The 121,896-nt window shown below is 51.2% G+C and overlaps 3 protein-coding genes across 6 annotated transcripts; 2 read left to right on the forward strand and 1 right to left on the reverse strand.

Annotated features, from left to right (window-relative positions):
• Window positions 1-11,672: 11,672 nt before the first annotated feature.
• Window positions 11,673-33,230, forward strand: LRRC61 (leucine rich repeat containing 61). Of its 3 annotated transcripts, none has more exons than XM_063924643.1 (3): window positions 11,673-11,905; window positions 16,085-16,170; window positions 31,298-33,230. In XM_063924643.1, exon 3 carries the CDS (start codon window positions 31,542-31,544, stop codon window positions 32,322-32,324), a length of 783 nt encoding a protein of 260 aa, XP_063780713.1. In that variant the 5' UTR covers window positions 11,673-11,905; window positions 16,085-16,170; window positions 31,298-31,541; the 3' UTR covers window positions 32,325-33,230. The 3 variants fall into 3 exon arrangements, with proteins under 3 accessions (XP_063780713.1, XP_063780712.1, XP_063780711.1); XM_063924642.1 differs by having other exon boundaries at window positions 16,088-16,170; XM_063924641.1 differs by lacking the exon at window positions 16,085-16,170.
• A 27,110-nt stretch (window positions 33,231-60,340) lies between these two features.
• LOC134929527 (uncharacterized) lies at window positions 60,341-96,254 on the forward strand. Its single transcript, XM_063925123.1, has 2 exons — window positions 60,341-60,383; window positions 92,763-96,254. Exons 1-2 carry the CDS (start codon window positions 60,359-60,361, stop codon window positions 94,280-94,282), a joined length of 1,545 nt encoding a protein of 514 aa, XP_063781193.1. The 5' UTR covers window positions 60,341-60,358; the 3' UTR covers window positions 94,283-96,254.
• Window positions 96,255-100,303: 4,049 nt separating this feature from the next.
• On the reverse strand, window positions 100,304-121,172 carry RARRES2 (retinoic acid receptor responder 2). Of its 2 annotated transcripts, XM_063924644.1 has the most exons (6): window positions 121,065-121,172; window positions 112,655-112,881; window positions 110,519-110,623; window positions 105,947-106,042; window positions 101,959-102,079; window positions 100,304-100,631 (listed from the first exon to the last, which is right to left on the reverse strand). In XM_063924644.1, the coding sequence occupies exons 2-5, from the start codon at window positions 112,844-112,846 to the stop codon at window positions 101,981-101,983; spliced, it is 492 nt and encodes a 163-aa protein (XP_063780714.1). In that variant the 5' UTR covers window positions 112,847-112,881; window positions 121,065-121,172; the 3' UTR covers window positions 100,304-100,631; window positions 101,959-101,980. The 2 variants fall into 2 exon arrangements, with proteins under 2 accessions (XP_063780714.1, XP_063780715.1); XM_063924645.1 differs by lacking the exon at window positions 110,519-110,623.
• Between the last annotated feature and the right edge of the window lie 724 nt (window positions 121,173-121,896).

Genomic DNA, 121,896 nt, shown 5'->3' on the forward strand with positions numbered 1-121,896 from the left:
CATGCCATAATTGTAGCTTTGACCGTGCACTGGAGTGCGGCTGTTGGGGTGAATGCGCTAAATAACTGCGATTCAGTGCAAATATTGCGGGTGACACTGCATAAGACGCTAGTGCTCAGCCCCTGGGCGACATCCAGTGAACCTGAGGTAATGTAGCTCAGTGCAGGGACAAAAACTTCTGAGAAACATTCATCACAAGAAACAATTTACTATGTACTAAGCCTTGGTTGGAGATAAGGTGAACTTTCCTTGGAGAGTGTTAAAGTGGAGAGAGATAAAGTACCAGCCAATCAGCTTCTAGCTGTCATTTGCAGTTAGATAAATGACTGGAGCTGATTGGTTGCAGTGAGCCGCTTCTTTACTTCATCTCTCTCCATGATTTGATAACTCTCCCCCTCATTTCTCTCCTGACACCCCTAGTGCACCATGCTATATAATATATAAGAGCTGTATAACATAATATAATATATAAGAGCTGTATAACATAATATAATATATAAGAGCTGTATAACATAATATAATATATAAGAGCTGTATAACATAATATAATATATAAGAGCTGTATAACATAATATAATATATAAGAGCTGTATAATATAATATAATATATAAGAGCTGTATAACATAATATAATATATAAGAGCTGTATAACATAATATAATATATAAGAGCTGTATAACATAATATAATATATAAGAGCTGTATAATATAATATATAAGAGCTGTATAACATAATATAATATATAAGAGCTGTATAACATAATATAATATATAAGAGCTGTATAACATAATATAATATATAAGAGCTGTATAATAAAATATAATATATAAGAGCTGTATAACATAATATAATATAAAAGAGCTGTATAACAATATAATATATAAGAGCTGTATAACATAATATAATATATAAGAGCTGTATAACATAATATAATATATAAGAGCTGTATAACATAACATAATATAATATATAAGAGCTGTATAATATAATATAATATAATATATAAGAGCTGTATAATATAATATAATATATAAGAGCTGTATAACATAATATAATATATAAGAGCTGTATAACATAATATAATATATAAGAGCTGTATAACATAATATATATAAGAGCTGTATAATATAATATATAAGAGCTGTATAACATAATATAATATATAAGAGCTGTATAACATAACATAATATAATATATAAGAGCTGTATAATATAATATAATATATAAGAGCTGTATAACATAATATAATATATAAGAGCTGTATAACATAACATAATATAATATATAAGAGCTGTATAATATAATATAATATATAAGAGCTGTATAACATAATATAATATATAAGAGCTGTATAACATAATATAATATATAAGAGCTGTATAACATAATATAATATATAAGAGCTGTATAACATAATATAATATAAATAAAGGATAATGATAGTAAGGTTCCTATTTATAAATTATTATTTGTGGGATATCCCCCCAAAACCCCCGTCAGCCACAAATGATCCCACTGATGTAACACGGAGGGACGGCAGCAGGTATGTAAGATGTGAGTTACTGTATCGCCAACATTAGCGGGAGAGTGATCTGTAGGAGCCGTCCCCAGCAACGGAGTGGACGCCGCGCATGCGTGTTCAGCAGACCGCGAATACAGAGCAGCGTACCACTGTCGCAGTAGAGACGTGAAGTGATGACACTGGCGACGTATTACACCTCACAGGGATGGGATCCTATCGGAGCGCCTGTTCCTGCGTGTGATTATTATTACAGGACGGAGGTACAGGATTTATTATTGCTGCAAATAGCCGCGATAAAATATTCTAATTACCGGGACAAAATCCGGATGATTAGTAAATGTTAGCTGCGCCTTACTGTGTGCAGACACTCCTGTATTAATGCAGCACGCCATGTCACTGTGCAACGCGGGCTGTCAGACTACGGGGCCCATTTATCAATGATCGCTGTGACAGGACGGTACCGTACGAAAGCACTCGCCGCTTTCGCGTCCCGTTGACTGCGCACAGAATGGAAGGTCAAGCCGCACGAGGCCTGACCACATAGGGGATTCCCGCTTACCGTCAGTAACCGCCTGTTACTGACTCCCCCCACTGCGTTGTGGGCGGGTTCTCGCTGCCACCACCAAACTCCTAACCTGCCGTGGCGTTTGGAACCACGGTTCTGCTCTGTATGTGCCGACGCACTGCCTTACCACAGCTGTGTGGTGCTGATGAATCCCCACTAGCCATTTGCTAGGCCTCTACCGGTAGCTGGCGGAAGGCGGAGCTTGGAGACGCTAGGTGCTTCCCTGGACAGCCGGAGGACGGGGCTAGGTTTGGCCTAACCCTGTTGGTCACAAGATGAAGCAGTCTTCTTGAGGCAAAGATGTTTATTGCTCAAATAACCTTTAAAAAGGCTCCTCCCTATTGCTAGGGGTAACAGCATACAATCAGATGTTTTCAGCAGAATAAGATGGAATAACTCCCTATGGGCCAGCTGCCCTTCTTTTATCCCTCTCCAAGACCCCTTACCACAGGGGGTAAGCCCGCCCTGTGGTGCACAACCAATCAATGTTTACCCATGACCTGTGCATGCTCTGGTCTCATGCACAGCTAACATTGTTCCCTATGGACAGTGGGGAGTGGTCGGTCTCCTTTGACTCTCCCATCTGGGAGAGTCAGGATACTCCCCGGTGCCGTTCAGTCTGGCTGGGGGAAGTTTTCCCTCCTAAATCTGACCTCCAGAAACCTGCCCGGGACCCAGCTCACTGCCTGCAGCCTGGATTCGGGCTCCAGAGCTGGGCAGCTTGGCTCCCCGGTCCAGGTCTCTAGTCCACTACGGCTGATCTCCATGGAGCTCCAAGAAACAACTCAGCTTGTTTCATAGCTGAGCTGCTTCTCTTTCTCCCTGTGCCCCTTGGAAATGTGAGGCTGGATGGGAAAGCATTCCGTTTTTGGGGAAAAGGTCTGGGAGAATCCATCAGCCTGCACAGCCATGGATTCCCCCCTCCTGGGACACACAACCAAGTAAGTGCAATTTACCTTTAAATACATTACATTTAAATCACACTGTACATGTTTATACATTTAAATACACTCTGAGCCTGCACAGGCTCCACATACCTAGGCACTGCAGTGCCTTACAACACACTGTACTTCCTATTATTTTACACAATGTCTGGTTTGTGGAATACTGTACTAGCCCTGCAGCCTGGCTGCTAGGGCTCTCTCAGTGCTGGAGGTATGGGGCTGGCTTCCCCCATCCTCCAGCCTGCCTTCCTGCCTCTGGGGTCCAGGAAGCTGACTCTCCCTGTCCCCCCAGCGTGGCACTACTCAGTGGCCTCGCCGCACACAGCGGCGCACCCCCCTGTACCGAAGCCCGGCGGCCCGCCGTGACTCTGGCTTGTTTCAGCGCTGAGGCGCCAGGAGCGTAGCTCCCGGACCCCAGCGCTCACCATCCTGCTCGGCAGCCTGTTTGCACCCCCGCCGCTAGGGAGCCGGCTAGCCCGGTCCCCCATGAGCGGCACCTGTCTGGTAGCCTCGCCGCAGCGTCCGGCGGGGAGCCGGGCTGCGGCGCACCCCCCTCGCCGCCCAGCAGCCCGGGATGTCCATCCCGGCTGCTGCAGCTGGCCACCCGTGCTGGGCTGAGGCGCCGGGAGCAGAGCTCCCGGCCCCCAGCGGCGGCTCTCACAGAGAGCACTGCAGCGGGAGCCGAGCTCCCAGCCGCAGCGCTCACCCTTCTCCCCGGCGCGCACACTCCAGTGCGCCCGGGGCTTCACCGACCGCTGCCGGGAGCGGAGCTCCCAGACTCCGGCGGTCAGCGGCTGCCCTCTCCCCCGGCGCGCACACTCTGCTGAGCGCGCCGGGGCTGCCCTCACTGCCGTGGTCTCCGGAGGGGTCCGGGACCACGGCACATAAAAGTACAGTACTTAAACATTGAATACAACGCGGCGCCTAGCGCCCAATACATTTTTAAATCTGGTGCCAAGCGCCCTTTGTCCCTCAAAGTGGCGCCGGGCACTAGGGGTTAACCCCTTCAGTGCCAAAGCGGCCATTTGCCTCGTGGCTGGGGTCCCTCCGGCCACACTCCTCCCCCCCCATTCAAGCGGGTCAACCAGGGACCCATGTCCCAACGATTTGGGTCCTGGTCCCGCAGTCCTTAATGAGGTTACCGGGAGTTCTTTGGGGTTTCAGGCTCCTCCTGACGTGACAGTCCATCTGCATTGCTATGAGCCTTGCCTTGTTTGTGGATAATATGAAACTCATAAACCTGAAGAGCAAGGCTCCACCGCAACAGTCTGCCGTTCTCCCCCGTGGTGTGTTGGAGCCACCGTAATGGATTGTGGTCCGTTACCACCGTAAAATGGCGACCATACAAATAGGGCTGAAGCTTCTTCACAGCCCAAACAATAGCCAAACACTCCTTTTCAATTGTGGCATACCCCACCTCCCGCGGTAGCAGCTTTCTGCTCAAATAGGCCACAGGGTGCTCCTGTCCATCCGGCCCCTCCTCGCTCAGTACTGCCCCTAGTCCGTACTGTGACGCATCAGTTTGTACAACAAAGTTTTTACTATAGTCCGGCGCCATCAGTACTGGGGCTTGTACTAGAGCGGTCTTCAACGACTGGAATGCCAACTCACATGCGGTCGTCCAGTCAACTATCTTGGGGAGTTTCTTCTTCGTCAGATCAGTCAGGGGTTTGGCCACGGAACTAAAGTCGGGGACAAAACGTCTGTAGTATCCTGCGATCCCTAAGAAAGCCAGGACCTGTCTCTGGGTTGTGGGCCGGGGCCAGTCGCGGATCACCTCCACCTTCGCTGGTTCAGGCTTCACCTTACCTCCCCCCACACGATGCCCTAGGTACTGTACCTCTGTCATCCCCATTTGGCACTTGTCTACCCTGATGGTCAGACCTGCCCACCGAATCCTCTCTAACACAAACCCCACATGGTCCATGTGCTCTTCCCAGGTTCGGCTGAAGACAGCAATGTCATCCAAGTAGGCCTGGGCGAACTCTCGGAACCACTTCAGCAGGTCATCGACTACACTCTGGAAGGTGGCTGGCGCATTCTTCATCCCAAATGGCATGGTTTTGAACTCAAACAAGCCAAAGGAGGTGATGAAGGCGGACCGTTCCTGGGCCTCGGGAGTCATTGGTATCTGCCAATACCCCTTGCTCAGGTCGAACGTAGAGATGTACTTCGCCCCAGCCAGCTCGTCTAACAGTGCGTCAATGCGGGGTAGGGGATAGGCGTCTGATTTGGTTACTTCGTTCAACCGGCGGTAGTCTACGCAGAACCTGGTTGTCCGGTCCTTCTTGGGAACCAGTACAACGGAGGCGGCCCAGGGACTGTTGGAGCGCGTGATTACGCCTAGCGCTAACATCTCCTGCACCTCTTGGTAGATGCTCACCTGCGCTTCTGGTGAGACCCGATACGCGGGTTGCCGAATCGGCCTATGCTCACCAGTGTCTACATGACGTGCCGTAGGGAAGTCAGGCCGGGCTTCCTGCTGAACTGGGCCTCAAAGGACTGCAGCACTGACTCCAGCTGCTCCCTCTTGTGGTTACCAAGCTCCCTGCTCCAGCTAACTTCCTCTACCCCACCCTCACCCTTGGCATCCGCGAGGAGGTCAGGAATGGGATCTTTTCCTGGTTCCTCCATCGGCAGGCAGCACACAGCGGCTACCGACTCCACACGCTCGTGGTATGCCTTCAACATGTTTTTATGGTAGGTACGCTGTCTCCTACCATCGCTGTCAAATGACACCAGGTAGGTGATGTCGCTTAGGCGTTTTGCGACCGTGTACGGTCCCGCCCAGGCAGCCTGGAGCTTGTTCTGACATGTGGGTACCAGAACCAGCACCTTCTGCCCTACTCCAAAGACCCGAGCACGCGCGCCCTGGTCATACCAAGTCCTCTGCTTGGTCTGTGCTTCCGCAAGATTCGCTTGCGCTAGTCCCATGAGATTCTCTAACCGATCTCTGAGCTTCAACACATACTCCACCACGGACTCATCCTGGTGGATCAGCTCCCCCTCCCAAGACTCCCGGAACAGGTCAAGAGGTCCACGGACTCTGCGGCCATATAGTAACTCGAAGGGCGAGAATCCGGTTAACTCCTGGGGCACTTCCCGATATGCAAACAGGAGGTGCGGCAGGTATCGCTCCCAGTCTCCTCCCTCCGAAGTTACAAATGCCCGTAGCATCTGCTTCAGAGTGCCATTGAATCTCTCGCAAAGTCCGTCAGTCTGGGGATGATAGGGGGCAGTGCGGAGTTGGCGCACTCCGCACTTCGCCCAGAGGCACTGGACCAGATCACTCATGAACTGCGTCCCTTGATCGGTTAGGATCTCACTGGGGAACCCTACTCTACTAAATATGCCTAGCAGAGCGTCCGCTACCTTTTCCGCAGTGATGGCGGACAGAGCCACAGCCTCTGGATACCGGGTAGCATAATCCACCACGGTGAGGATGTATCTCTTCCCCGATCTACTGGGCACAGGTAGGGGACCGACTATGTCCACAGCCACTCGTTGGAAAGGTTCCCCGACTATTGACAAAGACCTCAGGGGAGCCCGAGCACTGGGGCGTCCAAGCCGTTGGCACACATCACAGGACTTACAGTAGGTTCCGGACGTCATCCGACACTCCGGGCCAAAAAAAGTTCTGCGTCAGGCGTCTCAGTGTTCGGTCCCTCCCCTGGTGTTCCGCCAAAGGAATTTCGTGGGCAACTGACATCAGTTGCTCCCGAAAGCTCCTGGGAACCACCAGTTGAACTTGCTCCCGCACTGGCCTATCCCCTTCTACCTTGGCTACCCGGTACAGTAACCGTTTCCACCAGGTCACACTCCCTGCCCCCATCCCAGCAAGGCCGCGGCCAGCTTGGCGCCTCATACCTTCCAGGGATGGGTCAGAGAGCTGAGCTTCCCTAAACTCCTGCCTGCGGCCCTCACTTTCTCCTAAGTGTGGACACTCTACAGGAGGAATATTGGGGTCAGTCAAGTTGGGATCAGTCATGGTAGGGTCGGGGTAGTCACTCATACTCACCGCCGGAGTTGGCAAACCACTAGGGACAGGAGCATCACTGGGCACCCCCACAGGATTCAACAAACTGGAACCGACATCCTCTGTGTTGCTAGGGGACGTAGGCCCACCAGAGGCAAGGGGCAGATGTGCTGATCTTGCCGCTGTGGTCTTTTCCTCTGGGCTGGGCGGTGCTGGCAGAGACGATGAAGACTGTAGTCTGTCCGCTTGACTCCGGGTGATGGCGTTCGCGAAGGCAGTAATGATTCCTCCACCGAGATCATTCCCCAAGACGACATCAGTTGGGAGGCCATCCATTACGGCAACATCTCTTAGCTCTTGTCCAGCTCCCCAGTCGAGGTAGACTCGGGCCATGGGCACTTCTCGCTCTAGCCCATCGGCCACTGTAACTTTTGCAGTGCAACCCTGCAGTACGGCAGCAGGGTCGACCAGGTGGGGGCTTACAACGGTTATGGAGGCCCCAGAGTCTCTTAAGCCTTCGCCCTGCAGGGATCCCACTTGGACCGGCTGCAGGTGCCGCCACATATTTGGTGGGGGCTTCTTAGCCATACAGGTGACTCTTTCCGTGGAGTCCACCTGTTTCTTGCCACACTCCATCGGACTGACTGGAGGGGGTACAGTCTCTGGAAGCTCATCTTCACGGGTTAAGCAAGCAATCCGGGCTCCAGCACTCGGATTTGGGGCACGAGTCTGGGGTGCTTGGGATGCAGGACAGTTCATCCTCAGATGTCCGATCTTCCCACAGCCATAGCACTTCTTGTCCAGGCGTGGCTCCGATGGTCTCTGATTACTGGCAGGGGCACTGCGGGGCGGTTGCTGGCCAAAAGCACCCGGGTTGGAAGATGCTTGCTTTGGGGGGCGATGAGCTGAAGAGGGGTGTCCCCCTGGTGGTACAGTCTTTTGGGGCTGGCTGCTGGTTGGGCGCTTCTGCCCCTGCGGCCGAATTGCCACATACTTGTCTGCTAACTGGGCAGCCATCTTTAAGCTGGGTGGCTCCCGATCTAGCACCCACTCCTTCACTTCTGGGGCGCACCTGCGGTAGAACTGCTCCCTGCAGATCAGGTCGATCAGTGCGTCCCACGTAGTGGCTTCCGAATCCTTCACCCACTTCACCACGTACTGCCGCAGCTGGGTGGCGAACTGCTCATGGGTGCTGCTAGGATTCTTGGGCAAGTCTCTGAATTTCTTCCTGTAAGACTCGGGAGTGATGAAGAATCGCTGGAGGAGGGCCTTCTTGACTTCGTCGTAGTTCCCACAGTCCTCCGCGGCCACTCCTCGATAGGCCTCCAAGGCCTCTCCATGCAGAGTGGGCACAAGGTGTCTCACCCACTCTGACTTGGGTAGATCATGTAGTTTACAAGTCCTCTCAAAGACTTGCAAATGTCCATCAATGTCCCCGTCACTGTCTGCAAACTTGGCAAACTGAACTCGTCCTGATCTGTGTACAACAGCTGACAACGGCTCCCGGGGTACCACGGCTTGTGATGCCCGCTCCGCATGCCACATCCGAATGACAAGCATGCGTTCTTGCTCCGTTGCCCTTTCCCTCAATTCCGCTAGCCGATCTGCTAGGGTATCCGGGTCGCCCCCCCTGGGACGTTGGGATCCTGGCCCTGCTAGGGATTGCTGGGAGACATGGCTGTTGTGAGAGAGGGAGGGGCTTGTGGATCTCACCGTTTCTGTACGAAGGGCCACTGTTGGGTCGTCCTCTGTGATGCTGACGTCGTCAGTGTTTTCCACCTCTACCCGATGAGACTCTTCCCAGCTCTTGAGCGCCGCCTGCATGACGCTCCTGGACGCGTTGAAAGGGATTTCCACACCCTTCCCCTGGCATACGATCTCCAGATCCTCCTTGGACATTCCGCTGAATTCCGCCATCTTGTGCATTCTCCTGCGCTGCAGTTACTCCTCTCCTGAGTAACTCGGCTTCTCCAATCGGGTGATGAAAAGCCGCCTGGGAATATCCCACCACTATGCCACCAATTTCTGTGACAGGACGGTACCGTACGAAAGCACTCGCCGCTTTCGCGTCCCGTTGACTGCACACAGAATGGAAGGTCAAGCCGCACGAGGCCTGACCACATAGGGGATTCCCGCTTACCGTCAGTAACCGCCTGTTACTGACTCCCCCCACTGCGTTGTGGGCGGGTTCTCGCTGCCACCACCAAACTCCTAACCTGCCGTGGCGTTTGGAACCACGGTTCTGCTCTGTATGTGCCGACGCACTGCCTTACCACAGCTGTGTGGTGCTGATGAATCCCCACTAGCCACTTGCTAGGCCTCTACCGGTAGCTGGCGGAAGGCGGAGCTTGGAGACGCTAGGTGCTTCCCTGGACAGCCGGAGGACGGGGCTAGGTTTGGCCTAACCCTGTTGGTCACAAGATGAAGCAGTCTTCTTGAGGCAAAGATGTTTATTGCTCAAATAACCTTTAAAAAGGCTCCTCCCTATTGCTAGGGGTAACAGCATACAATCAGATGTTTTCAGCAGAATAAGATGGAATAACTCCCTATGGGCCAGCTGCCCTTCTTTTATCCCTCTCCAAGACCCCTTACCACAGGGGGTAAGCCCGCCCTGTGGTGCACAACCAATCAATGTTTACCCATGACCTGTGCATGCTCTGGTCTCATGCACAGCTAACATTGTTCCCTATGGACAGTGGGGAGTGGTCGGTCTCCTTTGACTCTCCCATCTGGGAGAGTCAGGATACTCCCCGGTGCCGTTCAGTCTGGCTGGGGGAAGTTTTCCCTCCTAAATCTGACCTCCAGAAACCTGCCCGGGACCCAGCTCACTGCCTGCAGCCTGGATTCGGGCTCCAGAGCTGGGCAGCTTGGCTCCCCGGTCCAGGTCTCTAGTCCACTACGGCTGATCTCCATGGAGCTCCAAGAAACCACTCAGCTTGTTTCATAGCTGAGCTGCTTCTCTTTCTCCCTGTGCCCCTTGGAAATGTGAGGCTGGATGGGAAAGCATTCCGTTTTTGGGGAAAAGGTCTGGGAGAATCCATCAGCCTGCACAGCCATGGATTCCCCCCTCCTGGGACACACAACCAAGTAAGTGCAATTTACCTTTAAATACATTACATTTAAATCACACTGTACGTTTATACATTTAAATACACTCTGAGCCTGCACAGGCTCCACATACCTAGGCACTGCAGTGCCTTACAACACACTGTACTTCCTATTATTTTACACAATGTCTGGTTTGTGGAATACTGTACTAGCCCTGCAGCCTGGCTGCTAGGGCTCTCTCAGTGCTGGAGATATGGGGCTGGCTTCCCCCATCCTCCAGCCTGCCTTCCTGCCTCTGGGGTCCAGGGAGCTGACTCTCCCTGTCCCCCCAGCGTGGCACTACTCAGTGGCCTCGCCGCACACAGCGGCGCACCCCCCTGTACCGAAGCCCGGCGGTCCGGGACACTTGTCCCGGCCGCCGTGACTCTGGCTTGTTTCAGCGCTGAGGCGCCGGGAGCGTAGCTCCCGGACCCCAGCGCTCACCATCCTGCTCGGCAGCCTATTTGCACCCCCGCCGCTAGGGAGCCGGCTAGCCCGGTCCCCCATGAGCGGCGCCTGTCTGGTAGCCTCGCCGCAGCGTCCGGCGGGGAGCCGGGCTGCGGCGCACCCCCCTCGCCGCCCAGCAGCCCGGGACGTCCGTCCCGGCTGCTGCGGCTGGCCACCTGTGCTGGGCTGAGGCGCCGGGAGCAGAGCTCCCGGCCCCCAGCGGCGGCTCTCACAGAGAGCACTGCAGCGGGAGCCGAGCTCCCAGCCGCAGCGCTCACCCTTCTCCCCGGCGCGCACACTCCAGTGCGCCCGGGGCTTCACCGACCGCTGCCGGGAGCGGAGCTCCCAGACTCCGGCGGTCAGCGGCTGCCCTCTCCCCCGGCGCGCACACTCTGCTGAGCGCGCCGGGGCTGCCCTCACTGCCGTGGTCTCCGGAGGGGTCCGGGACCACGGCACATAAAAGTACAGTACTTAAACATTGAATACAACGCGGCGCCTAGCGCCCAATACATTTTTAAATCTGGCGCCAAGCGCCCTTTGTCCCTCAAAATGGCGTCGGGCACTAGGGGTTAACCCCTTCAGTGCCAAAGTGGCCATTTGCCTCGTGGCTGGGGTCCCTCCGGCCACAATCGCATATTAGCGCCCAGAGCGCATTGCAATATGCGATCCTATCACCTGAATGTATTAATGAGTACAGACAGGGACCCCGCGATTTGCTCTGTGAGTTGCCGGGGGGGGGGTTCCGGCCGAGGCAGCATGGCACCCCTTATAGAAACCTGCGGGAATGCTGCTGCGGGCGCTGATACCAGCTGCGATCCCTGAAAACACCCATATGCAATGGTAAATGGGCCCCTAACACCCGGATAACGCCAGGATACAGAAATGCGCCACACATATGACCAGCCGGTAATCAGATCAGCGATCCGCATGGCGCGATGCAGGATTATATTCAGCCTATTAGCCAGATGTCGCTCGTTATCTCTCGTCCGTCTCTCAGAATAATAAATGCTAATTGATAAAGCCCAGGAGACATGAATACAGCTTCCTGTCTGCAGAATGTGTTTCCCTTATAGATCACTGGTATAAAGCTGCTGTGGAACTACACATCCCAGCATGCCCTGCCGCAGTTGTAGCATGCCGTCACAGCAAGGGATTCTGGGAGCACTGCAGCAGCTGGAGGGCCGCATGTTGAATACCCCTGATCTATATACATCCGCCTGAGCGGCAGCAGCAGCAGCACAGAGGGGGGAGATACAATTCTGCTGCTGCTGCTGTGGGGAGTGTCGTATCGTCATGGTGACGGTGTTCTGTGTACACCCGGAGACACGCCCCTAGCAGGGAGACACAGAGCGGGGACTGACAGGTGAGTGACGGCATCATTAACCCTCTCAGGGCCGGCTCACGTCTATTATAGCCGGGTCACCACCAGGCATTGTATATAGGACAATGGGGCAGCTGTATCCAGTGACAACGGCCCTGCCAGCTGCTGCCAGTGCCCTGTATGTCTGCAGCTACTGACCGTGATCTCAGCCCGGGGCTCCTGCAGGGGGGAGCAGATATCTATCTATCTATCTATCTATCTATCTATCTATCTATCTATCTATCTCATATCTATCTATCTCTCTATCTATCTGTCTGTCTGTCTGTCTGTCTGTCTATCTATCTCTCTCATATCTATCTATCTATCTATCTATCTATCTATCTATCTATCTATCTATCTATCTATCTGTCTGTCTGTCTGTCTATCTATCTCTCTCATATCTATCTATCTGTCTGTCTGTCTGTCTGTCTATCTATCTCATATCTATCTATCTATCTATCTATCTATCTATCTATCTATCTATCTATCTATCTGTCTGTCTGTCTGTCTGTCTGTCTATCTATCTCATATCTATCTATCTATCTATCTATCTATCTATCTATCTATCTATCTATCTATCTCATATCTATCTATCTATCTATCTATCTATCTATCTATCTATCTATCTATCTATCTCTCTCATATCTATCTATCTATCTATCTGTCTGTCTGTCTGTCTGTCTGTCTGTCTGTCTATCTATCTATCTCATATCTATCTATCTGTCTGTCTATCTATCTGTCTGTCTGTCTATCTATCTCATATCTATCTATCTATCTATCTATCTATCTATCTATCTATCTATCTATCTATCTATCTATCTCATATCTATCTATCTATCTATCTATCTCATATCTATCTATCTATCTATCTATCTATCTATCTATCTATCTATCTATCTATCTATCATCTGTCTATCTATCTATCTATCTATCTATCTATCTATCTATCTATCTATCTATCTATCTATCTATCATCTATCTGTCTGTCTGTCTGTCTGTCTGTCTGTCTGTCTGTCTGTCTGTCTATATCTATCTATCTATCTCTCTCATATCTATCTATCTATCTGTCTGTCTGTCTGTCTATCTATCTATCTATCTATCTATCTATCTATCTATCTATCTATCAGGGATCGCAGGAGAGAAATAGAATCATTTATCGCTGACGTTTAGCCCACGCCTGTCTGTGGGGACACAATGGCTGTAGTATAACATGTTCTATATATCTGTCTAGTGCTGTAATATTGCAGTTCTGAACAGGTAGGTAGTTCCTGGTGCACTACAACTCCCACCATGCCATTGTCACAGGTCTGATGGTGTAAATGATCAGCTAACATAGAGTAGTGACATCTGCAATATATATACGCTGTACAGCAGTGGTGCAAGTAGAAAAAATGTCTTACGGGTACTGTGTGCGCGCGCCGAAGGCGCGCGCGCAAAAAAATGGGTGTGGCCAAATGCCACATGGGGCGTGGCCAATGAAAATGGGGGCGTGGTACACATATGGGGGAGGGGCAGATACACGTATGACCCCAATAGTGTCAGATACACGTTGCACCACAGTGCTAGATATACATTGCCCCACAGTGCCAGATACATATAACCCCACAGTGCCAGATACACATTGCCCCACAGTGCCAGATACACAAATGTCCCCAGAGTGCCAGATACACAAATGTCCCCAGAGTGTCAGATACACATTGCCTCACAGTGCCAGATACACATTGCCCCACAGTGCCAGATGCACATTGCCCCACAGTGCCAGATACACAAATGTCCCCAGAGTGCCAGATACACATTGCCCCACAGTGCCAGATACACATTGCCCCACAGTGCCAGATACACAAATGTCCCCAGAGTGCCAGATACACATTGCCCCACAGTGCCAGATGCACATTGCCCCACAGTGCCAGATGCACATTGCCCCACAGTGCCAGATACACATTGCCCCACAGTGCCAGATACAGAAATGCCCCCAGAGTGCCATACATTGCCTCACAGTGTCAGATACACATTGCCCCACAGTGCTAGATACACAAATGCCCCCACTGTGTCAGATATACATTGCCCCCCGTGCCAGATACAGAAATGCCCCTACAGTACCAGATATGCCCCCAGTGCCAGATATCCTCCAGTGCCAGGTATACATGCCCCCCTGTGCCAGATATCCCCCAGTGCCAGGTATATATGCCCCCCTGTGCTAGATATGCCCCCAGTGCCAGATATCCCCCAGTGCCAGGTATACATGCCCCCCCAGTGCCAGATATCCCCCAGTGCCAGGTATACATGCCCCCCCAGTGCCAGATATCCCCCAGTGCCAGGTATACATGCCCCCCCAGTGCCAGATATCCCCCAGTGCCAGGTATAACATGCCCCCCCAGTGCCAGATATCCCCCAGTGCCAGGTATAACATGCCCCCCCAGTGCCAGATATCCCCCAGTGCCAGGTATACATGCCCCCCTGTGCCAGATATCCCCCAGTGCCAGGTATATATGCCTCCCTGTGCCAGATATGCCCCCAGTGCCAGGTATACATGCCCCCCTGTGCCAGATATCCCCCAGTGCCAGGTATATATGCCCCCCTGTGCCAGATATGCCCCCAGTGCCAGGTATATATGCCCCCCTGTGCCAGATATGCCCCCAGTGCCAGGTATACATGCCCCCCTGTGCCAGATATCCCCCAGTGCCAGGTATATATGCCCCCCTGTGCCAGATATGCCCCCAGTGCCAGGTATATATGTCCCCCTGTGCCAGATATGCCCCCAGTGCCAGGTATACATGCCCCCCCAGTGCCAGGTATAACATGCCCCCCTCCCCTACTCACCGCTGCCGTCGCTGTCCTCCTGTCTGTCATGTGAGGGAAGGAGAGTGCAGCCTGCGCCTCTCGTTCCCCTCAGTCTTCGGCGGGTGTCTCAGTTTAATTCAGCGCCGATCCGTGAGCCAATCAGAGCTCGCGGGTGCGAGCTCTGATTGGCTCACGGATCGGCGCTGAAGTAAACTGAAACACCCACCGGAGACTGAGGGGAACGAGAGGCGCAGGCTGCACTCTCCTGCCCTCACATCAGAGGCGTGTGCGGCGGTGCGGCGTGGGGGAGGGAGGAAGGAAGGAAGAGGAGCGGCGGCCCGTCGGTGTGGGTACGGCGTACCCACGGCTAAATTCTTACGGGTACGCCGTACCCACCCGTACCCGCCCACTTGCACCACTGCTGTACAGGCAACGTATGTGATATTGTACTGCACAATTATATATAGAGTTACAGCCCTGTGCTCTGCACACTATGCCGCAATATCCCTGAACACGGTATATTTATTTATTAACAGTTTCTTATATAGCGCAGCATATTCCTTTGCGCTTTGTATATACACTACAGTATATATACTGTGTGTATGTGTATATATATATATATATATATATATATATAATACACACACTGTGATAACTCTTTACACTGTATATTAAGTACACTGGGGGTAATTCAGACCTGGTCGCTCGCTAGCTGTTGTTTGTAGTCCTGCGTTCGCATAGTCGCCGCCCACGGGGGAGTGTATTTTTGCTTTGCAAGTGTGCGATCGCATGTGCAGCCGAGCCGTACAAAAAAACTTTGTGCAGTTTCTGAGTAGCTCTGACCTTACTCAGCCGCTGCGATCACGTCAGCCTGTCTGGTCCCGGAACTGACGTCAGACACCTGCTCTGCAAACGCTTAGACACGCCTGCGTTTTTCCAACCACTCCCAGAAAACGGTCAATTGCCACCCACAAACGCCCTCTTCCTATTAATCTCCTTCCGATCGGCTGTGCGAATGGATTCTTTGTAAAACCCATCACACAGCAACGATACGCTTTGTACCCGTGCGACGCGCCTGCGCATTGTGGTGCATACGTTTGCGCAGTTCTGACCTGATCACAGCACTGCAAAAAATGCTAGCGAGCGATCAGGTGTGAATTACCCCCACTGTGCAGTGACAGCCCTGTATACTATATACGTAATAAACACATAGGGGGACATTCCGAGTTGATTGCACGTAACAACTCTTTGCAGCCCGTGCGATCAACTTGACGCGGCCTATGGGGGGGTGTATTTCTGCATAGCGGTGATGCGATCGCTTGTACAGCCCCGCTATGCTAAAAAAGTTTCCTGCAAAACAAGACCAGGGACAGACTTACTAACCCTGTGCTACGGATCCAGCAGCCAAGGTCCCGGGATTGACGTCAGACATCCGCCCTCCAAACGCCTGGACACGCCTGCGTCCGGATTTCCATGCCCGGAAAATGGTGAGTAGATGTCCTGGAACTCCTCCCTGCCGTCAATCTTCTTGCGATCGCCGCTGCTATCACGTTCGGCGCGACGACCGTCACCAGGCAATGATGTGCGTGTGCATTGCGGGCGCCGTGCAGCCACAGTCCCAACCCGTTCGCACCGCAGCGAAGAACCGCTGCATGCGAACGGCCGGAATGACCCCCATTGTGCTAGCCCTGTACACTGTATATATATATAATACACACACTGTCATAACCCTGTAGACTGTACATATAATACACACGCTGAGTTACTCTCTCTATATATATATATATATATATATATATATATAGGGGTCATTCCAAGTTGATCGCTAGCTGCATTTGTTCGCAGCACAGCGATCAGGCTAAAAAATGGCAATTCTGCGTATGCGTATGCGGTGCAATGCACACTCGTGACGTACGGGCACAACGAACGATGCAGTTTTGCACAGGGTCTAGCGATGCATTTCAGTTGCACAGAGTGATTGACATGTAGTGGGTATTTATGGGTGGCAACTGACTGTTTTCAAGGAGTGTTTGGAAAAACGCAGGCGTGGCTGGGAGAATGCAGGGCGTGTTTGTGACGTCAAATCCGGAACTGAATAGTCTGAAGTGATCGCAAGCGCTGAGTAGGTTTTGAGCTACTCTGAAACTGCACAAATTTTTTTGCAGGCGCTCTGCGATACAACCGAGCGCACTTCTGCTAAGCTAAACTACACTCCCAGTGGGCGGCGGCATAGCGTTTGCACGGCTGCAAAAAACTGCTAGCGAGCGATCAACTCGGAATCACCCCCATAATACACACACTGTCATAACCCTGTACACTGTATATATAATACACACACTGTCATAACCCTGCACACTGTATATATAATACACACACTGTGATAGCCATGTACACTGAAAACATGGGAGGGGGTGAGAGACACGCTGTACACATGGGAGGGAGTGAGAGACGCTCTGTACACACGGGAGGGGGGTGAGAGATGCGCTGTACACACGGGAGGGGGTGAGAGACACGCTGTACACACGGGAGGGGGTGAGAGACACGCTGTACACACGGGAGGGGGTGAGAGACACACTGTACACACGGGAGGGGGTGAGAGACACACTGTACATGTACATACGGGAGGGGGTGAGAGATGCTGTACACACAGGAGGGGGTGAGAGACGTGCTGTACACACGGGAGGGGGTGAGAGACGCCCTGTACACACGGGAGGGGGTGAGACACGTGCTGTACACATGGGAGGGGGTGAGAGACGCGCTGTACACACGGGAGGGGGTGGGAGACGCGCTGTACACACTGGAGGGGGTGAGAGACGCTCTGTACACATGGGAGGGGGTGAGAGACGCTCTGTACACATGGGAGGGGGTGAGAGACACGCTGTACACACGGGAGGGGGTGAGAGACACACTGTACATACGGGAGGGGGTGAGAGATGCCCTGTACACACAGGAGGGGGTGAGAGACGCGCTGTACACACGGGAGGGGGTGAGAGACGCCCTGTACACTACACACGGGAGGGGGTGAGACACGCGCTGTACACATGGGAGGGGGTGAGAGACGCGCTGTACACACGGGAGGGGGTGAGAGACGCGCTGTACACACTGGAGGGGGTGAGAGACGCTCTGTACACATGGGAGGGGGTGAGAGACGCTCTGTACACATGGGAGGGGGTGAGAGACACGCTGTACACACACGGGAGGGGGTGAGAGATGCACTGTACACACGGGATGGGAGGGGGGGAGAGATGCACTGTACACATGGGAGGGGACGAGAGACGCGCTGTACACACAGGAGGGGGTGAGAGACACACTGTACACACGGGAGGGGGTGAGAGATGCGCTGTACACACGGGAGGGGGTGAGAGATGCGCTGTACACACGGGAGGGGGTGAGAGATGCGCTGTACACACGGGAGGGGTGAGAGACGCTCTGTACACATGGGAAGGGGTGAGAGACGGGCTGTACACACGGGAAGGGGTGAGAGACACTCTGTACACACGGGAGGGGGTGAGAGACGCTCTGTACACACGGGAGGGGGTGAGAGACGTGCTGTACACACGGGAGGGGGTGAGAGACGCGCTGTACACACGTGAGGGGGTGAGAGACGCGTTGTACACACGGGAGGGGGTGAGAGACACTCTGTACACACGGGAGGGGGTGAGAGACGCTCTGTACACACGGGAGGGGGTGAGAGACGTGCTGTACACACGGGAGGGGGTGAGAGACGCGCTGTACACACGGGAGGGGGTGAGAGACGCGCTGTACACATGGGAGGGGGTGAGAGACGCGCTGTACACACGGGAGGGGGGAGAGACGCGCTGTACGCATGGGAGGGGGTGAGAGACGCGTTGTACACACGGGAGGGGGTGAGAGACGCTCTGTACACACGGGAGGGGGTGAGAGACGTGCTGTACACACGGGAGGGGGTGAGAGACGCGCTGTACACACGGGAGGGGGTGAGAGACACGCTGTACACACGGGGGGGGGTGAGAGATGCACTGTACACACGGGATGGGAGGGGGGGAGAGATGCACTGTACACATGGGAGGGGACGAGAGACACGCTGTACACACAGGAGGCGGTGAGAGACACGCTGTACACACGGGAGGGGTGAGAGACGCGCTGTACACACGGGAGGGGGTGAGAGACGCGTTGTACACACGGGAGGGGGTGAGAGACACGCTGTACACATGGGAGGGGGTGAGAGACGCGCTGTACACATGGGAGGGGGTGAGAGACGCGCTGTACACACGGGAGGGGGAGAGAGACGCGCTGTACACACGGGAGGGGGTGAGAGACGCGCTGTACACAATGGAGGGGGTGAGAGATGCGCTGTACACACAGGAGGCGGAGAGGGACACGCTGTACACACAGGAGGCGGAGAGAGACACGCTGTACACAATGGAGGGGGTGAGAGACGCGCTGTACACACAGGAGACGGAGAGAGACGCGCTGTACACACAGGAGGGGGTGAGAGACACGCTGTACACACGGGAGGGGGTGAGAGACACGCTGTATACATGGGAGGGGGTGAGAGACGCGCTGTACACACAGCAGACGGAGAGAGACGCGCTGTACACACGGGAGGGGGGTGAGAGACGCACTGTACACACGGGAGGGGGTGAGAGACATGCTGTACACACGGGAGGGGGTGAGAGACGCGCTGTACACTCACGGGAGGCGGAGAGAGACGCGCTGTACACACAGGAGGGGGTGAGAGACGCGCTGTACACATGGGAGGGGGTGAGAGACGCGCTGTACACACAAGAGGCGGAGAGAGACACGCTGTACACACGGGAGGGGGTGAGAGACGCGCTGTACACACAGGAGGCGGAGAGATATGCGCGGTACTCACGTGATGGAGTGAGAGATGCACTGTACACACGGGAGGGGGTGAGAGACGCGCGGTACACATGGGATGGAGTGAGAGATGCACTGTACACACAGGAGGCGGAGAGAGACGCGCTGTACACACGGGAGGGGGTGAGAGACACGCTGTACACATGGGAGGGGGTGAGAGACACGCTGTACACATGGGAGGGGGTGAGAGACGCGCTGTACACACAGGAGGCGGAGAGAGATGCACTGTACACACTGGAGGGGGTGAGAGACACGCTGTACACACGGGAGGGGGTGAGAGACGCGGGGTACACACTGGATGGAGTGAGAGATGCACTGTACACACAGGAGGCGGAGAGAGACGCGCTGTACACACGGGAGGGGGTGAGAGACACGCTGTACACATGGGAGGGGGTGAGAGACACGCTGTACACATGGGAGGGGGTGAGAGATGCACTGTACACACGGGAGGGGGTGAGAGACGCACTGTACACACGGGAGGCGGAGAGAGACACGCTGTACACACAGGAGGCGGAGAGAGATGCACTGTACACACAGGAGGGGGTGATAGACGCGCTGTACACACGGGAGGAGGTGAGAGATGCGCTGTACACACGGGAGGGGGTGAGAGACACGCGGTACACACGGGAGGGGGTGAGAGATGCGCTGTACACATGGGAGGGGGTGAGAGACGCGCTGTACACACGGGATGGAGTGAGAGATGCACTGTACATCCGGGAGGGGGTGAGAGACGCGCTGTACACACAGGAGGGGGTGAGAGACGCGCTGTACACACGGGAGGGGGTGAGAGACGCGTTGTACACATGGGAGGGGGTGAGAGACGCGCTGTACACACGGGAGGGGGTGAGAGACGCGCTGTACACACGGGAGGGGGTGAGAGACGCGCTGTACACACGGGAGGGGGTGAAAGACGCGCTGTACACACGGGAGGGGGTGAGAGATGCGCGGTACACACGGGATGGAGTGAGAGATGCACTGTACACACGGGAGGCGGAGAGAGATGCGCTGTACACATGGGAGAGGGTGAGAGACGCGCTGTACACACAGGAGGCGGAGAGAGATACGATGTACACATGGGAGGGGGTGAGATACGGGCTGTACACATGGGAGGGGGTGAGAGATGCACTGTACACACGGGAGGGGGTGAGAGACGCACTGTACACACGGGAGGGGGTGAGAGACGCGCTGTACACACGGGAGGGGGTGAGATACGCGCTGTACACACGGGAGGGGGTGAGAGACACGCTGTACACACGGGAGGGGGTGAGAGACGCGCTGTACACACGGGAGGGGGTGAGAGACGCGCTGTACACACGGGAGGGGGTGAGAGACGCGCTGTACACACGGGAGGGGGTGAGAGATGCGCTGTACACACGGGAGGGGGTGAGTGATGCGCGGTACACACGGGATGGGGTGAGTGATGCGCGGTAAACACGGGATGGAGTGAGAGATGCACTGTACACACGGGAGGCGGATAGAGATGCGCTGTACACACGGGAGGGGGTGAGAGACGCGCTGTACACACAGGAGGCGGAGAGAGACGCGCTGTACACACGGGAGGGGGTGATAGATGCGCTGTACACACGGGAGGGGGTGAGAGACACGCTGTACACACAGGAGGCGGAGAGAGATGCACTGTACACACGGGAGGGGGTGAGAGACGCGCTGTACACACGGGAAGGGGTGAGAGATGCGCTGTACACATGGGAGGGGGTGAGAGACGCGCTGTACACACGGGATGGAGAGAGAGATGCACTGTACACACGGGAGGGGGTGAGAGACGCGCTGTACACACGGGAGGGGGTGAGAGATGCGCTGTACACATGGGAGGGGGTGAGAGACGCGCTGTACACACGGGATGGAGTGAGAGATGCACTGTACACACGGGAGGGGGTGAGAGACGCGCTGTACACACGGGAGGGGGTGAGAGACGCGCTGTACACACGGGAGGGGGTGAGAGATGCGCTGTACACACGGGAGGGGGTGAGAGATGCGCGGTACACACGGGATGGAGTGAGAGATGCACTGTACACACGGGAGGCGGAGAGAGATGCGCTGTACACACGGGAGGGGGTGAGAGACGCGCTGTACACACAGGAGGCGGAGAGAGACACGCTGTACACATGGGAGGGGGTGAGATACGGGCTGTACACACGGGAGGGGGTGAGAGACACGCTGTACACACGGGAGAGGGTGAGAGACGCGCTGTACACACGGGAGGGGGTGAGAGACGCGCTGTACACACAGGAGGCGGAGAGAGACACGCTGTACACACAGGAGGCGGAGAGAGACACGCTGTACACACACGAGGCGGAGAGAGACGCGCTGTACACACGGGAGGGGGTGAGACGCTCTGTACACACGGGAGGGGGTGAGAGACGTGCTGTACACACGGGAGGGGGTGAGAGACGCGCTGTACACACGGGAGGGGGTGAGAGACGCGTTGTACACATGGGAGGGGGTGAGAGACGCTCTGTACACACGGGAGGGGGTGAGAGACGCGCTGTACACACAGGAGACGGAGAGAGACGCGCTGTACACACAGGAGGGGGTGAGAGACACGCTGTACACACGGGAGGGGGTGAGAGACACGCTGTATACATGGGAGGGGGTGAGAGACGCGCTGTACACACAGCAGACGGAGAGAGATGCGCTGTACACACGGGAGGGGTGAGAGACGCACTGTACACACGGGAGGGGGTGAGAGACACGCTGTACACACGGGAGGGCGAGAGAGACGCGCTGTACACACGGGAGGGGGTGAGAGACGCGCTGTACACACGGGAGGGGGTGAGAGACGCGCTGTACACACAAGAGGCGGAGGGAGACACGCTGTACACACGGGAGGGGGTGAGAGACGCGCTGTACACACAGGAGGCGGAGAGAGATGCGCGGTACACACGTGATGGAGTGAGAGATGCACTGTACACACGGGAGGGGGTGAGAGACGCGCGGTACACACGGGATGGAGTGAGAGATGCACTGTACACACAGGAGGCGGAGAGAGACGCGCTGTACACACGGGAGGGGGTGAGAGACACGCTGTACACATGGGAGGGGGTGAGAGACACGCTGTACACATGGGAGGGGGTGAGAGACGCGCTGTAAACACAGGAGGCGGAGAGAGATGCACTGTACACACTGGAGGGGGTGAGAGACACGCTGTACACACGGGAGGGGGTGAGAGACGCGGGGTACACACTGGATGGAGTGAGAGATGCACTGTACACACAGGAGGCGGAGAGAGACGCGCTGTACACACGGGAGGGGGTGAGAGACGCTGTACACATGGGAGGGGTGAGAAACACGCTGTACACATGGGAGGGGGTGAGAGATGCACTGTACACACGGGAGGGGGTGAGAGACGCACTGTACACACGGGAGGCGGAGAGAGACACGCTGTACACACAGGAGGCGGAGAGAGATGCACTGTACACACGGGAGGGGGTGAGAGACGCGCTGTACACACGGGAGGGGGTGAGAGATGCGCTGTACACACGGGAGGGGGTGAGAGACACGCGGTACACACGGGAGGGGGTGAGAGATGCGCTGTACACATGGGAGGGGGTGAGAGACGCGCTGTACACACGGGATGGAGTGAGAGATGCACTGTACATCCGGGAGGGGGTGAGAGACGCGCTGTACACACGGGAGAGGGTGAGAGACGCGCTGTACACGCAGGAGGGGGTGAGAGACGCGCTGTACACACGGGAGGGGGTGAGAGACGCGCTGTACACACGGGAGGGGGTGAGAGACGCGCTGTACACATGGGAGGGGGTGAGAGATGCGCTGTACACACGGGAGGGGGTGAGAGATGCGCGGTACACACGGGATGGAGTGAGAGATGCACTGTACACACGGGAGGCGGAGAGAGATGCGCTGTACACACGGGAGGGGGTGAGAGACGCGATGTACACACAGGAGGCGGAGAGAGATACGCTGTACACATGGGAGGGGGTGAGATACGGGCTGTACACATGGGAGGGGGTGAGAGATGCACTGTACACACGGGAGGGGGTGAGAGACGCACTGTACACACGGGAGGGGGTGAGAGACGCGCTGTACACACGGGAGGGGGTGAGAGACGCGCTGTACACACGGGAGGGGGTGAGATACGCGCTGTACACACGGGAGGGGGTGAGAGACGCGCTGTACACACGGGAGGGGGTGAGAGACGCGCTGTACACACGGGAGGGGGTGAGAGATGCGCTGTACACACGGGAGGGGGTGAGTGATGCGCGGTACACACGGGATGGTGTGAGTGATGCGCGGTACACACGGGATGGAGTGAGAGATGCACTGTACACACGGTAGGCGGAGAGAGATGCGCTGTACACACGGGAGGGGGTGAGAGACGCGCTGTACACACAGGAGGCGGAGAGAGACGCGCTGTACACACGGGAGGGGGTGAGAGACACGCTGTACACACAGGAGGCGGAGAGAGATGCACTGTACACACGGGAGGGGGTGAGAGACGCGCTGTACACACGGGAGGGGGTGAGAGATGCGCTGTACACACGGGAGGGGGTGAGAGACACGCGGTACACACGGGAGGGGGTGAGAGATGCGCTGTACACATGGGAGGGGGTGAGAGACGCGCTGTACACACGGGATGGAGTGAGAGATGCACTGTACACAAGGGAGGGGGTGAGAGACGCGCTGTACACACGGGAGGGGGTGAGAGACGCGCTGTACACACGGGAGGGGGTGAGAGATGCGCTGTACACACGGGAGGCGGTGAGAGATGCGCGGTACACACGGGATGGAGTGAGAGATGCACTGTTCACACGGGAGGCGGAGAGAGATGCGCTGTACACACGGGAGTGGGTGAGAGACGCGCTGTACACACAGGAGGCGGAGAGAGACACGCTGTACACATGGGAGGGGGTGAGATACGGGCTGTACACACGGGAGGGGGTGAGAGACACGCTGTACACACGGGAGGGGGTGAGAGACGCGCTGTACACACGGGAGGGGGTGAGAGACGCGCTGTACACACAGGAGGCGGAGAGAGACACGCTGTACACACAGGAGGCGGAGAGAGACACGCTGTACACACAGGAGGCGGAGAGAGATGCGCTGTACACACGGGAGGGGGTGAGAGACGCGCGGTACACACGGGAGGGGGTGAGAGATGCGCTGTACACACGGGAGGGGGTGAGAGACACGCGGTACACACGGGAGGGGGTGAGAGATGCGCTGTACACACGGGAGGGGGTGAGAGACGCGCTCTACACACGGGAGGGGGTGAGAGACGCGCTGTACACACGGGTGGGGGTGAGAGATGCGCTGTACACACGGGAGGGGGTGAGAGATGCGCGGTACACAATGGAGGGGGTGAGAGATGCGCTGTACACACAGGAGGCGGAGAGAGACACGCTGTACACACAGGAGGCGGAGAGAAACACGCTGTACACAATGGAGGGGGTGAGAGACGCGCTGTACACACAGGAGACGGAGAGAGACGCGCTGTACACACAGGAGGGGGTGAGAGACACGCTGTACACACGGGAGGGGGAGAGAGACACGCTGTATACATGGGAGGGGGTGAGAGACGCGCTGTACACACAGCAGACGGAGAGAGACGCGCTGTACACACGGGAGGGGGTGAGAGACGCACTGTACACACGGGAGGGGGTGAGAGACACGCTGTACACACGGGAGGGCGAGAGAGACGCGCTGTACACACGGGAGGGGGTGAGAGACGCGCTGTACACACGGGAGGGGGTGAGAGACGCGCTGTACACACAAGAGGCGGAGAGAGACACGCTGTACACACGGGAGGGGGTGAGAGACGCGCTGTACACACAGGAGGCGGAGAGAGATGCGCGGTACACACGTGATGGAGTGAGAGATGCACTGTACACACGGGAGGGGGTGAGAGACGCGCGGTACACACGGGATGGAGTGAGAGATGCACTGTACACACAGGAGGCGGAGAGAGACGCGCTGTACACACGGGAGGGGGTGAGAGACACGCTGTACACATGGGAGGGGGTGAGAGACACGCTGTACACATGGGAGGGGGTGAGAGACGCGCTGTACACACAGGAGGCGGAGAGAGATGCACTGTACACACTGGAGGGGGTGAGAGACACGCTGTACACACGGGAGGGGGTGAGAGACGCGGGGTACACACTGGATGGAGTGAGAGATGCACTGTACACACAGGAGGCGGAGAGAGACGCGCTGTACACACGGGAGGGGGTGAGAGACGCTGTACACATGGGAGGGGGTGAGAGACACGCTGTACACATGGGAGGGGGTGAGAGATGCACTGTACACACGGGAGGGGGTGAGAGACGCACTGTACACACGGGAGGCGGATAGAGACACGCTGTACACACAGGAGGCGGAGAGAGATGCACTGTACACACGGGAGGGGGTGAGAGACGCGCTGTACACACGGGAGGGGGTGAGAGATGCGCTGTACACACGGGAGGGGGTGAGAGACACGCGGTACACACGGGAGGGGGTGAGAGATGCGCTGTACACATAGAAGGGGGTGGGAGACGCGCTGTACACACGGGATGGAGTGAGAGATGCACTGTACATCCGGGAGGGGGTGAGAGACGCGCTGTACACACGGGAGGGGGTGAGAGACGCGCTGTACACGCGGGAGGGGGTGAGAGACGCGCTGTACACACGGGAGGAGGTGAGAGACGCGCTGTACACACGGGAGGGGGTGAGAGACGCGCTGTACACACGGGAGGGGGTGAGAGACGCGCTGTACACACGGGAGGGGGTGAGAGACGCGCTGTACACACGGGAGGGGGTGATAGACGCGCTGTACACACGGGAGGGGGTGAGAGATGCGCTGTACACACGGGAGGGGGTGAGAGATGCGCGGTACACACGGGATGGAGTGAGAGATGCACTGTACACACGGGAGGCGGAGAGAGATGCGCTGTACACACGGGAGGGGGTGAGAGACGCGCTGTACACACAGGAGGCGGAGAGAGATATGCTGTACACATGGGAGGGGGTGAGATACGGGCTGTACACATGGGAGGGGGTGAGAGATGCACTGTACACACGGGAGGGGGTGAGAGTCGCACTGTACACACGGGAGGGGGTGAGAGACGCGCTGTACACACGGGAGGGGGTGAGAGACGCGCTGTACACACGGGAGGGGGTGAGATACGCGCTGTACACACGGGAGGGGGTGAGAGACGCGCTGTACACACGGGAGGGGGTGAGAGACGCGCTGTACACACGGGAGGGGGTGATAGACGCGCTGTACACACGGGAGGGGGTGAGAGATGCGCGGTACACACGGGAGGGGGTGAGTGATGCACGGTACACACGGGATGGGGTGAGTGATGCGCGGTACACACGGGATGGAGTGAGAGATGCACTGTACACACGGTAGGCGGAGAGAGATGCGCTGTACACACGGGAGGGGGTGAGAGACGCGCTGTACACACAGGAGGCGGAGAGAGACGCGCTGTACACACGGGAGGGGGTGAGAGATGCGCTGTACACACGGGAGGGGGTGAGAGACACGCTGTACACACAGGAGGCGGAGAGAGATGCACTGTACACACGGGAGGGGGTGAGAGACGCGCTGTACACACAGGAGGCGGAGAGAGATATGCTGTACACATGGGAGGGGGTGAGATACGGGCTGTACACATGGGAGGGGGTGAGAGATGCACTGTACACACGGGAGGGGGTGAGAGTCGCACTGTACACACGGGAGGGGGTGAGAGACGCGCTGTACACACGGGAGGGGGTGAGAGACGCGCTGTACACACGGGAGGGGGTGAGATACGCGCTGTACACACGGGAGGGGGTGAGAGACGCGCTGTACACACGGGAGGGGGTGAGAGACGCGCTGTACACACGGGAGGGGGTGATAGACGCGCTGTACACACGGGAGGGGGTGAGAGATGCGCGGTACACACGGGAGGGGGTGAGTGATGCACGGTACACACGGGATGGGGTGAGTGATGCGCGGTACACACGGGATGGAGTGAGAGATGCACTGTACACACGGTAGGCGGAGAGAGATGCGCTGTACACACGGGAGGGGGTGAGAGACGCGCTGTACACACAGGAGGCGGAGAGAGACGCGCTGTACACACGGGAGGGGGTGAGAGATGCGCTGTACACACGGGAGGGGGTGAGAGACACGCTGTACACACAGGAGGCGGAGAGAGATGCACTGTACACACGGGAGGGGGTGAGAGACGCGCTGTACACACGGGAGGGGGTGAGAGATGTGCTGTACACACGGGAGGGGGTGAGAGACACGCGGTACACACGGGAGGGGGTGAGAGATGCGCTGTACACATGGGAGGGGGTGAGAGACGCGCTGTACACACGGGATGGAGTGAGAGATGCACTGTACACACGGGAGGGGGTGAGAGACGCGCTGTACACACGGGAGGGGGTGAGAGACGCGCTGTACACACGGGAGGGGGTGAGAGATGCGCTGTACACACGGGAGGGGGTGAGAGATGCGCGGTACACACGGGATGGAGTGAGAGATGCACTGTTCACACGGGAGGCGGAGAGAGATGCGCTGTACACACGGGAGGGGGTGAGAGACGCGCTGTACACACAGGAGGCGGAGAGAGACACGCTGTACACATGGGAGGGGGTGAGATACGGGCTGTACACACGGGAGGGGGTGAGAGACACGCTCTACACACGGGAGGGGGTGAGAGACGCGCTGTACACACGGGAGGGGGTGAGAGACGCGCTGTACACACAGGAGGCGGAGAGAGACACGCTGTACACACAGGAGGCGGAGAGAGACACGCTGTACACACAGGAGGCGGAGAGAGATGCGCTGTACACACGGGAGGGGGTGAGAGACACGCGGTACACACGGGAGGGGGTGAGAGATGCGCTGTACACACGGGAGGCGGTGAGAGACACACGGTACACACGGGAGGGGGTGAGAGATGCGCTGTACACACGGGAGGGGGTGAGAGACGCGCTGTACACACGGGAGGGGGTGAGAGACGCGCTGTACACACGGGAGGGGGTGAGAGATGCGCTGTACACACGGGAGGGGGTGAGAGACACGCTGTACACACAGGAGGCGGAGAGAGATGCACTGTACACACGGGAGGGGGTGAGAGACACGCTGTACACACGGGAGGGGGTGAGAGATGCGCTGTACACACGGGAGGGGGTGAGAGACACGCGGTACACACGGGAGGGGGTGAGAGATGCGCTGTACACATGGGAGGGGGTGAGAGACGCGCTGTACACACGGGATGGAGTGAGAGATGCACTGTACACACGGGAGGGGGTGAGAGACGCGCTGTACACACGGGAGGGGGTGAGAGACGCGCTGTACACACGGGAGGGGGTGAGAGATGCGCTGTACACACGGGAGGGGGTGAGAGATGCGCGGTACACACGGGATGGAGTGAGAGATGCACTGTTCACACGGGAGGCGGAGAGAGATGCGCTGTACACACGGGAGGGGGTGAGAGACGCGCTGTACACACAGGAGGCGGAGAGAGACACGCTGTACACATGGGAGGGGGTGAGATACGGGCTGTACACACGGGAGGGGGTGAGAGACACGCTCTACACACGGGAGGGGGTGAGAGACGCGCTGTACACACGGGAGGGGGTGAGAGACGCGCTGTACACACAGGAGGCGGAGAGAGACACGCTGTACACAGGAGGCGGAGAGAGACACGCTGTACACACAGGAGGCGGAGAGAGATGCGCTGTACACACGGGAGGGGGTGAGAGACACGCGGTACACACGGGAGGGGGTGAGAGATGTGCTGTACACACGGGAGGCGGTGAGAGACACGCGGTACACACGGGAGGGGGTGAGAGATGCGCTGTTCACACGGGAGGGGGTGAGAGACGCGCTGTACACACGGGAGGGGGTGAGAGACGCGCTGTACACACGGGTGGGGGTGAGAGATGCACTGTACACATGGGAGGGGGTGAGAGATGCGCGGTACACACAGGATGGAGTGAGAGATGCACTGTACACACGGGAGGCGGAGAGAGATGCGCTGTACACACGGGAGGGGGTGAGAGACGCGCTGTACACACAGGAGGCGGAGAGAGACACGCTGTACATACGGAAGGGGGTGAGATACGGGCTGTACACACGGGAGGGGGTGAGAGACACGCTGTACACATGGGAGGGGGAGAGAGACACGCTGTACACACGGGAGGGGGTGAGAGACGCGCTGTACATACGGGAGGGGGTGAGAGACACGCTGTACACATGGGAGGGGGTGAGAGACGCGCTGTACACACAGGAGGCGGTGAGAGACACGCTGTACACACAGGAGGCGGACAGAGACGCGCTGTACACACGGGAGGGGGTGAGAGACACGCTGTACACATGGGAGGGGGTGAGAGACGCGCTGTACACACGGGAGGGGGTGAGAGACACGCTGTACACATGGGAGGGGGTGAGAGACGCGCTGTACACACGGGAGGGTGTGAGAGACGCGCTGTACACACAGGAGGGGGTGAGAGACGCGCTGTACACACGGGAGGGGACGAGAGATGCGCTGTACACACGGGAGGGGGTGAGAGATGCGCTGTACACACGGGAGGGGGTGAGAGACGCGCTGTACACACAGGAGGCGGAGAGAGACACGCTGTACACAATGGAGGGGGTGAGAGAGCAGCATACCTAACCCAGAAAACTTATGAGTGTCTGATGCCCCTGACAGTCTAAATACCCCTCCCCCCCCTTTGCCCCAATCCCTCATACCTGAGATAATCAGATGTAGACATGTATAAATGACGAATTAGAAGGTCACAGTTTATTACATTTCCATGGCCCCCTGTATAAGAGGTACAGTACTGTGCGTCTCAGCCTCACTTCAGCAGTGGGCGTGTCTCCTCGCATTCAGTAGCGCCACTCAGTTGACTGGCACGCGGAACAATAGTCTGCACTGCCCTGCCCCCACCCTTAAATAGACCCACTCTGTACGGAGGGGCAGCCCCCACCTCCCCTCCTTTCCGCTTTCCTTGTCCCACCTCTTCCCCTTTGTTTGCTACTACCTAGCTACCCCCCCCCCTTTCTCCTATATTAATATTATTATTATTATTATTATTATTATACTTTATTTATATGGCGCCACAAGGAATCCGCAGCGCCCAATTACAGAGCAAACAAATAAGCAAAACATGAAGACAGTGACTTATAGTTGAAGACAGTATAGGACAAGTACAGGGTATATATACATAGCTACATCAGCAGACGACACTGACATAAGTATCAGTTCTCAAAAAACCGAGGGATTTGGTGCCATCAAAGGGAGTATTGAATAGATTATAGGTTAAGTAAGAGACGTAAAAGCACATGAGGGAAGAGGGCCCTGCTCGTGAGAGCTTACATTCTACATCCTATATGCTGCTACGAATCACGGAGCTCATCCTTATTGTTTTTCTGCCATACCGACTATTCATCGCTCAGTTTCCTTTAAGGGGACGTGACCAACCTTCCAGCAGAAGAACGGATGATACATTGGTTTTGGGGTAAATGCATTGTCCCACGTTCCATCTATAATGATGATAGTGCTTGAAATCTTAGACGTACAGATGAGTCCTTATTCACCTAGCCTCAAATCATGTCAAATAGCCCCACCTGGCAAACCACAGAGAATACGGCTAAGCCGCCATGTGTCCCATCGATCAGTATTTGTGCACAGAGATAGATAACCAGCCTACATCTATGAGTCAGTATCTATAAATATGCATCTAGTGGTAGATGTTCCGATTATTATGTATATTTATATTCTCCTGTTACAGACCCATGGGAGGCCTCACAGTCCGATACACCACATCAACACTCTCGGCATAAATCTCAGCTCGGCCAAGAGAGGACAATCCTTCAGTGCCTGGAGACTGAGGGAAGATAAGTCAAGACTGGAACACCCTAAGTCCATCGGACCACCACCTTGACAGGGTATATACTATATAACGCCAGGCAGGGTGGTTGCCCTCTGCCCACCAGCTTGGTGCCTACTGATCTGTAGGAGAGCATATCTGGGCCATGGAAAGCAGAAACAGCAAAGAGCAGACGGGCGACAATGCCAGGATCACCTCGGAGATGCTGAAGTCTCGGACTGGCAAGTTTGACCTGGAGTCCATCCTCTTCCTGAAGCTGCGTGGCCTGGGCCTGCAGGAGCTGGGCTGTATAGGCGAGTGCCTGAATCTGGAGCGCTTGGACCTGTCCAACAACCACATCACCCACCTGGCTCCCCTGTCCTCCCTGAAGCTGATGGTGGCTCTGAACTTGTCCTGTAACCGGATCTCCTCGCTGGAGCCCCTGGCATCCTGTGACAGCCTGCAGGTCCTGAACGTGGCCGGGAATCTTCTGTGCAGCGCTGACAGCTTGCACTGCCTAAAGGGTCTCCGTAGACTGGAGAGCATCCGCCTGCGGGATCCAGTATACAACCTGGGCAACCCTCTCTGTGCCAACGCCTCGTACAGACACGCCGTCCTGGACACCATCCCTAGCGTCCGAGTGATTGATGGCGAAAGGGTGACCGGCTGTGGCAGTGACCTCTACCACCTGTGCAAGGACATTGATAGTTCCTTAAAGAGGTCTATCAGCAGTGGTGCTGTGGAGCTCGCAGGGTCCATCAAACCTTGGCTGGAAGAAGGATACTGGGACCTGAAGCCAACTCACAGCTCTATCATGAAGGAGACCTACAAGCAGTTTAATGACGTTCTGCGGGAGTGTAAGGAACTGAGCAAGAGAGCGGATGACGCCATCGCGCAGGCGGAGAGAGCTCTCAGCATTAGAAATGACACCAACTCCTATGTGTTCTGAGCACCCCTCACCCCCTGTATTCTGGAACTGGCTACTGGTCTCTCCAAGGTGGACAGTACGGAGTCCCCAAGTGACTGGCTCTGTACCTGCTGGACTGTCTACCCCTAATCTCCTGCCTGACCCCCTGTATTCTGGAACTTGTTTATGGTCTCTCCAAGGTGGACTGTACGGAGTCCCCAAGTGACTGGCTCTGTACCTGCTGGACTGTCTACCCATAATCTCCTGCCTGACCCCCTGTATTCTGGAACTGGCTTCTGGTCTCTCCAAGGTGGACAGTACGGAGTCCCCAAGTGACTGGCTCTGTACCTGCTGGACTGTCTACCCCTAATCTCCTGCCTGACCCCCTGTATTCTGGAACTGGCTTATGGTCTCTCCAAGGTGGACAGTACGGAGTCCCCAAGTGACTGGCTCTGTACCTGCTGGACTGTCTACCCCTAATCTCCTGCCTGACCCCCTGTATTCTGGAACTGGCTTATGGTCTCTCCAAGACTGACCGTGCGGAGTCCCCAAGTGACTGGCTCTGTACCTGCTGGACTGTCTACCCCTAATCTCCTGCCTGAGCCCCTGTACTCTGGAACTAGCTTATGGTCTCTCAACGCGGCACAGTAGGAAGTGGAGACACTATAGTGTGGCATAGTATGACCTGGGGCACTGTAATGAGGCACAGTATGAAATGGAGGCACTATAGTGTGGCATAGTATGGCCTGGGGCACTGTAATGAGGCACAGTATGAAATGGAGGCACTATAGTGTGACATAGTATGACCTGGGGCACCGTAATGAGGCACAGTATGAAATGGAGGCACTATAGTGTGGCATAGTATGGCCTGGGGCACTGTAATGAGGCACAGTATGAAATGGAGGCACTATAGTGTGGCATAGTATGGCCTGAGGCACTGTAATGAGGCACAGTATGATATGGAGGCACTATAGTGTGGCATAGTATGACCTGAGGCACTGTAATGAGGCACAGTATGATGTGGAGGCACTATAGTGTGGCATAGTATGGCCACAGGCGTGCGCAGCACATTTTATAAGGGGGTGCACCGTCGGAGGGGTGTGTATAGCACCGCCTTCTGGGCGTGTCTAGCACCATCGGAAAAACGAGTGACGTGTCAATACTGCTGCCGACCGCCTGCCAGTATTGAATTTGTCTTCCTAAAAGGAACGCTGGCTTCATGCTGCTCCTCATCAGTGACTGGCGTTGGCATAGCATAGAACGAGAGAGGTGGGCATGTGCCGGGTGTGATGGGTGGGTGTGCGATCAGCATGACTTAATCACGTCACATCACGCTGTCTTTGTATATGGAGGTGGAGTCAGGAGTTTGAATGCCGGTGGCAGTGGCACCCTTGATTAACCCAGGCGTCCGGTCATAGGTGTGCACAGGCACCCCCTAATATCTGACCCCCCAATCTCACATGCCTGATGCAGCGATCGCCGAGCAGCCACTGCCACCGGCTTTCAAACTCTCAGCTCCACCTCCATGTACAAAAACAGTGTGATGTGACGTGATGACATCATGCTGCTCACCCACCCACCCGTCACACGCCCACCTCTCTCCTTCTATTCTATGCCAACGCCAGCCACTGATGAGGAGCAGCATGCAGCCAGCGTTCCTCTTAGGAAGACAAATTCAATACTGGCAGGCGGTCGGCAGCAACATTGACACGTCACTCATTTTTCCAGCAGCAGCAGTACTAGTCTGCGACTGTCAGTGTCACTGAGTGACTTGTAAGTAAGCTACTGCAGCTTGCAGGGGAAAGAGAGGGGGAGCCAGACCAGGCTGAGGAGGAGCAGTGTAATTGCAGTGAGTGCCATCAGGGGTGTTTGTTTGGTGCACACCACAACATCTGACAATGTATCTGCTTTATTAGGATTGGTTCAAGGGTGGATATTTTATATTGCATTGACTGTCAATAGATGGTGCTAGACACGCCCAAAAGGCGGTGCTAGTCACACCCCTCTATGGTGCACCCCCTAATAAAATGTGCTGCGCACGCCTATGCGTCCGGTCAGTAATGCGGTCCTGACAGGGTGCAGCGCAGAGGGGACAGTAATCAGCCTGCTCGGCTATCGCTGCACCAGGCATGTGAGATCGGGCTGCCAGACATTAGGGGGTGCCTGTGCGCACCAGGCACCCCCCCTGCGCACACCTATGAGTATGGCCTGGGGCACTGTAATGAGGCTCAGTATGATGTGGAGGCACTATGGTGTGACATAGTATGACCTGGGGCACTGTAATGAGGCACAGTATGAAATGGAGGCACTATAGTGTGGCATAGTATGGCCTGGGGCACTGTAATGAGGCACAGTATGAAATGGAGGCACTATAGTGTGGCATAGTAGGACCTGGGGCACTGTAATGAGGCACAGTATGATGAGGAGGCACTATAGTGTGGCATAGTAGGACCTGGGGCACTGTAATGAGGCACAGTATGATGTGAAGGCACTATAGTGTGGCATAGTATGACCTGGGGTAGTGAGGCACAGTATGAAGTGGAGGCACTGTAGTGAGGCACAGTATGAGCTGTCTAACACTACATTATGTGACCTGTTACCCCAAGTTCCTTCTCTCAGGTTCTAGATGACAGGTCGACAGTCTATAGATGACAACATATAGTCGACATGCATTAGATTGACAGGCACAAAAGGTAACAGGTAAAAGGTAGACAGTGTTCAAGGCCGACACGTACAAAAGGTCGACCGGTTCAAAATGGCAACATGACAATTGTCGACATGCAAATTATCAACACAATTTCTCCCCCCCCCATGTTTTCACTACTTTTGCTTGATTTACTATCCACGTGGACTATGATCGGGGATAAGTAACCTGTGGCGAGCGCAGAGAGCCATCTTGCCTGTAGCGTGACGGACGAAGTGAGACTGCGATGGAACACGTCTGCACTAATTGTGCTCACATATGATGAAACATACAAAGATACACCCCAAACACGTAGTAAAACTTATGTCAATCATTTGTGTGTCGACCATTTTCACATTGACCTTTTGTCCCTAATGACCTTTCGTACCTGTCGTCGACCTTAATCACTGTCAACCCAAATGCATGTCAACCATATGGGGGGTCGACATAATGACTGTTACCTGTACGCTGTAGCCCTTTATACCACGCCCCTTCTCTCCCCCATTGTACTTCTGTCCAGTGCTGACCACCGTCTTCTCCTCTGTACACAGCTCTTGTGCTGGACTCTCCCCGACGCTCGGTATTAGTTTCCTCCTCACCGGTGACCAGCGGCATGTCAGCGTTCCGCCCTTATAAATGATGACAAGTATTACTCTGATGTTTGTGTTCCTAATGGTGCAGAGATGTCTGGCGGGATGTAATGGCATCCGAGATCCCCGGATGTGCGGGATACCGGCCATTTTCTGACATTTTTTTTTAAAGGGGCGATCACTTACAAGGGAAAACCCATGCCTTGTACGTGTTTGCCCCTTAAAAAAAAACATTCAAGATCGCCCGGTATCCCGCACCTCTGGCAATCTCGGGCGCCATTACATCACGCCGATCATGTCTGTGTTTTTCCTACAATAAAATGTTTCAGTGAGTATTGGCTGCGGATCGTCATTGTCATCGTCAGCTCCGCCACAGGTGATTCGCCTCCTGACGGGTCTAAATTGGGGCTGCCTGGGAGATGGGTGTGGTATGAAAAGTCGTCAGTCTGACATTCTGGTGCTGACATTCTGAATGTCGACAGAATGTCAACATGGCTACCCCCAAAAAAAGAAAAATCCACCTGGGGACAAAAAAAAGGGACAGAAATCGCTTTTCCATGTGGTCGGGGGACCTGCAGGAGAAAATGCGCTGACTCCGCCTACATACATCGCTGTACATGTAATATAGCACTCTATAATACAGACAGTTACTATTTTGGATGGGTAGACGATGCCCCTTCCTCTCCCCCTCCACCCAGTGGCGCTGCGCCCTCTCCTGCCCCTCTCACTGCTGTGCTGGGGCTGGAGGAACCTCGCTAGGGTGTAGCGGACTGTGGACAGCAGTGTCTCTGGGATGGGTTCCCAGGCACTGCAGCCAGGTGAATGCAGGGAGTGGTCAGAAGAGGAGGAGCCTCCGCCACCAGTACATCCTGCCACTCCTCCTCGCCGAACATCATGTCTCTTCCCCTCACCCTCTCCCACACTCGGTGCCAGGAACCGGAGGAGTGATGGGGGTGCTGCCCTATGGCTGACTGTACGTGGCCGCAGCAGCAGACTGTCACTGTGCTGTGGGCGGTTCTGTTTTATAGGGGAAGGTGAATCACCCTGATTGATCCCCCCCCCCACACACACTAGATGCTTCCCTACAAATAACAACATACGTATAAGTTGTTTAAATGGTTAAACTAGAAACTAACTCCGAGCTCCCAGATGTGCCAGGACCCTGCTGGGTATTGTGGGCCGGAGACTTCTAGAGAGATGAGCAGCCGTTATTATTAGAGATGTGCGTCAGCCCAAGTCTTGGGTTTTGGTTTTTGATATATATTTCCTTCATGTTTTGGATCTGTATTGGTTTTGCCCCAACTGCCCTTGTGTGTTTTGGTTTCGGATCTGTATTTTATTCAGAAAAAAATAATCAAAACAGCTAAAATCACAGAATTTGGGGGTGTTTTTGTTAGTGGAAATGACATACATTTCCACTAATTTCCAGTCATTTTTGACCACCTCATATCTCACAGTGACAGAAAAGAATTGTGGTGCAAGATGGAATTGTCATTGGGCCCTCCCTCCCACTCTTATGTTGGATATTAAAAAGGACTTTACAGTGTAACAAACCAAGCACTTTAATGATAGGGACTGACACTTTTGTGGCTGAAGTGCTTGCTTTGTTTGGGCCCCCACAAAACAATTTTTTGGAAGGACTACCGCCAACCACTAATGAGGAGGTTGAGGATGAGGGTGTTAATTACATTATAATCTTGTAAAATACATTTATTGAATTTGCTGCAAATTACGTAACATGGAGGAGGTGCCTATATGGCTAACGTCCCTACCTCAACTAACTTTGGCCTCACAAATGAAGTAGATGCCTTCACAATCATTGTCAGGATTTGTGGAAAAATAATTCCACACACAAGAGGTTGCTTTTTTGGTCTTATTCCCAGGCATCACAATGGCTTACTTTATATTACGGGCAAGAACTGCAGCCGTCAACATCCTCAGTGCCAGATAGTAGTAGTATGCACATATCCCCCTCATCCTGTTCCACTTCCACACTTAAATCATCAATTTCTATTATGCCCTCATCACCATCTTTACGTGTACTGCTCCTCACATGTGCAGATGGTGGGAAAATGGTGGAAGGAGGTGAAAGAGGCTTCTCTATGAGCACAGTGTGAGAAATGTCAGACACACACATAGCTAACGTGGACACCACTAAACGTTCCTCAGGAATGTGTGACGGTTCTGACCGCACAGTTTGTTCTACTGCTTAAGTTGTTTTCATTTTGTTGACACCTCTTCTAGACTCTGAGTGAAAAGTTCTTGTATCGTCATGAGAAGCAGAAGATACCTCACTGACAGTTGCAGAACCACCATTAATAAATAAAGGCCAAGGCCTGAGTCTTTCCTTGCCACTTTGTGTAGTGACTGGCATATTGACAATTTCATGTTTCTCTGCAGCTAACTTTCCTTTTTATGTTTGTTTTTTTTTGCCACTGTAAAATGATATTGCTTCTTTGATGTTACATGCCCTGACTTAAGCCGTCTATGGCCCTGGGCATCGGCCTTTGTAGATGATGTTGACGGACTTGTATCATCATGACTGGTGGCAGCACTTGCAGCATAAGTATGTGTTTCCTGCTCTCCTCTCATTTTTTGTACAAATTGTGGTGTGTGCTGTACCCCACTTTGGGGGTCATTCCGAGCTGATCGCACGTATCAACTTTTTGCTGCTCATGCTATCAACTAGACGCCGCCTATGGGGGAGTGTATTTCTGCATAGCAGGGCTGTGATCACTTGTGCAGCCCTGCTATGCAACAAAAGTTTCCTGTTAAAGAAGACCAGGGTCAAAGTTACTTACCCTGTGCGGTCGATCCAGCGATGCAGGCTCCGGAATTGACGTCAGACATCCGCCCTCCAAACACCTGGACGCGCCTGCGTTGGACTCACCACTCCCCGAAAACGGTGAGTTGCGGCCCAGTTCCGCTTTCCTCCTGTCAATATTCTTGCGGTCGCCGCTGCGACCGCTTTCCTCGCTAGCGGCGTCGTTGCCTGGTGACAGCCGTCACCGAGCAATGACACACCTGCGCAATGCGGCCGCCGCGCATGCGCAGTTCTGACCCGATCGCACGGCTGCAAAGGAAGCGCAGTGTGCAATCGTGTCAGAATGACCCCCTTTGTTCATGTTTGTGGATAGATACGGAGGACGGACAGTGAAACAAGCATAAATCAAGGTGCATATGAAACATAAATGCGTTCTTTGTGTAGACTTCTAAATATCTCATTGTTATATGCAAATATTCCCAAATCTGTAGTATTCCGAAATCAGAATGACTTCTGTTCCCACCACTTCGGACACGGGAGACTCAGTCTGTATTTACCTTTTTTTGTTTCATTTTTCAAATAAATTCAATAACAGTTTTAGCATTTTTTGTATATTTCCTTTGTCATTAGTTGAAGTGATGCCTTAATCTGCTTAACGTTTCACTGCCCCCCCGGGCGAGCCAGCAAGCGGGCCCACGATGGCGCAGATCTGCAGAGAGCGGCCCGGCGGAGCGATAAGCTTTATCTCACTGGGGGGCAGATTTATTAAACCTGAAGTGATAAAGTGGAAGGTGATAACGCACCAGCCAATCAGCTCCTAACTTCTATGATACAGGCTGGGTTTGAAAAATGACAGTTAGGAGCTGATTGGCTGGTACTTTATCACCTTCCACTTTATCACTTCCCCAGGCTTAATAAATCTGCCCCCGGTTCTGTTATATTACAATGATGACTAACCATCGGGGTCACTACAGTGGGGCTCTTTCCCTACGGGATCATTGGCAGGACCAAGCTGCCACAAGCCTGGGCCATGCCACTACAGCATTGATACAGGGGTGAAGCCGCAAGGACAATATGTACGGATGTCCCCACATTGTTCCAGCCCTCACCCCGTGTGCAGAAGCCGCACAGATCTGCAGATGTGTTATTCTGAGAAGCTAAATAACGAAGCAGATATTGTGAAATCCTGTTTTCCTGTCATGTGACGGTCAGGTCACTAATCCGCAGTCACGTACAGTTTACAGCATGGAAATTCCCCCATGAGACGTCAGTCTGATCCCCGGGGACAGTTCTGTAACTGAAAGGTTTAATCTGCAGAAAACACCATCATGGGGAAGTCATCAGGCGCCATGACACACAGACAGGGGGTGCAGGGGGGCAATATGGGAGGGGGGGGGGCAAGTGCAGACTTTTGGGTTCCCTCCTCTCCCTGATGAAATGCACAGAGATAGTACATCTCCTGGGACTGTCGCAGGCTGTCACTCCTAAGCGCAGAATCGCTCACATAGGAGGCCGCGGTCAGATAGAGAAACTGCACCTGCCATTGGCTCATATAAGTTATTAAGGTGCCACTAATAGTGCGTTGTGGCCAGAGACTTGGCCCATGTCTCTAAAATGGCGGCACTGATGGGGTTAACTCTCACGCTGTGGCGCCATTTTTAAAAGGACCACTCAAACCATAGTCCCAATTTCCCAGAAATGACCGGCGGCCAGCGCCATATGTTTTATGTGGTATGCTGCAGCCCGGACCCCTCCGAGGGCTGCGGCTATTCAATGGTTAACCCTTGATGTGCTGCACCGGAGGAACACGCATAGAGCCGCTGCAGCTGGGGCAGCTGTCCTGGGCCGCAGGGCTATGAGCGGACGCACACTGTACCTTAGTGCAGAGTGGGTGGTCAGATGTGCCCCTGGCCCAGGAGTCAGTAGCACTGGGGGGCCAGGAAAGGCAGCTCCTGGTGGCCCACAGCACTGAGAGGGAATGGCAGCTGAGTGACGCAGTGCTTGGGCGTGTTAACCCCTGGTGAGCTGCGCTGGCGGAGAGCCCCAGCACTAGGTGGGCTGCAGGAGGGGAAGTCTGGCTGTTGTACTCGCCTGGCGCAGTGAGGTGCATCCGGTCACAGAGGCACAGAGCGGTATCTCAGCGTCTGCGGACACTGACAGTGGGCATCTCAGTCCTTGCACAGACGCCGCTATGAGAGCAGCAAACTACACAATTCATATATCGTCCGGACGTTTATTTATTCACACATCATATTATCTGCAGAATATACGTTTATGACGGGAATAGCGGCCTCCTCAGTACTGACGGTCAGAGCCCCATCCGCGGTGCAGCGACAGAGTTACCTTATTTGCTGTATTAGGGGGGCTAAGGGGCTGATAAATTCCTATTACCGGCAATAACGGGTATTTCTCTGACGTCCTAAGTGGATGCTGGGGACTCCGTCAGGACCATGGGGATATAGCGGCTCCGCAGGAGACAGGGCACAAAGTAAAAGCTTTAGGATCAGGTGGTGTGTACTGGCTCCTCCCCCTATGACCCTCCTCCAAGCCTCAGTTAGGTTTTTGTGCCCGTCCGAGCAGGGTGCAATCTAGGTGGCTCTCTTAAGGAGCTGCTTAGAAAAAGTTTTTAGGTTTCTTATTTTCAGTGAGTCCTGCTGGCAACAGGCTCACTGCATCGAGGGACTTAGGGGAGAGAAGTGAACTCACCTGCGTGCAGGATGGATTGGCTTCTTTGGCTACTGGACACCATTAGCTCCAGAGGGAGTCGGAACACAGGTCTCACCCTGGGGTTCGTCCCGGAGCCGCGCCGCCGACCCCCCTTGCAGATGCTGAAGATTGAAGGTCCAGAAACCGGCGGCAGAAGGCTTTTCAGTTTTCATGAAGGTAGCGCACAGCACTGCAGCTGTGCGCCATTGTTGTCACACACTTCACACCAACGGTCACGGAGGGTGCAGGGCGTTGCTGGGGGCGCCCTGGGCAGCAATGTATAATACCTTATTCTTGCTAAAAATACATCACATATAGCCCCTGGAGGCTATATGGATGTATTTAACCCCTGCCAGGTCTCAGAAAAACGGGAGAAGAAGCCCGCCAAAAAGGGGGCGGGGCCTATTCTCCTCAGCACACAGCGCCATTTTCCCTCACAGAAAGGCTGGTGGGAAGGCTCCCAGGCTCTCCCCTGCACTGCACTACAGAAACAGGGTTAAAACAGAGAGGGGGGGCACTTATTTGGCGATATGTATATATATATTAAAATGCTATAAGGGAAAAACACTTATATAAAGGTTGTCCCTGTATAATATAGCGTTTTTGGTGTGTGCTGGCAAACTCTCCCTCTGTCTCCCCAAAGGGCTAGTGGGGTCCTGTCCTCTATCAGAGCATTCCCTGTGTGTGTGCTGTGTGTCGGTACTTGTGTGTCGACATGTATGAGGACGATGTTGGTGAGGAGGCGGAGCAATTGCCGGTAATGGTGATGTCACTCTCTAGGGAGTCGACACCGGAATGGATGGCTTATTTAAGGAATTACGTGATAATGTCAACACGCTGCAAGGTCGGTTGACGACATGAGACGGCCGGCAAACCAATTAGTACCTGTCCAGGCGTCTAAAACACCGTCAGGGGCGTTAAAACGTCCTTTTTACCTCAGTCGGTCGACACAGACACAGACACGGACACTGACTCCAGTGTCGACGGTGAAGAAACAAACGTATTTTCCTTTAGGGCCACACGTTACTTGTTAAGGGCAATGAAGGAGATGTTACATATTTCTGATACTACAAGTACCACAAAAAAGGGTATTATGTGGAGTGTGAAAAAACTACATGTGGTTTTTCCTGAATCAGATAAATTAAATGAAGTGTGTGATGATGCGTGGGTTTCCCCCGATAGAAAATTATTGGCGGTATACCCTTTCCCGCCAGAAGTTATGGCGCGTTGGGAAACACACCTTAGGGTGGATAAGGCGCTCACACGCTTATAAAAACAAGTGGCGTTACCGTCTCCAGATACGGACGCCCTCAAGGAGCCAACTGATAGGAGGTTGGAAAATATCCTAAAAGTATATACACACATACTGGTGTTATACTGCGACCAGCGATCGCCTCAGCCTGGATGGGCAGCGCTGGGGTGGCTTGGTCGGATTCCCTGACTGGAAATATTGATACCCTTGACAGGGACAGTATTTTATTGACTATAGAGCATTTAAAAGATGCATTTCTATATATGCGAAACTCTGGCATCAAGAGTAAGTGCGATGTCCATATCTGCCAGACGATGTTTATGGACACGACAGTGGTCAGGTGATGCAGATTCCAAACGGCACATGGAAGTATTGCCGTATAAAGGGGAGGAGTTATTTGGGGTCGGTCCATCGGACCTGGTGGCCACGGCAACAGCTAGAAAATCCACCTTGTTTTACCCCAAGTCACATCTCAGCAGAAAAAGACATAGTCTTTTCAGCCTCAGTGGAATCTGCTGGACAAATGGTCCGGATCGCATCTTCAGATGCATCAGCGGATAACCCTGTCTCCAAGGACAAGGGTGTCTCTTCTGTGGTGGCTGCAGAGTGCTCATCTACTAAAGGGCCACAGTTATGCATTCAGGACTGGGTCCTGGTGACCACGGATTCCAGCTTGAAAGGCTGGGGAGCAGTCACACAGGGAAAAAATTTCCAGGGAGTGTGATCAAGTCTGGGACTTCTCTCCGCATAAATATACTGGAGCTAAGAGCAATTTACAATGCTCTAAGCTTAGCAAGACCTCTGCTTCAAGGTCAGCCGGTATTGATCCAGTGGGACAACATCACGGCAGTCGCCCACGTAAACAGACAGGGCGGCACAAGAAGCAGGAGGACAATGGCAGAAACTGCAAGGATTCTTCGCTGGGCGGAAAATCATGTGATAGCACTGTCAGCAGTTTTCATTCCGGGAGTGGACAACTGGGAAGCAGACTTCCTCAGCACGACCTCCACCCGGGAGAGTGGGGACTTCATCGAGAAGTTTTTTCCACATGATTGTGCACCGTTGGGAAAGACCAAAGGTGGACATGATGGCGTCCCGCCTGAACAAAAAACTGGACAGGTATTGCGCCAGGTCAAGAGACCCTCAGGCAATAGCTGTGGACGTTCTGGTAACACCAGGGGTGTACCAGTCGGTGTATGTGTTCCCTCCTCTGCTTCTCATACCAAAGGTACTGAGAATTATAAGACGTAGAGGAGTAAGAACTATACTCGTGGCTCCGGATGGGCCAAGAAGGACTTGGTACCCGGAACTTCAAGAGATGCTCACAGAGGACTCAGGGCCTCTGCCGATAAGAAGGGACTTGTTTCAGCAAGTACCATGTCTGTTCCAAGACTTACCGCAGCTGCGTTTGACGGCATGGCGGTTGAACGCCGGATCCTAAGGGAAAAAGGCATTCCGGAAGAGGTCATTCCTACCCTGGTCAAAGCCAGGAAGGAGGTGACCGCACAACATTATCACCACATGTGGCGAAAATATGTTGCGTGGTGTGAGGCCAGGAAGGCCCCACGAAGAAATTTCAACTCGGTCGATTCCTGCATTTCCTGCAAACAGGAGTGTCTATGGGCCTCAAATTGGGGTCCATTAAGGTTCAAATTTCGGCCCTGTCGATTTTCTTCCAGAAAGAATTGGCTTCAGTTCCTGAAGTCCAGAAATTTGACAAGGGAGTACTGCATATACAACCCCCTTTTGTGCCTCCAGTGGCACTGTGGGATCTCAACGTAGTCCTGGGATTCCTCAAATCACGTTGGTTTAAACCGCTCAAATCTGTGGATTTGAAATATCTCACATGGAAAGTGACCATGATGTTGGCCCTGGCCTCGGCCAGGCGAGTGTCAAAATTGGCGGCTTTGTCTCACAAAAGCCCATATCTGATTGTCCATTCGGACAGGGCAGAGCTGCGGACTCGTCCCCAGTTTCTCCCTAAGTTGGTGTCAGCGTTTCATCTGAACCAGCTTATTGTGGTACCTGCGGCTACTAGAGACTTGGAGGACTCCAAGTTGCTAGATGTTGTCAGGGCCCTGAAAATATAGATTTCCAGGACGGCTGGAGTCAGGAAAACTGACTTGCTGTTATCCTGTATGCACCCAACAAACTGGGTGCTCTTGCTTCTAAGCAGACGATTGTTAGTTGAATGTGTAGTACAATTCAGCTTGCACATTCTGTGGCAGGACTGCCACAGCCAAAATATATAAATGCCCATTCCACAAGGAAGGTGGGCTCATCTTGGGCGACTGCCCGAGGGGTCTCGGCTTTACAACTTTGCCGAGCTGCTACTTGGTCAGGAGCAAATACGTTTGTAAAATTCTACAAATTTGATACCCTGGCTGAGGAGGACCTGGAGTTCTCTCACTCGGTGCTGCAGAGTCATCCGCACTCTCCCGCCCGTTTGGGAGCTTTGGTATAATCCCCATGGTCCTGACGGAGTCCCCAGCATCCACTTAGGACGTCAGAGAAAATAAGATTTTACTTACCGATAAATCTATTTCTCATAGTCCGTAGTGGATGCTGGGCGCCCATCCCAAGTGCGGATTGTCTGCAATACTTGTACATAGTTATTGTTACAAAAAAATCGGGTTGTTTATTGTTGTGAGCCATCTTTTCAGAGGCTCCTACGTTATCATACTGTTAACTGGGTTCAGATCACAGGTTGTACGGTGTGATTGGTGTGGCTGGTATGAGTCTTACCCGGGATTCAATATCCTTCCTTATTGTGTACGCTCGTCCGGGCACAGTATCCTAACTGAGGCTTGGAGGAGGGTCATAGGGGGAGGAGCCAGTACACACCACCTGATCCTAAAGCTTTAGTTTTGTGCCCTGTCTCCTGCGGAGCCGCTAATCCCCATGGTCCTGACGGAGTCCCCAGCATCCACTACGGACTACGAGAAATAGATTTATCGGTAAGTAAAATCTTATTTTTCTTGGCCTTACTGTACATAAAAGGGTCACTGCGACCGATAGCGCTGCGGTAAAGTCTTGCCTGGGGAAGTCTACATCACACGTATGGTGACAGTACTGCAATACCAATCCTGTCATCACCATGTCAGGATGCTGATATAACCGATGAATAGAAGTTTCTTTTACTATCTGAAAGACTGGCAATAACTCAGTTGGTGATGTGATAGTTGCATCTTCGGCCGAAGCAGCGCCTAACACAAGCCGGAAAGAACGCGTGTATTGTATTTACACCAGACGCCTCCTGCTGCACCAGCAGAGAACAGCAATGGCGGAATAGCGTAATTCCCTGAATCAGGCCCTAGGGGGCATAATGGCAAATAGGCCCCTAAATGCCGCAACCCTGTACTTAGGGCCTAATTCAGCATGGAACGCTGGTGCGGCAGAGGTCGCATGCTGAAGCCCTGTGAAGGGGTGGGAGGGGGCGTCGTGGTGGCGTTAAAGGGGCTGGTGGGGGCGCGCGGTTCAGATATCGCAGGCGTGTCCGGACTGTTTGCGGGGCAGGCTGTGCTGTGACAGCACATGCAGCCGCTGCAACCCGAAACATGGCGGATAGCCGCCTACCTTCACATGCAGGCTGTCTGTGGTGGCATGCGGGGCGACTTGCCCTGCGCTGTACCCCACATATCAATGTAATGGAGTATAGATTTCTCGTACATCTACGATCCATGCTGAATTTGTCCATAAGGGGGAGATTTACTAAGCAGTGATAAAAGGGGAGATGTGAGCCAGTGGAGAAGTTGCCCATGGCAACCAATCAGCATTGACGTAACATTTATAATTTGCATACTATAAAACTATACAGAGCAGCTGATTGGTTGTCATGGGCAACTTCTCCACTGGCTCACTTCTCCACTTTTATCACTGCTTAGTACATCTCCCCCTTAGTGCTTTATAATTATTCAATATCACAATTTTTTTGGCGTATAGTTATGTGTCACTGTACTAGCGGCCGGCCGGCTCGGACATGCGCAGCGCAACGTAGCGCCCAGATTTGGGATCACTTACACTAGTGAAATAGGTAAATAAATACACAATATAAAATAAATGTGAACAAAAAAATTCAAAAATACATGATAAGAATAAAGGAATACAGAATCGGTATCTGCCCCAGTACTGCCCCGCGGTAACCCTTTGTTGCACCGAGTCATACCCCCCGTTTCCCCCGACAGTAGTGCCCGCTGCCCATTTATAGATCACCCCTCGGGAATGAGGAGCTCCTCTGCAGAACCGTGGACAGTGCTGAGTCAGACATTGTGACATCCAGATACCGCGTCATGTGAGGCTCATGCCACCAATCACGTACAGTATGGGACATATGGCCACACACTACACGGATGGTACACATGGCACACACTACACGGATGGGACACATGGCCACACACTACACGGATGGGACACATGGCCACACACTACACGGATGGGACACATGGCCACACACTACACGGATGGGACACATGGCCACACACTACACGGATGGGACACATGGCACACACTACACGGATGGGACACATGGCCACACACTACACGGATGGGACACATGGCCACACACTACACGGATGGGACACATGGCACACACTACACGGATGGGACACATGGCCACACACTACACGGATGGGACACATGGCCACACACTACACGGATGGGACACATGGCCACACACTACACGGATGGGACACATGGCCACACACTACACGGATGGGACACATGGCCACACACTACCCGGATGGGACACATGGCCACACACTACACGGATGGGACATATGGCACACACTACACGGATGGGACACATGGCCACACACTACACGGATGGGACACATGGCCACACACTACACGGATGGTACACATGGCACACACTACACGGATGGTACATATGGCACACACTACACGGATGGGACACATGGCCACACACTACACGGATGGGACACATGGCCACACACTACACGGATGGTACACATGGCACACACTACACGGATGGGACACATGGCCACACACTACACGGATGGGACACATGGCCACACACTACACGGAAGGGACACATGGCCACACACTACACGGATGGTACATATGGCACACACTACACGGATGGGACACATGGCCACACACTGCACGGATGGGACACATGGCCACCCACTACACGGATGGGAAGCATGGCCACACACTACACGGATGGGACACATGGCACACACTACACGGATGGGACACATGGCACACACTACACGGATGGGACACATGGTCACACACTACACGGATGGAACGCATGGCCGCACAATACACGGATGGAAAGCATGGCCACACACTACACGGATGGGATGTACGGCGACACACAACACAGATGGGACATATGGCCGCACACTACACGGATGGAACGCATGGCCACACACTACACGGATGGGATGGGTTCCGGTATGAATGGTCGACCATGTTATGGTCGACAGTCATTAGGTCGACCACTATTGGTCGACATTGACATGGTCAACATGGACACATGGTCGACACATGAAAGGTCGACACATGAAAAGGTCGACATGAGTTTTTTTACTTTTTTTGGTGTCGTCTTTTGCGTAAAGTGACTGGGAACCCCAATTAGTGCACCGCGTCCCCTCGCACGGCTCGCTACGCTCGCCATGCTTCGGGCATGGTGCCTTCGCTCCGCTACCGCTTCGCTCGGCACAGATTACCGTTCCAATCGTAGTCCACGTGGATCGTAAAGTATGGAAAAGTTCCCCAAAAGAAAAAAAAGTAAAAAAACTCATGTCGACCTTTTCATGTGTCGACCTTTCACGTGTCGACCATTTTCACGTGTCGACCATGTGTCCATGTCGACCATGTCAATGTCGACCAATAGTGGTCGACCTAATGACTGTCGACCATAACATGGTCGACCATGTGAACAGATACCGATGGGATGCATGGCCACACACTACACGGATGGTACATATGGCCACACACTACACAGATGGTACATATGGCCACACACTACACGGATGGTACATATGGCCACACACTACATGGATGGGACATATGGCCACACACTACACAGATGGGACATATGGCACACACTACATGGATGGGACGCATGGTCACACACTACATGGATGGGACACATGGCCACACACTACACGGATGGGACGTATGGCCACACACTACATGGATGGGACACATGGCCACACACTACACGGATGGTACATATGGCCACACACTACACGGATGGTACATATGGCCACACACTACATGGATGGGACACATGGCCACACACTACACGGATGGGACATATGGCCACACACTACACGGATGGTACATATGGCCACACACTACACGGATGGGACATATGGCACACACTACACGCATGGGATATATGGCACACACTACACGGATGGGACATATGGCCACACACTACACGGATGGTACATATGGCCACACACTACATGAATGGGACATATGGCACACACTACACGGATGGGTCATATGGCCACACACTACACAGATGGGACGCATGGTCACACACTACATGGATGGGACACATGGCCACACACTACACGGATGGTACATATGGCCACACACTACATGGATGGGACATATGGCACACACTACATGGATGGGACATATGGCACACACAACACAGATGGGACATATGGCACACACTACATGGATGGGACATATGGCCACACACTACACGGATGGGACATATGGCCACACACTACATGGATGGGACATATGGCACACACTACATGGATGGGACATATGGCCACACACTACATGGATGGGACATATGGCACACACTACACGGATGGGACATATGGCCACACACTACATGGATGGGACATATGGCACACACTACACGGATGGGACACATGGCCACACACTACACGGATGGGACATATGGCCACACACTACATGGATGGGACATATGGCACACACTACACGGATGGGACATATGGCCACACACTACATGGATGGGACATATGGCACACACTACACGGATGGGACACATGGCCACACACTACACGGATGGGACATATGGCCACACACTACATGGATGGGACATATGGCACACACTACACGGATGGGACATATGGCCACACACTACATGGATGGGACATATGGCACACACTACACGGATGGGACACATGGCCACACACAACACAGATGGGACATATGGCCACACACTACATGGATGGGACATATGGCACACACTACACGGATGGGACACATGGCCACACACTACACGGATGGGACATATGGCACACACAACACAGATGGGACATATGGCACACACTACATGGATGGGACATATGGCACACACTACATGGATGGGATGCATGGTCACACACTACATGGATGGGACATATGGCCACACACTACATGGATGGGACATATGGCACACACTACATGGATGGGACATATGGCACACACTACACGGATGGGACATATGGCACACACAACACAGATGGGACATATGGCACACACTACATGGATGGGACATATGGCACACACAACACAGATGGGACATATGGCCACACACTACACGGATGGGACACATGGCCACACACTACACGGATGGGGCGCACGGCGACACACAACACAGATGGGATGCATGGCCACACACTACACGCATGGGATGTGTGGCTGCACAATTATTTTACGTTTTCAGATCGTTATTATTTACAGGTGATGGGAACGGCCATGGGGACCAGGTTCGCCCCCAGTTATGCAAATTTATACATGGGCGATTTTGAGGAACAACTTGTTTGGAATGGCCCATGGGGGGCGTGCCTGGTCTTCTATGGCCGTTATATTGATGATTTATTTATTATTTGGGATGGTGATGAAGTATCTGCTAATCACTTTGTTTCTACCCTGAACACTAATTTATTTAACTTATCCTTCACTTTCACATTTAGTAGGACCCGTGTGGACTTCCTTGATTTGACACTAGAAATAATTAATAATAAGATTGTAACATCTAATTATACGAAACCTGTAAATACCCATTTATATTTACATTATAGCAGTTCACATTATAGACTCTGGAAAAATAACATTCCTAAAGGTCAATTCATGAGGTTACGCCGCAATTGTTCTAATATCGAGACATTCACCCTACAAGCTAAGGAATTAATTGATTCCTTTAGAATTAGTGATTATCCTGAGACACTGTTACAACAGGCCTATCTAGAGGTCTATAATATGGATAGACAACAACTTCTTTATCAGAAAAAATCCATACATAAAGTAGAAAAACAGGTAAATAGGGATTTTTCCTTTATCTGTAAATATAATCGATGTGCCCAAGAAATTAAGTCTATAGTGTTTCGAAATTACAAAATATTAAAACAAGATCATATACTCAGTACCATTCTGCCTATCCAACCACAAATTACCTATAGGAAAAACAGGTCGTTAAAAACCATTTTGGCTCCTAGTCATTTAAAAAGTATAAAAGAAGCCAGTACTCAGAAAAGTGTAGAATGGCTCGGCACAAAACCACCGGGCTTCCACAAATGTGGCTTGACAAGATGTACGATGTGTTCACACATACAACGCAAAACTAATTCAATTAATATTCCATATTTTAATGAGACCTACGAACTAAAAACCTTTATGAACTGTGAGTCTACCTTTGTAATCTATTTGCTAACTTGCAGCTGCGGACTTAATTACATAGGACGCACAACGAGAAAACTACGGGTTCGCTTTATGGAACACAGAAGGAACATCATAAATAAATGTCAAACTCATAGGGGGAAATTTACTAAGCTCCCGATTTTGACCGAGATGCCGTTTTTTCATCAAAGTGTCATCTCGGTAATTTACTAAACACTAATCACGGCAGAGATGAGGGCATTCGTAATTTTTTGCAAGTCCAAGTAAAAAATTACGAATGAATACACCATCGGTCAAAACGCGGCTGTTTAAGTATGAATCTCGGTCATTTACTAAGAAGTGCAAAGCAAAAAAAAAAAAAAACACTGCCGTGAAAATTTACAACTCGTAAAAAAGTGCTAAAAAAAAACAGACCTTTTTTTTTTATTCGTGATTGGATAGGCATGCACGGATCCATGAGATCCGTGCATGTATATCAGTGGGAAGGGGTGGGAAAGTGCTTATTTTTTCAAAAAAAATTGCGTGGGGTCCCCCCTCCTAAGCATAACCAGCCTCGGGCTCTTTGAGCCGATCCTGGTTGCCGAAATATGGGGAAAAAAATGACAGGGGTTCCCCCATATTTAAGCAACCAGCATCGGGCTCTGCGCCTGGTCCTGGTCCCAAAAATACGGGGGACAAAAAGAGTAGGGGTCCCCCGTATTTTTAAAACCAGCACCGGGCTCCACTAGCTGGACAGATAATGCCACAGCCGGGGGTCACTTTTATATAGTGCCCTGCGGCCGTGGCATCAAAAATCCAACTAGTCACTCCTGGCCGGGGTACCCTGGGGGAGTGGGGACCCCTTCAATCAAGGGGTCCCCCCCCCAGCCACCCAAGGGCCAGGGGTGAAGCCCGAGGCTGTCCCCCCCCATCCAATGGGCTGCGGATGGGGAGGCTGATAGCCTTTGTTGTAAAAGAAAAGATATTGTTTTTAGTAGCAGTACTACAAGGCCCAGCAAGCCTCCCCCGCATGCTGGTACTTAAAGAACCACAAGTACCAGCATGCAACGGAAAAACGGGCCCGCTGGTACCTGTAGTACTACTACTAAAAAAATACCCAAAAAAAAGACAAGACACACACACCGTGAAAGTATAATTTTATTACATACATACATACACACATACATACATACTTACCTTAAGTTCCCACGCAGGTCGGTCCTCTTCTCCAGTAGAATCCAAGGGGTACCTGTTGAAGAAATTATACTCACGAGATCCAGGGGTCCAGGCTCATCGGGAAATCCAGGGGTAATCCACGTACTTGAAAAAAATAACAAAACGGTGTCCCGACCACGAACTGAAAGGGGACCCATGTTTGCACATGGGTCACCTTTCCACGAATGCCAGAAACCCACTTTGACTTCTGTCTAAGTGGGTTTCTTCAGCCAATCAGGGAGCGCCACGTTGTAGCACTCTCCTGATCAGCTGTGTGCTCCTGTCCTCACTGACAGGCAGCACACGGCAGTGTTACAATGTAGCGCCTATGCGCTACATTGTAACCAATGATGGGAACTTTCTGCCCTGCGGTTGACCTAAAGTGACGTCACCGCTGAGCAGAAAGTTCCCAGCATTGGTTGCTTAGGAGGGGGGACCCCACGCAATTTTTTTATAAATTTTACAGTGTTTAATTAAAAAAAAAAAAAAAAATAGAACCCCAGCACGGATCACACAGATCCGGCCGAGATTAATTGTAAAAAAGTCGGCAGTGTTTTGCTAATCACTGCCGTAAAAAACACAAAAAAAACACGAATGACATCGACATCGGAAGAAAAGAAAAACCCGAATACGACAGCTTAGTAAATCCATCGTAACAAATTCAAAAAGTTGCAGTTTTACACTTTCGATGTCATTCGTGATTGAACTTTGACCTGAAACAGGAAAATACGAATCTTAGTAAATTTACCCCATAGTGTCTCACAACACTACTCTTCAAAACATATGTCTAATCCATCTTGCCTATCAGTCCTATGTCTTGAACATATCGCTCCAACTCCTAGGGGGGGGCGATAGATTCAAGAGACTCTGTAGCCGTGAGGTTTATTGGATGCTGAAATTTAACTCTTTGCACCCTGTGGGTCTAAATGAAACTATGGAACTAAACTCTGTCATCTAGCCAAATGCTTCAGTCTGTTCTGTTTTTGTTTGTGAATTTAATTCACTTTACATAACTTAAGGAACGCTATATTTACAGATCTGATATCTCATTATTATAGTTTAATTTTCGCTTTTCAGGATGAATTTCTCTTAGATCTGTATACTAATCTTTTATAAAATACTACATGGTTTTGTTAAAATGTTATGGTGATCTATTATTTATTCCCTGCAGTTTTTACTTTTCCTGTTATGAATATTCATATCCTGTCTCGCTTAAATTCTCGTATTGGCTAACGGGTTACTATAGCAACTAAAATATCCAACCAGGGTTTTCCCTCATTAACAACCCCTTTTTTCTCCAGGTTATGTGATCTATACTGGAGGCTGGGCACGTCATGTGGTCAAGCGTCACTTGCGGCGCTGGGATGGCCTAGTTATGATAAATACGGGGACGGATGCCCGGTGACATTTCGCGTCACGATACCGGACATAGCCCTATTCAGACCCGTTACCTAGCAACCCATTTCTGTTTAGGTCATGTGTTTCATCACATGACATAGATTCTATCTCTCCATTGACCTCAACAGTCACGTGATCGGGGCTCTATGGATTCATGTGTACTTTTAAAATAAGATTTTACTTACCGATAAATCTATTTCTCGTAGTCCGTAGTGGATGCTGGGGACTCCGTCAGGACCATGGGGATTAGCGGCTCCGCAGGAGACAGGGCACAAAAATAAAGCTTTAGGATCAGGTGGTGTGCACTGGCTCCTCCCCCTATGACCCTCCTCCAAGCCTCAGTTAGGATACTGTGCCCGGACGAGCGTACACAATAAGGAAGGATTTTGAATCCCGGGTAAGACTCAAACCAGCCACACCAATCACACCGTACAACTTGTGATCTGAACCCAGTTAACAGTATGACAAACGTAGGAGCCTCTGAACAGACGGCTCACAACAATAACAACCCGATTTTTTTGTAACAATAACTATGTACAAGTATTGCAGACAATCCGCACTTGGGATGGGCGCCCAGCATCCACTACGGACTACGAGAAATAGATTTATCGGTAAGTAAAATCTTATTTTCTCTGACGTCCTAGTGGATGCTGGGGACTCCGTCAGGACCATGGGGATTATACCAAAGCTCCCAAACGGGGGGGAGAGTGCGGATGACTCTGCAGCACCGAATGAGAGAACTCCAGGTCCTCTTTAGCCAGGGTATCAAATTTGTAGAATTTTACAAACGTGTTCTCCCCCGACCACGTAGCTGCTCGGCAGAGTAGTAAAGCCGAGACCCCTCGGGCAGCCGCCCAAGATGAGCCCACCTTCCTTGTGGAATGGGCCTTGACAGATTTAGGCTGTGGCAGGCCTGCCACAGAATGTGCAAGTTGAATTGTGCTACAAATCCAACGAGCAATCGTCTGCTTAGAAGCAGGAGCACCCAGCTTGTTGGGTGCATACAGTATAAACAGCGAGTCAGATTTCCTGACTCCAGCCGTCCTTGAAATATATATTTTCAATGCCCTGACAACGTCCAGCAACTTGGAATCCTCCAAATCGCTAGTAGCCGCAGGCACCACAATAGGCTGGTTCAGGTGAAACGCTGACACCACCTTAGGCAGAAAATGAGGACGCGTCCGCAGTTCTGCCCTGTCCGAATGGAAAATCAGATATGGGCTTTTATACGATAAAGCCGCCAATTCTGACACTCTCCTGGCTGAAGCCAGGGCCAGTAGCATGGTTACTTTCCATGTAAGATATTTCAAATCCACCGATTTGAGTGGCTCAAACCAATGGGATTTGAGAAAATCCAAAACTACATTAAGGTCCCACGGAGCCACTGGGGGCACAACCGGGGGCTGTATATGTAGTACTCCTTTTACAAAAGTCTGGACTTCAGGAACTGAAGCCAATTCTTTCTGGAAGAAAATCGACAGGGCCGAAATTTGAACCTTAATGGACCCCAATTTGAGGCCCATAGACAATCCTGTTTGCAGGAAATGTAGGAATCGACCCAATTGAAATTCCTCCGTGGGGGCCTTCCTGGCCTCACACCACGCAACATATTTTCTCCAAATGCGGTGATAATGTTGTGCAGTCACCTCCTTCCTGGCTTTTACCAGTGTAGGAATGACCTCTTCTGGAATGCCTTTTTCCCTTAGAATTCGGCGTTCAACCGCCATGCCGTCAAACGCAGCCGCGGTAAGTCTTGGAATAGACACGGTCCCTGCTGAAGCAGGTCCCGTCTTAGAGGTAGAGGCCACGGATCTTCCGTGAGCATCTCCTGAAGTTCCGGGTACCAAGTTCTTCTTGGCCAATCCGGAGCCACGAGTATCGTTCTTACTCCCCTTTGCCGTATAATTCTCAGTACTTTTGGTATGAGAGGCAGAGGAGGAAACACATACACTGACTGGAACACCCACGGTGTTACCAGAGCGTCCACAGCTATTGCCTGAGGGTCTCTTGACCTGGCGCAATACCTGTCCAGTTTTTTGTTGAGGCGAGACGCCATCATGTCCACCTTTGGTTTTTCCCAACGGTTCACAATCATGTGGAAAACTTCTGGATGAAGTCCCCACTCTCCCGGGTGTAGATCGTGTCTGCTGAGGAAGTCTGCTTCCCAGTTGTCCACTCCCGGAATGAACACTGCTGACAGTGCTATCACATGATCTTCCGCCCAGCGAAGAATCCTTGCAGCTTCTGCCATTGCTCTCCTGCTTCTTGTGCCACCCTGTCTGTTTACGTGGGCGACTGCCGTGATGTTGTCCGACTGGATCAACACCGGCTGACCCTGAAGCAGGGGTTTTGCCAGGCTTAGAGCATTGTAAATCGCTCTTAGCTCCAGTATATTTATGTGAAGAGACATCTCCAGGCTTGACCATACTCCCTGGAAGTTTCTTCCCTGTGTGACCGCTCCCCAGCCTCTCAGACTGGCATCCGTGGTCACCAGGACCCAGTCCTGTATGCCGAATCTGCGGCCCTCTAACAGATGAGCACTTTGCAACCACCACAGAAGAGACACTCTTGTCCGTGGCGATAAGGTTATCCGCTGATGCATCTGCAGATGTGATCCGGACCATTTGTCCAGCAGATCCCACTGAAAAGTTCTTGCGTGGAATCTGCCGAATGGAGTCGCTTCGTAAGAAGCCACCATCTTTCCCAGGACTCTTGTGCATTGATGCACAGACACTTTCCCTGGTTTTAGGAGGTTCCTGACAAGTTCGGATAACTCCCTGGCTTTCTACTCCGGAAGAAACACCTTTTTCTGAACCGTGTCCAGAATCATTCCCAGGAACAGCAGACGTGTCGTCGGGGTCAATTGAGATTTTGGAAAATTCAGAATCCACCCGTGCTGTTGCAGCACTACTTGGGTTAGTGCTACTACGTCCCCCAGCTGTTCCCTGGACCTTGCCCTTATCAGGAGATCGTCCAAGTAAGGGATAATTAATACGCCTTTTCTTCGCAGAAGAAACATCATTTCGGCCATTACCTTGGTAAAGACCCGAGGTGCCGTGGACAATCCAAACGGCAGCGTCTGAAACTGATAATGACAGTTTTGCACCACGAACCTGAGGTACCCTTGATGTGAAGGGCAAATTGGGACATGCAGGTAAGCATCCTTGATGTCCAGGGACACCATAAAGTCCCCTTCTTCCAGATTCGCTATCACTGCTCTGAGTGACTCCATCTTGAACTTGAATTTTTGTATGTACAGGTTCAAAGATTTCAGATTTAGAATAGGTCTTACCGAGCCGTCCGGCTTCGGTACCACAAATAGTGTGGAATAATACCCCTTTCCCTGTTGTAGGAGGGGTACCTTGACTATCACCTGCTGAGAATACAGCTTGTGAATGGCTTCCAATACCGTCGCCCTGTCTGAGGGAGACGTTGGCAGAGCAGACTTTAGGAACCGGCGAGGGGGAGACTTCTCGAATTCTAACCTGTAACCCTGAGATACTATCTGCAGGATCCAGGGGTCCACCTGTGAGTGAGCCCACTGTGCGCTGAAATTCTTGAGTCGACCCCCCACCGCCCCTGAGTCCGCTTGTAAAGCCCCAACGTCATGCTGAGGGCTTTGCAGAAGCCGGGGGGGGGGCTTCTGCTCCTGGGAAGAAGCTGCTTGGTGCACTCTCTTACCCTTTCCTTTGCCTCGGGGCAAATATGACTGTCCTTTCGCCCGCTTGTTCCTATAGGAACGAAAGGACTGCGGCTGAAAAGACGGTGTCTTTTTCTGTTGGGAGGGGACCTGAGGTAAAAAGGTGGATTTCCCGGCTGTTGCCGTGGCCACCAAATCCGATAGACCGACCCCAAATAATTCCTCCCCCTTATACGGCAATACTTCCATATGCCGTTTGGAATCCGCATCACCTGACCATTGTCGCGTCCATAAACTTCTTCTGGCAGATATGGACATCGCACTTACTCTCGATGCCAGAGTGCAAATATCCCTCTGAGCATCTCGCATATAAAGAAAAGCATCCTTTAATTGCTCTAAAGTCAATAAAATACTGTCCCTATCTAGGGTATCAATATTTTCAGTCAGGGAATCCGACCAAACCACCCCAGCACTGCACATCCATGCAGAGGCGATGGCTGGTCGCAGTATAACACCAGTATGAGTGTATATACTTTTCAGGGTAGTTTCCAGCCTCCTATCCGCTGGATCCTTGAGGGCGGCCGTTTCAGGAGACGGTAACGCCACTTGTTTAGATAAGCGTGTGAGCGCCTTATCCACCCTAGGGGGTGTTTCCCAGCGCGCCCTAACCTCTGGCGGGAAAGGATATAATGCCAATAACTTCTTTGAAATTAGCAGTTTTCTATCGGGGTTAACCCACGCTCCATCACACACTTCATTCAATTCGTCTGATTCAGGAAAAACTACAGGTAGTTTTTTCAGACCCCACATAATACCCCTTTTTGTGGTACATGCAGTATCAGAGATATGCAAAGCCTCCTTCATTGCCGTGATCATGTAACGTGTGGCCCTACTGGAAAATACGTTTGTTTCTTCACCGTCGACACTAGATTCGGTGTCTGGGTCTGTGTCGACCGACTGAGGTAAAGGGCGTTTTACAGCCCCTGACGGTGTCTGAGACGCCTGTACAGGTACTAACTGGTTTGCCGACCGTCTCATGTCGTCAACTGATTTTTGTAATGTGCTGACATTATCACGTAATTCCATAAACAAAGCCATCCATTCCGGTGTCGACTCCCTAGGGGGTGACATCACCATTACCGGCAATTGCTCCGCCTCCACACCAACATCGTCCTCATACATGTCGACACACACGTACCGACACACAGCAGACACACAGGGAATGCTCTTATCGAAGACAGGACCCCACTAGCCCTTTGGGGAGACAGAGGGAGAGTTTGCCAGCACACACCCAAGCGCTATAAATATATAGGAACAACCCTATAGAAGTGTTGTCTCCCTTATAGCAGCTTAATATATATCAAAAAACGCCAAAAAAGTGCCCCCCCCTCTCTGTTTTTCCCTGTTTCTGTAGTGCAGTGCAGGGGAGAGTCCTGGGAGCCTTCCTCGCAGCGGAGCTGAGCAGGAAAATGGCGCTGTGTGCTGAGGAGATAGGCCCCGCCCCCTATTTCGGCGGGCTCTTCTCCGGAGTTTGTGAGACCTGGCAGGGGTTAAATACATCCATATAGCCCCAGGGGCTATATGTGATGTATTTTTTAGCCAGAACAAGGTATTCTCATTGCTGCCCAGGGCGCCCCCTGCAGCGCCCTGCACCCTCCGTGACCGTTGGTGTGAAGTGTGTGACAACAATTGCGCACAGCTGCAGTGCTGTGCGCTACTTCATGAAGACTGAAAAGTATTCTGCCGCCGGTTTCTGGACCTTCACTTTTCGGCATCTGCAAGGGGGTCGGCGGCGCGGCTCTGGGACCGGACTCCATGGCTGGGCCTGTGTTCGATCCCTCTGGAGCTAATGGTGTCCAGTAGCCTAAGAAGCCAATCCATCCTGCACGCAGGTGAGTTCACTTCTTCTCCCCTAAGTCCCTCGTTGCAGTGAGCCTGTTGCCAGCAGGACTCACTGTAAAATAAAAAACCTAAAAACTTTTTCTAAGCAGCTCTTTAGGAGAGCCACCTAGATTGCACCCTGCTCGGACGGGCACAAAAACCTAACTGAGGCTTGGAGGAGGGTCATAGGGGGAGGAGCCAGTGCACACCACCTGATCCTAAAGCTTTATTTTTGTGCCCTGTCTCCTGCGGAGCCGCTAATCCCCATGGTCCTGACGGAGTCCCCAGCATCCACTAGGACGTCAGAGAAAAGTATGTATTTTCCCATTGCAGAATCATTTTGATTATTTGACACTGCATTTGATGTGTGGGACCAATAGGTATTTTGGGATAATTAATATTATAAGAATTTTCCAAAAGGCTTATATGTTTTAATTGCATGTAATTCATTAATGTGTAATCAATCATTGCCACTCATATCAGGTATAAAAGGGCTTTATCCCAGCCACTATTTCACTTGCTCCTGAGGAAGCTGGACCATTTAAACCAGTGAAACGCGTTGAGCTACTCCATTTATCCTGATATTTATCATCACCACTGGCTTTCCTGACACTCTGGTGTACACCATTTGGGACATCCTTTCAGCAGCATCCACCATTTTGGATCCATTCCTCCGTGCCAAAGAGGACATCCAATACAGCTTTACAACAGGTGGACATTATCTGCTTTCAGGATCACTGGTAATTACCTCATACCTGCAAATGATCGGCTTTATGCAAAAATAACCGATTAATGATGGACATCTCCAGTGACTTTGGACCCTTTGGGGGACATTTACTGAGCAGTGATAAGAGCGGAGAAGTGAGCCAGTGGTGAAGTTGCCCCATCAACCAATCAGCAGCTCTGTATCATTTTACAGTATGCACATGATAGATGTTACTTCAGTGCTGATTGGTTGCCATGGGCAACTTCTACACTGGCTCACTTCTCCGCTCTTATCACTGCTTAGTAAATGTCCCCCTTTGAGTGTTACTAACTGCCAATGTGGACTCATAAATAATTCAGGCATTCTGTGGCATTTACCATTTTATTCATTCATTATACATTCATTTTCATGTGTTTACATATGCGCAATAAATGTGGTATTTTATTCATTAAGCCTTTTGGATTATAGACTGTCATTTTATACATGATCAGCCAGCTCTGGTAGTTGTATCCTAATTTACAGGAAAGTATACATAGAATTTTCTGCTGACTGTGATGTGAAATGATAAAGTGAAACTGTCTGACACGTATATAAGGCGAGCCGGCAGTCAGAGGAGAACCAGACCGGCAGAGCCAGCGGGATCATGGAGGACTGCACAGATGGGAGAGGTAATGCTTTATATACTGTATATTATCACCGTATAACGTTACAGCTCTGGGGCACGGACGGCCTCAGCTCAGACACTGAGTAATACACAGCAGCCTGTAGATTGTATGTTATTATTTATCTCTACACTAAGTCACCAGTTGTATAGAAAACTGCAGAAGCTCAGGAGGCAAGGGGCCTGATTCAGACCCGATCGCTGCTGTGTGCTGTCACACAACCGGCAATCAGCAATAGACTGCGAATGCGTATGCACCGCAATCCACACGCGTCGCCAAACAACAACAGGCATCGGCAAATGGCAAAAAAATTTGATCGCACAGCCATTCATTGGCAGAGGCCGTTTGTGGGTGGTAACTGACCGCTTTCTGGGGGTGTCAGGGCGGGTGTGTGACGTCTGCTCCGGCCCGATCAGCCTGTTCTCATCACACACTACTCACACTGCACACACTGCACTCACTGCACACACTGCGAAAAACATTAGATGGTGAGTGTGATGTGGACGGATTTGCAGCTGTCCGCTGACTGAGGGGAATTTTCGCACAGCGTACACATGTGATCGCACGCTTGCACGGAAGCATTAACACTCCACTTGGGCGGCAATGAGTTTATGGTCCTCATTCCGAGTCGATCGCTCGCTAGCCGCTTTTAGCAGCATTGCACACGCTAGGCCACCGCCCTCTGGGAGTGAATCTTAGCTTAGCAGAATTGCTACTAAATATTTCCCTGCAGTTTCTGAGAAGCTCCAGACCTACTCCTAGATTGCGATCACCTCAGTCCGTTTCGTTCCTGGTTTGACGTCACAAACACGCCCTGCATTCGCCCACCCACTCCTGCGTTTTTCCCTGGCACGCCTGCGTTTTTTAGCACACTCCCTGAAAACGCTCAGTTACCACCCAGAAACGCCCCTTTCCTGTCAATCATTCACCGATCAGCAGTGCGACTGAAAAGCGTCGCTCGAACACCAGCAAATCTACTAAGTTTTGTGTTAATTAACTTAGCGCATGCGCTATGCGTACCATTCGCATGCGCAGTTATCAACAAATCGCTGCATAGCGAAAATTGGCAACGAGCGAACAACTCGGAATGACCACCTATGTCACACGGCACATGGGTCTATGGGCCTAATTCAGACCTGATTGCTTGCTAGCTATTTTTTGCTGCGATCAGATAGTCGCCGCCCACTGGCGAGTGTATTTTCGCTTTGCAAGTGTGCGATCGCATGTGCAGACGAGCGCTACAAAAAAGTTTTGTGCAGTTTCTGAGTTGTCCAGAACTTACTCAGCCGCTGCGATCACTTCAGCCTGTCTGGTCTCGGAATTGACGTCAGACACCCGCCCTGTAAACGCTTGGACACACCTGCGTTTTTCCAACCACTCCCAGAAAACGGTCAGTTGACACCCACAAACGCCCTCTTCCTGTCACTCTCCTTGCGTTCAGCTGTGCGAATGGATTCTTCGTTAAATCCATCGCTCAGCAACGATCCGCTTTATACCCGTATGACGTGCCTGGGCATTGCGGTGCATACGCATTCTCAGTAGTGACCTGATCGTTGCGCAGTGAAAAAACTTAGCTTGCGATCAGGTTGGAATGACCCCCAATGTCACACAGCGCATGGGTCTATGTCACCCGGCACACGAGTCTGTGTCACATGGCGCATGCATCCAGGGTCTGCACGCACAGAGGCGCAGCTGAGACGCCCGGTCTCAGAAATGTCTTGATAATGTATTGGGTGTTCCTGGGCAGTGAGCGGGTGTTCCTGGGCAGTGAGCGGGTGTTCCTGAGCAGTGAGCGGGTGTTCCTGGGCAGTGAGCGGGTGTTCCTGGGCAGTGAGCGGGTGTTCCTAGGCAGTGAGCGGGTGTTCCTGAGCAGTGAGCAGGTGTTCCTGAGCAGTGAGCGGGTGTTCATGAGCAGTGAGCGGGTCTTCCTGAGCAGTGAGTGGGTGTCTCAGCCTGGGCAGTGAGTGGGTGTTCCTGGGCAGTGAGCGGGTGTTCCTGGGCAGTGAGCGTAGCAGTGAGCGTGTGTTCCTTGGCAGTGAGCGGGTGTTCCTGACCAGTGAGCGTGTGTTCCTGACCAGTGAGCGTATGTTCCTGGGCAGTGAGCGGGTGTTCCTGGGCAGAGAGCGGGTGTTCCTGGGCAGTGAGCGGGTGTTCCTGGGCAGAGAGCGGGTGTTCCTGGGCAGTGAGTGGGTGTTCCTGGGCAGAGAGCAGGTGTTCCTGGGCAGTGAGCAGGTCTTCCTGGGCAGTGAGTGGGTGTTCTGGGCAGTGAGCGGGTGTCTCAGTCTGGGCAGTGAGCAGGTGTTCCTGGGCAGTGAGCGTTTGTTCCTGGGCAGTGAGCGGGTGTTCCTGGACTGTGAGCATGTGTGTCTGACCAGTGAGCGTATGTTCCTGGGCAGTGAGCGGGTGTTCCTGGGCAGAGAGCGGGTGTTCCTGGGCAGTGAGTGGGTGTTCCTGGGCAGTGAGCGGGTGTTCCTGGGCAGAGAGCCTGTGTTCCTGGGCAGTGAGCGGGTGTTCCTGGGCAGAGAGCAGGTGTTCCTGGGCAGTGAGCAGGTCTTCCTGGGCAGTGAGCGGGTGTTCTGGGCAGTGAGCGGGTGTCTCAGTCTGGGCAGTGAGCGGGTGTTCCTGGGCAGTGAGCGGGTCTTCCTGGGCAGTGAGCGGGTCTTCCTTGGCAGTGAGCGTGTGTTCTGGGCAGTGAGCGGGTCTTCCTGGGCAGTGAGCATGTGTTCTGGGCAGTGAGCGGGTCTTCCTGGGCAGTGAGCGTGTGTTCTGGGCAGTGAGCGGGTGTTGATGGGCAGTGAGCGGGTGTTCCTGGGCAGAGAGCAGGTGTTCCTGGGTAGTGAGCGGGTCTTTCTGGGCAGTGAGCGGGTCTTCCTGGGCAGTGAGCGGGTGTCTCAGTCTGGGCAGTGAGCGGGTGTTCCTGGGCAGTGAGCGGGTGTTCCTGGGCAGTGAGCGGGTCTTCCTGGGCAGTGAGCGGGTGTCTCAGTCTGGGCAGTGAGCGGGTGTTCCTGGGCAGTGAGCGGGTGTTCCTGGGCAGTGAGCGGGTCTTCCTGGGCAGTGAGCGGGTGTCTCAGTCTGGGCAGTGAGCGGGTGTTCCTGGGCAGTGAGCGGGTGTTCCTGGGCAGTGAGCGGGTCTTCCTGGGCAGTGAGCGTGTGTTCTGGGCAGTGAGTGGGTGTTCCTGGGCAGTGAGCGGGTGTCAGTCTGGGCAGTGAGCGGGTGTTCCTGGGCAGTGAGCGGGTGTTCCTGGGCAGTGAGCGGGTGTACACCAGGGAATGGCTGTGTAGAGGTATTAGCATAAAGGCGCAGACACAAGACAGGCAAAAGACGCAGTCACAGATGCCGCAGCGGGGTGCTCACTCTTCCGAGGGTTGCGGGGGACTACCCAAAAAATTGATAGTCTCCCGCAGGTTGCAGAAGAGCGGCCAGTGTGCGTTACCCCCGGAGCGGCCACCAATCACACAAGCTGATGGTGCTCACTGCGCACGTGCCGCGCTGTGCACAGAATCAGCGGCACAGGGCTGACATGTGTTACTCATATTGTTATTATTATTACTGTGGCATTGTTTATTAGCTGTACGTGTGTGTATACAGCCTGTATATAAAGAAACATCATTATTTTATACTAGAAACGTGGAGTGTGTACTGATAGATATTTATTAGGGTTGCATTCAATATGCCGGTTATCGGGATCCCGTCGCTCAGCATACTGGCGCCGGGATCCTGACAGCCGGGATGCCGACACCTATTTCCCCTCTAGAGGTGTCCAATGACACCCCTGGAGGGAGAATAAACAGCGTGGTGCGCAGTGTGGTAAGCGCAGTGAGCCCGCAAGAGGCTCTTTTATTATTATTATTTATTACCAGTTATATATATAGCGCACACATATTCCGCAGCGCTGTACAGAGAATATTTGGCCAGTCACATCAGTCCCTGCCCCAGTGAGCTTACACTCTATATTCCCTATCACATGTACACACACACATTCACGCTAGGGGTAATTTTGTTGGGAGCCAATTAACCTACCAGTATATTTTTGGATTGTGGGAGGAAACCGGAGTTGCTCTTTTGCACTCACCCCGCTGCCGGCATTCCGCAGTCGGGATTCTGACCACTGGGGTGACGGGCGCCGGTATATAGATACCAACCCATTTATTATGCACACTTACAGACTTGTATTACTGCACCTATACATACTTATCACTAGACTGTGTACTTACAGACACGGACCTATATATATATATATGTGATTAGACTGTGCATCTACAATATACAGGGTGAGTATCCCTTATCCAAAATTAAAAATCCCACATTTTTGGGTCCCCTACTGAGATAATGACATATATATTATATAGTATGTGTATATATAAATATATTATATAGATATATAATATACAATTATATGTGTCATTATCTCATTAGGGGAAACAAAAATGTGGGATTTTTAATTTTGGATAAGGGATACTCAACCTGTGTGTGTGTGTGTATGTATGTATATATATATATATATATATATATATATATACACACACATACAAACAGAAAACCCCGCACTCACCAAAGTAAGGTCACTTATCCTCAACAATTCAATAAATAAATGATGGGGGTTTAGTTAGTGGATTGGCCAAGCACGGAAGCCGGCAAACCACTCGCCAAGGCACCCCACCTTCATGCAGGTCCTACACTATCACAGAGTCTTAAAACCTGACTACTTCACTTCTGTTACACACATCATCTGCCTGCTAGATTTAATGTGCACCTGCCACACACTTCATGGCTTTTAAAGGAACACTCGTCACCTTACATTGGCTTAGATAGATTGCTAAGGAACAGCGGAGACAGGTTCAGGATAATAAGTCCACACAGGGGTGCATGAGAAAGCTAGTGGCCACGGTTAATAAGAGGGTGGTTTTGGGGTGGCAAGTGCTGTGGTTTTCTTTTTGCGTATATGACAGGGTTAATTTATGGTTAACTCTTATTAACCGTGGCCACTAGCTTTCTCATGCACCCCTGTGTGGACTTATTATCCTGAACAGGGGTGTATCTAGGGGTCTGTGCGCCCCTGGCAAAGTAAGGAACTGGCGCCCCCCCCCACCTCCCCCACCCAGGTACACAGAGGGGGGAGTTACAGATAGGCTGAGGTCAGGGACACTGAGGGAGAATTACAGGGAGGGTGCGGGTAGGGACAATGAGGTGGAGGGCTTATAGGGAGGCTGAGGTCAGGGACACTGAGGGGTTGTTACAGGGAGGTCGTGGGCAGGGAAACTGAGGGGGAATTACAGGAGTGTGCGGGCAGGGACACTGAGGGGGAATTATGAGGAGGGTATGGGCAGGGACACTGAGGTGGAATTACAGGAGGGTGTGAGCAGGGACACTGAGGGGGGAGTCACAAGGAGGCCGAGGTCAGGGACACTAAGGGGGAATTACAGGGAGGGTTCGGGAAGGAGAAAATGAGAGGGAGTGGCTACAGGGAGGCTGAGTCAAGGAAATTGAGGGGCAATTACAGGGAGCACCAGGAAGAGACACTGGGCGGGATGTACTAAAGCAAAAATGCGGTAAAACCCCCGAAAACGGGGGTTTTACCGCATTTTCATATTTACTAACACCCTACCGCCGCGTTTTCGGCGTCCAGGGTATCGCCATCTCTGGATGGCGATACCCTATAGAAGCCTATGGGCTTCTTTTCGCCGACCGCCGCAACCCGCCGACACCGTCGACACCGCCGCAGACGCCTCCCCCCCTCCCCCCCAGCTTACCTTCCTCCATGATGCCCCGGACCCGGAAGGTAATCTCCTCCTCCCCCTAGCAACGCAGCCGGACGTCCTTCCGGCTGCAGGGGGGAGGAGGAGGCGACGGGGGCAGCCTGCTGCTGCTACCCGGCATCAAGGCAGTGTGGGGACCCCATGGAGGTGACTGAGACCCCCCGCAGACCACCTAACAGGTATCGCGGGGGGCCTCCGTCACCGCATCGCGATGTTGATCGCATATGTTAGTACATACGCGATCAACATCGCTGCGGTAACCGGCGAGGTGCGGCGATGTATGTTAATACATCCCGCCCACTGAGAGGGAATTACAGGAGTGTGCGGGCAGGGACACTGAGGGGGGAGTCACAGGCAGGCTGAGGTCAGGAACACTGAGGGAGAATTACAGGGAGGGTGCAGGCAGGGACACTGAGGAGGAATTACGGGGAGGGTGGAGGCAGGGACACTGAAGGGGAATTACGAGGAGTGTGCAGGCAGGGACACTGAGGAGGAATTACGAGGAGTGTGCAGGCAGGGACACTGAGGGGGAATTACGAGGAGTGTGCAGGCAGGGACACTGAGGGGGAATTACGAGGAGTGTGCAGGCAGGGACACTGAGGGGGAATTACGAGGAGTGTGCAGGCAGGGACACTGAGGGGGAATTACGAGGAGTGTGCAGGCAGGGACACTGAGGGGGAATTACGGGGAGGGTGGAGGCAGGGACACTGAGGGGGAATTACGAGGAGTGTGCAGGCAGGGACACTGAGGAGGAATTACGAGGAGTGTGCAGGCAGGGACACTGAGGAGGAATTACGGGGAGGGTGGAGGCAGGGACACTGAGGGGGAATTACGAGGAGTGTGCAGGCAGGGACACTGAGGAGGAATTACGAGGAGGGTGGAGGCAGGGACACTGAGATGGAATTACGAGGAGTGTGCAGGCAGGGACACTGAGGAGGAATTACGGGGAGTGTGCAGGCAGGGACACTGAGGAGGAATTACGGGGAGTGTGCAGGCAGGGACACTGAGGGGGAATTACGGGGAGGGTGGAGGCAGGGACACTGAGGAGAAATTACGGGGAGGGTGGAGGCAGGGACACTGAGGGGGAATTACGAGGAGTGTGCAGGCAGGGACACAGAGGGGGAATTACGAGGAGTGTGCAGGCAGGGACACTGAGGGGGAATTACGGGGAGTGTGCAGGCAGGGACACTGAGGGGGAATTACGGGGAGGGTGGAGGCAGGGACACTGAGGGGGAATTACGAGGAGTGTGCAGGCAGGGACACTGAGGAGGAATTACGGGGAGTGTGCAGGCAGGGACACTGAGGAGGAATTACGAGGAGCGTGCAGGCAGGGACACTGAGGGGGAATTACGGGGAGGGTGGAGGCAGGGACACTGAGGAGGAATTACGGGGAGGGTGGAGGCAGGGACACTGAGGGGGAATTACGAGGAGTGTGCAGGCAGGGACACTGAGGGGGAATTACGAGGAGTGTGCAGGCAGGGACACTGAGATGGAATTATGGGGAGGGTGGAGGCAGGGACACTGAGGGGGAATTACGAGGAGTGTGCAGGCAGGGACACAGAGGGGGAATTACGAGGAGTGTGCAGGCAGGGACACTGAGAGCGAATAACGGTTAGGATGCGGGTACGGACACTGACGGAACTACGGGGAGGGTGCAGACAGGGATACTGAGGGAATTATGGGAAGGGTGTGGGCAGGGACACTGAGAGGGAATTACAGGAGTGTATGGGCAGGGTCAAGGAGGGGGCAGTTACAGGGATGGTGCGGGCAGGGACACTGAGGGGGAATTACAGGGAGGGTGCAGGCAGGGACACTGAGGGGATATATGCACACATACATACAGTTAAAAAAAAAACCTCTCTAGGTGTGATAGCACTACATGTCCCAGCAAATCCAGTTGACAAGGTGTGCTGGGACTTGAAGTATCAACACAGCTGGACAGGCAGTCACTGGTCTAGATACCTCTCCATACAGAGCTCTTTGTAACCTGTGATCCAGACTGCCAGGATAGACCATGCAGTGCAGCTACGGTACCGCAGAAAATGTACAGGTATGCTCAGGGTGCACTGCTGACTGGTGCTGATTGTAGTGACTGGAGGTTGGTGACAGATTGTGTGGGACCAATGAGAAGGGGAGCGAATGAGGAAGAGGAAGTGCCTCGCCCCTCCCCATACCTGGAAGTGTCCCGCTCCCTGGCTATATTCACCATCATTGTGACTGTAGTCACAGAGAGTGTCAGAGTGCAATACGCTTCTGAGAGTCCGGCAGTGGATGAGCACTGCTAAGGGATGTACTCAGTGAGAACTACTATGTCATTCTACCCCCTGGCGCGGGTGGCACTGCAGGGCGGCGCCCCCTCCTTGGCCGGCACCCCTGGCAAGTGCCATCCTGGCCAATAGGAAGATACACCCCTGATCCTGAACCTGTCTCCGCTGTTCCTTAGCAATCTATCTAAGCCAATGTAAGGTGACGAGTGTACCTTTAAAAGCCATGAAGTGTGTGGCAGGTGCACATTAAATCTAGCAGGCAGATGATGTGTGTAACAGAAGTGAAGTAGTCGGGTTTTAAGACTCTGTGATAGTGTAGGACCTGCATGAAGGTGGGGTACCTTGGCGAGTGGTTTGCAGGCTTCTGTGCATTGGCCAATCCACTAACTAAACCCCTGTCAAAGTCGGAAAAATATCATGCTACACGTTGCCATATATTCACCTCATGCGCTTGCCCGCTGCACGTGCACATTCTCTCCCGTGCGTGCGGATACTCGCAGCTGCGTGATGGCGCCTCCTCTGCCATGCGCTCGAGCGCGTGGTATGTGCATTTACGGTAGAGTTTGTGTGCGTCTAGCGGGCGACTCAAACGTTAAATAATAAAACCAAATAGTATGTTTTATAGATAATGTTCCCCTTAATAATGACTGTAAGTTTGTTTAATGTAACTGGTCGCTGGACAGAGGAATTCCTCTTTGCATGGTACGAAGGGTCAGACAGGGTTTGAGCAGTTGTGTTTGGTACCTAACTAAAGAACATTTTATTAGAAACAATCCGGTGCTGGTTAGGTAAAGATTAATCGCTCCTGCGTATAGTTATGGCTATCAGTAGTTTCTGGACATTTACTATATTTGCGGTTCATTATCCATGCGGCGGGAATTCTCAGATTCCCTCCCACCTGAGCAGTTTGATATAGTCACAGCCCACCTGTTCAAACTAACCTATGACCTTTTGTTATGATGCGAGGAGACATTCCTGTGTCCAATGAACAATGAGATTGTAGGTCCCTTTGTAGTATACTGTACGCAGTGTATATAAGGACAGCCAGCCTGGCCAGCCCAGTCTTCTCTCCACAAACGGTTATTATCTTGACTAACTCGGAGCTGGTACCAGAGCTGCGCAGCGATCATTCCCCAGTGTGTGTAAGTTATTCTCTGTAACCATTCTAAATCTCTGTTTGTATTTGCCATATTCTCTCTCTCTGTTATTGTATAAGATTGTGACGATATTGTATATTTATGTGTAGTTAGTCTGCTTAGATATTGATGTTAGCCTGTAGTGTATGAACTGTTAACTGTTTTAACTTTTACATAGCTAGATATTGTTAGTAAAGGTGTTGGAACCTTAGCAAGGTATTGTGTGTTTATTACATTGCTGAGAGTATTCAGAGTGTCTCAATCGCTCAAGAGGCTTTCATACAATAGAGGTTAATTAGCATTGCATTGTGCTCACATTACAAAACCAAGGTTTACAGTACAAACTCAATCATTCACTGTGTTGCATACAAGGTTTACTGAGTGTCATCCTGTGAGCATCTGCGCCGCTCGTGTTCTCCTCGTGGTCACGAGCGTACGCTACGCTAGTAGCGTAGCATTACGGTAGTCGGCCGCCTATAGCGTGCTCGACACCACGCGTTAAGTTGTGAGCGAGCGTGTCGCATGTGCGTCTCGACCACGACTAAGCGTCTGCTACGCTAAGTGCGTACCCTTACGGTACCCCATACGCCAATTGCGTACTGAGTCTCTTACCCATTTTATAGTGAATGTAATAAGATAAATAGTTAGCTTTATCAATTGGCGGCTCGTCCGTCCTCCACATATCCGCACCAGCGAACACAGACTTTATATGTCAGCAAGGGCGGGAAGGCAGTATCCCTTCGTATCGGGATACAGTAGTGCTGGCTAGATAAGCGTCTGTTTCGCTACGTTGTAGGAGTGCTGGTAGAATCCGGAACCGGAAGGTAAGAACAGTACGCTATTGTCTTTTAAAACTGTTTATTTCTGTTTTGCGTACGCACACACGCACGCACGCACGCACACACCTGTATTTCTTTTCATTTGTGTATTTTCACACCTCACCTTCCTGTTTGCCATTTCACAATTGATAACGTGCTGAGAAAGATTTGTTGCTATTGGTAGTTAAAAGTAATATTAATACGTTAAGGAATAATTTGTAAAACACGCACACGGCTTGCCTAAGATACAAGGAAGTTCTGTGTGGTGTTCAGTAAATGATTACAGTTAAAGATCATCTACATTGATATAAACGTGTTAATTGTATTTCTGTGGATATACCTGGCTTGCGTACATGTGTCTCTAACAAAGGGCGGGACTAGCGTACGCGACGCAAGGGCCGACGCACGGAGCGTATATTACGCAACGGAGCGTCTGGGTACGCCCACATAATACAAATAATACGATAGTATTGTTTTAGTTAGGCGATAAGGAGGCAAACGCGATAATAGCGCAAACCAATCTCAGTGTCCAAAATTTTAAGCTAATAGATCCTTCTCTAGTTGCAACTCCTCGGGATTAGCCTGCGATACTGAATGAAAGGGATTTCTGCGCAGAAACGAAAGTAAAGAGTATATGAGGTGAAAGAGTGTGTATATATATATATAAGTTTCTAATTTTTGGGGTTGAACCACAGGAAATCATCGAGTTCTCGTGAGGTACATACGTGTAAGTGACTGCACGGTGGCTTGGGAGGCATCCCTTGTTAAACATTAAAAAAAAAAAAGAGCATTAGAGTATAGCAGACCAGAAGGTCTACTGTAGCACAGACCAGGAGGTCCAGACAGACCAGGAGGTCTAGGTACAGCAGACTAAGAAGTCCGCTATAGATAAAGAGTAAAGAAGCACAACACCAGGAAGGGTTGGTGCGGTACCCATATAGGCCATTAAGCTCTGGCTGAAGGAATTCGCAGCCACAATTTTCGATTCCACTGGTCGCTCCGCACATAAGATTAGTTGCTTATGTGCAGAACAATTGTACCGCACGTAATTGTGTGCATTAGTTTGTAACTTGACCCAGTACCGTTTGCGTACGCTAGAGGGGTCATAAACGCTATTTGTACATTCTAACGTGATTTGTGTAATTTTTTTTATTTTAAGGGAGGTTCGCTGGTCACTTGGGAACTATCCAACAACCAATAGTTACTGGAAAGGGTTAAGTGCTCTTCGGATCACACCCACATGTTCCAGTAAATAGAGGTTCAGGTCGCAGGGGCCCTAGGTCGAGTACGCCAGCGCTAGGGCAGTGTGTGGGCGTATTGGTCGACGTGGGCGAGTGAGTGGAGGTACTCGGTAAACTTCCGCCGCCGGCCTACCCCGGACATCTTGGTTTTTGTAAGAGTTCGCTGAAGACCCTGATTTGAAGGTCAGAGGTTGTGAAAGCAACACCTGCAAAGATGGGGGCCAGTTGTTCAGGTAGGGGGCGATCAACCTCGGTTCGGGTTGACTTAGTAAACCGACCAATCGGGTCGGAAAGGTATGTTATGTGTGAGAAATACGGTTCACACACAGAGGTTTTGTGCGATGAATGGGAAAGAATGACTGTGCATGATGGGGAAAAGTTCCCACGGGTAGGCAGTTTTAGTCCCGAGGTGTTACAAAATCTAAGAAGAAGGATATGTCTCATTAAATCTGCAAAGAGACGGATCAAACATTATGATTATTTACAGTTATGGCAACAGGAAGGTGAAATACAAAGAGGATTGGCTCAAGCGGCTGGATCTAACCCTATCAGAAAACTGATAGCCACCGCGCCACCACCACCATACATAACGGGAGAGAAGGTGGTTACAGAGAATGGCACACTGGTGAATGATAAACATGCACTTAGTAACTGTATAAATGTTAAGAATAATGTAACCAAGATTGTTGATGCTAATATTAACCCGTGCAAGCTGTACCCTGTTTTAAACTTTCCCCAGGATTGTGACCAAGAGGATGAGCCAACAACAATATCGGCACTCTCTCTAGCAGCCACCATAGCAGAAACAACAGTGGGCATGTCCCAACCAGTAAGAGCAGTATCAAAGGCCCCAAGTGGAGGTACAGGTGAGGTCGTATCAACTGGTAAGTACGGCACCATACACTATGCTGAAACCATTTCACCACATGTTGTAGAATCTACTCAGAATGATGTTATTGAACTTAATCCCGTTAGGGTAATTGCAGTGCCAAATGGGAAAACTGACACTTCAGGAGTCACTCCTCTCAGACACATCGCCATGCACTGCCCCTTTTCCCGAATGGAATTAAGATCAATGGTGTCTGAATTCCCTGATCCTAGGAAAGATCTAGTTGCAAGCCAGGAATACATTAGAGAGCTAGGAAATACTGTGGAGCCCAATAACAAAGACTGGCAGATATTGCTGAGGGCATGTTTACCCTCCAATGTCGACTCAGCGAGATTTATAGCTGACTGTAAATTAGATGAAGAGGTACCCCTTACGGATGTGTACAACCAAGATAATGTAAAGAGAATAAATTTACAGTTAAAAGAGTATTTTCCAGCTGTTGTCAAATGGAACAAAATTTTCTCCATCAAACAAAAAGAGGGAGAAACAGCTGCTGATTATTTTCATTGGGCAATTACAGGATATGGCTAAGTATACAGGCATAGAAGACATTAAGACAAATGTGAATCATAGAGAAGTAGCAGTATCTGTGTTAATGGATGGTTTAAAGGAAGTATTGAGGACGAGGGTACAGACCACCCAACCATGTTGGCGAGGTCTGTCGGTGGCTACTTTGAGAGAGGCCCCTATTGATCATGATCGGAATATCACCAGACACAGGGAGTCACAAAGTGATAAGTTAATGGCCGTAAGTATACAGGCCCTGACCACAAGGCCACCTCTGTATAAATCTCCAACCCCTGTGGGTAAGTCAAATGTGGTAACTTGTTATTACTGTCATAAAGAGGGACATTTTGCACGAGACTGTAGATCGAAAAATGCACAAAGATCATATCAACCCCCTAGACAACGACATGACACACGAAATTGGGATCAAGGGCCGCAGAGACGGAGTTATGAGCCACACGCAGGGGAAACAAAAAGGTATCCCCCAAAAAGAGACTGGCAAGTCACTGATAGTTCCCATTTACCCCCTTCACAGGTAATAGCTGCCAGCGCAATGCAAGGAGGTCACCACGCACCATAGGGGCGGGGCCACACCTGTAATCTGCAGCCAGTAAAATTAATTGCGAGCCTTGGAAGTGAACCCGAGGTCACAATTGATGTAGCTGGTAAATCTCTAAATTTCCTTGTAGATACGGGGGCGGCCAAGTCAGTGATAAATTCGACCGTGGGCATGAGAACCACTGGTAAAACAATTCCAGCCATGGGAGTAACAGGAGTAGTACAGCACTATTATTTATTTATTATTTATTACCAGTTATTTATATAGCGCACACATATTCCGCAGCGCTTTACAGAGAATATTTTGGCCATTCACATCAGTCCCTGCCCCAGTGGAGCTTACAATCTATATTCCCTACCACATGTACACACACACACATTCACGCTAGGGTTAATTTTGTAGGAAGCCAATTAACCTACCAGTATATTTTTGGATTGTGGGAGGAAACCGGAGTACCCGGAGGAAACCCACGCAAGTACGGGGAGAATATACAAACTCCACACAGTTAGAGCCATGGTGGGAATCGAACCCATGACCTCAGTGCTGTGAGGCAGTAATGCTAACCATTACACCATCCGTACCGCACTACCCTTTAAGCAAACCTGCAGAGAATACGATAGGGCCTTTGCATACCAAGCATTCTTTTCTGCTGGCTGCATCGGCTCCGACTAATCTCCTAGGGAGAGATTTACTGTGCAAAATGGGATGCGTCATATACTGTACTCCTGAAGGTGTGTTCTTGGACATACCCGAAAACCACACTCAGGAAGCGTAGGATATGCTAGACTCCCCAACAAGATTAATGTCACACAGTGTTGTTGTAAATAGGTGTCCGTCCAAGGTAGAGGAAATGATTTCCCAGATACCGGAATCGCTTTGGACCAAGGATGGACAAGACACTGGATTAATGGCAAACGTAGCCCCAGTAGTTGTGCAAGTAAAAAATGGTAGGATTGCTCCAAAAATCCCACAATACCCTCTGAAGCCAGAGGTGGAGTTAGGAGTTTACCCTGTAATAGAGCGCTTGCTACAACAGGGCATTCTGGTAAGAACGTCCAGCACTGCCAATAGTCCCATCTTCCCTGTTAAAAAGAGTGGGGGGAGGGGTTACAGATTAGTGCAGGATCTAAGAGGGATCAACAAAATAGTTGAGAGTCAATTCCCCGTAGTGCCAAATCCAGCTGTCATCCTTATGCAAATCCCTCCCACTGCCAAATTTTTCACTGTGATTGACCTCTGCTCCGCTTTCTTCTCGGTACCTCTGCACCCTGACAGCAACGGAATATGCTGCGCTATATAAGAAACTGTTAATAAATAAATAAATAATAATACTTATTCGCATTCACATACAGAGGAGTTCAGTACACTTGGACTCGATTACCACAAGGTTTCATAGACAGTCCAAGTATTTTCTCACAGGCCCTGCATGATTGTTTACAGTCTTTCCAACCAGAGAGTGGATCAATATTGATACAGTATGTGGATGATTTACTGCTGTGTTCAGATTCACTGGAAGCGTCCCTGAGAGATACGAAACAACTCCTGTTTCATCTTTCAGACACAGGACACAAGGTTTCCAAGGACAAGTTACAATTATGCCAGACCCGTGTGAAGTATTTGGGACACTGTCTAACACAAGGACTGAGACACCTTACCGCTGATAGAATTCAAGCAATTCGTGACATGACCCTGCCACAAACCCAGCAACAGATAAGAACATTTTTAGGAATGTGTGGGTATTGCCGTAACTGGATCCCAGGTTTTTCCATACTAGCCCTACCTTTGCAGGAGATGGTCTCCTCAAGCAAACCTGATCGGATTTCGCACACAGACGAATCTGAGATGGCATTTGAGAGACTTAAACAGTGCCTAACACAGGCACCAGCATTAGGTATGCCTGACTATGGGAAACCCTTTGAGCTGTACGGAACAGAGAGTGCTGGGTGCGCAGCAGGTGTCTTAACCCAGAAGCATGGTGATGCCAGCAGGCCGGTAGCCTACTATAGCGCTCAGCTAGATACGGTAGCGCGATCCCTCCCCACATGCTTGCGAAGCGTTGCAGCAATAGCATTGCTAGTCACAAAGAGCGAAGATGTAGTGCTAGGACACAACCTCACAATTCATACACCACATGCAGTGTCAGCCTTACTGAATTCGGCCCAAACCAGACACGTCTCATCAGCGCGGGTTACAAGATGGGAATTGGCATTGATGGCCCCCGTAAATGTCACCATAAGGAGATGCAGCGCAATAAATCCTGCAACGTATCTCCCAGGCGTGCCTGGACAGGCACAAAGGGTGGAGGATGAGAGTGATGGTGAAGGAGGATTTAATACAGGGGATGACACGCATGATTGTATGGAATATTTGACCCAAAATTTCACGGCAAGGCCTGACATCAGTGACAACCCACTGGAAGATGTAGATTTTACTTTCTACACTGACGGTAGTTGTCACAGACAGACGGACTCGGGAGACTTGTGTACTGGATACGCAGTCGTAGATGACCAAGGTACCATAGAAGCGGAACCGCTAGGCCCACCACACTCAGCACAAGTTGCTGAACTGGTTGCCCTAACCAGAGCATGTGAATTGGCTAAGGGCAAATCAGCCAATATTTACACAGATTCTAGGTACGCCTTCGGAGTAGTCCATGATTTCGGGGCCCTATGGCGCCTCAGAAATTTCATGACGGCAGCTGGCACACCCGTAGCGCATGCAGCCCACATCAAAAGACTTCTAATAGTGATACAGGAACCCGACAGAGTGGCTGTTATCAAGTGTAAAGCTCACACATATAGCCAAGACCCGGTATCACTTGGTAACAGCCGAGCAGACGAAGCTGCTAAATCAGCAGCTAGTAACCCCATACAAACAGACAGTACACAACTGATGGTATTTAATACTATAAACACACAGAAATTGTGTGAAATGCAAAATTTGTGTTCGCCACAGGAAAAGGCAGTCTGGAGGTCAAAAGGATATGGCCAGGAGTCCTCAGGACTCTGGACAGATGGACAGGGTAAGCCAGTGGCACCCAGAGCATACCTTCCAAGTCTAGCGGAAGCGGCACATGGGCTGACTCATCTAGGCAAAGAAGGAATGTGTAAGTTGGTAAGAGCTTGTTGGTGCGCCCCAGGATTTTCTTCCTATGCGGGTAAAAGAGCGATGTCATGTCTCACCTGCTTGAGGAAGAATGTCGGAAAGGCAATACCGACAGAGCCATCCCATATCCCTCCGACAGATGGCCCTTTTCAGGTAATACAAATTGATTTCATACAATTGCCACCTTGTAGAAATTTAAAATATGTATTGGTCTGTATTGATGTGTTCTCAAATTGGGTTGAAGCATTTCCCGTGGCCACAAATACCGCTGTATTTACTGCAAAGAAAATTGTGCAGGAATTTGTGTGTAGGTATGGTATCCCTAGAATCATTGAAAGTGATAGGGGTACCCATTTTACAGGTGAAGTCTTTCAAACAATGTGTAAGTTGATGGGAATTAATAGTAAGCTGCACACTCCGTACCGCCCCCAGGCGAGTGCGAAGGTGGAAAGAGTAAACAGCACTATTAAAAATAAATTGAGCAAGGTAATGACTGAAACAGGACTGTTATGGCCTGAAGCTTTGCCAATCATATTATACAGCATCAGAACCACTCCCAGGTCCCCTCTTAATCTGTCTCCTTTTGAAATTCTGTTTGGTCGACAACCTCATGTTATGATTAACCCCCAGGATGATTTGAAATGTAACAATGAAGTAACCGTAAAGTATTTGGTTAAGATGAGTAAGCAATTGAGGAATCAGAATGATAATCTAAAGTTGGTGATTCCTGATCTGCCAGACAGTAATTGTCATGACATTGAACCTGGGGATTATGTAATGATACGGAATTTTCAACGCTCAGGTTGCCTTATTGACAGATGGGAAGGACCATATCAAGTCTTATTGACCAGCACAACAGCATTGAAGGTTGCCGAGAGAGAGACTTGGGTCCATTCGTCTCATTGTAAAAAGGTCACTGACCCAGAGAGGTCCCGTGATAAAGAACAGACGGTAGAGGTTGTATCACTAGAGTGTCTGTTCAGGGAGGATTGAGACGACACCGGAGCGCTGAGAATAATAAGACCGGAAGCTTGTCGAGCCAGAATTCTTTTTCCCATTTGTTATTTTCTCCAGTTCCCACCTCCCTCCTATTTCCTTTCCCCCTTCTTATTTTTCTCCTTTTACTCCTCTAAGATGGACTTGCCCCAAGAGACTGTGATCCGAATTTTCCTGTTGACCATGATGTTGACCAGGACAGTCTGTTTCGGTGAGAGTACCATGGAGGTCGAGAAAGGATCGGGAATGGGTTCTGATGACCAGGATGCAGGCGTAAATTTCCAAGAGCAACATAATCTCAGAGTAAAGGCGAGTATCAGAAAACGATCTGGTAGCATTGACAATAGAAGGAATTGTGAAGGATTGTTAGCTGAAGAGAACTGCATCTGTAGGCATTGTGACAATATAGTTGAGGATGGGTGCATCAAGAAATGTCAGTCCAGTTTTAATGTCCACATGGACCGGCATCCATTGAGTGACTATCACTCCTTAGTTGGTAAAGTGTTAAACCAGACAGACTGTTGGGTATGCTCTCAAGTACCTCAAGGTCATAGCAAATCAGGACTAGTACCATTCCCTTTAACTGTAGGAGAGGTACTTGAGCCAAGTGGTTGGAGGCCGGTGGACAAGAGGTTTAATATCTCTAGTCCTCCTAGTTTGAAGCTCCACCAATATCATGTGGATAGGTCCTTAGTGTGCTTTAACATTTCCAATCCCCGAAAGCCGGGAAATTGGGAAGTGTCATGGAGTAATCAAACCATGACCTTTTCATACAGACCCGACAGAATGCCCATAGACACAGAACTTATACGCCAGATAGCCGACCATGGAAAATATTTCCGGTATAGGTACACTCTAGGAAGTAGGACCATGCGAGTTGGAGAAGTATCACCAGGATACTGTGCACATATCGTACAACCTGATACGTGTACTAAACAGATGGGAGAATTAGGGTTAGGAGATTTCACATGGAAAATTTGTAACATGATAATGTCATACTGCGTCCCATATGTTCTCCCCGATGATGCATATTTCATATGCGGGAGGAAGGCGTATAAGTGGCTTGCCCCAAACACAGAGGGATTGTGCTATATTGGAAAAGTACTGCCTGAAGTAATGACTGTAACCCATAACAAAATGAAAGATATTCACCGCAGTGCCCAAGCTCCTTATACTCATACTCATTACGAGCACGTCGTTAAACGGCACCTGATAGAGAGGACAGAGCATTCGGCCTCTGATCTGATCCATGAATCCACCGGGATTCAATTCCTACTCGCGTTAGATATCACTCGTACCGCCAGAGGAGTGATAAATTATAGATATATATCTGCGCTTGCAAATTTGTTAGACAATATCACCGAAATGTATGACGACACATTCAGGTATACTGGGAAAGAGTTACAAGCCTACAAAACAGAACTGGTTCAGCATAGGATGATTCTCAATTATCTCACAGCTGTGACAGGCGGGTATTGTGTTACCCTAGCAACTCAATATGGAATAAAGTGCTGCACGTACATTACAAACAGCACTGAGGACCCAGCCGAGGTCATAGACCAAAAGATGGATGACATTTTACAATTAAAGTGGGAGCTTCGAAGGAAACACTATCTCACACTCGCTGCTGTGGGTAATGAGCTGACCAGTTGGGTGTCATGGTTGAACCCACGAAATTGGTTCTCGGGCTTAGGAGAATGGGCCCAAGGTATTATTATGGATGTAGGGAAATTTCTTTTGTGTATTCTGGGAGTCGTCATATTGGTTGGTCTGATATTTAGATGCGTTCGGGTTTTAGCGAAGCGTAAAAGTAGTACCAGGGTGATGAGTCTGAGGAGCGAGGACACTGTACTAACAACAACTAATTTGATTTATGACCCAACGATAGAGACAATGTTGTGATGAAAATGTGATTCCACGGTCCGTTTCTTTCACCCGTTTCTCCTTTGTTTTCCTCCAAGGTACAAAGACATCCGCTTGGAAGAAGAATTTGACAACCTCTTTTATACAGACCATTGATGAACTATGCTACAAGCCCCAATTTCCCTAGTGACTTTAACTTTTACGATAGCCCAACACTTTAGAGACTGTAACTTTATGGACAATGGAACAACTTTTGCTCGTTATTTATAGCAAAAGCACAGAGAGACATCAGACAACATGTACATCAAGACAAGACATCAGACAAGACCTCAATCGGCGAATGCATATTAAACTCACATAGTTTACGACTGCATTTATAATAATTGCTTCTTATCTTCACCTCTACAACCTTCAGGTAATGACACACATAGTCGATAGGGAATATAGATACAGATATCAGCACTCACATATCCCCCCATTCATGTATCATCAACTAAATGTGCTCCCCCATTTGTTGCAACCAAAAGCCGAAAAGAGCTCGGTAAAGTTTGACAGCCCATCCACAGACCCGTAATACGGGATAAGAAGTAATTCAAATGTATACTTCGCAATACCTCGAAGCTTGATTTAAAACACGTACAGAGATACATGACCCCTCAAACATGGATTCATACACACATGCTTCTACTATCCCACTAGGTCATACCTTTTTTCCCACCTGCTCCTCTCCTCCCTTTACCCAATCATAAAATTGTATTTACATTATGACATATATTTTTCTTTTTGAACTGTTTTAGGAAGTGGCAGTTATTGATGACTGCCAAAGGGTGGACTGTCAAAGTCGGAAAAATATCATGCTACACGTTGCCATATATTCACCTCATGTGCTTGCCCGCTGCACGTGCACATTCTCTCCCGTGCGTGCGGATACTCGCAGCTGCGTGATGGCGCCTCCTCGGCCATGCGCTCGAGCGCGTGGTATGTGCATTTACGGTAGAGTTTGTGTGCGTCTAGCGGGCGACTCAAACGTTAAATAATAAAACCAAATAGTATGTTTTATAGATAATGTTCCCCTTAATAATGACTGTAAGTTTGTTTAATGTAACTGGTCGCTGGACAGAGAAATTCCTCTTTGCATGATATGAAGTGTCAGACAGGGTTTGAGCAGTTGTGTTTGGTACCTAACTAAAGAACATTTTATTAGAAACAATCCGGTGCTGGTTAGGTAAAGATTAATCGCTCCTGCGTATAGTTATGGCTATCAGTAGTTTCTGGACATTTACTATATTTGCGGTTCATTATCCATGTGGCGGGAATTCTCAGATTCCCTCCCACCTGAGCAGTTTGATATAGTCACAGCCCACCTGTTCAAACTAACCTATGACCTTTTGTTATGATGCGAGGAGACATTCCTGTGTCCAATGAACAATGAGATTGTAGGTCCCTTTGTAGTATACTGTACGCAGTGTATATAAGGACAGCCAGCCTGGCCAGCCCAGTCTTCTCTCCACAAACGGTTATCATCTTGACTAACTCGGAGCTGGTACCAGAGCTGCGCAGCGATCATTCCCCAGTATGTGTAAGTTATTCTCTGTAACCATTCTAAATCTCTGTTTGTATTTGCCATATTCTCTCTCTCTGTTATTGTATAAGATTGTGACGATATTGTATATTTATGTGTAGTTAGCCTGCTTAGATATTGATGTTAGCCTGTAGTGTATGAACTGTTAACTGTTTTAACTTTTACATAGCTAGATATTGTTAGTAAAGGTGTTGGAACCTTAGCAAGGTATTGTGTGTTTATTACATTGCTGAGAGTATTCAGAGTGTCTCAATCGCTCAAGAGGCTTTCATACAATAGAGGTTAATTAGCATTGCATTGTGCTCACATTACAAAACCAAGGTTTACAGTACAAACTCAATCATTCACTGTGTTGCATACAAGGTTTACTGAGTGTCATCCTGTGAGCATCTGCGCCGCTCGTGTTCTCCTCGTGGTCACGAGCGTACACTACGCTAGTAGCGTAGCATTACGGTAGTCGGCCGCCTATAGCGTGCTCGACACCACGCGTTAAGTTGTGAGCGAGCGTGTCGCATGTGCGTCTCGATCACGACTAAGCGTCTGCTACGCTAAGTGCGTACCCTTACGGTACCCCATACGCCAATTGCGTACTGAGTCTCTTACCCATTTTATAGTGAATGTAATAAGATAAATAGTTAGCTTTATCACCCCCATCATTTATTTATTGAATTGTTGAGGATAAGTGACCTTACTTTGGTGAGTGCTGGGTTTTCTGTTTGTATGTATTAGAGCGATGTGGTCATGGGCTACATGCAGTCCCCAGGGGGGGTGTGGCCAGTCACTATAGGGGGTGTGGCCAGTCACCAACTACACATAGTGCCATGTCCCTTCAGCTGCCTTAGAAACCCCCATATGACAATACATTACCTGTAGGGATCCCCTGAAGGGCAATGCCATAATGGTAAGGGACACGTGACAATACCTCAGCTGTAGGGACATTATGTGACAATATCTCAGCTGTAGGGTTAGGGTTAGGCTGCGAGGAGGGCAGGTTAGGGTTAGGGGGAGGGTTAGGCTGCAGGGGGTGGGTTAGGGTTAGGCTGTGGGGAGGGCAGGTTAGGGTTAGGGGGAGGGTTAGGCTGCAGGGGGTGGGTTAGGGTTAGGCTGTGAGGAGGGCAGGTTAGGGTTAGGGGGAGGGTTAGGCTGCAAGGGGTGGGTTAGGGTTAGGCTGTGGGGAGGGCAGGTTAGGGTTAGGGGGAGGGTTAGGCTGTAGGGGGTGGGTTAGGGTTAGTCTGTGGGGAGGGCAGGTTAGGGTTAGGGGGAGGGTTAGGCTGCAGGGGGTGGGTTAGGGTTAGGCTGCGAGGAGGGCAGGTTAGGGTTAGGGGGAGGGTTAGGCTGCAGGGGGTGGGTTAGGGTTAGGCTGCGAGGAGGGCAGGTTAGGGTTAGGGTTAGGCTGTAGGGGGTGGGTTAGGGTTAGGCTGTGAGGAGGGCAGGTTAGGGTTAGGGGGAGGGTTAGGCTGCAGGGGGTGGGTTAGGGTTAGGCTGTGGGGAGGGCAGGTTAGGGTTAGGGGGAGGGTTAGGCTGTAGGGGGTGGGTTAGGGTTAGTCTGTGGGGAGGGCAGGTTAGGGTTAGGGGGAGGGTTAGGCTGCAGGGGGTGGGTTAGGGATAGGCTGCGAGGAGGGCAGGTTAGGGGGAGGGTTAGGCTGCAGGGGGTGGGTTAGGGTTAGGCTGCGAGGAGGGCAGGTTAGGGTTAGGGGGAGGGTTAGGCTGTAGGGGGTGGGTTAGGGTTAGGCTGTGGGGAGGGCAGGTTAGGGTTAGGGGGAGGGTTAGGCTGCAGGGGGTGGGTTAGGGTTAGGCTGTGGGGAGGGCAGGTTAGGGTTAGGGGGAGGGTTAGGCTGCAGGGGGTGGGTTAGGGATAGGCTGCGAGGAGGGCAGGTTAGGGGGAGGGTTAGGCTGCAGGGGGTGGGTTAGGGTTAGGCTGCGAGGAGGGCAGGTTAGGGTTAGGGGGAGGGTTAGGCTGTAGGGGGTGGGTTAGGGTTAGGCTGTGGGGAGGGCAGGTTAGGGTTAGGGGGAGGGTTAGGCTGCAGGGGGTGGGTTAGGGTTAGGCTGTGGGGAGGGCAGGTTAGGGTTAGGGGGAGGGTTAGGCTGCAGGGGGTGGGTTAGGGTTAGGCTGTGGGGAGGGCAGGTTAGGGTTAGGGGGAGGGTTAGGCTGCAGGGGGTGGGTTAGGGTTAGGCTGCAGGGATGGCAGGTTAGGGTTAGGGGGAGGGTTAGGCTGCAGGGGGTGGGCTAGGGTTAGGCTGCGAGGAGGGCAGGTTAGGGTTAGGGGGAGGGTTAGGCTGCAGGGGGTGGGTTAGGGTTAGGCTGCGAGGAGGGCAGGTTAGGGTTAGGGGGAGGGTTAGGCTGCAGGGGGTGGGTTAGGGTTAGGCTGTGGGGAGGGCAGGTTAGGGTTAGGGGGAGGGTTAGGCTGCAGGGGGTGGGTTAGGGTTAGGCTGTGAGGAGGGCAGGTTAGGGTTAGGGGGAGGGTTAGGCTGCAAGGGGTGGGTTAGGGTTAGGCTGTGGGGAGGGCAGGTTAGGGTTAGGGGGAGGGTTAGGCTGTAGGGGGTGGGTTAGGGTTAGTCTGTGGGGAGGGCAGGTTAGGGTTAGGGGGAGGGTTAGGCTGCAGGGGGTGGGTTAGGGTTAGGCTGCGAGGAGGGCAGGTTAGGGTTAGGGGGAGGGTTAGGCTGCAGGGGGTGGGTTAGGGTTAGGCTGTGGGGAGGGCAGGTTAGGGTTAGGCTGTAGGGGGTGGGTTAGGGTTAGGCTGTGAGGAGGGCAGGTTAGGGTTAGGGGGAGGGTTAGGCTGCAGGGGGTGGGTTAGGGTTAGGCTGCGAGGAGGGCAGGTTAGGGTTAGGGTTAGGCTGTAGGGGGTGGGTTAGGGTTAGGCTGTGAGGAGGGCAGGTTAGGGTTAGGGGGAGGGTTAGGCTGCAGGGGGTGGGTTAGGGTTAGGCTGCGAGGAGGGCAGGTTAGGGGGAGGGTTAGGCTGCAGGGGGTGGGTTAGGGTTAGGCTGCAGGGAGGGCAGGTTAGGGTTAGGGGGAGGGTTAGGCTGCAGGGGGTGGGTTAGGGTTAGGCTGTGGGGAGGGCAGGTTAGGGTTAGGGGGAGGGTTAGGCTGTAGGGGGTGGGTTAGGGTTAGTCTGTGGGGAGGGCAGGTTAGGGTTAGGGGGAGGGTTAGGCTGCAGGGGGTGGGTTAGGGATAGGCTGCGAGGAGGGCAGGTTAGGGGGAGGGTTAGGCTGCAGGGGGTGGGTTAGGGTTAGGCTGCGAGGAGGGCAGGTTAGGGTTAGGGGGAGGGTTAGGCTGTAGGGGGTGGGTTAGGGTTAGGCTGTGGGGAGGGCAGGTTAGGGTTAGGGGGAGGGTTAAGCTGCAGGGGGTGGGTTAGGGTTAGGCTGTGGGGAGGGCAGGTTAGGGTTAGGGGGAGGGTTAGGCTGCAGGGGGTGGGTTAGGGATAGGCTGCGAGGAGGGCAGGTTAGGGGGAGGGTTAGGCTGCAGGGGGTGGGTTAGGGTTAGGCTGCGAGGAGGGCAGGTTAGGGTTAGGGGGAGGGTTAGGCTGTAGGGGGTGGGTTAGGGTTAGGCTGTGGGGAGGGCAGGTTAGGGTTAGGGGGAGGGTTAGGCTGCAGGGGGTGGGTTAGGGTTAGGCTGTGGGGAGGGCAGGTTAGGGTTAGGGGGAGGGTTAGGCTGCAGGGGGTGGGTTAGGGTTAGGCTGTGGGGAGGGCAGGTTAGGGTTAGGGGGAGGGTTAGGCTGCAGGGGGTGGGTTAGGGTTAGGCTGTGGGGAGGGCAGGTTAGGGTTAGGGGGAGGGTTAGGCTGCAGGGGGTGGGTTAGGGTTAGGCTGTGGGGAGGGCAGGTTAGGGGGAGGGTTAGGCTGCAGGGGGTGGGCTAGGGTTAGGCTGCGAGGAGGGCAGGTTAGGGTTAGGGGGAGGGTTAGGCTGCAGGGGGTGGGTTAGGGTTAGGCTGCGAGGAGGGCAGGTTAGGGTTAGGGGGAGGGTTAGGCTGCAGGGGGTGGGTTAGGGTTAGGCTGCGAGGAGGGCAGGTTAGGGTTAGGGTTAGGCTGTAGGGGGTGGGTTAGGGTTAGGCTGTGGGGAGGGCAGGTTAGGGTTAGGGGGAGGGTTAGGCTGTAGGGGGTGGGTTAGGGTTAGGCTGCAGGGAGGGCAGGTTAGGGTTAGGGGGAGGGTTAGGCTGCAGGGGGTGGGTTAGGGTTAGGCTGCGAGGAGGGCAGGTTAGGGTTAGGGTTAGGCTGTAGGGGGTGGGTTAGGGTTAGGCTGTGGGGAGGGCAGGTTAGGGTTAGGGGGAGGGTTAGGCTGCAGGGGGTGGGTTAGGGTTAGGCTGTGGGGAGGGCAGGTTAGGGTTAGGGGGAGGGTTAGGCTGCAGGGGGTGGGTTAGGGTTAGGCTGTGGGGAGGGCAGGTTAGGGTTAGGGGGAGGGTTAGGCTGCAGGGGGTGGGTTAGGGTTAGGCTGTGGGGAGGGCAGGTTAGGGTTAGGGGGAGGGTTAGGCTGCAGGGGGTGGGTTAGGGTTAGGCTGCGAGGAGGGCAGGTTAGGGTTAGGGTTAGGCTGTAGGGGGTGGGTTAGGGTTAGGCTGCGGGGAGGGCAGGTTAGGGTTAGGGGGAGGGTTAGGCTGCAGGGGGTGGGTTAGGGTTAGGCTGCGAGGAGGGCAGGTTAGGGTTAGGGGGAGGGTTAGGCTGTAGGGGGTGGGTTAGGGTTAGGCTGTGGGGAGGGCAGGTTAGGGTTAGGGGGAGGGTTAGGCTGCAGGGGGTGGGTTAGGGTTAGGCTGTGGGGAGGGCAGGTTAGGGTTAGGGTTAGGGTTAGGCTGTAGGGGGTGGGTTAGGGTTAGGCTGCGAGGAGGGCAGGTTAGGGTTAGGGGGAGGGTTAGGCTGTAGGGGGTGGGTTAGGGTTAGGCTGTGGGGAGGGCAGGTTAGGGTTAGGGGGAGGGTTAGGCTGTAGGGGGTGGGTTAGGGTTAGGCTGTGGGGAGGGCAGGTTAGGGTTAGGGGGAGGGTTAGGCTGCAGGGGGTGGGTTAGGGTTAGGCTGTGGGGAGGGCAGGTTAGGGTTAGGGGGAGGGTTAGGCTGCAGGGGGTGGGTTAGGGATAGGCTGCGAGGAGGGCAGGTTAGGGGGAGGGTTAGGCTGCAAGGGGGTGGGTTAGGGTTAGGCTGTGGGGAGGGCAGGTTAGGGTTAGGGGGAGGGTTAGGCTGCAGGGGGTGGGTTAGGGATAGGCTGCGAGGAGGGCAGGTTAGGGGGAGGGTTAGACTGCAGGGGGTGGGTTAGGGTTAGGCTGTGGGGAGGGCAGGTTAGGGTTAGGGGGAGGGTTAGGCTGTAGGGGGTGGGTTAGGGTTAGGCTGTGGGGAGGGCAGGTTAGGGTTAGGGGGAGGGTTAGGCTGCAGGGGGTGGGTTAGGGTTAGGCTGTGGGGAGGGCAGGTTAGGGTTAGGGGGAGGGTTAGGCTGCAGGGGGTGGGTTAGGGATAGGCTGCGAGGAGGGCAGGTTAGGGGGAGGGTTAGGCTGCAGGGGGTGGGTTAGGGTTAGGCTGTGGGGAGGGCAGGTTAGGGTTAGGGGGAGGGTTAGGCTGTAGGGGGTGGGTTAGGGTTAGGCTGTGGGGAGGGCAGGTTAGGGTTAGGGGGAGGGTTAGGCTGCAGGGGGTGGGTTAGGGTTAGGCTGTGGGGAGGGCAGGTTAGGGTTAGGGGGAGGGTTAGGCTGTAGGGGGTGGGTTAGGGTTAGGCTGTGGGGAGGGCAGGTTAGGGTTAGGGGGAGGGTTAGGCTGCAGGGGGTGGGTTAGGGTTAGGCTGCGAGGAGGGCAGGTTAGGGTTAGGGGGAGGGTTAGGCTGTAGGGGGTGGGTTAGGGTTAGGCTGTGGGGAGGGCAGGTTAGGGTTAGGGGGAGGGTTAGGCTGCAGGGGGTGGGTTAGGGTTAGGCTGTGGGGAGGGCAGGTTAGGGTTAGGGGGAGGGTTAGGCTGTAGGGGGTGGGTTAGGGTTAGGCTGTGGGGAGGGCAGGTTAGGGTTAGGGGGAGGGTTAGGCTGCAGGGGGTGGGTTAGGGTTAGGCTGCGAGGAGGGCAGGTTAGGGTTAGGGGGAGGGTTAGGCTGCAGGGGGTGGGTTAGGGTTAGGCTGTGGGGAGGGCAGGTTAGGGTTAGGGGGAGGGTTAGGCTGCAGGGGGTGGGTTAGGGTTAGGCTGTGGGGAGGGCAGGTTAGGGTTAGGGGGAGGGTTAGGCTGCAGGGGGTGGGTTAGGGTTAGGCTGCAGGGAGGGCAGGTTAGGGTTAGGGGGAGGGTTAGGCTGCAGGGGGTGGGTTAGGGTTAGGCTGCGAGGAGGGCAGGTTAGGGTTAGGGGGAGGGTTAGGCTGTAGGGGGTGGGTTAGGGTTAGGCTGCGAGGAGGGCAGGTTAGGGTTAGGCTGTGAGGAGGGCAGGTTAGGGTTAGGGGGAGGGTTAGGCTGTAGGGGGTGGGTTAGGGTTAGTCTGTGGGGAGGGCAGGTTAGGGTTAGGGGGAGGGTTAGGCTGCAGGGGGTGGGTTAGGGATAGGCTGCGAGGAGGGCAGGTTAGGGGGAGGGTTAGGCTGCAGGGGGTGGGTTAGGGTTAGGCTGCGAGGAGGGCAGGTTAGGGTTAGGGGGAGGGTTAGGCTGTAGGGGGTGGGTTAGGGTTAGGCTGTGGGGAGGGCAGGTTAGGGTTAGGGGGAGGGTTAGGCTGCAGGGGGTGGGTTAGGGTTAGGCTGCAGGGAGGGCAGGTTAGGGTTAGGGGGAGGGTTAGGCTGCAGGGGGTGGGTTAGGGTTAGGCTGTGGGGAGGGCAGGTTAGGGTTAGGGGGAGGGTTAGGCTGCAGGGGGTGGGTTAGGGTTAGGCTGTGGGGAGGGCAGGTTAGGGTTAGGGGGAGGGTTAGGCTGCAGGGGGTGGGTTAGGGTTAGGCTGCAGGGAGGGCAGGTTAGGGTTAGGGGGAGGGTTAGGCTGCAGGGGGTGGGTTAGGGTTAGGCTGTGGGGAGGGCAGGTTAGGGTTAGGGGGAGGGTTAGGCTGCAGGGGGTGGGTTAGGGTTAGGCTGTGGGGAGGGCAGGTTAGGGTTAGGGGGAGGGTTAGGCTGCAGGGGGTGGGTTAGGGTTAGGCTGCAGGGAGGGCAGGTTAGGGTTAGGGGGAGGGTTAGGCTGCAGGGGGTGGGTTAGGGTTAGGCTGCGAGGAGGGCAGGTTAGGGTTAGGGGGAGGGTTAGGCTGCAGGGAGGGCAGGTTAGGGGAGGGTTAGATTTTGCGGTCCCTGCCTCCTGCACCCCTATCAGGATACCAAGTAATCAAAATATAGGCGTCGCTATTCTGACCACCGGCATCCTGACTGCTGGTGTCCCATACCCAACCCCCTATAGGAAGTCCTCATGATAATGCCTCAACTATAGGAAATCTCCTTAGAAAAATGCCTCAGCTGTATGGACCCCCTTTACAGCAATGCCACACCTTTAGGGACTCCGCATGACAATGCCTCAGCTGTAGGGACCTTATGTGACAATGCCTCAGATGTGATGATGCCTCAGCTGTAGGGACCTTATGTGACAATACCTCAGATGTAGGAACACCATGTGATGATGCCTCATCTGTAGGGACCTTATATGACAATGCCTCAGCTATAGGAACCCCTTGTGATGATTCCTAAATGTAGAGACCCCATGTGATGATGCCTCAGCTGTAGGAACCCCATGTGATGATGCCTAATCTGTAGGGACCTTATGTGACAATGCTTCAGCTATAGGAGCCCAATGTGAAGATGCCTCATCTGTAGGGCAATTTGGGAACCCCATGTGATGATGCCTCAGCTGTAGGAACCCAATGTGATGATGTCTCAGCTGTAGGAACCCCATGTGATGATGTCTCAGCTGTAGGAACCCCATGTGATGATGTCTCAGCTGTAGGAACCCCATGTGATGATGTCTCAGCTGAAGGAACCCCATGTGATGATGTCTCAGCTGTAGGAACCCCATGTGATGATGCCTCAGCTGTAGGGACCTTATGTGACACTGCCTTAGCTGTGTCACGGCTGTAGTTATTTGTGAATCTGGTCTAGGTCTGGTCTCTGGGTCTGGACTTGAGAGTTGCGGAGGCTTAAAATAAGATCTCTTCATGCAGACATGGCAGTTGGCTGAGGAACGTAAGAAAGGAAGTGACCAGCTATTTGAGTACTGAAACCCTGATGGCGTGAACCACCAGTGCAATAGGTAGCTGGATGGTCACTGAGAACGGAGAGTCTATGAAGACTAGCAATAGGAATGCTTTGAGTCACCAGTAAACAGATTTGCAAAAGGCTGGGTGGAACCAGCACAGCAGGTTTTCCAGATGCTGGACGGAACCAGCGGAGTAGATTTGCAGAAGACTGGGTGGAACCAGCACAGCAGGTTTTCCAGATGCTGGACGGAACCAGCAAAGTAGATTTGCAGAAGGCTGGGTGGAACCAGCACAGCAGTCTTTCCAGATGCCAGGATTGGCTTTCCAACAAGGCAGGTTTTCCAGATGTCGGTATTGGCTTTCCGGCAAGGCAGGTTTTCCAGATGTCGGGATTGGCTTTCCAACAAGGCAGGTTTTCCAGATGTCGGGATTGGCTTTCCGACAAGGCAGATTTTCCAGATGTCGGGATTGGCTTTCCGACAAGGCAGGTTTTCAGATGTCGGGATTGTCTTTCCGACAAGGCAGATTTTCCAGATGTCGGGATTGGCTTTCTGATAAGGCAGGTTTTTCAAAAATGTCGGGACTGGCTTTCCTACAAGGCAGGTTTTCCAGAAGTCCGGATTGGCTTTTCAACAAGGCAGGAGTTCAGAATGCTGGTCGGAACCAGCAAGGCAGGAGTTCAGAATGCTGGACGGAACCAGCAAGGAGGGTTTGTAGAATGCTGGATGAAGACAGCAATGCAGGTTTTCTGGAATGCTGGATGGAACCAGGAGAGCAGGTTTGCTGTGAATGCTGAATGAAGACAGCAATGTAGGTTTTCTGAATATTGGGCGGAACCAACAAGGCATAGATGCCACGATGGAATGCAGAACAGTCTTTAGGTGCACTGGGATGGCACACCAGTGCACTTGGACACGCTGTGATGAAAATAGTGGTATGACCCTTTAATATCAGCCAGACAGTCAGGTGGTGCTGAGATGGCAATAGCACTCTGTCTAATACATCTGAAGATGCAGGCGCTCACTACAAATGGAGAGACAACAAAGCACTGACAGCTTGCCAGTGCTGGGATTTGGAACTTATACCTCTTGCTCACTGCTGATTAGTTGAGGGAGTCACATGATGAGAAAGTGATTCTGGATTGGCCCCAGGAAGGTCAGCTGACCAGGAACTGTCATGGCGATGTCCATAGCTGGTTTTGGGGGAAACTCCAGTGTGGTGTAGTTTGCAGAGATAGACAGTAATGGCCGCAGGCCCTGAGAGCACACGGAGTTGTATCTGGTGACCACTGGATTTGTGGATGCTGGCACGGTAGCATAGGACGGCATGAAGAGACTTACTGAATTCAGCATTCACACAGATGGTTTAATCAACACAAGTGCAGCTCGTTAGCAAGTCTCACTTTCCAGATAGAGAACTCAGGGAACTCATGGTACTGGTGATCTGTTTATCCCAGCCAGCAGAAAACACGCAGGATACAGGGCAGATGGCAGAGGTAAGTCACCAAATGATATGATTTTAGTCAGGATTATGACAAGCTGTAGGAACTCCATGTGAGGATAACTCAGCTGTAGGGACCTTATGTGACAATGCCTCACCTGTAGGAACTCCATGTGAGGATAACTCAGCTGTAGGGACCTTATGTGACAATGCCTCACCTGTAGGAACTCCATGTGAGGATAACTCAGCTGTAGGGACCTTATGTGACAATGCCTCACCTGTAGGAACTCCATGTGAGGATAACTCAGCTGTAGGGACCTTATGTGACAATGCCTCAGCTGTCGTAACCCCATGTGATGATGCCTCAGCTGTAGGGACCTTATGTGACAATGCCTCAGCTATAGGAACCCCATGTGATGATGCCTCAGCTGTAAGGACCTTATATGACAATGACTCAGCTATAGGGACCCCATGTGATGATGCCTCAGCTGTAGGGACCTTATATGACAATGCCTCAGCTATAGGAACCCCATGTGATGATGCCTCAGCTGTAGGGAACTTATATGACACTGCCTCAGCTGTAGGAACCCCATGTGATGATGCCTCAGCTGTAGGGACCTTATGTGACAATGCCTCAGCTGTAGGAACCCCATGTGATGATGCCTCAGCTGTAGGGACCTTATGTGACAATGCCTCAGCTGTAGGAACCCCATGTGATGATAACTCAGCTGTAGGGACCTTATGTGACAATGCCTCACCTGTAGGAACTCCATGTGAGGATAACTCAGCTGTAGGGACCTTATGTGACAATGCCTCACCTGTAGGAACTCCATGTGAGGATAACTCAGCTGTAGGGACCTTATGTGACAATGCCTCACCTGTAGGAACTCCATGTGAGGATAACTCAGCTGTAGGGACCTTATGTGACAATGCCTCACCTGTAGGAACTCCATGTGAGGATAACTCAGCTGTAGGGACCTTATGTGACAATGCCTCAGCTGTAGGAACCCCATGTGATGATGCCTCAGCTGTAGGGACCTTATATGACAATGACTCAGCTATAGGAACCCCATGTGATGATGCCTCAGCTGTAGGGACCTTATATGACAATGCCTCAGCTATAGGAACCCCATGTGATGATGCCTCAGCTGTAAGGAACTTATATGACAATGCCTCAGCTGTAGGAACCCCATGTGATGATGCCTCAGCTGTAGGGACCTTATGTGACAATGCCTCAGCTGTAAGTACCCCATGTGATGATGCCTCAGCTGTAGGGACCTTATGTGACCATGCCTCAGCTGTAGGAACCCCATGTGATGATAACTCAGCTGTAGGGACCTTGTGTGACAATGCCTCAGCTATAGGAACCCCATGTGATGATGCCTCAGCTGTAGGGACCTTATGTGACAATGCCTCAGCTGTAGGAACCCCATGTGATGATGCCTCAGCTATAGGGACCTTATGTGACAATGCCTCAGCTGTGGTAACCCCATGTGATGATGCCTCAGCTGTAGGGACCTTATGTGACAATGTCTCAGCTGTGGTAACCCCATGTGATGATGCATCAGCTGTAGGGACCTTATGTGACAATGTCTCAGCTGTGGTAACCCCAAGTGATGATGCCTCAGCTGTAGGGACCTTATGTGACAATGCCTCAGCTGTGGTAACCCCATGTGATGATGCCTCAGCTGTAGGGACTTTATGTGACAATGCCTCAGCTATAGGAACCCCATGTGATGATAAACTCAGCTGTAGTGACTACTTGATAAAGGAGGGTGAGATTGTCACTCCTGATAATGTAGAATTCCTATACCAGATGGATATACAGCATAAGTGTTATATAACTATGTACCTTGCAAGTGACGTCACAACACGAATAATGATGTGGGAGATCTGGGATTTATCACACTAGACAGTCTTCAGAAAGGGTTCATTATACTTATTATTACAGGTCTATGAGCCCTTCATAGTGTACTGTACTGTAATTGGGCCTCTTCCTCCATCAATGTGATTAGAAATTATCACATTGGTGAAGGAATGAGAAAACGTTGGAGCTCATTGATAAATAACTAATTATTATGTATATTAGGAATAGGGTCTTGTACTCTGCAATAATTGCTGCCTTTTTTTTTTGTAGGATCTTTGTTGCAGGAACGTCGACATTCTCTAAAGGTGAAAATGAATCCTTCCTTATATAAAGAGCCCACTGTGGGACCACTGACCATTTATAGGATGGAGTTAAACTATGTTCAAAATTATCACAAATGGGAGTATGGAGCTGCAGACCCACAAAAGAGCAGCAAAGTCGTAATGATGATTGGTGAATCCGGATCTGGCAAAACGACTCTGATTAATGCCATAATTAACTACATCTTTGGCGTGGAGTGGAAATACGATTACAGACTGGAACTAATTATAGAGAAGAGCCAGCGATCCAAAGTCAACATTTATCAGATCAACCACGCAGAGGACTTTCGTATCCAGGATTCCCTGACCATCATCGACACTAACGGGTATGGAGACACAGCAGATAAGAAGATTATACAGCTGATACGAGAGTTCTTCTCCAGCTCTGACCTCAACCACGTTGACGCCTTATGTTTTGTGAATCCCTCGCCCGCGGCTCACGTAATACCAACACAGCACATGTTTGACTCAGTCCTCTCCATATTTGGCCAAAGCATAAGGGAGAACATCACCTTCTTTAACACTTTTACTGACGGTCAAGACACACCAGATCCGGCTGCGATGACTGGGGCTCTATGCATGAAAGGTTATAAGCACTTCACCTTCAATACCTCTGTCTTGCATGCCAATAATTGCCCCAGCGAGGGCAATAAGGACGAATGTGCTGCTCATGAGAGGCAGTGGGTGATGGGGATGGAAAGCATTGAAAGCTTTTTAAAGCATGTGTCCAATCTATCGAGAAAGACGGTGACTTTAAATACAGATGTTCTCATGAGCAGCAATGCCCTTGAGGTGACGTTGGAAGGGCAGATCCTTAAAATAGAGGAAGCGATGTCGAAACTGCATGAGCTGGAGCAAACGGCAACCCTACTGAAACGCCACCGAGTTGATATTGAAGAGAACGAACATTTTGAGTTCCAAGTGCAGAAAATAGTTAAAAAAAAGCAGCCTACAAGGGAGACGTCCACCAACTGCGGCGCGTGCCTGTCCACGTGCCATCGCGACTGCCTGGTGTTTTCCAAGAAGTTCATTTATTTTTGTGAAGTTTTTCATTGGAATGCAACGTGTAAAGTGTGCGGTCACGGCAAAGACCTCCACTCTTCCGAGAACCTCCTGTGGCAAATCACGATGGAAAGCACCAGGATCACTTACTCTAGCGTCAGGGAGAGGTACAAGAAGGATAACAAGGAGATGACATACGCCAGGGTTCTGGAAGAACTGAAGACTGAGACAGAGAAGGTGGAAGAAGAGGCGCTGAGGCTCATCCGCAGTGCTACCGGCAGCTATCAACTGCTTGAAGGGAAATCGACCAGGTCAGTTGAGGACTTCATCAATCTGCTCATTGCCACCGAGAGACATGAAAGAAAGAGCGGATTTAAAGAAAGAATTGAGATGCTGAATAAAGCCAGATTAAAGTTAAAGGTGTGCAACACATCTGGAGTGGAAGAACGTTTCGCGCACAGCAAATAGTGCGGAAATCTGCGACTACTGAACAGCAAAATTATATTTTTCCTTTGATCATTTTTTTATTCTCCAGGTGAAATCTCCAACAAACTCTCTGCCTTCCTATCTCCGCTCACCGCCATTTGGAATAACTTGGGCTTCCCCCCAGGCTTCTCACCCCTCCGTTCTCAGTCTTGGTTTCGTTCTCAATTTATTCATGACTTTATTGAAGGAGACTCATGGTGTACTTAAGTGTCTCTGATATGCCAATATCATATATCTAGACCTGTATTTTATGAGTTTCTGCAGATCTTATTTCTGCTCCTTACCCAGAGTTTCAATCTTTAGACATTTTACACTTTTTTTGTTCTTAATCAAGAACGTAGTTTGGAGGATGATCTGGGGCATTCCCGAGGTAAGGATTCATGGAGTATTATTAGAAAGAATGTGGCAAAGTCATCTATCTCAATTAAACAGAATTCTTATAGAATCTGTATTAGATGGTATTTGGTACCAACCCGACTTCATCAATTTTTTTCCTCTTCCTCCCCACTCTATTGGCGTGGATGTGGTCAGGTAGGTGACTTTGCACACATTTGGTGGACCTGCCTTATTGTCATTCCTTATTGGGGTTTGCACACATTTGGTGGACTTGCCTTAAGGTCATTCCTTATTGGGGTTTGCACACATTTGGTGGACCCGCCTTATGGTCATTCCTTATTGGGGTTTGCACACATTTGGTGTACCTTCCTTAAGGTCATTCCTTATTGGGGTTTGCAAACATTTGGTGGACTTGCCCTAAGGTCATCCCTTACTGGGATTTGCACAAATTTGGTGGACCTGCCCTAAGTTCGGTGTTGGTGTGGCCCACAGGGACAACCCCCGGTGGGCCACACTGCCTGCCCCCTACCCCCCCTTCCTCTAGGGTTCAGGTTCCACAGTGTACACTTGAATTATACATTATACATATGTTACATTATACTGCATTGCTGTTATTAATCTGGTACATTATCATACATACACATACACTAGCAATATCTACAGCACTCTCTAATGGTTAGCTAAACCTCTGGAGACTAGCCACACCGCTAAACATGTGCCCCAGTCCAACACTGCCTAAGTTCATTCCCTATTGGGGTTTGCACACATTTGGTGGACCTGCCCTAGGTCATTCCTTGTTGGGGTTTGCACACATTTGGTGGACCTTCCCTAGGTCATTCCTTGTTGGGGTTTGCACACATTTGGTGGACCTGCCCTAGGTCATTCCTTGTTGGGGTTTGCACACATTTGGTGGACCTTCCCCAGGTCATTCCTTGTTGGGGTTTGCACACATTTGGTGGACCTGCCCTAGATCATTCCTTGTTGGGGTTTGCACACATTTGGTGGACCTGCCCTAGGTCATTCCTTGTTGGGGTTTGCACACATTTGGTGGACCTGCCCTAAGGTCATTCCTTGTTGGGGTGAGATTGGTAATCTTTTGAGTGATATTTTACAGATTTCAGTGCCTCTGAGTCCTTGGACGGCTTTGTTAGGGATTCTGGATTTAGTAAATTTTTTTTATAAATAATTGTATTTTTTATGTGCTCCAAGCTGCTAGATGTTCGCTAGCAAAGTGTCTGAATCAACCTTCCATCCATCTTTGCATATGGTTAAAGCTAAAATCTGGTTTATTGCTAATATGGAGAAAATGACTGCTTCTCTCCATAATAAAGTAGATAGGGTTAATCAGGTCTGGGGCCCATGGTTCACCTTTGTTTTAGGATTCACTCCCAGAGACTAGGCCCTTGACTCTTATTACCCAGCTGTAGCATCTCTATTGACTTTTTTAAGTGCATTTCTGTTTTTTAGTGTGCAATAATTTTTCCCAGATTGTGGCCTCCATTTCTTTTCTTACTTTTTTATTTTTATTTTTAAGTTAACTTTAAATAAATTGGTCATTTTGAAAATTTGTTAAATACCTATCTTTGAAATGTGGTTGATTACTTCATTTGTGGCAATTTGTGGCATTTTATATATATATATATATTATCTTTTTTTTTTTTTTGCTGTGTTTCGATATTAACGATAAAAAATATGAAATTTAAAACAATATATATATATATTTTTTGTAAAACATAATGATGCTGCATAAGAAACTAAGTGATATTGATGATCAGACGCCATTACTAATTCTTTACTGTATAAATGTTTGGTAATATTGATCTATAAGTCAAATGTATTCCAATAAATTGATAAATATAAACTAATATTGATTTGCATTTTTATGTTCAAACTAATGACTATTTCATGTAGGTAGCAATCTTAGCATATAAAGCACAGAATATGTTAATGATATAAACTTAGGTGACATCCTGAATTCCGCGGACGTCGGCAGATTGTGACTCATCCAATGATGCAATAGTTTACATCTTCTGTATCTATATTGTCTCTGATGTGTCTCTGATGGGTCGCATCTGGGACAAATCAGAGACAATATAAATATAGAAGAGGCGTAAAATAAATTTACAAGCGCAGCATGCGCAGCCTGGGGTCAGGTCTCGTAGACGCACACGGCGCAACAAGGTTGTGACTTGGGTCCACTGTGCAGCTCATCCATATTTGCCAACTTCTAGTTCTTCCCTCCCGGTAGAGATTCTGTTGGAGAGATGCAGCTGATCACTGTGGGGAAAAAGGGGCGAGTTCTTCTTGTCATTGCCCAAGCCCCCTCTCACCCCTGGCATTGTGTTGCAAATCGTAGGTCTATGATCACTTTGTCGCATTTGTTTTGTAACCACGTGATTCTACATGAAGAACTGTCTGATCCCAAATCTGGAGCTGGCAAATTTCCCCAATTTCTCTTCAGGAAGCGCTTCTCATGTGGAAACCCTGTCCACCAGCCCAGGCCACTCCACCCATGCAGAGTCCTGGACCCTACCCACCTGCATCCATGAAACTCCAACCCATGTGGAACTTCTGTCCACCAAGGCCATCTTAACAGCAGTGTAGGCCCCTGGGCACAGCAATGCACTGGGGCCCCTCACCATCCTCCAGCGGTAGGGGGGGGGGGGAGAAATCAGCTGCAGCTTTGATGTACCGCGGGTGGTAGGGGGGGTTCTATCTTCCGCTCAGCATGTAGGACCTGGAGCAGTAATTTCTGCTAATTACTCCTTTACTGCACAGATGGTGGGAGATGGGGCGGGAGGGAGAACACTAAACTGTAGAAGGGACATTGGGCTGAATGAAGGGCCCCAGTACATGACTTCCAGAGTGGTAGCGGGTGTTTAATATGCAGAGGAGGTGTGGATAGTGGCGTGGGCTTAATATTCATCATTTTCCGGTTGGAGGGCAGCTTTCAATGGGCTAAAACACTGGAGAGTCCCACCTTTCAGGAGGTACTGGGGGCACCTTTCAGGAGGTACTGGGGACACCTTTCAGGAGGTACTGGGGACACCTTTCAGGAGGTACTGGGGGCACCTTTCAGGAGGTACTGGGGACACCTTTCAGGAGGTACAGGGGACACTTTTCGGGAGGTACTGGGAACACCTTTCAGGAGATACTGGGGACTTGGTGATCATAGTTTAGGAGCCAGAGCAATCCACCAACTAAAATATAAAACTGCATATGAGGCGTGTGGAGCTGGAGCGGGGACCTGATATCTCTAGTTCTGGGCATGGTAGAGACAAGCTGCCGGTGTCCACCGAAAGAGGAGAATCCCAGCATTTGGAGTATACTAGAAACACTCTAAGTCAGATAGACCCCGAGATATCTTGTTGAGAAGAGCAATTAACAGGCTTTGATGTCAGATATCTCAGGATCCCCAGGGCCAATGTAAAAAAAAAAATCTGGTACCCCCGGAAAAAGAGGACCAACAGCTATCACCCTTATACTCCTGGGCCCTTGGGCAACTGCCAATTGAGCCCATACGATAAGATGGCCCTGCTGTCTACCAGCCCAGGATGCTCCATCCATGCATAGTCCTGGGCCCTACCCACCTGCATCCAAGAAACTCCTTCATCCTTCAAATGAAGAGAAGCAATAGGACACGAGGACATGCACTGAGACTGGCGTTAGCTACAGCCAGACTGACAGGCTGCAGGTATTTGGGGACGGATAAGGCAATCAGTTTTTGGGGCAGACTGAAGCCAGAGGCTATGTGCAAAATCTCTGGTCCTGGCAGCTTAGGTATGGTGGGATTTTTGAGCAACCTTAGGGTAATATAAATCTCTCTGCACATCTTATACCTATGACATGGTTTGACCATGGAGCAAAGTTACTTCTTTTGTTTTTTGGTTTTGCTCCCAACAGTGAATTAGCCCAAATGGCAGTATGTCACAGAGCCTACAACACTTACCCTCATATCCCCGCCAATGGCAGTATGTCACAGAGCCTACAACACTTACCCCCATCTCCCCGCCAATGGCAGTATGTCACAGAGCCTACAACACTTACCCTCATCTCCCCACCAATGGCAGTATGTCACAGAGCCTACAACACTTACCCTCATCTCCCCGCCAAAGGCAGTATGTCACAGAGCCTACAACACTTACCCCCATCTCCCCGCCAATGGCAGTATGTCACAGAGCCTACAACACTTACCCTCATCTCCCCGCCAATGGCAGTATGTCACAGAGCCTACAACACTTACCCTCATCTCCGCGCCAATGGCAGTATGTCACAGAGCCTACAACACTTACCCCCATCTCCCCGCCAATGGCAGTATGTCACAGAGCCTACAACACTTACCCTCATCTCCCCGCCAATGGCAGTATGTCACAGAGCCTACAACACTTACCCCCATCTCCCTGCCAATGGCAGTATGTCACAGAGCCTACAACACTTACCCTCATCTCCCCGCCAATGGCAGTATGTCACAGAGCCTACAACACTTACCCCCATCTCCCCGCCAATGGCAGTATGTCACAGAGCCTACAACACTTACCCTCATCTCCCCGCCAATGGCAGTATGTCACAGAGCCTACAACACTTACCCTCATCTCCCCGCCAATGGCAGTATGTCACAGAGCCTACAACACTTACCCCCATCTCCCCGCAATGGCAGTATGTCACAGAGCCTACAACACTTACCCCCATCTCCCCGCCAATGGCAGTATGTCACAGAGCCTACAACACTGACCCCCATCTCCCTGCCAATGGCAGTATGTCACAGAGCTTACAACACTTACCCCCATCTCCCCACCAATGGCAGTATGTCACAGAGCCTACAACACTTACCCCCATCTCCCCGACAATGGCAGTATGTCACAGAGCCTACAACACTTACCCTCATCTCCCTGCCAATGGCAGTATCTCACAGAGCCTACAACACTTACCCCCATCTCCCCGCCAATGGCAGTATGTCACAGAGCCTACAACACTTACCCCCATCTCCCCACCAATGGCAGTATGTCACAGAGCCTACAACACTTACCCCCATCTCCCCGCCAATGGCAGTATATCACAGAGCCTACAACACTTACCCCCATCTCCCCGCCAATGGCAGTATGTCACAGAGCCTACAACACTTACCCTCATCTCCCCGCCAATGGCAGTATGTCACAGAGCCTACAACACTTACCCCCATCTCCCCGCCAATGGCAGTATGTCACAGAGCCTACAGCACTTACCCTCATCTCCCCGCCAATGGCAGTATGTCACAGAGCCTACAACACTTACCCTCATCTCCCCGCCAATGGCAGTATGTCACAGAGCCTACAACACTTACCCCCATCTCCCCGCAATGGCAGTATGTCACAGAGCCTACAACACTTACCCTCATCTCCCCGCCAATGGCAGTATGTCACAGAGCCTACAACACTTACCCTCATCTCCCCGCCAATGGCAGTATGTCACAGAGCCTACAACACTTACCCCCATCTCCCCGCCAATGGCAGTATGTCACAGAGCTTACAACACTTACCCCCATCTCCCCGCCAATGGCAGTATGTCACAGAGCCTACAACACTTACCCCCATCTCCCCGCCAATGGCAGTATGTCACAGAGCCTACAACACTTACCCCCATCTCCCCACCCTCCTGTCACCCCAGCGGCCATTATTACACTGACACATATTCCATGTACATGTGACTTTATTACATCCAGTGTACACTGATTACAGGTGAGTGCACCATTATCAGCTCTTGGAGAAATCAGCTGCGTAACTGCAACACCCGAGAGATATATCAGAGGGTCAGGGGCAGAGGGTCTCCGTCATCCTTATTACGTGAGCGGCAGCCGCTGTGTACAGTGTTCTCTATAGCTCAGCCTGTGACGAATAATAATTCTCATATAACAGTATATACAATGTGGCGTAACGGTAACTGGCGGACGGAGGGTACAATCTTCCTTCAGATACGGATGTCGGTCCCATTCACTAGGAGGGTCTTCTACTCCGGCATCCTAGGAAGGGGAGAGGTGATCAGAGAGCAGAACCCGCACTGCACACTTACGGCAGAACTCTGTTATATCCCCTCTGTATATCACTGGCAGCACACGCCACGCATCAGTAATGACATTATTATGCCACCCCTCTGTTCATCCCCTTAAGGGAGGTTTATTACAATGCTGTCTCTTGTGGCAGGTGCGCTGTGCGATCGCGTGGGGCACTTTGGTGTTCCTTCTGCTCCCCTCCTCCCTCTAGCATAGTACTCTGCTCAGGAGGGGAGGAGTTATGTGGGATGATGCGAAACTCCGCCCCCTCTGACCGGAGTAGTATTAGGGAAGAGGGAGGAGGGGGAGCGGTAACGCCCGCCAGCCAATATGTATCACCCCCTTGGCAACGAGCATTCCCCTTGGCAACGAACATGGATGCCAGAGCACGAACATGACACCCACCACATGAAACCCATAGCAACGAGTATGACACCCAGTACATGAAACTCCTGGCAATGAGCATGACACCCAGCGCATGCAACCCCTGGCAACGAGCATGACACCCAGCGCATGCAACTCCTGGCAACAAGCATGACACCCAGTGCATGAAACCCCTGGCAACGAGCATGACACCCAGTGCATGCAACCCCTAGCAACGAGCATGACACCCAGTGCATGAAACCCCTGGCAACATGCAGGTAATTTAAAAGTAATTAGAAACCTCACTGTAGGGCATAATGTATCACAGGCAGTGCAGTATGTGGCATAATATGGTCGAGGGAGCCCATTTAGTGAGGCCATGCCCCCTTCGCCGGGGATGCAATTTGTAATGTTTGGGAAGGGGGGGGGCAATTTTTTAATGCTCGCACTAGGAGCCAAATTGTCTACAAACGGTCCTGGTTTATTAAAATTCTTACAATCGTCCTAACATATCGGAAGTAAGGGACTATTGGGCTCATTTATCAAGGAGTGATAAATTTCACCATGAGTGATAAATTGCACCAGCCAATCAGCTCCTAACTGCCATGTTACAGGCTGGGTTTTAAAAATGACAGTTAGGAGCTGATTGGCTGGTGCAAGTTATCACTCACAGTGAAATGTATCAATCATTGATACATGAGCCTATATATATGATGATTTAAGTATATATATATATATATATATATATATATATGTGTGTACTTAAATCATTGATGCTGACTTTAATTTAAGAGCCATATACATAAGCAATGTGGCTAATTAAGTCAAAAATGTAAAATTATACTTGCCAATAAGTTGGAACCCCTGGTATATAGAATATATAATGCAGCATCCCTCTTACTCTCCTCTTCTGCTGATCTAAAGCTTCTCTCACCTTTTTTTTGTCCCAAAAACTTCTACTCGGTCTTCACGAAACTGTAGGATCCAACTATCCTCGTCCCGGCAGTCTTCATGGCTACTTCTGTACAGGTCTTGTTCCTCTGATTCCCCCGGCCCTATAGAGAGATAAGGATAGAGAGAGAGAGGGAGAGAGAGAGAGAGGGAGAGGAGAGAAAGAGGGTAAGCGAGAGAGAGAGAGAGGGAGAGAGAGAGAAAGAGAGAGATATGGGGAAGAGGGAGAGAGCGGTAAGGAGAGAGGGAGAGAGAGAGAAAAAGAGAGAGAGGGGGAAAGAGAGAGAGGGAGAGAGAAAGAGAGGGAGGGAGATAGAGAGGGGGAAAGAGAGCGAGAGAGAGAAAGAGAGAGAGAGAGGGGAAGAGGGAGAGAGCGAAAGGGGAGAGGGAGAAAGAGAGCGAGAGGAGAGAGAGAGAGCAAGAGAGAGAGGGAGAGAGAGAAAGAGAGAGAGATATGGGGAAGAGGGAGAGGGCGGTAAGGAGAGAGGGAGAGAGAGAGAAAAAGAGAGGGGGAAAGAGAGAGAGGGAGAGAGAGAGAAAGAGAGAGGGGGGAAAGAGAGCGAGAGAGAGAAAGAGAGAGAGTTAGGGGAAGAGGGAGAGAGCGATAAGGAGAGAGGGAGGGAGAGAGAGAAATAGAGAGAGGTGTTAGAGAGAGAGGGGGGGAGAGAAAGAGAGAGATGGAGGGAGAGAGAGAGGGAGAAATAGGGAGAGATAGGGAGAAATAGAGAGAGGGGGAGAAAGAGAGAGAAAGAGAGAAATATAGGGGAAGAGGGAGAGAGCAATAAGGAGAGAGAGAGGGAGAGAGAGAGAAAGAGGAAGTGGGAGAGAGAGAGAGAACAAGAGAGAGAGAGGGGGGAGTAGGAGAGTGGAGAGAGAGAAAGGGAGAGGGAAGAGAGAGGGGGATTTGGAGAGGGGGGAGAGAGGGAGAGAGAGAGAGTGGGGGAGAGAAAGTGTAAGAGGGGGAGAGAAAGGGAGAGGGGAGAGAGAGAACAAAAGAGAGAAAGAGAGGGGGAGAAAGTGGGAGGGAGAGAGAACAAGAGAGATAGAGTGAGAGAGAGGAGAGAAAGTGGGAGAGGGGAGAGAGGGGGAGAGAAATTGGGAGAGGGGGCAGAGAGAGAGAGAGAGAGAGAGAGAGGGGGAGAGAGGAAGGGAGAAAGAGAGAGAGGGAGGGGAGAGAGAGAAATTGGGAGGGGGAGAGAGAGAGAGAGAGAGAGAGAGATAGAAAGCCTTATACATTTTCTCACCATCATTTCTAAGAGCCGTTGCTGATATACAGTAAGCTGCCGTTATATATCTCTCATAATAAGAGAGCCAATGAGGATTTGGTGCTGGAATCTCTCGGAGTTACACACCTATCAGGCGGTCGGACTGGTGTGACTGTAAATAATGAAACCCATATTGCTCCTTTGTTTATCCGCCCATTCCGCGGTGTCCGCCCACATCGCAGGCCTGGCATGCACCGGGCATAGTAGGATTGCAGACACATACTGTACATGGAGAACAGAGGGTAGACAGTAACGTTGCCCCTTGGTAAAAGCATGCTGCACTGCAGGTCGGGGCAGTAAAATGTGCAGAGATTTAGGGGTAGATTTACTAACGGTCCTTTTTATTCAAATCCACTGATCATCTCTGGCTTTAAAACAGCAACAGGAATCATGGGTAATCCCGCCTTATTTAGCATTAAGTCCTGCGGCAGATTTAAAGCTTTCGGTCACACCAGAATCAGCGGGGTGACAGACTGAAATTTAGTAAATCTACCCCTTAGATTTGGGAGGGATGTGTCCAAACTCAAATGTAAATTCCATTGGGATACATACAAAAGCAGCCAGTATTTACCCTGCATGCAGACGTAATACATGTATCTGCCCCCCATGCAGTGCAGAATTGGCTGTCCCAAGCAGGGCCAGATTAAGGGGGTAATTTTTTGCAGCCCTGCAATCAGATAGTCGCCACCTACAGGGGGAGTGTATTTTAGCTGTGCAAGTGTGCGAACGCATGTGTAGCTGAGCTGCGCAAACTGATTTTGTGCAGTCTCTGCGCAGCCCACAACTTACTCAGCCGCTGCGATCACTTCAGCCTGTTCGTGTCCGGAATTGACATTAGACACCCGCCCTGCAAACGCTCCGACACGCCTGCGTTTTTCCAGACACTCCCAGAAAACGGTCAGTTGCCACCCACAACCGCCCTCTTCCTGTCAATCTCCTTGCGTTCGCCGGTGTGATCGGATTTTTTCGCTCTATCCCGTCACTGACCGGCGATCCCCGTCGCTGCGGACCATCGTGCTGGGACCATCGCTGCGGACCATCGTGTGGTGCATACACATGCGCAGTTCACACCTAATCGCCCATTGTGCGTAAACGCAACCTAGCGATCAGGTCTGAATTAGCCCCTAAACCTTGGGGAGCCCGGGTGTGTATGTGTGTGTGTGTGTGGGTGTGTGTGTGTGGGGGGGGGGATAAGATTGTGCATTCCTCCCAACATGACTTATTCAGGAGGGTGAATTCTCTCTACCTGGACTTCCCACTTAATATATGATTGGCGTCACCTGTGTTGAACTAATTAATTAGAAAGGTATTTTACCACAGGTGATTGCAATCATAAATTTAGAGGAAAATCTGGATAGAGAGCATTTTATCCCTCCTGGAATGGGTCATGGTGGGAGGTATGGATTGTGTATATTAGATTTAAGCCAGTGGGGTATATTAGATTTAAACTAATAGTGTAATAAATCATAGGTACTGTTTATAGCTCCATCTAACAGAGATACAACTATTTTATAAAGTTTTCTGTAGTGGAACAAAGATAACTTAACCTTAAAATACACACAGAAAATTTAAATCTATAATTTATCTTGTCACATGCAAGAATAGCAGCCGCCTCTGTACTACTTACACACTGGGACAGGACTCAGGAGGACTCTCTATGTGTGTCTCTATCTCTAGACTCGAATTCTCTCATTAGATAAGAGGTTACACCAGACCAGGGCACCCAGTAAGGGAGGAGGAGAAGCTGGGATCCCTGGGTCACTCACAGCTCTCTCCACTCTCCTATCTCTCCTCTGGTTGGGAAGCTCCATCGGTGTCTTATAAAACCTGATACTCCTGTGTCTCCACCTGCACTGCATACCGTCCTGCCTGCATTCTGGCTGCTGGTTCTGCTGCTGCACAATAGGCGTTTCAATGTGATCCCCGGGCAGAATACGCAGCCACACAGACGGTGCTCCCCACAGCAGCTGTAAGTCTTTAACCCATTACTTGTTACCTGATAAAGGCTTTTTTATCACTTTGTGGGATCAGGTAACTGCAGCTGTGGCAGGAGGGCCCACTGGCGTTGGGTGCAGTGTGTGCAGTGCACACGGGAGCCTGAGTCCAGAGGGGGCCCCCACCGCACACACTGCACCCATTTGTAAAATACTCACCCCTCCGGAGTCCAGCGCCATCATCCGCAGAGCCGCTAGAACACCGTGAAAATGGCCCGGCGGCATTTTCATGGCGTTCTGCGCATGCGCAGTAGAGAAATCTCAGGGAAAATGAGCGCCGCGCCATTTTCCCGGAGATCTGGGCATGCACAGTAGAGTCTGAGCCCTCTAGTGCTCAGACTCTACAGCGCTCCGGGCAGAGAGTTAGGGGTCAGACGGAGGAGGCTGAACACGGGCCACGCCCCTGTGAGGGCCGAACACCTGACATGCACTCCACAGCTCCTGCTGACGCACCTCACATATGGGGTGTGCATCCCGCAGCAATGGGAGATAAGAGGACCGGATACAGGGGAGGGGGTAATGGCTGGGGGTGGAGGACAGGCCGAGTCACAGGTAGGTTCCGGTCTTTTCTCTCCTCTGGTCAGTTACTGCTCGCCGCAGGTTACAAACTGGACATCAATGGCTTCAATTTCAATAGAAACTATACAATGAGGGTGGTGACTGGTAGCGCAATTCTCTACAACTGATATATTCTCAATGGCCGATAATTTACCTGCACGAAGCGTGGCCGGACGCAGTCAATGACCTGAGACAGAACCTTGTGAGTCTCATACTCAAACTTGAAACAGGCAAAGCAGTTGAACACGTACTGTGGAGGAAACAGAGCAAGAACAGGGAGGATTAATGGATGTCACACATTGCTGTATATATAATATATATATATATATATATATATATATATATATATATATAGACTAGCTGTATACATGTTTTCCGCATGGGAGTGTCTGATTGTCGCGGTTGTACATATAAATGAGTAATAATCAGGTGAATGTATAGAGATGTAAATGTGAGACGTGTAAGTAAATATAAATCCCTGGTTCTTGGTTAGTATGAGCGAGGTTCGGTTTTACTCGGTTCTCAGAACGGCATCTTATTGGCTATCCAAAACACGTGACATCCGTGAGCCAATAAGATGCCGTTTTGAGAACCGAGTAAAACCGAGTAAAACCGAGTAAAACCGAACCCGCTCATCACTAGCGCCGCGTTACCCGAGGAGCACACGCAGGAGACACGGTAAAAAGTGACAGGAGCATTATTGTAGTTTATTACATTCTACACTCTGGAGGTGGGATCCAAATTCTGATCCGATTGTCCGTTTGGGCGTTATCGTTCCCGCAACGCAAGACACGTATCGGTAATGACGTCATTATGTCGCCCCCTGTCATCCCCTTAGGGGAGGTTTATTATCATTCTAATTACATCGTTTTCCTATTTCCCACCTGAAAAATATCTAGGTTACATTTCATCTTCCTAACATATCGGGGAGTGAGTGAGTGAGTGAGTCTCTGAGTGAGTCAGTGAGTCAGTGAGTCAGTGAATCTCTGAGTGAGTGTGTGAGTGCTTTCACATTTATATATACAGATATAACAATGGATCTAATTCAGACCTGATAGCTCTCCTGTGAATTTGCAGAGGTTTGCGATCGGATAGTCGTCGCCCAGACAGAGTGAAAACCCGCCCCGTGCAAGTCTGTGTACACCGTGCGAAAAGCTCTGCAAACGCCGGCCAGCTGCAAATCCGTACACATCACACTCACATCTAATGATATTTCCGGTCTGTGCGCAGCAGAGGACTTACCCCTACAGTGCGATAGAACCAGGCTGATCGGACCAGAGCTGACATCACACACCCACCCTGAAAATGCTTAGACACGCCTGCGTTTTTCCTGACACTCCCAGAAAACGGTCAGTTACCACCCCCAAACGCCGGCTTCCTGTGAACGCCTAGCAATCAAAAAAAGATGCAGGATTTTTGGGCAGTTTACTCCGCCTCCCGCTGCTTCTAATGGCCGGGCTCAACAGAGGCGCTCAGGGGTTACCCAGCTGTGCCCAGGAAATGCCAGAAGCGCCAATGGCCGGAGGGGCCAGCCCAGCCACCCAAGACGCAGGGGCGGCATGCTTAGATAAGGTATGCGTGAGGTCATGCCCAGGGCGAGTCAGGGTACAGCCCCATAACATGTGCCCAGGTGTCTATGGCATCTGCTACTTTGCAGAATTTACCAAGCTCCAGAACGCGATGGATTTGCATGGTTTAGTCATTGTAGTCTCTCCGAAACATACCGCAACAGTTACCAGGAGAGGAATCCTCAGGATCCCTCCAGGCAGTCTTCACTCACACACGTGCAGTCAGGAATAGTACTAACATTGTATTTCAAGTTTTCTCACAATATTCTGCAATGTTTCTATTTGTATATGTTTAGGACGACTTTGGGGCTGATAGCATAGGGGGAGTACACGTCCATATGGCACTGGCCACAACCAGGGGCACTTGCCCCACCACACTGGTCACACATCCTCTGCTTCTCACTATAGGCCCCTAAACATTTACCGCACAGGCACTTGTGACCCTTAATCCAGCCCTGCCTACATCGCACAGCGCACGCGTCACACAGAGTGTATACACAGAGGCGCAGGAGCGATGAGATGCATGGTCTCAGTAATGCGATGGCAGCAGAGGACATTTCAGTGCTAGCACAGTCAGACGCACAGATGTCCTGTCACCAGGGGAAGACATAAAGTCACAGGCACTACTGAGGACAATGACGCTAAAGGATGGAAGTATTAGATGAGGGAACCGGACATACATTTGGTGGGGTAAGTATGGGGTGGGGGAAATATGGGGTGATGGGCAGGTCATACGTTTGCTGGAGGAGGTATGGGGTGATAAAGCAGGTCATACGTTTGCTGGAGGAGGTATGGGGTGATAGAGCAGGTCATATGTTTGGTGGAGGAAGTATGGGGTAATGGAACAGGTCATAATTTTGGTGGACAGAGTTTGGGGTGATGGAGCAGGTCATATGTTTGGTGGAGGAAGAATGGGGTGATGGAGCAGGTCATATGTTTGGTGGAGGAAGTATGGGCTGATGGAGCAGGTCATACATTTGGTGGAGGAAATATGCGGTGATGGAGCAGGTCATATGATTGGTGGAGGAAGTATGGGGTGATTGAGTCTGTCATACGAGTGGTAGAAGAAGTATGGGGTGGGGGAAGTATGGGGTGATTAAGTCTGTCATACGAGTGGTGGAAGAAGTATTGGGTGGGGAAGTATGGGTAATTGAGGAGGTCATACGATTGGTGGAGGAAGAATGGGGTGATGGAGCCAGACATACCACTGGTGGAGGAAGTATGGGGTGATGGAGCCAGACATACGATTGGTGGAGGAAGTTGGAGATGGACATACAATTTTTGGAAGAAGAATGGGATGGTGGAGCCAGAAATATGAATGGTGGAGGAAGTATGGGGTGATGCAGCCAGACATATAATTGGTGGGGGAAGTATGGGGTGATGGAGTCGGTCGTATGATTGGTGGAGAAAGTATGGTGTGGGGGAGGTATGGGGTGATGGAGCCAGATGTACGATTGGTGGAGTAAGGGTTGGGGTGATGGAGCTGGGCATACAATTAGTGGGGGTAGTATGCGGTGAAAGAGCCAGTCATATACTTGGTAGAGGAAGTATAGAGTGGGGGAAATATGAGATGATGGAGCCTGTCATACAATTGGTGAAGTAATGATGTGATGGAGATGGACATACGGTTGGTGGAGGGAGTATGGGGTGATGCAGCCAGACATATGATTGGTGGGGGAAGTATGGGGTGATGGAGTCGGTAATATGATTGGTGGAGGAAGTATGGGGTGGGGGAAATATGGGGTGATGGAGCCGGTCATATGATTGGTGGAGGAAGTATGGGGTGATGGAGACGGTCATATGATTGGTGGAGGTAGTGTGGGGTAAGGGAAATATGGGGTGATGGAGTCAGACATAAGATTGGTGGAGGAAGTATGGGGTGGGGGAAATATGGGGAGATGGAGTAGGGCATATGATTGGTGGGGGAAGTATGGGGTGATGGAGATGGATATATGATTGGTGGAGGAAGTATGGGGTGATGGAGACGGATATATGATTGGTGGAGGAAGTATGGGGAGATGGAGTAGGGCACAAGATTGGTGAAGGAAGTATGCGGTGATGGAGACGGATATATGATTGGTGGAGGAAGTATGGGGTGATGAAGATGGATATATGATTGGCGGAGGAAATATGGGGTGATGGAGAAGGATATATGATTGGTGGAGGAAGTATGGGGTGATGGAGATGGATATATGATTGGTGGAGGAAGTATGGGGTGATGGAGATGGATATATGATTGGTGGAGGAAGTATGGGGTGATGGAGATGGATATATGATTGGTGGAGGAAGTATGGGGTGATGGAGATGGATATATGATTGGTGGAGGAAGTATGGGGAGATGGAGTAGGGCATATGATTGGTGAAGGAAGTATGCAGTGATGGAGACGGATATATGATTGGTGGAGGAAGTATGGGGTGATGGAGACGGATATATGATTGGTGGGGGACGTATGGGGTGATGGAGATGGATATATGATTGGTGGAGGAAGTATTGGGAGATGGAGTAGGGCATATGATTGGTGAAGGAAGTATGGGGTGATGGAGACGGATATATGATTGGTGGAGGAAATATGGGGTGATGGAGATGGATATATGATTGGTGGAGGAAGTATGGGGTGATGGAGACTGATATATGATTGGTGGAGGAAGTATGGGGTGATGGAGATGGATATATGATTGGTGGAGGAAGTATGGGGTGATGGAGATGGATATATGATTGGCGGAGGAAGTATGGGGTGATGGAGACGGATATATGATTGGTGGAGGAAGTATGGGGTGATGGAGACGGATATATGATTGGTGGAGGAAGTATAGGGTGATGGAGATGGATATATGATTGGGCGAGGAAGTATGGGGTGATGGAGACTGATATATGATTGGTGGAGGAAGTATGGGGTGATGGAGATGGATATATGACTGGTGGAGGAAGTATGGGGTGATAGAGACGGATATATGATTGGTGGAGGAAGTATGGGGTGATGGAGACAGATATATGATTGGTGGGGGAAGTATAGGGTGAAGCATGCACAAATGATTCAGATTTGAGGATGTGACTCTTCTGCTATTGTGATGAGTCAGAGTAACTAAGTTAAAAATAAACTGATCCATAATCATCGGGTATTGTGGAGCCTGGTATAGCCGGCTTGTGAGACCCTCACCCCTTTCTGATTGTACTCGCAATCAGACTTCATCCAGTGATGCTTCGGGCAGGTCGTCTGTTTCACTGTAAACTCCACGTTCACAAATATACCGGCAGCATACTCCTAGACAAAGATAGATGCAGTCAGTAATTGCCAGTAGCAACCCATAACAGCCAGTAACAGCCGGTAATAGCCCGTAACAGCTGGAAATAGCCAGTAACATCCAGTGACAGCCAGTAACAGCCAGTAATAGTGAGTAGTATAGCCAGTAACAGCCAGTAATAGTGAGTAGTATAGCCAGTAACAGCTGGTAATAGCCAGTAACAGCCAGTAATAGTGAGTAGTATAGCCAGTAACAGCCAGTAATAGTGAGTAGTATAGCCAGTAACAGCTGTTAATAGCCAGTAACAGCCAGTAATAGTGTGTAATATAGTCAATAACACCTGGTAATAGCCAGTAACAGCCAATAATAGTGTGTAGTATAGCCAGTAACACCTGTTAATAGCCAGTAACATCCAGTAATAGTGTGTAGTATAGCCAGTAACACCTGGTAATAACCAGTAACAGCCAGTAATAGTGAGTAGTATAGCCAGTAACAGCCGCTAATAACCAGTAATAGCCAGTAACAGCCAGTACAATAGCCAGGAACAGCCAGTAATAGTGAGCAGTATAGCCAGTAACAGCCAGTAACACTTGGTAATAGCCAGTAACAGCCAGTAATAGTGAGCAGTATAGCCAGTAACAGCCGATAATAGCCAGTAACAGCTGGTAATAGCCAGTAACATCCAGTGACAGCCAGTAACAGCCAGTAATAGTGAGTAGTATAGCCAGTAACAGCTGGTAATAGCCAGTAACAGCCAGTAATAGTGTGTAGTATAGCCAGTAACACCTGGTAATAACCAGTAACAGCCAGTAATAGTGAGTAGTATAGCCAGTAACAGCCGCTAATAACCAGTAATAGCCAGTAACAGCCAGTACAATAGCCAGGAACAGCCAGTAATAGTGAGCAGTATAGCCAGGAACAGCCAGTAATTGCCAGTAACACCTGGTAATAGCCAGTAACAGCCAGTAATAGTGAGCAGTATAGCCAGTAACAGCCGATAATAGCCAGTAACAGCTGGTAATAGCCAGTAACATCCAGTGACAGCCAGTAACAGCCAGTAATAGTGAGCAGTATAGCCAGTAACAGCCAGTAATAGTGAGCAGTATAGCCAGTAACAGCCAGTAATAGTTAGTAATAGCCAGTAACAGCCAGTAATAGTGAGCAGTATAGCCAGTAACAGCCAGTAATAGTGAGCAGTATAGCCAGTAACAGCCAGTAATAGTGAGTAGTATAGCCAGTAACAGCCAGTAATAGTGAGCAGTATAGCCAGTAACAGCCAGTAATAGTGAGCAGTATAGCCAGTAACAGTCAGTAATAGTTAGTAATAGCCAGTAACAGCCAGTAATAGTGAGCAGTATAGCCATTAACAGCCAGGAACAGCCAGTAATAGTCAGTAACAGGGAGAAAGAGGGACTGGGGGCATGCCCCCACAGTGATGAAAACAGGAGGTGTGGCTTGTGATCACAGCATTCCTGCAAAGTCACGCCCCTCTTTTGGGGTGCTTTTGCGCCCAGCCACTGTGTAAGGGATCACAGATGTGACGCCCATTGCATCCATCTCTGAGTCCGGCACAGAGGCTGATGGAGGGTACGGACCTATGATGGTACACCCGGCAGGTGCGCCCTCCTTTCACTAAAACACGCCACTAACACTTACGGCACATTTGCACCCATGTAGTAAATAATTTTTTCCTTTACATCCAACAGACGCATTTGTCAATAAGCGTCATTGTAACTGCTAAATGCTACTGTCAGAAGCAAGTGGTTTACCAGATCCGTTTGGACCATAGGATCCGAGGCCCACTCCTGTCTGCTCTGTGCTATAGGTGAGGGTCCTCACAGACAGATTATACCAGCCAGATGCTGGGCCCCTCATATCAGAGAGTCACCCTAGTGGCCCCTAATGTCAGGGCAGCTATGAGCCCATAGTGGTCTGGACCCCTGGCTGTAACCGGCCTCCTCCGATACCTGATTCCTAGTACAGCTCATTGGTTACAGCACAGGTGGAGGCCGAGCGCCCGTACATCCCGCTCTCCAATCTAGAACACTTACAGTTTCTTCTTTTCTCACTAGAGAGGAGAACTTGAATCCATTCTTCAGGTGGTCCTTGGTGTGGAAATCTTCCATTACCAGCCTGACCGCCTTGTTCTGTATCTCCGAGAGTCCATCCACATGGACCGCACCCTCTGCGGCCAGAACCAGCAGCGCAGAAACGAGCCCCCATATCCTAGTGGCGGCCTTCATGGTGATGATATAGACAGACCTGGTTCTCCTGGGAACTGTGGGGAGAAGAACACATCTTGTTACTGAACCCCACACGGATCGCACAAACCCATTTTTCTTCTTGCAACTAACACATTAGACATCAAGCACCGGTAAGACATCAGCAGAAGCAAGGCTGCGTCTTGTGCAGGATAAAGCACGTGCACTAATGCGTTGTCTCAGCCTGAGCCAGGGGCGTAACTATAGTGGGTTCAGGGGATCCATTGCTATGTGGCCCCGAGGCTCAGGGGGCCTGCCTGCACTGCACCCAGCTCACGTGGGCACCAGTGCTGAAACGCACAGTGAGACGAGGTGGCGCTGTATTGGTTAGAGAAAGGGACGGTCTACAAACTACTCGCCGCAATTCTAGTGTCTTACATACACTAGATCAGAGCAATCAGTTTGGCGGCTGTCCCTGTATTCCTCTGAATGGCCGCCGTTTTGCAGGGGAACATGTGCAACTGATGTAGGGGCCTATTGGAGTCATTCTGAGTTGATCGCTCGCTAGCTACTTTTAGCAGCCGTGCAAACGCATTGTCGCCGCCCACCGGGGAGTGTATTTTTGCTTTGCAGAAGTGCGAACGCTTGTGCAGCAGAGTGCCTGCAAAATCTTTTTGTACAAAACAAGACCAGCCCTGTAGTTACTCTTCATGTGCGTTGATTCTAACGACGGAGGGACGGCTTTTGACGTCACACACCCGCCCAGTGATCGCCCAGCCACGCCTACGTTTTCCCTGGCACGCCTGCATTTTTCCAACCACTCCCTGAAAACGGTCGGTTGACACCCAGAAATGCTCACTTCCTGTCAATCTTCCTGCGTTCGGCCGTGCGACTGAAAGCTTCGCTAGAACCTGTGCAAAACCACGATGCTCTTTGTACCCGTACGTTGCGCGTGCACATTGCAGTGCATACACATGCGCAGATTAGCTGTTTTTTTTCACTGATCGCTGCGCTGTGAACAACAATCAACTCGGAAAGACCCCTATGTACTAAGATTTGGAGAATGATAAAAGCACCAACCAACCAGCTCGTTACTGCCACATTTCAAACACAGCCTGTAACATGGCTGCTGATTGGCTGTGACTTTATCTCCACTTTATTTCTCTCCAAGGCTTAGTACATCTCCCCATAGTGTGCAGAGCACAAGGGGAAGAAGACAATTGCAGGTGTTCAGGAGAGCGGTAAGCAGGAGCAGCAATACAGTGTGGTATAGTATAAAATGGAGGCACTACGATGTGGCATAATGTGTACTTGGGCACTAGAATGTGGTATACTGTGAAAGAGGGGCTTGGGGCCCCTACACTCTGTTTCTATGGGGCCCAAAAAGCTGCCCTGGCCTGAGCACCTACGAGCGTTCACAAACAGCCAATCACAAATCATTATCATCATCATCATCATCATCAGTACATTGCCCACAGTTGTATGTAGCCGCCAAAAGACTCTTCCTATCAACCTCTTTATTCCTTTGTATTTTGAATAGATGTGTGTTACCCTGGATATAGTGTGTGTGTCCCTTTAAGAGCACTTACCGATCCGCAGCAGCGGCAGGGGTAGGCACTGGCACAGTAGGAGCTAAGTTGAGCCCATGGTCCGGTTACGTGGTCTGAAGGAGGAGAGCTGATTGGACAGGGGAGCTTGGGAAGAAGAAGAAGGAGCCGGGAGTGGAGACAGTAGGTGCTGGACGCGGAGCAGAGCAGAAGCTGAGGACAAGGGGAGCCGCTGGACATGGGGTGGTGAGAGCAGCGCTGCAGAAGTGTGGGCAGCGGGGTGCGGCCGGGGACCCAAGTGCCAGAGAGCGGGTGGTGACATGCCGCAGCCGAAGACCGAACACCACAAGGCCTTAGGAGAGGCACAGACGCCGCGGCCATCTTGTGTCAGCAAAGAACCATTGGAAGCAGGTCCGGCAAGTACATACCCCCGCCCCAAGGTTCTGAGGGAGTACCTTGCGTAATTGACAGCCCAAACCAAGGGCAAGTGTGCCCACTAAACTCCACCGCCCTTGTCAGTGACTGTGCAGTGTTAGAAGGGCGCAGCCAGCAGCGCCATACTCTACCAGTTAAAACCCACTAACAGGGGTTCACAAAAGACTGAGGGGGGCATTCAGACCTGGCAGTTTGATGATTTTAAGAGGGTATTATTGCCTGTGTTATAAAGAATTACATTTTTGGAATGTATTTCACTATGGGGGTGATTCAGACCTGGTCGCTGCTGTGCGTTTTCACACAGCTATTAACTCCGCATGCATATGCACCGCAATGCGCACGCGCGTCGGCAAACAACAACAGGCATCGCTGGTCCGTGACAGGCTGGTGCAAAAAATGCAATCGCACAGCCATTCGCATGCTGAGTGACAGTAAGAGGATGTTTGTGGGTGGTAACTGCCCGTTTTCTGGGAGTGTCAGAGAAAACGCAGGCGTTCCCAAGCGTTTTCAGGGAGAGTATGCAACGTCAGCTCTGGCCCCGATCAGCCCGTTCTCATCGCACTGGAGGAGTAAATCCTGGGCTGCGCACACACTGCACACAGTAAAAAAATAATTCAATGGTGAGTGTGGTGATAACGGATTTGCAGCGTCCGCTGACTGAGGGATTTTTAGCAGCTCATCGTACACATGTGATCGCACACTTGCACAGCGTATATACACTCCCGTTGGGTGGCGACTATCTGATCGCAGGACAATTTTAGCAGCCCAGCAATCAGGTCTGAATCATCCCCTCATGTTTTCCCATATTTGAGGGAAGTATTATTATCGTTTAATTTATAACAATAGCGCAAACATCTGGTGTACCATCTCTTTATTTATTGCAAATTTAAGTGAAGTCCTGGAACTGAGAGAGACTGAGTTTGTTCAATCTACAGCCCCTCATGTTTAAGTGAGTTTGCCATTGTCAAGTGACACTACCCCTCCTTCGCTAGCTACAACCTCTTTAGATAAAGAACTGAGTACAATTCACAGTATCCTAACCCAGGATTCCCCCATACATCTGTGTGCCCATTTACCCATTGACACGCTGTGGCACAGCAGACTTCAACCAGAGCTCCAACGATATTTGGTGGTGAAGATATTTGTACTTTGGCTAGGGAGAGCTAGAAAGTTATTGTATATGATTACTGAGTATGTTTTCCATTATTCTTCTCATCACCACATTATAGAATGGAATGCTAATGCCTTATGCAATTGTTTATGATTCCAATTATTTTATGTTGATTTGTGATTCCAGTAGTATTCTTCTTCATCTGTGATTCAATCCTATTGTCTTTTGCATACTGAATGATCCTTTGTGATGTGAACTGTAGCAAATTGTCTTCTCTTGTTCTTCTTTGATGCCCAATTATTTTGTGATTCTTTAAATCCAAAGTCAATTAATCAGTCATCTTCAATCCAGAGTTCATTGCAGCTCAATAAAAACACCTCCTGTTGGAATTGCTGACTCACTTCTGATTCGTATTAATCTATCCTGCCTCTCTGAGCATGGTATTACGATATAAGGTACGGGGAACAACATTTAAGGTGAAAGGTTCGTCACATAGCCACCCAACAACTGTGATACCTCTCGCAACCACTTAGACATACCCTGCCAAACCCGGGGGTGTTACCGATGGGCTTTATGTAACAGCCTGCAAGGTGCGGGCACAGGCGATATTTCCTTTTATGTTATTGCCGTCACAGACTACATATATAGTGCACAGTTATATATGTCAGGGTATGAAGACTTTTGCATGCACACTTCAGGATATTATAAAATGTTTCACAACTGAGCTGGATCTGAGCCAGGGAAACATTTATTACAGCCGCCCATTGTTCTCCCAATAACATTGTCAGCCCTTCAGAAAGCCCAATTGTTTCCCTGCGAACGCCTTATTTCCCGGGAGCTGATAGCGTCCTGTGTGGAATTAATTAAAGTGTTTACAGGAAACCATCACATTCCAGGAACGCAGAGTCCTCAAACTTAGGGGGAAATGTATCAAAGATTGGAGAGAGGTAAAGTACTAAGCAATCCGCTCCTAACTGACATGTTTCAAACACAGCCTGTAACATGACAGAAGCTGATTGGTCAGTACTTTATCTCTCTCCAAGGTTTGATAGATATATATATATATATATATATATATCTCCTTCAGAGAGGGAATGGTTTTCTTCTGTGTTGCAGACTGTAATAAGCTGTGGGGGCAGCGGGAGGCTGGAGCATTATATGGGGGGTAAATGTCCCATTATACAGAATATAAGAGCTTATGCATATGGGTGGTCTTCAGTATGCCAAATGTCGGGATCCCGGCGCACAGTATACCGGCGCCGTGATCCCGACACCCGGCATACCGACAGCTATTCTCCCTCATGGGAGTCCACGACCCCCCTGGAGGGAGAATAAATAGCGTGGCGCGCGCAGCGAGCCCGCAAGGGGCTCCTTTGCGCTCACCACACTGTTGGTATGCCGGCGGTCGGGCTCTCGGCGCCGTTATGCTGGTCGCCGGGAGCCCGGCCGCCGGCATACCATACTACACCTTATGCATAGTGGTGTCTGTAGAACTACAAGCACATGAGCGGCAGTGTATACTCATACTTGCAGTGCACAAATGGACATGTGTCACACTGTAATACACACTTGCTGACATTTTACTGGAGATGCAGGAGGGAGGGGTCCATTGGGCCGGTGTGAGGATTCCCCTAGCTGCAAAATGCATCTGACCCACCTGCACTGCTCATGTTACATCTGCCCCACCTGCACTGCTCATGTTACATCTGCCCCACCTACACTGCACGTGTTACATCTGCCCCACCTGCACTGCTCATGTTACATCTGCCCCACCTACACTGCTCATGTTACATCTGCCCCACCTGCACTGCTCATGTTACATCTGCCCCACCTACACTGCACATGTTACATCTGCCCCACCTGCACTGCTCATGTTACATCTGCCCCACCTACACTGCACATGTTACATCTGCCCCACCTACACTGCACATGTTACATCTGCCCCACCTGCACTGCTCATGTTACATCTGTCACACCTGCACTGCACATGTTACATCTGCCCCACCTGCACTGCTCATGTTACATCTGCCCCACCTGCACTGCTCATGTTACATCTGCCACTCCTGCACTGCACATGTTACATCTGCCCCACCTGCACTGCTCATGTTACATCTGTCCCACCTGCACTGCACATGTTACATATGCCCCACCTGCACTGCTCATGTTACATCTGCCCCACCTGCACTGCTCTTGTTACATCTGCCCCACATGCACTGCACATGTTACATCTGCCCCACCTGCACTGCTCATGTTACATCTGCCCCACCTGCACTGCACATGTTACATCTGCCCCACCTGCACTGCTCATGTTACATCTGCCCCACCTGCACTGCTCATGTTACATCTGCCCCACCTGCACTGCACATGTTACATCTGCCCCACCTGCACTACTCATGTTACATCTGCCCCACCTGCACTGCACATGTTACATCTGCCCCACCTGCACTACTCATGTTACATCTGCCCCACCTGAACTGCTCATGTTACATCTGCCCAACCTGCACTGCTCATGTTACATCTGCCACTCCTGCACTGCACATGTTACATCTGCCCCACCTGCACTACTCATGTTACATCTGCCACTCCTGCACTGCACATGTTACATCTGCCCCACCTGCACTGCTCATGTTACATCTGCCCAACCTGCACTGCACATGTTACATCTGCCCTACCTGCACTACTCATGTTACATCTGCCCCACCTGCACTACTCATGTTACATCTGCCCCACCTGCACTGCTCATGTTACATCTGCCACTCCTGCACTGCTCATGTTACATCTGCCACTCCTGCACTGCACATGTTACATCTGCCCCACCTGCACTACTCATGTTATATCTGCCACTCCTGCACTGCACATGTTACATCTGCCCCACCTGCACTACTCATGTTACATCTGCCACTCCTGCACTGCACATGTTACATCTGCCCCACCTGCACTACTCATGTTACATCTGCCACTCCTGCACTGCACATGTTACATCTGCCCCACCTGCACTGCTCATGTTACATCTGCCACTCCTGCACTGCACATGTTACATCTGCCCCACCTGCACTACTCATGTTACATCTGCCACTCCTGCACTGCACATGTTACATCTGCCCCACCTGCACTGCTCATGTTACATCTGCCACTCCTGCACTGCACATGTTACATCTGCCCCACCTGCACTGCACATGTTACATCTGCCACTCCTGCACTGCACATGTTACATCTGCCCCACCTGCACTGCTCATGTTACATCTGCCACTCCTGCACTGCACATGTTACATCTGCCCCACCTGCACTGCACATGTTACATCTGCCACTCCTGCACTGCACATGTTACATCTGCCCCACCTGCACTGCACATGTTACATCTGCCCCACCTGCACTGCTCATGTTACATCTGCCACTCCTGCACTGCACATGTTACATCTGCCCCACCTGCACTACTCATGTTACATCTGCCCCACCTGCACTACTCATGTTACATCTGCCACTCCTGCACTGCTCATGTTACATCTGCCCCACCTGCACTACTCATGTTACATCTGCCCCACCTGCACTACTCATGTTACATCTGCCCCACCTGCATTACTCATGTTACATCTGCCCCACCTGCACTGCTCATGTTACATCTGCCCCACCTGCACTGCTCATGTTACATCTGCCCCACCTGCACTACTCATGTTACATCTGCCCAACCTGCACTGCTCATGTTACATCTGCCCCACCTGCACTACTCATGTTACATCTGCCCCACCTGCACTGCTCATGTTACATCTGCCCCACCTACACTGCTCATGTTACATCTGCCCCACCTGCACTGCTCATGTTACATCTGCCCCACCTGCACTACTCATGTTACATCTGCCCCACCTGCACTACTCATGTTACATCTGCCCCACCTACACTGCTCATGTTACATCTGCCCCACCTGCACTGCTCATGTTACATCTGCCCCACCTGCACTGCTCATGTTACATCTGCCCCACCTGCACTACTCATGTTACATCTGCCCAACCTGCACTGCTCATGTTACATCTGCCCCACCTGCACTGCTCATGTTACATCTGCCCCACCTGTACTACTCATGTTACATCTGCCCCACCTACACTGCTCATGTTACATCTGCCCCACCTGCACTGCTCATGTTACATCTGCCCCACCTGCACTGCTCATGTTACATCTGCCCCACCTGCACTACTCATGTTACATCTGCCCAACCTGCACTGCTCATGTTACATCTGCCCCACCTGCACTACTCATGTTACATCTGCCACTCCTGCACTGCTCATGTTACATCTGCCCCACCTGCACTGCTCATGTTACATCTGCCCCACCTGCACTACTCATGTTACATCTGCCACTCCTGCACTGCTCATGTTACATCTGCCCCACCTGCACTGCTCATGTTACATCTGCCCCACCTGCACTACTCATGTTACATCTGCCCCACCTGCACTGCTCATGTTACATCTGCCCCACCTGCACTGCTCATGTTACATCTGCCCCACCTGCACTGCTCATTGTTTTGCCCAATTGCTAACAGTCCAGCTACAGCCCCCAAAGCCCAGATACATGCACCAGGCAGATACAGAAGGGTATTTGCCACACAGCTCTTTGTACATAACATTTAGGAGGAGATTTATCAAAGTGTGGAGAGAGAGAGCAAGTGGAGAGAGATAAAGTACAGTCAATCAGCTCCAAACTGCCATGTTACAGGCTGTGTTTGAAAAGTTACTTAGGAGCTGACTGGCTGGTGCTTTGGGGGAGATGTACTAAGCAGTGATAAAAGTGGAGAAGTGAGCCAGTGGGGAAGTTGCCAATGGCAACCAATCAGCTGTTCTGTATAGTTTTATAGTATGCAAATTATAAATGTTACGTCAATGCTGATTGGTTGCCATGGGCAACTTTTCCACTGGCTCACTTCTCCACTCTTCTCACTGCTTAGTACATCTCCCCCTTTATCTCTCTCCAAGGCTTAGTACATCTGTCCCTATGTGCGGAGATCTCACATCAGACCCCCCCTTCCCCCTGTCTGAGGGCAGCGTCCTGGTTTCACTTTCACTTCTCCACAATAAAACAGTGAAATGTAATAAAATATTAGAACTTTCTGGAAGCGCTGAGATAACGCAGTGACTGCGAGTCTCTATATAACACAGAGAGTATAGACAATACGTACATTGGGTCTCCGGCGTGCGTGGGGGTCTCTCTTCTGGATGGAGTGAGAGGGGATTTCTGGCGTCTGGATATGACAGTGTCAGGGGAGGAGGCAGAGGGGGCTCAGGAAGGGGGCGTTCTGGAGAGTTTGGGGCCGGTTACTCTGCTCAGTAACAACGTCTGGATCTCGCCGGCTGGGAATCTGCGGCCCCTGTAGACACGTTCTGGCGCACCTTAGTATGAGTGTATCTTGATGCTGGATTTATAACAGATATTCTGGAAGAATCAGAACTCGCCCGGTTTCCCTTTTATAAAATTCTGCTATCAGTCCAGGGGGAGAAATCGTAGAAAATAACCCCGGCGTGCTTCCTACATAACCCCGGCGTGCTTCCTACATAACCCCGGCGTGCTTCCTACATAACCCCGGCGTGCTTCCTACATAACCCTGGCGTGCTTCCTACATAACCGCGGCGTGCTTCCTACATAACACCGGCGTGCTTCCTACATAACACCAGCGTGCTTCCTACATAACACCGGCGTGCTTCCTACATAACCGCGGCGTGCTTCCTACATAACCCCGGCGTGCTTCCTACATAACACCAGCGTGCTTCCTACATAACCGCGGCGTGCTTCCTACATAACCCCGGCGTGCTTCCTACATAACCCTGGCGTGCTTCCTACATAACCGCGGCGTGCTTCCTACATAACACCGGCGTGCTTCCTACATAACACCAGCGTGCTTCCTACATAACACCGGCGTGCTTCCTACATAACCGCGGCGTGCTTCCTACATAACACCAGCGTGCTTCCTACATAACCCCGGCGTGCTTCCTACATAACCCCGGCGTGCTTCC

This window comes from Pseudophryne corroboree, chromosome 5 (assembly GCF_028390025.1).
Source record: "Pseudophryne corroboree isolate aPseCor3 chromosome 5, aPseCor3.hap2, whole genome shotgun sequence".
In the NCBI taxonomy this organism is placed as follows: domain Eukaryota; kingdom Metazoa; phylum Chordata; class Amphibia; order Anura; family Myobatrachidae; genus Pseudophryne; species Pseudophryne corroboree.

Bases quoted from the DNA above. Each gene is read 5' to 3' on its own strand.
- LRRC61 (XM_063924643.1), top strand. From the start codon at position 31,542: ATGGAAAGCAGAAACAGCAAAGAGCAGACGGGCGACAATGCCAGGATC.
- LOC134929527 (XM_063925123.1), top strand. From the start codon at position 60,359: ATGGAGGACTGCACAGATGGGAGAG. The intron at 60,384-92,762 runs GTAATGCTTTAT...TTTTTTTTGTAG, and splicing joins GGACTGCACAGATGGGAGAG to GATCTTTGTTGCAGGAACGT.
- RARRES2 (XM_063924644.1), bottom strand. From the start codon at position 112,846: ATGAAGGCCGCCACTAGGATATGGGGGCTCGTTTCTGCGCTGCTGGTT. The intron at 106,043-110,518 runs GTGAGGGTCTCA...TTTCCTCCACAG, and splicing joins GCGAGTACAATCAGAAAGGG to TACGTGTTCAACTGCTTTGC. The intron at 102,080-105,946 runs GTAAATTATCGG...ATCTCTCTATAG, and splicing joins TCCGGCCACGCTTCGTGCAG to GGCCGGGGGAATCAGAGGAA.